Source organism: Tachyglossus aculeatus, chromosome 5 (assembly GCF_015852505.1).
Source record: "Tachyglossus aculeatus isolate mTacAcu1 chromosome 5, mTacAcu1.pri, whole genome shotgun sequence".
NCBI lineage: Eukaryota > Metazoa > Chordata > Mammalia > Monotremata > Tachyglossidae > Tachyglossus > Tachyglossus aculeatus.
In genome coordinates this window covers 100,957,119-101,082,075 of record NC_052070.1, presented here as the reverse complement: position 1 = coordinate 101,082,075, position 124,957 = coordinate 100,957,119, and the positions used below count along the sequence as shown (strand labels likewise).

The window sequence follows — 124,957 nt, the reverse complement described above, 5'->3', positions numbered from 1 at the left end:
ATCACCGGACGGTGTCCAGGGAGGAGGGCCGCCTGCTGGCGCTCACCCTGGACTGTGGCTTCCATGAGGTATCAGCGGCAGAGGCCTCAGACGGGGCCCATGCGGTGTTCCAGGGGCTGGCCCAACGCCTCTGCCGAGCCAGGCTGGCTCCCAGGAGGGGTGCGGGCATCCGGGGAATTGTCAAGAGCATGTCGGCTGTGTTTGCCCGCAAGAGAACAGACTCGCTGTGAGCTCTGTTCTGTGGGGCCTGAGGCTTCTTCTTACTGAGCTGTGCAGCCATGTCCATAGCTGGACTGACCCTATCTGCCCCTAAAACAGCCCCTTTGCCTCCAGGGTGGCCCCCTTTCTTCCTGCTACAGCCCCTTTGCCTCCAGGGTGGCCCCCTTTCTTCCTGCCCCCACCCCCCACCTCCTTGCCCTCCAGCCTCTGGTACCAAGCATACCACCCTGAGGGCAATTCTGACTCCAGGCTGCACTTGCTTCGGGCTGGATTTGAGCCTGGTAGGGTGGTGTTGCCTGCTGCAGGGATCCCGGTCTCGTGCCCTCCCTCTTGAAGCACCATTTGCTGGAGTCTGCAAGCTCATGGTGAGCAGGGAACAGGTCTACCAACTCTGCTTTATTGTACGCTCTCTAGCACTTGAAACAGTGCTGTCAACACAGTAAGCCCTCAATAAATACAATTGATTGATTGATTGATTGGAAGCCTATTTCTGCTGGAAAGGAGAATGGTCCTCATTCTTTTGGGGGCCCCTACCTCCAAGGGTTCACCCACCCCTAGTGGCCTAGCATGACTACTCACAGAGGTCTTGTGCATTAGGTGTGTCATTAGTGCCCGCCGTAGGGGAAGAGCTCCCTGCTAGACTGTGAGCCCGTTGTTGGGTAGGGACCGTCTCTATATGTTGCCGACTTGTACTTCCCAAGCACTTAGTACAGTGCTCTGCACACAATAAGCATTCAACAAATATGATTGAATGAATGAATGAAAGAGCTGTTGTGTATCTGTGCAAAATAATTCTCTAGACAGAACGGTCTTGCCATCCACAGCTGCTGCAGACAGAGTCTCCCTCAGAGATGCACTGTGGGGGACCCTCCTTCCATTTCAGTAGCGCCCCTTTTCCTCCAGAGCTTCAGCCAGAGTCCATGGGTGATCTGAGTCCATCTGGGACAGTCAGATTTACCCCTGCTCCCTCACTGCCTTGGTGGAGAGGGAGAATTCCCATTTCAGATTACTGAGTTCCTTCCCAACATAACAATAACTGTGGTATTTTTAAAGTGTTTATTATATACCAAGCACTGTACGAAGCTCTGGGGTGGATATAAGATAATCAGGTCCCACACTGGGCTCACAGTCTAGAACAGGTATTGAATCCCTATTCTGCTGATGAGGTAACTGAGGCCCAGAGGAAATGAAGTAACTTGCCTAAGGTCACAGAGCAGGTGCGTGGTGGACCCGGAATTAGAACCCAGGTCCACTGACTTTCAGGCCCGTGCTCTTTTCACAAGGCCACAATGTTTCCACTCTGAGTAGAGAGAAGGTGGAGATTCAGCTGAGTGGTTGCTTGAGATAGGATGACAGTGAAGTGGGCTGGCTCCACACCCCGGGAAGGAACCATGGGGGCTAGTGCCCCTGAGGCTTCCATCTGTGGTGATCAAGTCCTTGTTCCCCTCACCCCTCACCCCACCCTCACCCACCCCTGCTCTCTAAAAAGACCTGGGATCTTCCCAGAGGGGCTGGAGAAGGTCTAAATCAAGTCTTTCTGACATGTCGACTCTCCCACCCAGCCTCTGCCTCTCAAACCTCCCTTCCCTCTGCCTCCCACCCCCAGTTTCCCCAAGCTCAGTCCCCTTTCTGTCCCCTCTCCATCCTGTCTCAGCATCCTATTGGTCCCTCTGGAAGGAAGAGATCTGAGACCCACAGCTGGGTCAGTAGGAGGGTTTATTGTTGCAGTGAACAAGAAGGGAGCACAGGGTGGTGGGAGGAGCTTCCCTCCTGATGGGTGTCAGCCTTGCCCCATTTCCCAGGGCAGGAGTGGGGACGGAGGCCTGCTCCCGACCCTGGAAAGATGGAATTTGGTCTGGTTAAGAGGGGCGAGACTGAGGAGGCTCTTGGCAGTCAAGGAAGAAGAGGAAAGGCAAGGAGGGCTGGGGCATGGGGCTAGGCATCAATTTCCAGGCCCTGTGGTGTGGCCCCATGAGGAGCTTGGGGAAGGTTCAATCCATGTAACCTCAAGGTTGTGTGTCCAGCGGGGTCCATGGGGTTGGGGCCAGGGCCACCAACATTTTTTTACAATGCAAATCTATTTGCCCTTGGAAAATCTCCTCCCAGAGAGGGCATGGACTGGGGGTGCGGTATCCCAAATATCCCAAAATTCTGTCCCTCACAGCCAGCCAACCATCCTTCCTGCTGTTTCCTTCCTCCTCCCTCCCCCCCGACCCCACACTCCCTCCCACATCCTCTCTGCCACTGCCTTCGGCTCCTGTCTCTTTGTTCTGATACTAAACAGATAATGACAAACCCAATTCATGGAGGCCCCAAGTGGTAATAGTCAGACTTCCAGGGGAGACCAAGATCTAACTTCGTCCCCTCCAAGGCACTTCCACAGGACTGGGGCTTTTGAGAAGAGATGGTCAGGGCAAAAGCAGAGGCTTTAAAACCTGGGATTCAGAGATACCTCAAAGGGGTGAAGGTTGAGAGTATCAGCAGGTACCTATGAGGACTTTGGGAAGTCCTTCTGAGCAGAGATACGGTTCCACCCACTCCCCCCAGCCCCCACGTTCTCAATTTTGCATGGTGGGAAGAGACTTTCAGAGGTCAATTTGTCCATTCCCCTGCCTCCCGATGTGGCTATTCTTTCCTTCTACAGCCCAGCCTGCACCCTCCGCTCCTCTGCTGCTAATCTCCTCACCGTGCCTCGTTCTCACCTGTTCCGCCATTGACCCCCGGCCCATGTCATCCCCCTGGCCTGGAATGCCCTCCCTCTGCACATCCACCAAGCTAGCTCGCTTCCTCCCTTCAAAGCCCTTCCGAGAGTTCACCTCCTCCAGGAGGCCTTCCCAGACTGAGCCCCTTCCTTCCTCTCCCCCCACATCCCCCCCACCTTACCTCTTTCCCCTCCCCGCAGCACCTGTATATATGTATATACGTTTGTACGTATTTATTACTCTATTTTATTTGTACATATTTATTCTATTTATTTTATTTTGTTAATATGTTTTGTTTTGCAGCATGGCTCAGTGGAAAGATCACGGGTTTTGGAGTCAGAGGTCATGGGTTCAAATCCCAGCACTGCCAATTGTCAGCCGTGTGACTTTGGGCAAGTCACTTAACTTCTCTGTGCCTCAGTTACCTCACCTGTAAAATGGGGAGTAAGACTGTGAGCCCCCCGTGGGACAACCTGATCACCTTGTAACCCCCTAGTGCTTAGAACAGTGCTTTGCACATAGTAAGCGCTTAATAAATGCCATTATTATTATTGTGTTCTCTGTCTCCCCCTTCTAGACTGTGAGCCTGCTGTTGGGCAGGGGCCATCTCTATATGTTGCCAACTTGTACTTCCCAAGCACTTAGTACAGTGCTCTGTACACAGTAAGCGCTCAATAAATACGATTGAATGAATGAATGAATGAGGGTTGGGAGCGGTACAGAAGGGTTGGGAGGAGTAATAGTGAGGTTACTGTACGTTATTTTATGCGCACTGAGGCAAAAACAGATGTTTCTGTCAGAGTAGGCCCCTATGGAGGGCTCGGAGCGGGGGTGTCTGGTTGAGCGATGGGTTGGTTGGGCCCAGAGCAGGCCCAGGGCTATTATCAGGCTCTCTCACAGACTGGCGGGTCCCCGGGAGCTTCGCCGTGGGCCTGGGACCGGCTCAGTTCTTCTTGTAGAGCGAGCTGTAATGGCTGCGGCTGTAGATTGGCTCCATGGTGCTGGGTCGGAAAAAGCCATCACTGACCCGGCGGGTGGGCTTCTCCCGGTAAGAGGAGAAGATGGACCTGCGGGTGGTGGGGGTCTCCGGCTCGAAGCCGGGGTTCCGGGACAGAGGGACCCGCGATTCTGCCGCTGCCGCCACCGCCAACCGGGGTTGGGTGAAGAGCTTGTCCTCTAGGCCCAGGAAGGAGAGGGCTGCCGAGCTGCGGGGGCTCCGCCAGTTTCCACGGGGCTGCCACTTGCTTGGGGACTCTGGCTGGGGGGCTGGCTGGCTCTCCTCTAGCCCTTCAGCGGCAGTGGGTGGGTCATCCATGAACTCACTCTCTGGCTCCATCAGGGATAATCTGGGGAGCTGAGGACCCGGAGGGTGAGGATGGTGAGTGGCTGAGGTCCACCTGCCAGCATGTTTCCCCCAGGGGAAGGACTCCACCCAGACCCCATCTTTGGGAATGACCCTGTCAGGGCCTTGCCCAGGGCGGTGGGGGGGCGGATAGAGGTGAGAAGAGAATCAAGGCCAGGTCCTCTCCACTTTTCACTGGCCAGCAATCCTTTCCCAAGCCAACAAACTTGGGTTCTATGCCAATGGGGACCAGAGCAGAGTGCCAAGAACAGTGCCCTGGGCCTCCCAGCATCTTTCTTAGCACCAGCTCAAAAAGGCCCAGGACCCTCAGCTTGGCTCATCCCCAGTGGGATACGGGGCTGGCCATACCCCTAGGCTGGGTTGGCTGAGTCCCGGGTGGGGGTAAACACTGGCCTAGTGAATCAACCTCCTCTATGGAGGGGAGGAATTCTGCACTGAGCTGTGTCAAGTGAAGACGGAGAGTACTTCTGTGCACTTTCTTTCCCCAAACTTGCCCCTGTGGCTAGGCACAGCCCCAGTCCTGGAAAGAACTGCCAGGGTGGCACTGCAGGGTGCCCTCTGGCATGGAATGGGGGATCCGACCCTACCAGCCAAGGAAAGAATAATGTGAGGTCAGAGTCCCCTGGCTGCTCTCTCCAGGCCCCTAAGCCAAAATAGCTTCTTGTCGAAAAAGCAGCTGGCAAGGTCTGGAGGGAGTGAGAAGGGTAAGGGCAGGGACTTGCAGAGGATCAGGGCTGGAGGAGAGCAGTGAACCAAATGGAGGAGCAGAGAACAAAGTTCTGGGACAAATAGGGCAGGATAGTCATGATGACGATAATAATAATGATAATAATAGTGCCTGGCAAGCACTTACTATGTGCCAACCACTGTACTGAGCACTGGGGTCGATGCAAGAAAACCAGATTGGACCCAGGAGTGACTGGAGGGGGTGGGAAGGTGGAGGAGCCAAGGGGCAGGAGAGGGCGTGTCCGCAAAAAACCAGGTCCCTAGCTCCTGCATCCCCTTCCCCAGTGCCCGATGTGAGAAATTGGGTCCCTGTGAGCAGGAAGAAACTGATCCCTTGAGCAGAGTCCCTTCCTTCCCTCCACCCACCACGTCCCCACTGACAGACATGATTGAGGACTCAGCTCCAGATTCACAATGCCTTTAGCTAGATTCCCAGCATCCCAGGGAGCCCCAGCCCCATCCCGGGCTCTACCAGGTTCTCGTCCCCCAAGCCTGCCTCTCCAAACCAGACCAGTATTCCCCAGCTTCAGTCTTGGCATCCCTGGGAGAAAGAGCCAAGTCGGGGCGTCCGCCATCCATCCCACGCTAGCCGGGGACCCTGCCGGCTGTCCAACAGCCTCTGGACCCCCTCCCCACCTCGCCCTCCCCTTCCCCATGGCCCCGTGGCCCCAGCAGAAACTCACCGGCACATAGTGCACCACGGTCCCCACCAGGGCATCCGAGAATGACTTGGCCCGCTCCTTGGCCCCAGAGACTGCCCGGCGAGGGGTCAGGCGCAGCAGCCCCCCTGCAATGTCCCAGGCGGTGTAGGGCACCCACGTGACGACGGACACTGTGGTCAAGTAGGCGGACTGTAGGCTGTGGGCCAGGCTGTCAAGGAGGCCCCTGGAGCCTGCAGTAGACGCCGGCTGGGGCGAAAACCCCACGGGGGCCGGTCTGTCACTCTGCCAGCCACTCCGGACCCCAGACCCTCCTGAATCATCCTGCCTCCCTCAAGGGCTGCAGGCAGAGCTGTGGGGACGACCTACCCCTCCACTCCTCACCTCATTTAGTTTGCTTTCTTCTTCCTTCTTCACTTCAGGCTCCTCTTCTTCTGCCTCCTCCTCCTCCTCGTTGTCCTCCTCCTCCTCCTCCTCTTCCCCCTCCTGGGCCCAGCTCTTCAGCCAGGCTTTGGAATGGCCTTGGCCCCCGGTCACCACGTGGAGAGCAGTTGATGCGCCCCACTGGGCCATGTTGCTCTGAGAGAGGCCAGGCCACAGCAGAATGGGTTGGTGGCCCTGGGCATCCCTACACCACACAGGTACCAACCCAGGGCAGACCCTGCCTGGGGACGTCCCAGGGCAACACTTCCCCAGGGCAGACCCTGCCCCAGGACAACTCTGCCCCAAGGTAGACCCTACCCCAGGATGGATCCTACCTCAAGATGGACCCTGGCCCAGGGCAGCTCACCCCAGGCCAGCCCTGCTCCAGAGCAAACCTGCCCAGGGTGACCCTGTCTCAGACCCTCAAAGCCCTCAGAGTCCCTGGGTTTCCAGGGCACCAGCTGGAAACCTGTCAGCAGGTCCCTGCACGGGTGAGCATGGGGCCTTCCAGTGGGCACCAGTGTAAAGCCAGGACTCTAGGGTGGGCAGAACTACAGAAGCAGGTATCCCATCCACTAAGGGAGAACAGGAAGAAAGCAACCAGGGAACCAGAGGCTCAGCATGAGATGGCAAATGATTGGGCACCACAGTCCAGCTGTTATGTGCCATAAAACTCCCCAAAGCTTCCCACAGCCTTGGGACCCATCAGGGCTTCACCAGGGAGGCTGTGGTACCCTGAGGAATCGAAAATGGCAGGTTCCAGTGGTCTCCACCACTCCTAAGGCCTGTGGATCACCAACAGGAACTTAAACACAAACTGCCTGCTACTAGGATATTCTGCCAACCTGGGTCTCAATGACCGGCAGCGTGGACAGGGGGTTCCCATGGTGATAAGGACCAGATCCTCAGTGGGCGGTACACAGGGCATGGGCAGGGCAAAAGTGTGGGGCCCACCAGCAGAGAGGAATAGCAAGGCTCCCCCTTTACTCCTCTCCCCATTCTCCCACCTCCTGCCCCTGCTGCTTGGACATCCAGCAGCAAAGACAGAAGCCAAGAGCGGGGCTTTGGCCACTCTTTCAGCCCTGGGTTGGGGTGCCCAGAAGTGGAGCCTGGGCATCTGGGGTGGTGCCTGCCTCTCCCACCAGGCCCCCTCCCCTTGAGGTTGAGCGAGCAGGCACTCACCAGCGGGGCCACCCCAGGGATCCACAGTGCCAATGCGTGCCCTTGCCGAAGGGTCCGGGCCGTCGTGCGGAAGGCGCGCTGGGAGACGGTGCCAGCCAGGGTCCCAATCCTGTGCACTAAGCCGGGTTTTGGTCTGGGGGCCTGAGGGCTGGGGGTACCAGGGTGCCCCAGCACTGTTGCTGGACATGGAGATGGACAGGAGAACAGAGAGAAAATCCACGGGGAAGAATGACATCACTCAATAGGTAATCAGTAGTGTATAGAGAGCACTTACTTTGTGCTGAGCACTTTACTAAGCACTTGGGAGAGTACAATAAAGTTAGTAGACTCAATCCCTGCCTTGAAGGAGCACACAGTCTAGCTGTGACACACTAAAATAAATCGCAGAAAAGACAAAGCAATGAAGCTTAAAGATATGGTAATGAGAGTAATAATTATGGTACTTGTTAAGCACTTACTATGTGCCAAGCACTGTTCTAAGCTCTGGGGTAGATATTGATTAATCAGGTTGGACAGAGTCCCTGTACCACATGGGGCTCACACTTTTAATCCCCATTTTACAGATGAGGTTGCTGAGTCCCAGAGAAGTTAAGTGACTTGTCAAGGTCGCACAGCAGACATGTGGCAGAACCGGGATTAGAACTCAGGTTCTTCTGACTCCCAGGCCCATGCTCTCTCCACTAAGCCATGCCGCTTCTCATGCTACATGATTGTTACTGGGGGCGGGCGCCCCGTGCTTAGGGTATGAGTATCCTAGCATACTCCCACATAGGTTGTTGCCAACTCGTGCTTCCCAAGCGCTTAGTACAGTGCTCTGCACACAGTAAGCACTCAATAAATACGATTGAATGAATGAATGAATAGGTGCTGTAGTGGTGCTGAAATGGCAGTAGGGATACGGTGATGAGAGATTTTACCAGGGAAGGCCTTGGAGGAGATGCCATTTTAGAAGAGCCTTGAAGATGAAGCTTATACTGGGAGTCCCATATAGGACAGTATGTCCAACCTGATTATTTTGTATCTAACCCCCAGCTCAGTATAGTGCTTGCCATATAGTAAGTGCTTAACAAGGACCATTCCAAAAAAAAAAAAAAAAAAGAGGTTGACAGTGTCAGAGAGGAGAGCGAGGCCCAACGAGTGAGTTGGCTTGAGAGGAGCCAAGCATGTAAGCTGAGGTGTAGAGGGAGAGAAGCAAAGCCAATTAGGAGGGAGAGAGCTAAGTGAGCACTTGGAAGCAGAGTAAATCTAGATGACATGCCTATGCAAACCCACTCTCAATCCCAGAGTAGCCCAGTGATTCCATGACCCGGGAAGCCCCAGTGCCAGAACCCACTTGCCCCCCACCCTGCGCCTGGCATTGGCCCTTCGGCTCCGGGATGGCAGGTGGGAAAGTACCTGGCTTGTCCTCGGGAGGCATGACCAGGTCCACCAGCTTCTCGATGTTGTCCAGGGCCAGGTCCACACCACAGGACGCCAGCCGGCCAACGCGGGTGTTGGAGGCGAACTCTGCCGTGTCCCGGGCCGCGCCCCAGGCGAGCTCGCACCCAGTGAGGGCGGCGCCCAGGACTTTGTCTGACGTGCTGGCCAGGGGCACACTGATGCTGTTCCTGGCACTGCGGAGGTGGGTGGAGATGGTGTCCTTCAGCTCTGAGGCCAGCTGGAAGCAGAGCAGGTGGGCAGGGAGGTAGGCGGCCAGAGAGAGAATCCCCTTTTAGGGTTCAGGACCTCTCTGCTGCTGAGTCCCAGTTTCACGGAGCAGGGAGAGGCCTTTGGGCACCCAACGGGTCCAAAGGGGCGAGGGAACGGAGGGGTCCGATTGGCCGAGGGGACAGGTGGGAGGAAGGGGAGGAGCTTACCTTGTCCGGAGGGTACTGGAGAGCTGGGATCTTTTCTTCCAGGTGGTCCAGTCCCCGGCACGCCAGCTCATTGGCTGCTGTGACTGAAGCACCAAGGTGGCATTGAGTGTCCAATATCCAGGTCCCAGGAGGTTCTTTTTTTAACTGTACTTGTTAAGTTCTTGCCTCATATCAAGTAGTGTTCTAAGAGCTGGGGTGGGTCAGTCAATTGCTGTTGAATCGTTTCCAATTCATAGTGACTCCCTGGACCCACTTTCTCTAGACCGTCCTACTTTTGCCTCATTCTGCCATGCATATCCATTGAGCTTTCATGGTAAAAATACAGAAGTAGTTTACCATTGTCTTCCTCTGCAGAGCTGGTGTAGATACAAGATAATCAAGACAGATCCAGTCCCAATACCACATAGAGAGAGAAGCAGGGTGGCTTAGTGGATTGAGCCCGAGCCTAAGAGTCAGAAGGACCTGGGTTCTAAGCCCGGCTCTGCCACTTGCCTGCTGGGTGTCCTTGGGCAAATCACTTGACTTCTCTGTGCCTCAGTTACCACCACTTGTAAAATGGGGATTAAAATTGTGAGTTCCATGTGGGACATGGACTGTGTCCAAATTGATTAGTTTGTATCTACCCCAGTGCTTAGAACAGTACCTGGCACATAGTAAGTATTTAACAAACTCCACAATTAAAAAAAAATGGAGCTAACAGTCTAAGGGGGAAAACAGATATTGCATCCCCACTTTGGAGGTGAGGAAATTTAGGTACAGAGAAGCGAAGTGACTTGCCCAAGGTCACAAACAGGCATGTGGTGGAGCTGGGATTAGAACCCAGGCCCTCAGGCTCCCAAAGCCTGTACTTTATCTGCTTCATTGCTTCAATCCACTCAGCCACCCCTGGGTCCTCTGGCTGGGAGGATCAATAGCTGGAAGCTGGGCATTGGGAGCCCAGAGTCAAAGAATATTCTGGGTCATGGGTGGCCTTAGAACTCCCCTGAGCCTCTGGGGTCTGTACTTGAGAAGCCCCCCCTGGCCCAGGGTGACCCAATCAAGAGACATCCTGCTCCTTCACTTGGTACTATCTGGTCTAGAGCCGTGGTGGGGATAAGAAAGAGTCACTGGGGTGTGGAGTGGCCGTTTTTTGGGTGTTTTTTTTAAATGGTACTTGTTAAATGCTTACTAGGTGCCAGACACTGTATTAAGTGCTGGGGTAGACACAAGGTTGGGCACAGTCCCTATCCCACGGGGGGCTCATAATCTTAATCCCCATTTTACAGATCAGTTAGTTGTATTTGCTGAGCACACACTGTGTGCAGACTGCTGTACTAAGCGCTTGGGAGAGTACAATATAACAATAAACAGACAAGTTCCCTGCCCACAATGAGTTTACAGTAGATGAGGAACTGAGGCACAGAGAAGGGAAGTGACCTGCCCAAATTCACACAGCAGACAAATAGTGGAGCCAGGAGTAGAACCCAGGTCCTCTGACTTCCAGACTTGTGCTCTTTCAATTAGGCCATACTGTTTCTCACTCTTCTGGGTGGGGCAGAGGGGCTGAGACGGGGGGAGGGATGGGAGCAGGGGAATTCCACTTAGTTCTTCCTCCCCTTGCCACTGAACTAAGCTTCTGGATCCAGTGCTTTCTGAGCCTGATCCTCTGGAGCACACTGTCCTGCTCCCAGCCAAGAGAGAAAGAGTTAGGAGCAGCCCCGGGCCTGGAGAAACCTGAGAGATGCCAACTTGGCTGCCCACCTCTCCTGTTTGGCCTAGGTTGTGTCCCCCGAGGGTGCTGAGAGAAGGGGCCACTGGCTCTTGAGGGACCCAGGCACTGGAGTTTTCTGGGTATTGCACCAACCAGCTCTGTCAGTCTTTGGAAGAGCTCCTTGGGGCCCAGGACACTCTCTCTAGGGTGGCCATCTACCAGGCTTTAGCTGGCCTGTCCCCTGGTATCTTGGTATTTGGAAAAGAGGCAGTCCTCTAGGGAGTGCTCTGTATTTTTAAGGGTCATCACCTGCCATTCCAAATTGCTCCCCATAGCCCTGACCCTCAAGCAACCTGGGGTGGGTATAAGGTAAACGTTGATGTAAATTTTCCTTGACCTCCACTCCAGAGGCCCCAGAACTGCAGCGAGGCCTAGTGGGCAGAACGCCAGCCTGCTCAGAAAATCCTGGGTTCTAATTGCAGCTCTGCCACTTGTCTGCTGTGTGACCTTGGGCAAGTCACTTCACTTTTGGGTGCCTCAGTTACTTCATCGGTAAAATGGGGATTAAGACTGTGGGCCCCATGTGGGGCATGGACTGTGTCCAACCTGATTAGTCTTTATCTACCCTAGCAATTAGCACAGTGCCTGGCACACAGTAAGCACTTAACAAATACCTTAAAAACAACAAACTGTCAGTTGGCAGGTGTTCCTGTGGAGTTGGGGGTCAGAGGATGGAAGCTGGCTTCTGACCTCTGCACCCAGTTTGCCTCAGTCTTGGGCTCTTGTTATTCTTGTGGGTGAGCCATGGCAGGGACTTCCCTGCCTGTGGCTCAACTACTCCTCCGGAGGACAGAGCCTCAGGATTCCCTTTGGTTCCACCCACCCAGGGCTAAAGCTCCATGGAGGTTGGGGGCACGAACGAGACAGACAGCCACGAGCCAACCCCCACATTGGTCCCCAGACTTACACTGAGGCTCCAGCTTGCGCACTACAGGCTCCATGCCCCATGCGGCCAGGTTGCTGGCACCCTGCATGCCTTTCTCATAGGCATTGCACACCGATGCCACCAGGGGGTGAGCCTCTTTGGTGCTGGTGTAGGTCTTCTGGAAACACTCGCAGGTACCACTCACCACGGGCAGCTGGAAGACCCTCTGGAGCACGTTGTTCTGCTCCCGGCCAAGAGAGAAAGAGTTAGGAGCAGCCCCGGGCCTGAAGAAATTTGAGAGATGCCAACTGGGCTGCCCACCTCTCCTGTTTGGCATAGGCTGAGGGTCCCGGGCGTGGTGAGAGGTCATTGGCTCTTGAGGGACCCAGGAACTGTAGTATTTGCACCTGGTAGGAATGTGTCTACCAATTCTGTTATAATGTACTCTCCCAAGGGCTTAGGACAGTACTCTGCACAGACTAAGGGGTCAATAAATACCATCGATGATGATGGCGATAAACTGTTGGTCCATCCCCACCTCCATTTTCCAGAGAGGTTGGGGTGGACCCTGGCTTCCCAAGGGAAGTTAAGATGGAGGTTGGTTATCCCACACCCCACAGACCTTCTCCCACTTTACCTTGAGGGCAAGGATCGTGTCTAACCTATTCATTATCCTCTCCCAAGAGCTTAGCACAGAACTCTGCACACAGTAAGCTCTCAGCAAATGCCATAGATTGACTGCCTGATCCCTGTCTCCTCCTCGACTCCTTCCCCGCTTCCCAAATGACAAGTCTAGGGAAGTTGGGGTCTCCTCCGACTTCTCCCTCCACCCAGAGAGGGGACACCTGGGTTCCCCAGTCTGTTGGAGGCCCTCAATCAGGGATTTCTGGAGCCTCATGGTTATTAAGCACTCCAGTGCCTAGGACAGTGCTTTGGGCCCTGGGGACACTCACTCCATAGCTTTGTGGGCTCCCAAAATGGAGTGCCTTGTTTCAGTGTCTTGAAAGATAATAAATTCAACTGCGTCTAACCAGAAAACACAGGCCAACCACCACCTCCTGGTTACACCATGTGAGCCCCACCTACTAGGGAGAGTGAGCAGTGGAACAATTCAGCTCTAGTGTTCATGTGTGTACACACATATGAACCCATATGTGCCAGGTAATTATAATAATGATAATGGTACTTGTTAAGTGCTATGTGCAAAGTACTGTTCTAAGCGCTGAAGTAAATACTAGTTAATTAGGTTGGACACGGTCCCTGTCCCACATGGGGCTCACACTCTTAATTCCCTATTTGACAGATCTAACTGGGTCCAGAGAAGTGACTTGACCAAGGTCACATAGCAGACACGTGGCGGATCCAGGTTTAGAACGCAGGTCCTTCTTACTCCCAGGCATCTGGACCCTGACCTGAGCTTTTCCCTAGATGGGAGCCCTCCCAGGGCTCAGAAACAGGGCTCAGGGGACCCAGATTCAGGATCCTAGACTTCAGAATGGCAGGGAATTGTCAGAGCACTCTGTGGATACAGTTGGGAGCAGAACATCATCATTGTGGGCTCCTTCCTTCCCCTCCTGGACCATCAACTCCAGGAGTTGACAGGTCATTGTCTCCTGGTATGGCTTTTTGGTTTGTCTTTTGTCCCTTGAGGATCATTCATTCTTTCATTTATTCAATCATATTTATTTAGCACTTTGTTCAAAGCACTGTACTAAGCCCTTGGGAGAGAGCACTATAACAATAAACAGACTTATTTCCTGTCCACAAGCAGTGTGCCTCAGTGGAAAGAGCACAGGCCTGGGAGCCAGAGGGCCTGGGTTCTAATATTGGCTCTACCACTTGTCTGCAGGGTGACCTGGGGCAAGTCACTTAACCTCTTTGTGCCTCAGTTTCCTCATCTATAAAATGGGGATTAAATCCTATTCCCTCCTACCTAAACAGGGACTGTGTTCAACTTTGTAACCTTATATCTACTCCAGCACTACAACAGCACTTGGTGCACAGTAAGCACTTAACAAATACCCTAATTAATTAATTAATTAATTAAAATAAGGTGAAAGTGTATTCTCAGCACTTGTCAGTCACTTTACTTCTCTGAGCCTTAGTCTCCTCATCTGTAAAATGGGGCATAAATACCTAGTCTCCCTCCCTCTGAGACTGGGAGCCTCACGAGGGACGGAGACAGGGTCAGACCTGATTATCTTGTATCTAACCCAATGCTTAACACAGTGCTTGACACACAGTCAATGTTTAACAAATACTACAATTTTTATGATTATTAGCACTGCTGTTCTAAAGCAATCCCATTGGGATTATACTAGAAAAGGGCTGTAGAAATGTAAACTATACTCTAGTGTGCTAGTGTGAGCATTGAGGGGGAATCACAATGTTAATAGTAATCATCCACTAGTTCCTATTGTTTTGATGATATTTGTTAAGCACTTACTACTACTACTACTGCTACTACAGCCTAGTATTTGTTAAGTGCTCACTATGTGCCAGACACTGTACTAAGTGCTGGGATAGATTCAAGCTAATCAGGTTGGACAAAGGCCATGTCCCACAGTCTTACAGATGAGGTAACTGAGGCACAGATAAATTAAGTGACTGCCCAGGACCACACCTTGGACGAGTGGCAGAGCCAGGATTAGAACCCAGGGTCTTCACACTTCTGGGCCCACGCTCTATCCTCTAGGCCACCTCTTCACCTTCCTCAAGGAGAACTCTCCCACCACTCTGCCATCCTCCCACCCTTGACCCTTTACCAAAATCATTCCTTAGTCCTTTCAGCATTGCCGAGAGGGAATATGTGAGGTAAGGAAAAGGTGAACAACTCAACCAAGGCTAGAGATCCATAGATTTTCCGGGGATTTCTCCCCTTAGTCTAAATCTCTCCTGCCACCTTTCCTCTCCCTGTTCTTGCAGACACGCATCATACTCACTGGACTGTTTCCATCTGTCGCGGGCAGATTCTTGTTGGCCGCCATCCCAGCACGTCAGCCTGCAACACAGAAGTCCCCGATCCCGTCAGATGAGCCTGGCTGAGGCTCAGTATCCCCCTTCCTTTCTTTGGGGTCCATGGTGAGGGCTCTTGCCTTGGTGCTGGCTGGATGGTGGCCCCAGGACCTCAGGACTTGGGACGGTAGCCAGCACCCTCCTTGTCTAGCCGCGCCTCACCCTGTGGGGAAGTCTGGGGCTTTCCCCCAACTCAATGTCTCCCGGGTGCCCAAAAGGAGTTGAAACGAAAGAAAGAGTGCGGGGAGATCCACTCGGGTGATGATCTCAGGGTCTGGCTCTAGAAGACTAAGGAATGAGGGAGCGAGGATGGGAAGGGGCACCACAGCGCTTAGTACAGTGTTCTGCACACAGTAGGCACTCAATAAATACGATTGAATGAATGAGTGTAATTCATTCAATCATATTTATTGAGCGCTTTCTATATGCAGAGCACTGTACTAAGGGCTTGGAAAGTACAATTCAGTAATAAAGAGAGACAATCTCTGCCCACAGCAGGCTCACAGTCTAGAAGGGGGAAGACAGACATCAAAACAAGTAAACAGGCATCAATATAAATAAATAGAATTATATATATGCAGCAAAACAAGTAAACAGGCATCCATATAAATAAATAGAATTATAGATATATACATATGTACATAAGTGTGGGGTGGGTAGTGGGGGGAAGAGCAAAGGGAGAGAGTTTAAGTGACACAGAAGGGAGGGGGAGCTGAGGAAAAGGGGGGCTTAGTCTGGGAAGGCCTCTTGGAGGTAAGCCTTCGTCCAGCCCTGGATCCCTCTTCCATTACGAGGGCAAAGTTCAAAGCCCCCCGCCCCAACCCCCTCTCCCTCGGCCAGCCAAAAAAAGAAACTGGTACAGGTCTAAATGGGACCTGGGCCATGCCCGAATCATTGGAAGATTCATCTTTTGTAATCTAGCACCCTTTAACTCACCCTCTCAAACACTCCCCTCTCTCTGCCCAGCCGAAGATCCCAGGAACAGCCTCCTCCCTCCCTGACACCCCTCAAACGCTTGGAAACGGCAAGAGAGGAGACCCAGGGGTTACCCCAGCTGCGGGTGGCCGAGACAGTTCTAAATACCAGCTGCCCAGTCCCCAGACGGCCAAGCTCCTACAGGCTTCCCAGGGCGGAGAGCTTCGCCTCAGGCCGTGAGCTCTCTAGGAGTTCTGGGCGAGGGCAACAGTGTCCAGTGTGATCCTGCTAGCTAGACTCCACCTTCCTGCCCAGGGAGGGGAGAAAGGATGGGAGAGGTTTGGCAGCTGGTTCCCATGGCAATCTGAGCAGGGTCCCTTTGGGGGCAGTCAGGCTTTGGCCTGGCTGATTGGATGGCACGGTTGGTGGTTCATTTTGCCTCCCAGGAATAAAGGGGTAAGGGGTCGGGGGAGATGATTCAGGGAATCACAGAATTCTGAAGTTGGAAGGGACCTCAGAATCCCCCTGGTCCTGAAATTCTTCTTTCCTTAAGAATATCTTACTTAAGGGTATCTTCTCCCACTCCTTTTTGTGTCACCCTTGCATTTGGATTTGTACCCTTTATTCACCCCTCCCTCAGCCTCAAGCACATAAAATAATAATAATAATAATAATGGCATTTGTTAAGCACTTACTATGTGCCAAGCACTATTCTAAGCACTGGGGTAGATACGAGGTAATCAGGTTGTCCCACGTGGGGTTTACAGTCTCAATCCCCATTTTACAGATGAGGTAACTGAGGCACAGAGAAATTAAGTGACTTGCCCAAAGTCACACAGCTGACAAGTGATGGAGCCGGGATTAGAACCCACAACCTCTGACTCCCGAGCCCTTGCTCTAAATACATATCTGTAATTTATTTATTTGTATTAATGTCCATCTCCCCCGTCTAGGCTGTAAGCTCATTGTGGGCAGGGAATGTGTCTACCAACTCTGTTCTATTATACTCCCCTAAGTGCTTAGTTCAGTGCTCTCTACACTTGATTGATTGATTGATTAAGGATCTCCAGAGTTGGAGTTTCCCACAGTGTCTCCACCAACCTGAAATACCTGGGCCTTCACTGGGGCAAGCAGCAGCAGAAGAGATGGTAAATTGGTAATGGGTAGGGAACATGTCTGTTAATTCTGTGGTATTGTATTAACCCAAGTGATTAGTCCAGTGCTCTCTCTACGCACAGTAAGTACTCAATAAAGCATTCAATAGAAGAAAGAGCATGGGCCTGTGAGTCAGAGGATGTGGGTTCAAATCCCGGCTCTGCCACGTGTCTATGTGACCTTGGGCAAGTCACTTAACTTCTCTGAGCCTGTTACCTCATCTGTAAAATGGGAATCAAGATTGTGAGACCCATGTGGGACAGGGACTGTGTCCAACCTGATTACCTTCTATCCACCCCAGTGCTTAGTACAGTGCCTGGCACATGTAAGCACTTAACAAATGCCATTATTATTATTATTATTATTATTATTATTAATAATAAATATCATTGATTTATTCATTCACTGATTCTATTCTAGGTTCTGAGCTCAGCTCCCTCCCACATCCTATAGCCTTCAGTCAAGTCACTTAGTGAGTGGCAGTTCACCAGTTCACATGTTTCTAGACTATGAGCCCCTGTTGGGTAGGGACCGTCTCTATATGTTGCCAACTTGTACTTCCCAAGCGCTTAGTACAGTGCTCTGCATACAGTAAGTGCTCAATAAATACGATTGAATGAATGAATGAATGAATGTTAGACTGTAAACTGATCCAGGACCGGGAAAGTGGCAAATGGCTCCAGGATGAGGAAAAGGTCCTTTCCTGCTATTGCATGTTCCTCAAGTGTCCCACACTCAGCAGGCATTCAGCTCAATGCTGAGCTGGTGCTGACAACAGGCCAAAGGCCTAGCCAAGAATATAGGACAGCAGCATGGTACTCAGTGGAGCCATTAACTGGATCTTCTTGTCCCCGCATGCCGGATAGATTGTCCCAACCAAGACTCTGCAGGAGGGTCCAGACTGTCAAGAGCCCCCTGAATAGAGCCCGTGGCCCAGGGTCCAGTGCTTAGAACAGTGCTCCAGTGCTTAGAACAGTGCTTGGCACATAGTAAGCATTTAACAAATACCATAATTACAAATTGTTATTATTACGGCCCGGCCTGAAGCTCCTCCTGGGGCAGGAGGATTGGCCAAAGCCCAGCTCCCTGCCCCAGGGAGGGTGGGAAGACAAGAACTTTTCAGCTTGTACATAAACACTCCTCCCCCAAAGTGTGAAGCAGAGGAATGAAATAAATGGACTTTCCTTGCTCCTGGGAGAAATGTGGCAATTTGTCTCGTGTTCCTGGAGGGGAGGGATGGGGAAGGGGTAGAATGTGTGGGCGGAGAGCATGGCTTTCGTTGCTACATCTCCAAGCCCTTCCACACAGACCAGGGCATAGGGCGAGCTGTTATGGTGGAGGGGGCAAAAAGAAAATTGTTCCTTGTAGATTTGTGTCTCTTACAGCATTTTACATGTCTTTCAGTATTGTCACAACCACCCAAATTCCATTAAGCAGCAGTATAGTATAGGGGGCAGGCCCAGATCTGAAGAGCAGGAATATTGTAATGTTGCCAGAGTGGAAGGATTAGTTGGGGGCTAGAGGGAGATCATTAAACTTCTCAGGTCCCAGAGATGAGTTTTTTTTTAATGGTATTTTTCTGGATGGTATTTATTAAGCACTTACTATGTGCCAGGCACTGTACTAAGCACTGGGGAGGACACAAGTTAATCACATTAGACACAGTCCCTGTCGTACGTAGAGCTCACAGTCTCAATCCCCATTTTTCAGATGAGGTAACTGAGGCACAGAGAAGTAAAGTAACTTCCCCAAGGTCACACAGCAGATATGGCAGAGGCAGGATTAGAACCCAGATCCTTCTGGCTTCCAGGCCCGTGCTCTATCCACTAGGCCATGTGGCTTCTAGGATTAACATGCCCCTGGGGTTTGTCACAGGCTGCGGTCTAGGTTCAAGATGAAACCCAGTGGGAAGCACCAAGGCAGAGGGGGGTAGAGAAAGCTGATGAGTAGGGTGCCCTTGCCCACCCAGTTTTGGATCCAAACACGCACAACAGCCACACATGTGGTTACACAAGTAGTGGCCCTGGCAAATTCCTGCCTACTCAGCTAGTGAAGGGATGGAAGTAGTTTCAGAAAATGTTCTTTCCTCACCCATCTCCTCCCACCTCTCTCCAAGTCCCCTCCCAGCCTGTCCCAGGTTCACGGGGTACAGGGTAGGCCTGGGTCTTTGGGGAAGGTGTTTCTTCAATTCCCATAAAACCTAAAAGCTCTACTGGGCTGGTCCCTCTTCTCCTAATGGCTCACAAGGTCCAATGTAGGTCAGAGATCAGAGGTGAAAGGCCCCAAAAAAGATCCCCCCTCTAGAGGAGAGACAGAAGGAGCTGAGTCACTCCTCCAGTCTGTAGGTTGAAGGGCAGACCAGTCGTTAGCTAGTTCTCTGCTGCATATAAACTGGGAATTTTTCCATTTCTAGAGCCTCCCAAGAATGGATTGCCCCATCGCTAGTTAATCTATGGGATGTATTTGTTCATCGAGAGCCTTCTCTTTTCTGAGCAAAGTGGGGAGAATTGGGGGGAATTCAGTCAGGAACAATTTTCACAAGGGTTGTCTTCTTCCACTATTCCTCAGCTCTCACTCTTGGGTCTTCACAAGCTCACCTAACCGTACCGCACTTTTGACACTTCTCCACATGCTGGTGCCCCAGCCTGGTGCTCCTTCCCCAAAGATCCACCAGACCCCAGCTCTCCCCATCTTTAAAGTCCTCCTAAAACCCTACCATCTCTAGGAAGCCTTTCCCAATTAATTCACCATCAATCAAACAGTGGTATGTTTTGAGTGCTTACAGTGTTCAGAGCACTGTACCTAGGGTTTGGTAATCAGTTGCACTTAGCCCCTTCATGTACTTAAATCCTCTCCTCAGCACTCGGGTACACGGGTAAGTATTTACCGATATTTATTTGTGCATTCATGTTATTTATTCAGCTACCTCATCCTCATGTGTGGGTACCACTTCCTGCTTTATCTGTGTTCTTCCTCTGGCTTTCACTGTATTGATCATGTTTTTCTCCTCCATTAAACTGCAAGCTGAAATGTTTGATTGGCTGAAATGAAAACTCTGAGAGATTGAGATAAATGGGGAGAATTCCTCTAACTGACTCAGACACACCGATTCAATTGGTCCAGCAATTTATTAGCCAGAAGTACTCCATATTGCAACCTAGAGCTAAAAATATATACATTTTTTTAAAAAAAATGCCATTGTTTTCATTTTGATTTTTCCATTTCCTTCAAAAGCCCCCCAGAAGCCAGAGTTTACTTCCTAAATCCATGTCTTGGCTCAGAACAGCAGGTGAGCAGTCATTGGCCAAGCAGCCCCAATGTCTCTTTTCTGCTTTTCACTCCCAGGCTCAGGCTAATTCAGAGGGGAGCCTCTCACCAGCCCCGGGATCCATCTTCCACCCCTCCCAGGATGCATCTTCCAGCTCACCTTCCCCTCTGATCTCCCCTTAATAGGGCAGGACTAGCCTTTTTGGAAGACAACTCAACACCGGACATAAATGGCTGTAGAAAAGAGAGAGGTAGTGTGATCCCTGACTCTGTGAGAACTTAGATGACCTAATCATTTCCACAGTAGGTGATTCTTTTTGCAGACCAAATATCAGACTTAACAAGGCACAGGAGGTGATTCTCTAAGGCTCAGTCACTAGCTTCAAAGACTTTCTGTCTGTGATCTATAAAAAGAAAAAGGAAGAGAAATTTCATCCTTGGAGGAAAGCCCTGATTCCCAGCTTGAATGTCTTAATAATAGTGGTATTTGTTAAGCATTTACTATATGCTGAGCACTGTTCTAGGTGTTGGGAAAGTTACAAGGCAATCAGGTCAGACATAGTCCCTGTCCCACAGAGGGCTCACAATCTAAATAGGAGAGGAGTCAGGTATTGAATTCCCATTTCACAGATGAGGTAACAGGCACAGAGAAATGAAGTGACTAGCCCAAGGTCACACAGCAGGTATTTGGCAGAGCAGGGATTAGAACCCAGGTCCTCTGACTCCCAGGTTCATATTCTTTCCACTAAGCCAAGCTGCTTCTTGGCAACAGAGGGGCAAAGAGTGTGGTCAGAAGCCGAGTCCACTGTCACGCTCTGTAGAACTACAATCTCCACCCAAGCTGTGAGTCAAAGACTATCTACTTGAAAAAGCAGGGATGTCTGATAACATAAGGGCAGGAGGGGAGGGAGTGGAAAGTACCGTGAGGGTTCTATTGCCACCCACAGTCACAGCAGGAGGGCAAAGCCCCCCCCCCACAAAGGAAAAACCAGAAGGGGGACTTTTAAAGATCTGCCCCACTCCCATCCCCCCAAAAATCTAGTTGTAACTCGCCCCAACCAGATAAACAGTCCCTAGGACCAGTGTAACTGCAAAACGTTCCCTTCCTCCATCCTTCCCCCATCTCTCATCCAGGTTAGAAACAGCGGTTTGGAGAAACAGAGCTCTGATGGGGATTAAGTCAAAACAGAAGAATTAGGATCTGCAGAAGACGACATGCTCCTCCAGAGGGGAGATCCAGGAAGTTCTCTCAGGGTCTGGGCCGACCCTTGAACGTTCAAAATCCATCTCAGCCTCTTCCTCACCCTTGGGAGCTGGTCCTGCAGGCACGCTGGTGGGAACAGGACATCCCATCCCTCTTAGGATACCAGCCCCCAATCCCGACACCAGCTCACTTGGACTTCAGCCTCAGCTGGGGATTTGCCACCGTAAGGATGCCCACCAAGGAGGAGACAAGACCCCCCAGGCCAATAACCCCAGGATTGGACTTGTAGATATTCAGTTGGTCCAGGGGGTTCAGGATGTCACAGAGATTCTTCATGGTGTCAAGCAGTAAGGCGGGGTGCCTTTTCAGAGCCCGGAACAGGAGGAGGAGCAAAGACTGGAGCCATTCGGTCTCCTCGTCCGCCACGCTCGGCTCCATGTGGCTCTGTGGCCCAGATTCCTCCCTCCTGGCCTTGTCCTGAGAAATCTCCTCCATCTGCAGGGAGATCTCATAGGCATCCCTGATCAGGTTCAGCAGGAGAGAATAGTAGTAGTAGCGGGCGGCCCACCCCCGCCACTTCTCCTTGTCGACACTGGGGACGAGTCCGACGCTTCTGGCCCAGAGGACCATATCGCAGACCAAGTAGGCAACACGGTTCAGGTTGGCGGCGGTCAGACAGACCCGGGGCACTGGGTCGGCCACTTGGACGCTCTGCTGGGTGGCTTGGATGGCATGGATCACATTGCCCAGTCGAAACCCTGCGGGAGGGACCCACCAGAGTGAATGCGGCTCCTCACCGATCCTGTAATGGGCGTGCTGGGCCACCAAATCCGGGGAGAACACCCCTCCCTACCCCCACCCCCAGCCACCACAAGGTCAACTCGGACTTTAATCAGGGGAACGATGGATACGGGAGGAGGGTCAGGGGGAGGGGAAAATTTGGAGGGTGGGAAGAGAGAGACTAGTTTTATGTTCTGGCTCTCCACATACCAGATTCCAACCCAAGATCTTGCTGAAATGGGGAATTTCTGCCTTGGAAGATACGTCCAGGCCTTCCACACACCGAATTCCAACCCGAGACTGCTCCAATAAGATCTCGGGCTGGGGAAGGGGTCGGAGAAATGGGCAGGATGGAAACGACCATGTTTCCAAGGCTACCTACTTAGATTATATTCTGGAAGGTGGGGGGGCCCACCCCAATTTCAAGCATCCCCTTTTCCTGCAAGCTGGGGATGTGCTTTCTAATGCTAACTGTGCTCCCCTGTGATCAGACACGTCTCTGTTGCAGTGTTTCAACCGAGATCCTCACACGACAAGCTGAGCCAAACCGAGACTGTCCCATCATTGCTTATAATTCAACTGAATTCAACAGGATTAAACATTTTCTGGATTGAGCACCAAGCCAGCCATGCAAGTAGTTTAAAAAGGCCTCCCCACTAGCATTCACCAGCAACAGAAGATGATGATGGGAAGAAATGGGGGTCGGAGACAACAGGGGAAGCCTTGTTGGGGCCAACAAATGACCCCTAATAATAACAATCATAATCATAACTATGGTATTTAACTATTTTTTTTATTTGTTAAGCACTTGCTATGTACCAGGCACTGGACCTTAGTAGGCACTGGGATAATATAAGATAATCAGGGCGGACAAATTCTCTGTCCCACATGGGGCTCATAATCTTAATTCCCACCTGCAGCTACAACTCCCCCTCCTATTTTCATCACTGCCACTGCCCACCCGGGCAGCGGGGGTGACCGTGGTGTTGGGCACGCCCGCCCTGCCAAGAGTAACAAATGGCAACAGACCAGTGGGCCCTGCCCTTGGACCCCAGGACCCAGCTTGCAACAACTGCCATTCTTGCCAAGCCCTCAGCACGGACCCACAAACAAGAGAGGAGTTGGGTCTTGCCTGATACTGAAGCCCATCCAAGCTCGTAAGGAACGATACCCTGTTTTGGCACAACTGCAATGCACAGCACAGTATCATAAAGTAGGCGTGCTGTTGTGGTGAACATTGGGGTACTCATGAAACCTCTCGCTTGTTTCCGTTTCCTCTTCTGCAAAATGAGGACAAAAATATGAACAAGAATCGCTAATGAAGGACTGTTCGGTTAAAGATTGGGAATCTCTTGGAAAATGCCTGGGTCCCTGTATAGGAGAAGGGTTCTGAGTAGGAGGCACTGTCCCTCAGGAAGAGGGGTACTTACATTTACGGCCAGTGCTCACACTAGATTCCAGTTTCTTGAGTTTCTTGACCACCTCCTCCTTGCCATCCTTAGGCTCTAATACATATCTAAGCAACATGCATGTGTACTGAGTAGCTCTGGAATGGAAAAATGAGGAAAATGATTCATGAGTCAAACAAAAACTCCATTCACAGGTGACGGGAAGGGGGAACGTCGAGAGGAGAGAGGTGGTGTCCAGCTGGAAGCAAAAAGCCCAGAGAAGCTTTCCGTACAGGAGGAGCAGAACTGGGTAATACATAAGAGGCAGCTCCCACTCTGAAAACTCCATGCATCCAACACAACACGGGATGGAAAAGCAGCACAAAGGTGATGGCCAAAGATTCAGAAACAACGGCGCCAAAACCAATAATCTGTTGGTACAGACAGCTGGCCACAGAAGAGGGCGTGGCCAGGGAAAAACCACACAGAAAATGAACTGAAGTTCAAATGGTGTTTCAGTTCTAAGCCCCTCATCCTCGTGGGGAAAACTGCTTCTGCTCCAGTTATTTATTGCCACACATTTATCTCGGAAGCTGGAAAGGTCATAAAAGGTCAGGCCCTTCTGAATGCACGCTCACAGCAATCTAAAAGGCTCCATTATACCCCAGCAATCTAAAAGGCTCCATTTACACCCCACAGATGAAGATAAAGTCGGGCAGAAAGGGGTAGGAATTAAGTCTCAGGCACAGAGTAATGGCACCCACCTGAAAAGAAAAAGTGGAAAAGTAGACAGTGGAAGTCAGAATAGGAGAATTTAGGCAAGCAAAATTGGAATTACTGAAACTGGATTTTGATCAAGAGCCCTGGGGCTGAGCAGGCTTTTAGGAGAAGGACCATGGTCTAATCAACAATGACAATAAGTCAAGGCTTCAGCTTAACTTTTCAAAGGAAGGGTTTGAAAGGGTTTAACGAAGGTACCTTAATAAAGGCATCCTTTATTTAACCTGCCTCCCCGCTGCCTGCCCATTCTTTGAGGTTGGATGTTCTTGGAGATTTGCATAAATTTTCAGCTTTAAGAAAAAGTATATGGACTCACACTCAAGTGCTATGTACGGAAGGTAATATCCACGGAGTCTCTCGTGCCCCCCACCCCTTTAACTTTTGGCCACATGTCCTGCCCAGGCCCTGTCCAATATCTTCAAACTCTACTATGTCCCCTATCTCTAATCTATTTTATTGCCTGTTTCCCCCTGTAGAAAGTAAGGTCTTGGTGATCAGGGAATGCATCCACTAATTCCTTCCCAAGTGCTTAGTACAGTGCTCTGCACACAGTAAGTGCTCCAGAAGTACCACTGATTAAAACGCTTCTCCAAGAGACTGCGCGATGAGGTGTTGGGGGGAGGGTTGCTGGCTTAACCTTCTTCCACAGGCTGTAGGCTCACTGTGGGCAGAGAATATGTCTACCAATTCTGTTATATTGTACTCTCCCAAGCGCTTAGTATGTTGCCTTGTACACAGTAAGTGCTCAATAAATACAGTTGATTGAGGGGGCCTGTTTCCCACCAGATCAGAAAATGGATGAAAAAGGCCATGGGAGATGGGGCCAATGGGAAAGGAAAGTAGTTGAGCTCTGCTCCCAGGATGTGCACAGAGTCCCAGCTCTTGGGCCCTGGGTGGGCAGTGGGTGCCCCTGGTCAGGGGCAGAGGCCGGGGCATGGAGGTCAGTAGGGAGGAGTGGATGCCCCTGGTCTGGGGCAGAAGCTGGGGCACAGGGTGGTCACCTGACCAGGCAGTGGGGGGTGGGGCTTGTGGGGGTGGTAGCTGGGGCAAGCATTGTGGGAGCGGGAGTGTGTGTGGTCACTTGGGAGGGTGTGGAGATCTTTGGGGGTGGTCACCCGGTCAAGCAGTGGGGGGCCGGGTCGGGCCGGGTCATGGGGATGGCTGTTGGGGTGATCACTCTGGGCCAGTGGAGGGGGGTCTCTGGGAGGTGTCACCCTGGGGGACAGTGGGAGGGAGCTTGTGTGGATGATAGCCTGGATGGGCAGTGGGGAACAGTTGGAAGTTCTGTAGGGGTGGTAGCCTGGGTGGGCAGTGGGAGGGGGTTTGTGTGAGTGGTCGCCCATATGGGCACTGGGGGACAGTTGGGGGATCTGTAGGGGTGGTCACCCGAGTGGACGGTGGGGGTCAATAGGGGTGGTCTGTGGGGTGGTCACCTGGGTCGACAGTGGGGGCCAGTAAGGGGCTGGTCTACAGGGTGGTCACGGAGTTGGCAGTGGGGGAACCGTGGCACAGTAGAAAGAGCACTGGCTTTGGAGTCATGGGTTCAAATCCCGGCTCTGCCAATTGTCAGCTGTGCGACTCTGGGCAAGTCACTTAACTTCTCTGTGCCTCAGTTACCTCATCTGTAAAATGGGGACTGAGACTGAGCCCCCCGTGGGACAACCTGATCACCTTGTAACCTCCCCAACGCTTAGAACAGGGCTTTGCACATAGTAAGCGCCTAATAAATGCCATTATTATTATTGTCATTATTATTGTTATTATGGTGGTCTGTGGGGTGATCACCGGGTGGATAGTGGGGGCCAGGAGGGGGGATCTGCAGGGTGGCTGCCCGTATGGGCAGTGGGGACAGTATGGAGGTCTGTGGGGTGATCGCCCGGGTGGGCAATGGGGGTCAGTAGGGAGGGGATCAGTGGGGTGGGTAGTGGAGGCCAGGAGGGTGGTCTGTGGGATGATCACCCGAGTGGGCAACGGGGATCAGAAGGGGGGCCAGTAGGGTGGTCTGTGGGACGATCACCCGGGTGGGCAATAGGAGTCAGAAGGGGGTGGTCTGCGGGGTGGGTAACGGGGAGGCAGTAGGGTGGTCTGCGGGGTGGTGTCCCGGAGGAGCAGTGGGGGCCGGAGGGGGGCGGTCCTGTGGGATGATCACCCGGGTGGGCAATGGGGGGTCGGAAAGGGGCATCTGCGGGGTGGGCAGGGGGGGCCGGTAGGGTGGTCTGTGGGATGATCACTCGGGTGGGCAATGGGGGTCGGGGTGGGGTCTGCGGGGTGGGTAGTGGAGGGGGCAGTAGGAGGTCTGCGGGGTGGTGTCCCGGAGGGGCAGTGGGGGTCAGTCAGTAGGAGGGGCCTGTGGGGTGGGTAGTGGGGGTGAGCAGGGTGGTGTGCGGGGTGCTGTCCCGGGTGGGCAGTGGGGGCCCCCCAGGCTGGTGGCCGGAGTGATCTTTGGGACCGGCCCCCGGCGCTCACCTGAAGAGCCGGTCCCTGCCCTGGGTCTGGTTCGTCAAGCGGGTGAAGAAGTCCATGGCAGCGGGGGGCCGGGGGGCCGGCCGGGTCATCGGTCGTTAGTCGGGCGGCCGCCCTCCCGGCTCCGCGGTTCCGGGCTCCGGCCCTGCGCGCCGGCGACGAGCAGGGCGAAGGCGGGACTTCCGGGCCCTCCCGCTCGTGGCCGTTACCGAGGCGACGGGGCCACAACTCTGGCGGCAGGTGAGTCCAGCCTGGGGCCCGGCGCCCGGCCTCCGGCCTCCATCCATCCTCGCTTCCCACCGCCCTGCCCTGCCCTGCCCTGCCCTGCCCTTAGAACCGCAGATCCGGGGGAGAACCCCAAACCTGGGCCCCCTTCCCAAAGGGCCTGGGCGAAACCCAGACCCAGGCCCACCGCCTGAAGGTTCTGGGAGAAACCCAGATCCAGACCCTCCCCTCCAGAAGGGCCTGGGAGAATAACGGACCCAAGCCCAACTCCTGAAGAGCCCCGAAAGTGGGGCTCTGCTGCCGGGCCCCAGGCACAGCCGGGCGGTGGGTGTCGTGGGGGAAGACCCTCCTCCCTGAGGGACCCGGGGAGGGTGTTTGTGAGCGCAAGGGACCAAGCGGAACAAGATAAGAAGAATGGAGCTTGGGAGGCTTCGAGTTTTTAACGAGGCAGGGGGTGACACGAGTTGGAACTTCTCTGCCTTGTTCAGGGACTCAGTTCTTAACCAAATTTGCTTGGAAGCCTCCAGGTGAGAGACCTGCAGTAAACAAGACTGGAATCCATCTCCATTGAAGCCCATTACCCCTGGGTTGTTGAATCCCAGACAGCTGCTTCACGGGGCTAAAGATTCAGAGATATGGACTTTCCTGCCTGGGGTCTGGGGCCTTCATACTAGAACTACTCAGGGCCACAGTACACTGAAACGAATTATGGACCCTGCTTTCAGCTTCCGTAGTTTTCCACATATGACTGCGCAGAGCAACAAAGAGCTGATGCCCAAGAAGGAGGCTGAGAAATCTACGTAAATCAATCCTCCACTTCTGGGCTTCAAGACTTATGAGGGGCCTGGAAGCCTTTTGAGAAGCTGGTTGAGGGCAGGGAATGTGTCTGTTTATTGTTGTGCTCTCCCAAGCGCTTAGTACAGTACTCTGCACACAGTAAGCACTCAATAAATACGATTTAATGAATGTATTAATGAATGTATTGAGGGAAAAGAGTTGCAAAGACTTAAGAGATTGGAAAATAAATCCCCTGAGAAAATATCAGGGATCTGGGTAGGACATATGGTTTCTTAGAAAAAATTACCCAGATGACAGATTTCCATGGTTTACATTGGCTTAAGGGGAGGAATTAGGCACAGGAAATGTACTTCTTAAATTCAAACCTATTGTTTGGGTTCTGTCCTTATGAATTTATCCTCTCTCTCTCTCTCTCTCTCTTGCCAACCCCCTCCCCCCCCCCCCACGACCCCCACAACCCCCCACACCTAGTGTCCAGGATCACTTTATGTAGTCAATCTCTCTAGGACTTCATGAAAGATATCACTGGCCTCCTTAGTGGTTGCTTCAACCCTGAGCAGCCCGTGTTGAAAGCAGCAGAATGCCAGTCTATATCCGCAAGGGCCCTCTTGAGATCCCTCCCCCTTCTGAGAGGGACTGGATTAAGGATGATGAGGAAGATTACATCTTGGAGGACCCAGACCAAATCCTGGATTCTCTGCCCCAGCCCTTCCGGATGATCAATAAACTGCTGAACCGTCTATTTGACCGGACTTGGGACATCATCGAGGAGAGGGAAGTGGTCAGAGAGGCTGAGCAATCCAAGGTTAAGCCCACCCTCTACCAGCCGACCTCAGAGATCAAGGTATGCCCCCATGGATTTAGGAGAGCACAGGCCCATAATATTGCAGCCTTTCCGAGGTATGCGATTAGAAGGGGCCTAATTTGAGTCCTGGCTAATGATGAGTGGCCTTTAATTTTACTCTGCAAGCTCTGAAACAGTCCTGGGAAATTACTAATTGTGTTCTTGTTAGCCAAGAAAACATCTCTTTCACTGCATGTATTAAGAGGCACATTTGCCTGGAGTTTAGATATCAGGACATCAGATTTAATGGGGTATTTTTTTTGAATGATATTTTTTAAGTCTAACTATGTGTCAGGCACGGTACTAAGTGCTGGGGTAAATATAAGATTGGACTCAGTCCATGCCCCACAAGGGGCTAACAGTCTTAATCTCCATTTTACAGATTCATTCATTCATTCATTCATTCATTCATATTTATTGAGCGCTTACTGTGTGCAGAGCACTGTACTAAACGCTTGGGAAGTACAAGTTGGCAACATAGAGATATGGTCCCTACCCAACAGCGGGCTCACAGTCTAGAAGGGGGAGACAGACAACAAAACAAAACGTGGACAGGTGTCAAAATTGTCAGAACAAATAGAATTAAAGCTATATGCTCATCATTAACAAAATAAATAGAATAGTAAATATGTACAAGTAAAATAAATAGAGTAATAAATCTGTACAAATATATATATACAAGTGCAGTGGGGAGGGGAAGGAGGTTGGGCGGTGGGGATGGGGAGGAGGAGAGGAAAAAGGGGGCTCAGTCTGGGAAGGCCTCCTGGAGGAGGTGAGCTCTCAGTAGGGCTTTGAAGGGAGGAAGAGAGCTAGCTTGGTGGGTGTATGGAGGGAAGGCATTCCAGGCCAGGGGGAAGGACGTGGGCTGGGGGGTCGACAGCGGGACAGGCGAGAATGAGGTCCTGTGAGGAGATTAGTGGCAGAGGAGCGGAGGGTGCGGCCTGGGCTATAGAAGGAGAGAAGGGAGGTGAGGTAGGAGGGGGCGAGGTGATGGAGAGCCTTGAAGCCGAGAGTGAGGAGTTTTTGCTTCATTTGTAGGTTGACAGGCAGCCACTGGAGATTTTTGAGGAGGGGAGTAACATACCCAGATCCTTTCTGCACAAAGATGATCCGGACAGCAGAGTGAAGTACTGACTGAAGTGGGGAGAGACAGGAGGATGGGAGATCAGAGAGGAGGCTGATGCAGTAATCCAGTCGGGATAGGATGAGAGATTGAACCTGCAAGGTAGCGGTTTGGATGGAGAGGAAAGGGTGGATCTTGGCGATGTTGTGGAGGTGAGACTGGCAGCTTTTGGTAACGGATTGGGTGTTTGGGGTGAACGAGAGAGCGGAGTCAAGGATTACACCTAGGTTGCTGGTTTATGAGGCGGGAAGGATGGTAGTACCATCTACAGTGACGGGAAAGTCAGGGAGAGGGCAGGGTTTGGGAGGGAAGATAAGGAGTTAAGTCTTTCATTCATTCATTCATTCATTCAATCATATTTATTGAGCGCTTACTGTGTGCAGAGCACTGTACTAAGCGCTTGGGAAGTACAAGTTGGCAACATATAGAGGTGGTCCCTACCCAGCAGTGGGCTCACAGTCTAGAAGGGGGAGACAGAGAACAAAAGAAAACATATTAACAAAATAAAATAAGTAGAATAAATACGTACAAGTAAAATAAATAGAGTAATAAATATGTACAAACATATATACAGATATACAGGTGCTGTGGGGAAGGGAAGGAGGTAAGGCGGGGCGATGGAGAAGGGGAGGAGGGGGAGAGGAAGGAGGGGGCTCAGTCTCGGAAGGCCTCCTAGAGGAGGTGAGCTCTCAGTAGGGCCTTGAAGGGGGAAGAGAGCTAGCTTGGCGGATGTGGGGAGGGAGGGCATTCCAGGCCAGGGGGATGACGTGCGTCAGGGGTCGACGGCGGGACAGGTGAGAACGAGGCACGGTGAGGAGATTAGCGGCAGAGGAGTGGAGGGTGTGGGCTGGGCCGTAGAAGGAAAGAAGGGAGGTGAGGTAGGAGGGGGGCAAGGTGATGGAGAGCCTTGAAGCCGAGTGTGAGGAGTTTCTGCGTGATGCGCAGATTGATTGGTAGCCACTGGAGATTTTTGAGGAGGGGAGTAACATGCCCAGAGCGTTTCTGGACAAAGACAATCCGGGCAGTGGCATGAAGTATGGATTGAAGTGGAGAGAGACAGGAGGATGGGAGATCGGAGAGGAGGCTGATACAGTAATCCAGAACGTGATAGGATGAGAGCTTGAACGAGCAGTGTAGCGGTTTGGATGGAGAGGAAAGGGTGGATCTTGACAATGCTGCGGGGGTGAGACCAGCAGGTATTGGTAACGGCTTGGATGTGAGCAGTGAACGAGAGAGCGGAGTCGAGGATGACACCAAGGTTGCGGGCTTGTGAGACGGGATGGATGGTAGTGCCCTCAACAGTGATGGGAAAGTCAGGGAGAGGGCAGGGTTTGGGAGGGAAGACAGGGAGTTCAGTCTTGGACATGTTGAGTTTTAGTTGGCGGGCAGACATCCAGATGGAGATGTCCTGAAGGCAGGAGGAGATGTGAGCCTCTTTGCATTGGCCCCCATCTTCCACCCAGACCTGGTCCCTCTCATGGCTCCGTGGAAAGAGCATGGGCTTTGGAGTCAGAGGTCATGGGTTTGAATCCCGGCTCTGCCAATTGTCAGCTGTGTGACTTTGGGCAAGTCATTTAACGTCTCTGTGCCTGTTACCTCATTTTGCGGGCTTGTGAGACGGGAAGGAAGGTAGTGCCGTCAACAATGATGGGAAAGTCAGGGAGAGGGCAGGGTTTGGGAGGGAAGACAAGGAGTTCAGTCTTGGACATGTTGAGTTTTAGGTGGCGGGCAGACATCCAGATGGAGATGTCCTGAAGGCAGGAGGAGATGCGAGCCTCAGCCTCCTGTCCCTGGTCCCCCTCTGGTAGTACTTCACCATCGTCCCGGCAGCGGGTCGGGGGCGGTCGGACCAGCACCAGACTCGCCCCACGTCGCTCACCTCGCCGCCGCCATGAGGAGGCCGCTCGGACAGTCTTGGACATATTGAGTTTTAGATGGTGGGCAGACATCCAGATGGAGCTGTCCTGAAGGCAGGAGGAGATATGAGCCTGGAGGGAGGGAGAGAGAGCAGGGGCAGAGATGTAGATTTGGGTGTCATCAGCGTAGAGGTGATAGTTGAAGCCAAGGGAGTGAGTGAGTTCACTAAGGGAGTGAGTGTAGATAGAGAACAGAAGGGGTCCAAGGACTGACCCTTGAGGAACCCCTACAGGAAGGGGATGGGAGGGGGAGGAGGAGCCCGCAAAGGAGACTCAGAATGAACGGCCGGAGAGATAAGAGGAGAACCAGGAGAGGACAGAGTCTGTGAAGCCACGGTTGGATAGCGTGTTGAGGAGAAGGGGGTGGTCCACAGTGTTGAAAACAGCTGAGAGGTCGAGGAGGATTAGGATAGAGTAGGAGCCGTTGGACTTGGCAAGAAGGAGGTCATTGGTGACCTTTGAGAGGGCAGTTTTGGTGGAGTGTAGGGGATGGAAGCCAGATTGGAGGGGGTCAAGGAGAGAGTTGGCATTGAGGAATTCGAGGCAACGGGTGTAGACGACTCACTCTAGGAGTTTGGAAAGGAAGGGTAGGAGGGAGATAGGGCGATAACGGTAACTGAGGCACAGAGAAGTAAGGTGATTTGCCCAAGGTCACACAGCAGACAAGTGGTAGAGCTGGGATTAGAACCTAAATCCTCTGACTTCCAGGCCTGTGCTCTTTCACTGGTCATGGTGCTTCCCTACTGTTTCGTGTCAGAAACATTTAATTTAGAACACCTTTGTGGGTAAGGCAGGTTATCACAGTAATCCTATTTTTCTTGGTTTCTTAAGTGATGCTTATTCAAAGAACAGTGATAGTTTCCCTCTTTTTATCACTTAGAAAAGTTGCGATGGCATTTTAAAAATCAATTCTGATTTGTGTAATGGGATTGCATTATGTAGCTCAAATGATTGAATGGAGACATAGCATGGCCTTGTGGATAGAGCCTGAGCCTGGGACTCAGAAAGACCTGGGTTCTAATCCCAAATCAGCCACTTGTCTGCTGTGTGACATTGGGTAAGTCACTTAACTTCTCTGTGTCTCAGTTACCTCATCTGTAAAATGGGGACTAAGGCTGTGAGCCCCATATGAGATATGGACTATGTCCAATCTGATTCTTGTGTCTACCCCAGTACTTATTATAGTGTCTGGCACATAGTAAGTGCTTAACAAATACCATTTAAAGAAAAAAAAAAGATGACCAGTTTTACTAATGGGTGAGGATAGTTAAAAGTAATTGGGGTGAAAGTGACTGTGGGGATGTTCAGCAGCAGCCTCCTGTTTTGGAGAAGGGAGAACCTGTTTGGTGCAAATCTGAATGTCGGCAACTGTTCTCCATTTCTCACTGTAGTGGAAAGAGGAGGAAATTATTCTAAATTGCTGCCAGAGGGATTTTAGGTGTCGAGAAAGTAGAGGTTTTATCAGTCCAACAGTCAATAGTATTTATTCATCTTCATCATCGGTGGTATTTATTGAGTGCTTACTGAGTGCAGAGCACTGAACTAAGTGCTTGGGAAAATACAACGGAGTTGGTAGATGTGATCCCTTAAAAATTATTTTGATTACTAGTAAGCGCTCCATAAATACCACTGAATGAATGGATAAGATGATAAAAAGGAAGAACATTTCAGCTGGACAGGTGAGTAGACACTGAACCAGGTTCCTGAAGAAGGACGGGGAACTTTCTCTCCTGCAGATCTGTAAGAATAGATTAAATCCCCATGGTGTCTTGCTTTTGGACTAGCTAACTCTCCCTGACGATCTCATACAGAATTAACATCCCATGATCTCGAGCCTCCATTACATTGCTGGCCCTCGGTGATAGAATGAGAGATTTGACAGAGTAGTATTCCAGGGAGTATCCATATTCTAGAGGGTTCCCTTCCAATTTGAAAGCAGCCCATGTTTCAGACCGAGATCTGTGGTCAGTGGAAAGTCAGTCAGTGTACAGCAGCGTGGCCTAGTGGAAAGAGCACAGGCCTTGGCATCAGAGGACCTAGGTTCTAATCCCAGCTCTGACCACTTGTCTGCTGTGGGACCTTGGATATGTCACTTCATTTCTCTGTGCCTCAGTTCCCTCATCTGTAAAATGGGGATTCAATACCTATTTGCCTTTCTATTTAGACTGTGAGTCCCATGTGAGACTAGGTGATCACATCCCATCTGTAAAATGGGGATTGAGACTCTGATCCTACATGGAACAGGGACTGTGTCCAACTCGATTTGCTCGTATCCCCCACAACTCTTAGTACAGTGCCTGATACATAGTAAGCACTTAACAAATACCATCATCATTATTATCTTTCTTGGCACATAGTAAGCACTTAAGAAATAGTGTTATCATTGTTATCATTATTTTTATTATCATCAGCCTTATTGGTGGTGCCAAACCCACTCATTCCATTCTGTTGTGTTTCCCCAGCTTTCAAAAGCGCCGAACTGCCTGACGACCTTACGAGGCTACCTGTTCATTGGGTTCTCCAGAGGACTGCAGGTCTTCAGTCTGTTGAGCAGCACCCGGATCTGTGGCTGGGAAGCAGCCAGAGTTGAGATCACTTCCATCTGGGCTGTGGCTATTGGGAATGAGACCCTTCTTGCCACCCTGGACGACATGGGTACTCAATCCTAGCATTTCCTTGGGTTCACTCTCGAGACTCCAGCAGAGGGATGGGGAGGGGATTGAGTGGTCTTCTTAGCTGAAGGGGAGGGGTGGTCAGAAGGGTAACCCATAACCAGCCTTGGTTTTCTGTACTGGAAAGACAGAAGTTTCAAGACTGAGTCAAGCCAAGTTTGGTGACCTGCCACAGAAGGGAGATGTGTCCATTTTTCCTCTCCACATCCCCGGTAATTCCCACGTACTCACCATTCCCATTGTGACTGAGAGGCCAACAGTCATAGGGTGTCTGCCAGATTGTTATCATCGGATCAATCAATTCCAAAATGCAAATCCACAGGGAATCAGGTCTCACTGGTTCAGCTGCTCCCCTTAAAGAATGACCTTTTATTTTCTTTCCTCTCACAGGTCTTGCTCGGCTGTTCTATTTTTACAAGGAGAATCTCTCCCTAATCAAGGCCATCAATGAAACAGTGAGTTCTCTCCCCTAACCTTTGCAGTCCTCCAAAAGGATGAGAAGGAAATAGCCCTCCCCACTAAGTTTATGTTAGACCACCACTCTCTCCACCTTCAGCGCCTAATTAAAAATCACATCTTCTCCAAGAGGTCTTCCCCAGTTAAGGCCTATCTCCCCTACACCCTCTCCATTCTGAGTCTCCTATGCACTTACATCTCTACCCTTTAAGCCCTTGCTATTCACCAGCCCTCAGCCCCACAGCGCTTATGTATTGTATTCTCACAAGCACTTAGTACAGTGTTCTGCACTTAGTAAACTCTCAATGAATACCATTGGTGGTGATGATATCCACAAGTAGGTTACAGTGTACAGGGGTCATCTTGGTTGTTTTCTTTGGCTCTCTTCTATTCTTCCCAAGATGCGGAAAACAGAAGACTGAGGATATTTCAGACATGGGCGATGTCGGAGTTATGTGAAGGCCAAATCAGGGCTTTTATTTTAATTTTTCTCTCTACCAAATGTAAGCTAAAATGTTTTTCCCTTGTCATTTGGCTGAACACCGTCTGTGCTGATGTTGGTTTTCTTTCAGGAAGATCTCAGCAAGCAAGCCACCTGTATGAAGCTGGGGCTCTCTCCTGCTGGGGAGTTTGCAGCTTTCCTTCTGCAAGGCAAGAGTAGCTGGGAACAGTCAGGATCCTTTGATCCAGTTTTCTTATTTGAGAGCCATCTCAGTCCTGCCCCTAGAAAGAGCAGCAGCTCAACTTGATCTTTTACACTAGTCAAACAATCAATGGTATTTATTGAGCACTTACGGTGTGCAGAGCACTGTATTAAGCCCTTGGGAGAGTACAACAGAGGTAGACATGTTCCCTGACAAAAGGAGCTTACAGTCTAGAGTAATGAGACCCAAATGCCTTTGTCTCTAGAAGACTGCACATGCTGATTGTAGATGGGGAATAGGTCTACCAACTTTATTGCAATGTACTCTCCCAAGTGCTTAAGAACAGTGCCGTGCACAAAGTAAACCCTCAATAAAAGCATTCATCGACTGATACACAGGTGCTAACTGGCTCCAATCTCACCTAGAGGCTGAGAATACTCTCCTAATGTCCCCTGGCAAGCAGGTGAGTTTTGTGTATTTCAGAAGGACAGTTTTCCTTCCAAAATAAGAGTTGCTTCAAAAGTATCTATTTTTGGATGCAGATCGCAAGCTGTGACCCAGGGACCTCCTTCTCTTCTGAAATCGAGTAGCACTCATAGCCAATTTCCTTCTTAGTCCATGTTTGTCTGGGTTTAGATGTGTACCAGGTCCACAGTTCTGAGTGTGGAGCCACAGCTGGAGGAAGGGTCAGGAGCCCAGGGAAGATTCACACTGTGGGGCAAAAGATGGGGAGTAAAAAGCTCCCTCCATCCATGAACCTTACCTTTTACCCTTGCAACCAAGCTAAGACTCAATTCCTGTTGGGGTTAAAGCTTCCAAGAGATGCAAGGTAGATGCTAGGTCTTCAAAAAAATGCTCTACTTCTGTTAAAAGGAGTAATAATCAATCAGTCAATTAGTGGTATTGAGGATTTATTAGGTGCAGAAAACTGCCCACAAGGAGCTTACAGTCTAGAAAGGAGCTTTCAGTTTAGAAATAATATTTACTGAGCATTTTCTGTGTGCAGAGCACTGTACTAAACACTGAGAAAAGCATACACAGTGGGAATTAGGCACGATCCCTGGCTGGGGTTCACAATCTAAAAATATAATATCTCAAATATTTTAATGTCTGTAGACTGTACAGACTGTACAGTCTGTAGACTGTAAGCTCCTTGTGGGTAGGGATCACATTTACTAATCCATTATATTGTACTTTCCCAAGCGCTTAGAACAGTGCTCGGCATGCAGTAAGTACCCAATAAATACCAGTGATTGATAGATTGAAAAAGGGGAAGAGGGGACTGGTGACAGAGACTTAAGGAGGAACTTTTGTTCTACCGAATTACTCCATAGTTCAACAAGGAAGCCCCCTCTGAGGACATGGGGAAAATTGCTCCAGAAACAAAAGTTGATGCCCAGATCGAAGACCAGCTTTTTTCTTGGGCAAGGGGCAATGCAGAGTCTGTCTTGCTAGGGTTGATATTCCCTGGGTACTTGGCTGGAAACGATTGCTCCCTCCCCAGGATTTCAGAGAAATCAGGTTCCTTGTATAAGAGGACTTTTCATCCACTCTACAGTTGCTCAATTGTTGCCCGCTGTCCCAGTGCAGGAGGTGGACAGGTTTGGCTGGATGTGTACCGATTGCCCAAGGATTCTTGGCTCCGTGAGATGGAACACCCCCATTCGGCAGGAACGAGCAAGAAGAAAATGAGCCAGAACCATCTGGTAGGGAACACACGAGTTTTCAAGCACTGTGGGTCTCCCTACCTTTGGCCTACATCTGTCCCCGCAAATCCTGCCCACAGCTTAGCCCAAGCTGAGCCGAACAAGGCATTGTGGAAGTTGAGGAAAGGGGATACAGAGAAGGCCATAAATTCCTTCCACTCCAGTTCCATTGCTCAGGACAGAACAGATCATTCTAAAAGAGGAGCAGTGTGGCCTGGTGAAAAGACCATGGACCTGGGAGTCAGAGGACCTGGGTTCTAATTCCAGTTCCTCCTTTTGTCTATTTGGTGATCTTGGGCAAGTCACCTCACTTCTCTTTGCCTCAGTTCCCTCATCTGTTAAGTAGGGATTAAGACTGTGAGCCCGAAGTGGGCCATGGACTGTGTCCAACCTGAATAGCTAGTATCTACCTCAGTGCTTAATAAGGTGCCTCGCACATAGTCAGCGCTTAACAAATATCATTAAAAAAATAGGTAAGTCTTGAGCCTGCGGCTCTTCAATAGGTGCTTAACAGGGACCATCTAAAACAGCAAGCTGTAGTGCGGCAATTTTGGAGGTTTTTGAGCAGCTAGAGAGGTGATCAATAGAGAAGCAGCGTGGCCTAGCCGAAAGAGCATGGACCTGGGGGTCAGAAGACCTGGGTTCTATTCTCAGCCCTGCCACTTATCTGCTGTATGTTTTTGGAAGAAAAGCCACTAGCCAGGCCTGTCTGGAGCACGAGAGAGGGCAAGCAAGTTCTTGTTCCTAGGCCAGCCCCCTGAGGAAAAGATGAACGCTGTGTGCTATTGGGGCCAGAAGAAGGCGGCCCCAGCAGATTAGAAGGGGAGAAGGAAGATCTACCAGCTTTGTGAACTAATTCCTATTTCTCTCAACAGAAATCAGTGGAGTCCCTGGGATCCGAGGGTTCAGAGTTGGTAAGAAAAAAAAATTCCTATGGAAAACCTCCGGGAAGAATTGAGATTTGCATATGGCTTGAAAGTTTACCCTACGAATCAAGTATTCTCCTTCTGCCTCGGACTGTGAGCCCCCTGTGGGACAGGGACTGTGTCTGACCTGCTCATCTTGTATCTACCCCAGTGCTTAGTACAGTGCTTTGCACATAGTGAGCGCTAAACAAATATTATTACTAGTTGTAGTATTAGTATTATTATCAATGGTATTATTTTTATTGGAAAAAAACCCAGTAGCCTCTGTTCGTACTGGAACACAAATTAGGTCTTAGGCACTGGATATCTTTTTGTCTGGTGCTTTCTGAACTGCCCTGGCTGTAATCCAGAATGGGTGGGCGGGGCCACCTCAGCTCCAGGAGGGCTTCCAAAGTTGAATATTTCGGCCCCAAGTCCTTTCCCCAACTAAGCTCTTATTTCCTCTTCTCCCACTCCCTTCTGTATCACCCTTGCACTTAGATTTGCACCCTTTATTCACCCCTCCCTCGGCCCCACAGCACTTATGTCCATATCCATAAATGATGTATATTAATGTCTGTCTCCCCCTCCAGACTGGAAGCTCGCTGCAGTCAGGGAAAGTGTCTACCAACTCTGTGAGGTCGCATTTTCCCAAGTGTTGTAATACAGTACTCTGTACACAGTAAGTCCTCTGTAAATACGATTGATTGGTTTGATTGATTTCCCGGCCCAGAGTGAGAGTAGGTCACAGACCAGGCCCAGGAGCCAGAAGCGCTCAAGGTCTCTGTCCCCGCCACCACAAGACATTCGAGGAGATTCGAAGTTGAGCAGCCCCGTTCACATGTTGAAGATCAGACCACCCAAACCCATCACAGGTCCGTACCGGCCTCACCTGTATTCCCTTTCCTGCTGCTGCCGGCTACTCCCTTTTCCCTTTCTTCACTTCTCCCCACATTTCTGTCTTTTCTTCCCTTCCCCACACCCTTCCTGTTGGGGCAAGAGCACCATGTGCTCCTTCTCAATCCCATTTAATTGTTCTCATTCAAGTCCAGGAAAATTGCCGAGCATTGCCACTCCTCCACTGGGAGCTGTCGGAAAAAAACAGCTGCTTCACTCGGCCACCACAGCCTTCACTTTACTGGTCACTCATTTCTAACTTCCGTCCGTCTCCTCTTTTCAAGGCAGTTAGTTTATCATTCAGATGTGAACAAAGCCACGGAGTGTGGTGTCAGAGTGCTCATCTTTATTGAGTGTCTACTGTGCACCAAACACACTGGCAGTGGATTCAAGGAAGAAAGGGAAGGGCATGGAAGAAAACAGGAGAAGGAGGAGAGCTGTGTGAGCCTCTGCTCTGAACAGATAACGCTTTTAGGCCAGGCCAGAAGCTCAGCAAGTGGAGCAGGAAATGGAAAGTAGGAAGGGGAAAGGAGGAGAGTACTGGTGGCAGAAGAAATGGAAGAGAAGGTACACCGAGCCCCCTCAGACTAGTACGACTGTCCCTGGTTTTCTCCACAGGAACTGCATTTAAAAGTCCCCTGGAAGCCTTGCAAAAGATGGAGGAGAGCTCTGGGCTGGGCTCTGGGCAGAATCACCTCATCAAAGACAGCCAATGGGAGCAGCAGGAAGCAATTTTTTCCATTTTGTTCAAGAAATATCTGGATACGGAGTGCTCCGAATTCAAAGGTGAAAAGCCAAGGTGAGGCCGGTGAACTAAAGGGGGAAGTATTCATTCTACATGCCTTAAGGGCACAGTATATCAGAGGTCTCCAACCACATGCATCACTATCAGCTAGCAGGTAGACATCATTAATTCCTTGGCGAAGCAGGCTATGTGGGGTCACCCGGTGTGTCTGTGGCTGAGCAGGAAATGCAACAAGTCTCCCAATTTCCAGCCTTGCCCTCAGCTCACTTAGACCCCACACAATCCATGGTTTTCAACATTGTGGTGAAATCATCCCTGGTGGCTGTAAAAAATGGCCTTGCCCTTTGACCCTGGCCTGTTTAGCACTGTGCCTATCTGGTGAGCCTAATGGCCATTACCTAATGTACAAGAGAGGAAGCAAGCCTAGAGCTCGACTAGCCCTTAGGATGAGGGGACACACTTCCCAGGCAAGAGCTCTTTGGGGAGAAAGGGAGAGATCTCCCCCCTGAGCCCAATGCTGAGCAGGCCCTCCAACCCCCGAGTATGTGGAGTCAATCAGTCAGTTAATTGATTGTGTTTATGGAGCACTTACCATGTGCAGAGCACTGTACTGAGTGCTTGGGAGAGTACAATAGAACAGAGTTGGTGGGTACATTCCCTGTACAATCAATGACATTCATTGAGCACTTTCATTCATTCATTCATTCACTCAATCATTTATTGAGCACTTACTGTGTGCACAACACTGTACTAAGCACTTGGGGGAGTACAGTGCAACAGTAAACAGACACACTCCCTGCCCACAATGAGCTTATGTTCTGGAGAGGGGAAGTCAGACATTAATATAAATAAATAAATTACAGATAAATACCTAAGTCCTGTGGGAGGGGAGAAGAACAAAGAGAGCAAGTCAGGGCATTGCAGAAGGGAGTGGGAGAAGAGGAAAGGTGGGGGGCTTAGTCAGGTAAGGCCTCCTGAAGGAGATGTGCCTTCGATAAGGCTTTGAAGAGGGGAGAGCGCTTACCTCGTGCAGAGCACTGTACTGAGCACTTGGGAGAGTACAATACAACAGAGTTGGTAGAAGCATTCCCTGCCCACAGTGAGCTTACAGTCTATCCATCAGTGGTATTTCTTGAGAGCATACTGTGCGAGGAGCCCCGTACTAAGCACTTGGGAGAGTACAATACAACAGAGTTGGTAGGTACAATACAACAAAGTTGGTAGTCAAGTTTTCTGCCCGCAAGTATCCTACAGACTACAATCTCATTCTTTCCAACTCCTTGTTCACTGGAGATTTCTTTCTCTTCCCAGTCTTGCTGAGTTCCATTTTCTCCTTCCTGGTCAGATCTTTACTGTACCTACCGAACCTGGGTGCCCTTCAGGTAAATGAAGATGCGGGAATGAGGAAGACTTCTTAATGTAGAAGGAGTTCTCTCTGGGAGAAGCTCCTGCTTTGGGGAAATATTGGGCCAGTCATTTAGGGAAATTTCACATTCCAGGTGCAGATCTCACTTCTGAGCTCCACCCTGATGGATCAGGAATCTAGTGGTGAGCAGCGCAGTCTAGTGGAAAGAGCCCAGGCAAGGGAATCAGAGGATCTGGGTTCTAATCCTGGCTCCACCCCTTGCCCACTGTTTGACCTCAGACAAGTCACTTCACTTTTCTGTGCTTCAGTTCCCTCGTCTGCAAAATGGGGATTCAAAACCTGCCCTCCCTCCTAAACTGTGAGCCCCATGTGGGATCCAATTATCTCGTAACTGCCCCAGTGCTTAAGTGCTTAACACAGTGCTTGGCACATAGTAAGCATCTAACAAATACCACAATTATTAGTAAGCTTGAAAGAAACAGGTCTGGACTCCTCAGAGGGTATTTGAACATTTTTGAGTGGCTGGGGGTGGGGTGGTGAAGTGGAGTGACATTTTTAACATCTTTCCCGAGGGAGAGTAGAGACAAGCATCATCTCTGTTCCGTCCTAACCCTGCCGCAGTGATACCACAGAGCATGCCTCAGCTTCAGACGCTTCACACCCTAAGAAGAAGCTCACAGTGGGCTGGTATCACGGGAGATTGCCTGGGGAGGAACAAGGGGTGGCTAGCCTGATGGGGAGGGATGGCAGGAGTCAGCCTTGGGCAGGGACTGCTCCTCTTTGTTTTCTGAGGAAGTGATACAAGGAAATGTGCCTGAGGTAGGTGAGATCATACTGAATGCCTTTATTAATGATGAGCCCTTGAGTAATACTCATTCTATTAATCATTTTAATGAGCACAACGTTTTCATGGCCATTGCGTGATGTAGGAGGGTGACTGGGGAAGTTCTCTCCCTCTCCACAAACAAGACTGAGGTCACACAGCAGAGCCAGGGTTGAAGTCTCTTGGCTTCCAGTCCTGTGTGCTATCCATTAGGCTATGCTGCTTCTCGTCATGAGGCAACCAGCTAGAACCCCAACCTCCCATCTCCCACACCGGTATCCTTTTCTGGCATAACCCTAAACTGCGAGAGGAGGTAGGAGGCCGTGAGAGGGAAGAAAGAAGGCATACAAACTTGGAAATCAACCATTCAGTCAGTGGTGTTGATTGAGCGCTTACTATGTGTAGAGTACTGTACTAAGCGCTTGGCCCCGTACACTGGAGCAGAGTTAGTAGACACATTCCCTGCCCATGAGTGTAAAGCTTATAAAAGAGACCAGAAAAGTAACCCCTAAGAGTAGTCTATTTGGAAAATGAAATTTGGAGAAATCGGGAGGATCTAACAGCAAGGAAAGATGAGTCAAGGGGACATGCCCAGCTAGTTATCCCCCCTCCCGAGTTATCCCATCTCTGATCAGCTGAGACACCTTACTTAGAACAGTGCTTGGCACATAGCAAGCGCTTAACAAATACCATCATTATTATTAAACTACCACAGAGTTGAAGGCCCTTAGTCAAGAGACCTGTGTGTACTGCCTATGGTCTTTTCCTACTGACCTCTGCTTTCTCCGAATAACCTCTTCTTCTTGATCTCATTCCCCAGGAACGGCCTGTGCCCTTGGGATTCACTGGAGTGGGAGCCACAATTTCAACCTCTATTCACTAGTCCGGTTGCAGAAGGAGAAAGCTGGTATGAGGTTTTACATAAACAGTCAGGTCCCTTTCCAAACATAAGTGGCTCATTGGAAATGCCCCTTCTTGTTTTCCCTTTAGGAGCCCAATGGAGAGCCTGAAGAAATCACTTGGTAGCTTTCAAACAGGATCAGTGAAGAGGGGCAGGAGATGGCCAAAGGGGGAACATTTTTAGGGACCTGGAACAGTGAAAGGGTCTGGGCTCTGGGCAGTTAAACTGCTGCAGTCCCTTCCTCACACTACCCGCAGCTGGCCTCATGGGACCAGCAGAGTGTGAATGACTCAGTGCAAGCCAACACCACTACTGCCAAAAAAACTTAAGTGCATGTCCTGCTGATGGTGGAATACTCCATCCTTTACTCTGAACAAAAGTTATCTGCAAGTGTGCAACCTCAGGATATTGATTGTTTGAGCTCTGAAAAAAGCAGCATGGCACTGTGGAAAGATCATGGGCTTTGGAGTCAGAGGTCATGGGTTCAAATCCTGGCTCCACCAGCTGTCAGCTGTGTGACTTTGGTCAAGTCACATAACTTCTCTGGGCCTCAATTACCTCATCTGTAAAATGGGGATTAAGACTGTGAGCTCCCCGTGGGACAACCTGATCACTTTGTAACCTCCCCAATGCTTAGAACAGTGCTTTGCACATAGTAAGCACTTAATAAATGCCATTATCATTATTATTATTCTTATCTCTGATGACAGAGACCCCCAGGGGTGTACATCAATCAGGCAGTTGATCAACCAATTGATCATCTTATTTATTGAGTGCTTACTGTGTGCAGAGTACTGTACTAATGTTTTGGGAGACCCTTTTGGCAGACCCATTCCTTGACCTCAACAAGGCTACAGTCTAGATGGGGAGATAGACGTTAATAGAAATGTGACCCTCCACATGCCAGATGTCTGAACAGACCTATTTAGCATTTTCCTGATTGCCCTGAATGAGGTAGGAGCCAGAATAGGTCAGGCTTTTTAGCCAGTTCTGCTGGTGGGGGTGGTTGGGGGGGGGTGGGGGTGGGGGTGGTGGTGGTGGTGGTGTGTGGGTGTGTGTGGGTGTGCGCGCGTGCTTGCTTTCCCCAACAACTGACAGTGGAACTTCAATAAATGCTGCTGTCTGTGTTGGGTAATTGAGGTTAGTGGTGGATTGTTGCTTGTAGGGTAGCAAATGGAGAAAGCTTGAAACCCGACTTATCCTACCTCGTTGTAAAGGCGGGCTGAGGCAGAGGGGAGGAGAGGAGGAGAGCCTCCCACACCCTCCTCATGACTCCAACTTCGGTTGGTAGGAAGGAAAGATCACTCCAGAAGGACCACCAAAGGGAATCCCATAGCCAAACCCACTCAGCACCAACCTTGGCAGGTTTATGCTCAGATTCTGAGTTGAGCACTCCAGAGAGAAGCAGTGAGAAGGCCCATGGTCGGGGTATTTGTAGTGAATGAGCCCCATCTCCATAATAATTGTAATCGTGGTTCTTGTTACTATGTGCCGAGCACTCTTCTAAGCGCTGGAGTAGATACAAGTTAATCAAGTTGGACACAGTCTCTGTCCCACCTGGGGCTCACACTCTTATTCCCCATTTTAAAGATGGGGGAACTGAGGTCCAGAGAAGTGAACTGATTTGTCCAAGTCACGCAGCAGGCATATGGCGGAGCTGAGATTAGAATCCAGGTCCTCTGACTCCCAGGCCTGTGCTCTTTCCACTAGGTCATGCTGCTCCATCAGATCCCGATCAGAAGCCCGACACAGTCTGGCCATGTGCGGCCCCCATCGTGAGCTCAGCGGTCAGCTCCTGCTCGTCTTACTTGGCTCTAGCCTGCAGTGATGGGACGGTCACTGCCTGGGACCGAACCCAAGGTGAGCTCCCACTGAGCCTGTCTCACTCCAAGGGGTATCAATTCTTGGGGTGGCATGGGAAGTGTCCCAGAGTGAGGAATGGGCCCCCTTCCTTCTCTTCCTGCCCCCCATCTTCAACCGCTCACTCTCCAATGGTTACTTCTCCTCTTCTTGCCAACCTCTCATTGCCCCTACCCTAAAAAATCCCTCCCTTGACCCCACTGCACCCTCTAGGTATCACCCCATCTCTCTCTCACCATTCCTTTTCAAACTCCTCAAAGGAATCATTTACATTCTCTCCTGCCTCTACCTCTCTCTTTTCAAATGGTATTTGTTAAGTGCTTACTCTGTGCCAGACATCGTACTAAGCGCTGGGGTAGATGCAAATTAATCAGATTGGACACAGTCTATGTCCAAGTCCAAGGCTCACAGTCTTAGTCCAAATTTTCCAGATGAGGGAACTGAGGCACAGAGAAGTTAAGTGACTTGCTCAAAGTCACAGAGTAGACAAGTGGTGTAGCCAGGATTAGAGCCCAGGTCCTCTGATTCCCAGGCCCATCTTCTTCCCACTAGGGCATGCTGCTTCTCCTTGACCCCCTGCAAACTGGTTTCCCCCTCCTCCACTCCACTGAAACTGTCCTCCCTAAGGTTACTAATGACCTCCCTCTTGTCAAATTCAATGGACTCTGCTCCATTCTAATCCTCTCAACTTTTAAACTGCTTTTGACACAGTGAACTATACCTTTTTTCTGGAAACACTATTTAAACTTAGTCTACCTGACACTGTCCTCTCCTGATTCTCATCCCATCTCTCTGGTGGCTCATTCTCAGTATCTTTACGGGACTTCTCCTCTGCCTCCCACCCCATAACTGTGGGAGGTCCCAGAAGACTAGGTTCCCCATTTATTCTCTATTTACACCCACTCCCTTGGAGAGCTCATCCACTCCCACAGTTTCAACTACCATGTCTACATTGATGACTCCCAAATCTATATCTCCAGCTCTAACCTCTCCTTATCTCTGCAGTCTCGCATTTCCTCCTGCCTTCAGGACATCTCTACTTAGATGTCCCACCTACATACCAAATTTAGCATGACCCAAACAGAGCTCCTTATCTTCCCACCCAAGTCTCTCCTTCCCAGACTTTCCCATCACTGTTGATCATTCCTCCCTGTCTTACAAACCCACAACCTTGCCGTTTCCTCAATTGATTTCTCTCATTCAACCCACATATTCAGTCAGTGACAAAATGCTGTCAGTTCTACCTTCGCAACATCGCTAGAACCTGTCCCTTCCTCTCCATCCAAACTGGCCTCGATTACTGCCTCAGCCTTCTCTCTGACATCCCTGCCTCCAGCCTCTCCAGTCCATACTTCACTCTGCCATCTACATCATTTTTCTAAGATTATTTCTGAACCTTTCTCCCCAGCTCTTCAAAAATCTCCAATGGTTGCCTATCCACCTCCACATCAAACAGAAGCTCCTCACTGTCTGCTTTAGGCCACTCAAATATCTCTCTCTCTCTCTCTATCTATCTCTCTCTCTCTCTCTCTCTCTCTCTCTCTCTCTCTCTCTCTCTCTCTCTCTCTCTCTCTCTCTCTCTCTCTCTCCTGACCTCACTCCTCTCCCACTACAACGTTTCGCTCCTCTGATGCCAACTTATCAACTATGCTTCAATCTTTTCTCTGTCACCATTAACACCTTGCTCCCATCTTCCCTCCTGCCTGGAACACTCTCCTCATCTTCAAAGTCCTACAGAATCTGCCTCCTCCAGGAAGCCCTCTCAGACTAACTTCTCATCTCCTCAACCCTATTCTCCCTCCCTCCTGAATTTGCACTTGTGCTCATACCCCCAAGCACTTTTATACTTACTCTCATTCTCCAGGGCATTTATGTGCATCTCCTTATCCTCTTTTCTTCCCCTACCTATAATTTATTTTGCTGTCTATCTCCCCCACTAAATTGTAAACTCTCTGTGAGCAGGGATTGTGCCTACCAAGTCTATTGTTCTCTCCCAAGGTCTTAGTCCAGTGGTCTGTAAACAGTAAGCACTCAATAAGTACCACAGATTGATTGAGATAGTCAGTCGATTTAGACAACTGTTGTTCCACTTTCCTCATGGCTGAGGAAAATCTAGTACCAGTGGAATCACAAAAGTTTGATTGTGGACCATTCCAGCTCAGGATACCGGCTACCAACAGAAGCCATCTTGAGAGTCTGGAACAATCCCTGAAGGATGCTGAGATTGGTTTCTTCTAAGACAGACCTGGGTTCCGCAGAGAACCCAGTCCAAACCAGGTCCCCAGGAAGCTCTAAGATAACCTGAAACAACCATTTTCTTGATCTATATAGTAATAGTACTTTTACACACTTACTGTGTTGCACAGCACTCTATTATGTGCAGGGAAGGCAGTGAGAATTAGGCACAGTCCTTGACCCTTAAGGGCCTGGCAAACTAAGGCACATTAGGAGAAATGAGAAAAGACTAAGATATTAAAGACAAGAACAAATACCCCAAATAAAAACAGAGATCAATAGGGTTCCATGGTTAGAAGACCTGAGCTTCGGGTTCCCCACGGCTTAGGATCCAACAGTCTCAACTGCAGCTGCAGAGCCGCCACAGCTTTCCTCACTTTCTAAATTTTGTGGCGGCCTCATGCAGCCACTGTTTGTGTCTCTTCTGTTGTGGTGGAGTGAGGCAGGATGGGCTCAAGACCCCAGAGTGGTGTGAAGAAGCCTGGTACATGTTACCAGGAAGGTGGCACGGCTGTTTGGTGTCAGACACCGTGGATGCTAGGGCTATTTGTGTCCTTCCTGCCGTGGTATGCGAGGCAGTCCTGACCCAGGGAGCGGCAGAGGCAATCCTGACACAGGGAGCGGCAGCCGCAAGATAAACCATTTCAGCACATTAACCCACGGGGGTTGATTGGAACTGGGCCAGTTTTAGGCATGAATCGAGTCCAGTGTGTCTGATGAGTGGGAAATTCTCCACAAGCCAGGACCTTTAGAGCTCTGGAAAACCTGGACAAGGCTCCTGGGGGACTGCCAGCTGTTTTCTCATCTGTAAAATGGAGATGAAATGCCTGTTCTCTCTTTCATTTAGACTGTGAGGCCTGTGTGGGAAGGGACTGTGTCCTATCTTGTATCTTGTCTTGTATCTATGCATATTAAGCACTGAACGAATGGGTTCTAATCCTAACTCCGCCACTGGTCTGCTGAGTAACCTTGGGCAAGTCACTTAACTTCTCTGGGCCCCAGTTACCTCATCTGTAAAGTAAGGGTTAAGACTGTGAGCCCCTTGTGGGATAGGGACTGTGTCCAACCTAATTACCTTGTATCTAACCCAGGGTTTAGAACAGTGCTTGGCACATTGTAAGCTCTTAACAAATACCATAGTTATTATTAATTATTATTATTATAATTATGTTACCAGGGTTCCCTCTTGCAGTGGTGGCCCTCCCCCAGGGATGTCTCAGTCGCAGCCTTCACTTCCTGGAAAGCTCCCCGACCTACAACGAAATCCTGAGGCTAAGGATGCCCGTTAGCCCCCAGGTGCAGTGTGGAGTTTTGGGCACTGATGGGGCTCTCTACTTGGTGACGGCAACCAGGGCCAGAGAGTCATGCCTCAGTGTGCTCTCAGAGAGGTAAGGTGGACCACCTGGGGACTGGCCAAGTAGCCCATCATGACATGTCATTCCATGTCCATCCTCTCGCACGCACACACACAGCCCTCAGGCCTCATTTAATCAATCCATTTATTGAGCACTTTCTATTTGCAGAGCACTATACTAAGCACTCAGGAGAGTGCAATGCAGCAGAGTTAGCAGACACGTTCCCTGCCGTCAGTGAGCTTACAGGCTTTGGCACACAGAGGGTTCTGGAACTAACTGGCCCCTAGGTGGGTGTGTTATAGTGGATAGAGCACGGGCCTGGAGTCAGAAGGTCATGGGTTCTAATTCCGCTCTGCCACTTGTCTGCTGTGTGACCTTAGGCAAGTCACTTAACTTTTTAATGCCTCAGTTACCTCATCTTCAAAATGGGGATTGAGACGGCTAGCCCCACATGGGACAGGGACTGTGCCCAGCCTGACTTGCTTGTATCCACTCCAATCAATCAATCAATCAATCATATTTATTGAGCGCTTACTGTGTGCAAAGCACTGTACTAAGCGCTTGGGAAGTACAAGTTGGCAAACATATAGAGACGGTCCCTACCCAACAGTGGGCTCACAGTCTAGAAGGGGGAGACAGAGAACAAAACCAAATATATTAACAAAATAAAATAAATAGAATAGATGTGTACAAGTAAAATAAATAAATAAATAAATAGAGTAATAAATATATACAAACATATATACATATATACAGGTGCTGTGGGGAAGGGAAGGAGGTAAGGCGGGGGGATGGAGGGGGGAGGAGGGGGAGAGGAGGGAGGGGGCTCAGTCTGGGAAGGCCTCCTGGAGGAGGTGAGCTCTCAGTAGGGCCTTGAATGGAGGAAGAGAGCTAGCCTGGCGGATGTGGGGAGGGAGGGCATTCCAGGCCAGGGGGATGATGTGGGCCGGGGGCCGACGGCGGGACAGGCGAGAATGAGGCACGGTGAGGAGATTAGCGGCAGAGGAGCGGAGGGTGCGGGCTGGGCTGTAGAAGGAGAGAAGGGAGGTTAGGTAGGAGGGGGCGAGGTGATGGAGAGCCTTGAAGCCGAGGGTGAGGAGTTTCTGCCTGATGCGTAGGTGGATTGGTAGCCACTGGAGATTTTTGAGGAAGACATGGATGATATGGAAGACAAACATTCAAAACAATCATCATTCATTAGTATTTATTGAGCACTTACTTTGTGCAGAGCACTGAACTAAACCCTTGGGAGAACGCGTTCCAAATGTGGACATGAATTATGAGAAGAGGGTGAGAATAAGTAGGCAGGTCAATTCTGACAGTGATTTTCTCTCCGTGAGTGGGACAGGAATGGGGTCTGATTAGAAAGCAAGCCACTTAACTACTCTATGCCTCAGTTAACCCATCTGTCAAATGGAGATTAAGACTCTAAGCCCCGCACGGGACAATCTAATTACTCCAGCACTCAGTACAGTGCCTGTCACATAGTAAGCACTTAACAAATACCGTAATTATTATTATTATTGTGGGGGAGGGATGAGCCCCCTAAAACCTGCCTTAAATCCCTCAGAATCGCTCCCAGAGGAGCCCCAGTACCTGTCTGTCTTTTGTAGCCCAACGAAGCTGAGTGAAACACTCTGTGCGGTGACATCCGTCCCGGCCTTACCAGACGCAGTGAGTATCCCAACTCCTCCACCTTCTGGCTGGTGGAGACCCAGGCTAAGGGGAACGTCAGCTCACTCCTGGATGTAGCACACTAGTTAACTACTACTGCCAGTAATAGTAGTGGGAGTTGTAGTAGCATTTATTGAGCACGAGTCCTCCAGGTGCAATGCCGTATACTGAACACTGGGGAAAGTGATAAAGCAAAGAAGTGACACATTTCCTGCCCACAAGGAGCTTACAATCTAGTGGGGGAGACAGATGTAAAAATATGTACAACTAGAGTAATTTTTTAAATGGTATTTGTTAAGCGCTTACTATTTGCCAGGTATTGTACTTATACTCTAATAGGGGAGACAGATGTGAAAATATTTACAGCTAGAGTAATTTTTAATGGTATTCATTAGATGCTTACTATGTGCCAGGTACTGTAATAAGCGGCTAGGTAGATAGAAACTAATCAGGTTGGACACAGTCATTGTCATATGGGGTTCACAGTCCTAATCCCCATTATGCAGATGAAGTAACGGAGGCCCAGAGAAGTGAAGTGACTTGTCCAAGGTCACACAGGAGCAAGTGGGAGTTCTGGGATTAGAACCCAGGTCCTTCTGACTTCCAGGCCTGGGCTCTATTCGCTAGCCCTTGTTGCCTGATGCAAGGGATTCTGATGCCAGGCTGGGGCGTTAAGGGGAACAGCTCTCAACTCAGGCTTTCCCTTCTTTTAAAGACATAAAGATGGGAGGGAAACCCAAGCCTGGCTGATCCTTATTCTCAGGCCCCATGGTACCCTGAGAACTTCCTGGGGGGGGGGCCGGGATGCAGTGCGATCCGCGGGGAGCCTGGTTCCTTTCAGTTCAGCGTGTGCCCTTGGCCTCCTCAGGTGCTGATTTTCTTCTGGGATGGTTCTGCACAACTAGTGAACGTGGACCAGAAAAGCGTCGCTGGTGCCTTTGCTCCCCCTGCCTCCCACAAGATAGCCAGCCCCTGGCAACCAGTGTTCGCTGTGGATCCAGACAATCCGATCCTGCTGCTCCGAGGTTTGGAAGGGAGTTCCCATCCCATAGACTGGGACTGTGCTCTCCCCGAGGGACTGCTCCCCTTCTCGGATCTGGGGTCTATGGGAAAATGAGGGGAACTGGAGTGTCAGCCCTGAGTCTTAGCCACAGAGGGTATGGTGATGATGCCCACCCTGAAAGGCTTCTGGCAACTGAGAGGTCACAGGCTGAACTGGGCCACTAAGGTGCAAAGCTTTCCAGGCAGGAGGGCCTAGGCTAACAGCCCCATGTGGGACAGGGACTGTTTCCAACCTGATTACCTTGTATCTACCCTGTTGCTCTATTATTATTATTATTATCAACACATCAGACAGAGAACCGCCTCCAGATTCCAGTTGACATCCCTACCTCTATCTGACTAGTCTGTTCCCATTTCATTCATTCATTCATTCATTCAATTGTATTTATTGAGTGCTTACTGTGTGCAGAGCACTGTACTAAGCACTTGGAAAATACAATTCTGCAACAGATAGAGACAATACCTACCCAACAACGGGTTCACAGTCTAGAAGGGGGAGACAGAAAACAAAACAAGTAGACAGGCATCAGTACCATCAGCATTTCTGACAGCAATGTCCTGGCATAATACTTAAAGCTCTTTCTCTCTTCCCCCACTTAGGTGAGGTGTTTATGGTGTTCCCTGTCCCTTTCATTCACTCATTCATTCTTTCAATCATATTTATTGAGCGCTTACTATGTGCAAAGCACTGTACTGTACTAAGCACTTGGGAGTGGACAAGGCAACAATAGACATGTTCCCTGCCCACAACGAGCTTACAGTAAGGGGATGGACAGGGACAAAATCCAATTCCAGCTCCATTCTCTGGCTGGGACCGGACTTGAATCCCAACCAGAGAAGCAGCATGGCTCAGTGGAAGGAGCCCAGGCTTTGGACTCAGCGGTCATGGGTTCAAATCCCCACTCCACCTATTGTCAGCTGTGTGACTTTGGGCAAGTCACTTAACTTTTCTGTGCCTCAGTTACCTCATCTGTAAAATGGGGATTAAGACTGTGAGCCCCCCGTGGGACACCCTGATTACCTTGTAACCTCCCCAGCGCTTGGAACAGTGCTTTGCACATAGTAAGTGCTTAATAAATGCCATTAAAAAAATCCCTCCTGGACTGGTGCCAGATTGGGAAAGTGCTCCCTCAATGATTGGGACTGTCTCCAGGGAAAAGAAGAAGGCTCTCCACTCTCAAATTGCTCCAGCTAGTGCTTCCATTACTTGACTCCCATTCCCTAGCTATTGGGATTCCACTATTCAGTAGTATATAATGAGCACCTACCATGTGCAGAGCACTGAACTCAGCCCTTGGGAGAACACAATAGAAGAGGTTCTATATAGGGCCATGCTCAGTCCTGGAAGCAAGATCACTTAAATCCAGGGACAAATTTAGCCAAGTGGCTTTGCGGAAAGCCACTTGGCTAAATTTATCTTGCCTACTTTCTTCCAGGAGACAGACAAAGTGACACAGACAAGGCCACAAAGACCAGAGGTTGCGAGAGCTCTGTATTCCTTTTCCACTTTGATTCCTTCCCACTAGAAGAGTTTTTCCCAAGGGGCCTGAGTGCCTCACAGCTTGGAATACCAGCTAGTCAAGTCTCCATCCAGGACCTGCACTGGGATAAGAGATGTGAACTTTTCCTCCAGAACAGGTCAGTGATTCTGGCTCCTGATCCTACCCTACTGGTCCAAAATTTAGGTTTTCTGCATTTGAGGAAGCCTGGGGTTCTCATTGTATGGGATGAACCATTTTAGGGTTTCTTTATTTCCCTTGCAGAAGAATTTCTGCATTTAGTTAATTAATCATGGTATTTGTTAAGTGCTTACTATGTGTCAATTATTACTATTATTATTACTTCCTATTTCTCCCCCTTCTAGACTGTGAGCCCACTGTTGGGTAGGGACTGTCTCTATATGTTGCCATCTTGTACTTCCCAAGCACTTAGTACAGTGCTCTGCACACAGTAAGTGCTCAATAAATACGATTGATTGATTGTCAAGCACTCCTTCAGGGCCCAGGTTGCCTGTTTCCATCAATTGAACAATGGTATTTATTGAACACTTACTGTGTGCAGTGCATTCTGCAAAGCACTTGGGAAAGTACAGAACAATGGACCAGAAAGGGAGGGCAGAACTTGGGTTAATAGTATCTGATATTTTCCTCAGTTTCCCTTATGAATAGTTTCCTACCATTTCCTCCCATCATGGCCCCCAAACACCTCAGCCTCTTAAGCATCTGGTTCCTCCAGGTTCTTTCGGGCCTTTTAGGTTCTACTGACCACAGTTTAGAATACCTTTGGAATTCTCTGCTGAAAGCAATCTTGACTTATTAAGAGTACCTATCATCTACTGCCTGCAGTGTTTCCCTCTGCCCCCTCCTTCTCTCTGGGGACCTCTTCAGAGTCATCTCTTCTGTCCTCCTGCCTCCTGAACAAAGAGGTGGGTAGCCACGTCTCATGGGCACCCATCTCAGCATCTCCACTCTTGAACGAGGACCTCTGACCCTCATGACCAGTGACCCCTGCCTCCCCTGGTTCCATCTGACTATTCCATTCCATTCCCATTTTCAACAGCACACATCTCATCATAATCCTTTTAAAGCTCTCCCTCTCTTTCTCCTTGGGTGAGGCATTTGTGGTGTTCCCTGTCACTTTCACCCACAGGGAGATGGACAGGGACAAAATCCACTCCTAGGTCTCCTCTCTGGGGGTGATCAGTCCAGGGCACAGCCATGGAAGTTGAATCCTAACCCTCCGGGCTGGTACCAGATTGGGAAAGTGCTCCCTCACTAATTGAGACCTTCTTGGGGGAAAGGAGAAGGCTCTCTGCTAGTGCTCCCATGATTTGACAGCTCCAAATCCCCAAGCATCATGAGATGCTTTTCAGAGGCTGGCTGCTGACCCAAACTCCTATGGGTTCAACAACCAACTGGTAAAAAAACCAAAAAGCCTCTGCTCCTTTCCAAAAGCAATAGTATGGTTTCCTTTGGAGTTTGAGAGTTCACATGGACAGACGGTAAAGCCATCCTTCTTCATAACAAAGGGGTATAAGAATATTCCCTTCACATTCAGAAATACTCGAGGTAGAATCTGAAGCCTCCCTTCTGTGGGAAAGAGTAAACAAATTAGGCAGTAGAGATTTTAGAACTGAAATCCAAAATCAGGATTTAACAGCCGCAGCTATAACATCCACTCACCTTTTTCCTTATGGGTGTCTGTAATAATAGCATTTATTCATTCATTTAATCATATTTATTGAGCACTTACTGTGAGCACAACACTGTACTAAGCACTTGGGAGAGTACAATATAACAACAAATAGACTCGTTCCTGCACACAGTGAGCTCACAGTCTAGAGGGGGAGACAGACATTAATATAAATTTATGAAGCATTTACTGTATGCAGAGCACTGTACTAAGTGCTGGAAAGAGTAGACACAGACCCTGTCAATCAATCTATCAATTGTATTAAGCATGCATTCTGTGTGTACTAGACACTTGGGAGAGTATACTAGAGTTAAAGGCAGACATTAAAATAAATTACAAGTAAGGGAAGCAATCGAGTATAAGGAAATATACATAAATACAGGAGCGATGAGAAGTCTGAATACCCAAATTCTTAGTGAGTGGGACAAAATGCCCAGGTAACACAGCAGGGAGGGAAACTTGGGGAGGGGGAGAATGAGAAATTAGTCAGGAAAGACTATCTGGAAGCGAGAAACTCCTTTACCATTGGCTTTATTGCACTCAATCATCTTGCCTCCACCTACTTTACTTCTGATTTCCTACTACAAAAACCAGGCCACACACTTCACTCCCCTAATGCCACCCTACTCACAGTACCTTGATCTTGTCTAACTCACCTCCAGCCTCTCGCCCACGTCCTGCCTCTGACATGGAAGACCCTCCCCCTTTAGAGCCGACAAATGATCACTCTCGCTACCTTCCAAGCCTTATTAAAAGCACATCTCCAAGAGACCATCCCTGACTAAGCCCCCATTTCCTCTTCTCCCGCTCCCTTTTGCATCACTCTTGCACTTGGATTTGAACCCTGTGTTTACCCCACTCTCAGCTCCATGTCAGTTATATACTGGTAATTTATTTACTTATATTAATGTCTGCCTCCCCCTCTAAACTGTAAGCTCACTGTGGGAAGGGAATGTGTCTACCAACTCTGTTATAGTGTACTCTCTCAAACACTTAGTGCAGTGCTCTGCACAGTAAACATGGAATAAATATGACCGATTGATCGAAGATGATTTTAGTAGGACTTGAAGGTAGAGAGTGCTGGTCTGTCAGATATAAGGAGGGAGGGAGTTTCAGGCCCTAGGACTTGAGTGAGGGGTCAAAGGTGAGATTGATGGGAGCAAGGCACAGTGAATAGAGTGGTGTTAGAGGAGTGCATTGTGTGGGCTGGGTTGTAGTGAGGGAGGAGCGAGGATAAACTGATGGGAGAGAGTGGATAGAGGTCCAAGTATGGAGGCTGCATTGCTGCTTCATATGTGTGGTGGGTTTGCTGCACTGACCAGAGATTGTATTTTTATGGTATTCATTACGCACTTTCTATGTGCCAGTCACTGAACTAAATGCTGCGGTCGATACAAGATAATCAGGTTGGACACAGCCCGTGACCTCTGTAGGGCTCACGATCCTAATCCCCATTTTACCGATGAGGTAACTGAGACATGGAGAAGTTAGGTGACTTGCCCAAGGTCACACAGTATGCAAGTGCAGAGCTGGGATTGGACCGCTGGCCGTCCTCCCATGCCTGTGCTGTTTCCAGTAGACCACACTATTCCTGATTGAGCCGGTCCCCGCCATGTGTCAGCTGTGTTCTCCTGGGGCCTGAAATGGGTTCCCAATTTATTTTTTGATTATGAGCCCCTTAAGGGACAGGGACTGTGCCTAATTCTCACTTGTGTATTCCTTTCCAGAGCATAGTAAGTGTTTAATAAATACTTTTACTACTACTACTACTACTACTGCTACTGCTACTGCTGCTGCTGCTGCTGCTGAAACATCCTGGCCTAGTGAGAACCAGCGTGGCTTAGTGGAAAGAGCACAGGCCTGGGAGTCAGAGAATCTAGGTTCTAATCCCAGTTCCATCACTTACGTACTGTGTGACCTTGGGCAAGTTACTTACTTCTCTGTGCATCAGTTCCCTTAGACTGTGAGTCCGTTGTGGGCAGGGATTGTCTACATTTTTTGCTGAATTGTACTTTCCAAGAGCTTAGTACAGTGCTTTGCACACAGTAAGTACTCAATGAATACGACTGAATGAAAAGTGGGAATTTGATACCTGATGTCCATGAATCTGCTCCAGTGCTTGGAGTATAGTAAGTGCTGAACAAATGTTGTTATTATTATTACTTTTTTATTATAATTATTACTATTGTCATTATTATTATTATTATTTCCAGTACTTCTACTGCTACTATTACTACAAAATTTTCCCCTGGACAAACCTTCCTGCTGGGTATCCAGGGATCAGAAATGCCTGCAGCTGCCACAAGATGGCAGCCAAACAACTCTGTGGTGCTCAGTGGCGTGGATTCAGTTGTCCCTTTAAAATAAGGGTACAGGACCAATATTCCAGGAAAAGTGGGGACTGCTCTCAATGTCTCCGTGTATCTTCTGTACTTATACAGGGCCCTTTGTGTAATAGGATCTTAGGAAATGATTTTTTTTAACACTGGTTTATCATAGCCCCAGCTAATTGTAATGGTAGTAGTATCTGTTACACACTTATGGTGAGCAGAGCACTGTACTGAACTCTGGGAAAGTGAAATCCATTAAGAGAATGTCCTTGACTCCATCCCAGCTAGTGTCCATTTCCCAAATCTCAAGCCCAATCAACCAATCATTGGTATTTATTAAGAGCTTACTCTGGGCAGAGCACTGTACTAAATGTTTGGGAGAATTGGAATACAGTAGAATTGGAAGACACAATCCCCAGCCTAGAGGAACTTAAGGTCCATTAGGGGAAACGGACATGAAAACAATTTGCAGGTAAGTCCTGCTGTCCTGGTCTTTGGTATTTTGTCAACAGGAAGCAGCAACATGCTTCCCGTGCTTACTCTGGCGTCATGTCAGGAAGCAGTGTGGCCTAGTGGAAAGAGCCCGAGCCTGGGAGTCGGAGAACCCAGGTTCTAATCCCAGATCTGTGTGACCTTGGGCAAGTCACTTCACTTCTCTGTGCCTCAACTACCTCACCTGTAAAATGGGGATAGAGACTGTGACCCCCACGTGGGACAGGGACTGCATCCAACCTGCTTAGCTTTTATCTACCTCAGCACTTAGTACAGTGCCTGGCACATAGCAAGAGCTTAACAAATACCATTTAAAAACCAAAAAAGCAGTGTAATCAGAGATCTCAGGAAGGTTTTCTTTTCATCGATGGTTTTTGCTTAGGGATAAGTGAGCGGGTTTTTTGTGGAATTAATTTGCTTTGAGGCTGGAGACTGGTCTGCACTGGGGAGTTTGGGACTTTGCAAGGTGAAAGTTTTATATTTGATGGCTATCTATTCTCTACCCCTTCCTGCCCAGGGTGCTAGATCTGTCTCCTGAACCTACATCAGACACCCCTAGGGCTGGCTACCCCTCTGTTCTCTACCCCTTACCGCCCAGGGTGCTAGATCTGTCTCCTGAACTACATCAGACACCCCATGGGCTCTCAGGAGCAGGGCCAAAACTGGCCTCTCATCCCTGTGCTTGCTTCCCCGGCAGGTTGAAGGGCCTGGATAAGCGCATCCTGAAAAGATCTCAGTGCTGGACCCTGCTGCGGAAGCACTCGATAGCCCTGGCCAGAGACAGCCTAAGGAAGTCATCTGCCTTTATGGAGCGAGCCCAGGAGCAGTGACCATCTTACAGTGCTCTGCCCAGAGTAAGCTCTTAGTAAATACCAATGATTGGTTGATTGGGCTTGAGATTTGGGAAATGGACACTAGCTGTACCACACTAGTACAATATAACAATATAACTGACACATTCCTTGCCCACAGAGAGCCTACAGTCTAAAGGGGGATTCGTATCTTTATATAAATAAGTATGGATATGTACGTAAGTGCTGTGTGTCTGAGAAGTGGGGATGAAAAATGGGAGGAGATCAGGGTGACACAAAAGAGAGTGGAATAAAGGCAAAAAGGGTTTTGTCAGGGAAGGCCTCTTGGAGGAGAAGGGAAGAGTAATTATCTGTCGGTTATGAAGAGCAAGGGCATTCCAGGACAGAGCCACTTGTCTACTGAGGGATGCAGGGTACTGAAGCAGAGTGCCTTTCAGAGAATAGTAGTATGGTCTAATGGAAAGAGCATGGGCCTGGAAGTCAGAAGTCCTGGGTTTTAATCCCAGCTCTGCCACTTGCCTGCTGTGACCTTGGGCAAGTCACTTCACTTCTCCGTGCCTCAGTCTCCTCATCCATAAATTGGGGATTAAACACCTGTTCTCCCTCCTACTTAGGCAGAGAGCTCCATGTGGGATAGGAACTGTATCTGACCTGGTTTCTGGCCTCTGACCCAGAGCTTAGTAAACTGAGTGGCACATAGTGAACCCTTAAAGAATACAACAATCATTATTACGATATCTTGATTGAAGGTAAGGACTGATCTCTTGTCATAAGATCTTGGGACTGAAACCAAGGACTGGATCCGTCTCTGGGCCCAAACTGAGCCCTCAGTCATTCTCCCTGACCAACCCTCCCCAAGGGCGTTCCAGAGTCTGGAGCAAAGAAGGATTAGAATTTGAGTGGCTGCTGTCAAGGACTCCCTGAGGGGGTTTATAGGGACAGATTTTTTTTTCATGGCATTTGTTAAGCGATTTCTATGTATCAAACATTGTTCTAAGTGCTGAGGCAGGTACAAGTTAGGTCAGACACCCTTTCCCGCATGGGGCTCACAGTCTAAATAAGGGGGAAAATAGTACGACAACCCAGCTCGCACACTTGGCTCCTCTATTGCCAACCTACTCACTGTACCTAGATCTTGTCTATCTCACTGCTGACCTCTTGCCCACATTTTGCCTCTGGCCTGAAATGCCCTCCATCTTCATATCTGACAGACAATTACTCTCCCCACTTTCAAAGCCTTATTGAAGGCACATCTCCAAGAGGTCTTCCCTGACTAAGCCCGCCTTTCCTCTTTTCCTTCAACCTTCTATGTTGCATTGACTTGATCTCTTTATTCATCCCCTCTCCCAGCCCTACAAGCCCTTATGTATATTCCTGTAATTTTATTTATTTATTTATTTATCTATCTATTTATTTATTTATTTATTTATTTATTTATTTATTTAAATGTCTGTCTCCCCCTATAGACTGTAAGATGGTTGTGGGCAGGGAATGTGTCAGGTATATTGTAGCGTTGTACTCTCCCAAGGGTATATGCTCTGCACATAGAAAGTACTCAATAAATATGATTGACTGCCTGACAGCTCTCCTCTCCTCAATAAGTCGTCTCTAATTCACCGTCTTTCTAGGTGAAATTGTTCTAGGATGAGCTGGTTGTGTTCTGGCCCTGTTTACAGCTGTAACCCTATATTATTTCATGACCTAAAATCTCTTCAGGAGGAGGGCTGAGTGGGGAGAAACAGTCAGGCCTGACTTTCAAAGGGTGAGCCAAGTAAGCCACCACCTTGAGGTGCTGTGAGCTGATCATTCCTTTTGGCATCACCAAGGGCGAGGAGACTCTACCAGCTGCCAGCTGGTAGTCCAACTGCAGGTAGTCCAGCTACCTGGCAGTCCAAGCTCTCAATAGTTTAGAAGATGCCCAAGGACATGGCCAGGAGCTCAAGGAAGACCCAAGGGTGGCAAACAGGATCCCCTCCTGACTCAGCACTTTCAGCTTCTAGATGGTATTATTATTATTCTTATTTTATATTTGCTAAATCCTGATTATGTGTCAAGGACTTTTCTAAGCACAGGGGGAGATTTAAGTTAACCAGGTCCCACATGGAGCTCGCAGTCTAAGAAGTAGGGAGAACGGGTACTGAATCTCCATTTTATAGTTGAGGAAACTGAGGCACAGAGAGGTTAAGCAACTTACCCAAGGTCTCACAGCAGGCTAGTGTCGGAGCCAGAATTAGAACTCGGGTCCTCTGACTCCCAGGCCTGAACTCTTTCCACTAGGCCATGCTGTTTCTCAGCATCTTTGTCTTGTGGGGGACTGGAGATTAGCAGCTGCCGGGGTCAGGATGAGCAGCCCTAGGTAGGAGTCACCCCTGCCACACAAAGCATGGCCAGGTCAGCTGTGTGAGCCAGCGGAGAGGACAAAGGGGAAAGCCTCCTGGCACTGAGTCACCAGATGGGGGTTCAGCTGCTGCAGGAAAATAATAACTATGATGACATTTTTATTTATTATGAGCCAAACGTGGTGATGGATACATGAGTATCACAGACTCAGTTCCTGTTCCATATGGGGCTCACAATCTCTTATCCCCATTTGACAGATGAGGAGAATGAGGCCCAGAGAGATTAAGTGACTTGAGCAAGATCAAACAGCAGGCAGAGTTGGGAATAGTACTCAATCCTCTGACTCCCTGGCCTATGAACTTTCTGCTAGGCTACGCTGTCTCCCTGAGGGAGGTAGGCCAGAACAGTGGATGGTTTGGGGTAGGGCACCTCGGGGAGAGAAGGTGGTGAAGGATGGGGAGTGAAGCCCAACCCCACCGGCTGCTGTGGAATGAGCCGGGGCACGGGCAAAGTCTTGCTCTTCTGGCTGAGGAGGATCGTTCCCAGGTCCTCCCTTGCAGGTCTGTTTCCTGACAAGAACCTCCTTCACTCTGACACCTGGAATGGCCTCAGCCAGGGCTCAGTTGTTAGTGTCCGTATCATGAGGCCTCTCCGGCAGCCTCCAGCCGGGGGCCGCAACTACCCCTGGCCCCCTGCATCCCAGGAGGGCTTGAGGACGCAGCTGCAGTTCACAGATGGGGAGCCAAGATGCAGGGAGAGTTATGGGGGTGACCAGGCCCTCCCAGAAGAAAACGGGAACCACCGGACTCAACCACTGAGCAGATGGCTACCTTGGGAGCAAAGCAGACCTGGCAAAAGGAGTACTTCCCTTTTCTTTTTCAATGATATTTGTTAAGTGCTTACTATGTGCTGAGCACTGTACTCAGTGCTGGGGTAGGTAAAAGCCAAGTTGGACACAGTCCATGTCAATCCATCAACTGATATTATTTATTGAGAACTTACTGTGTGCGGAGCACTGTCCTAAGCACTTGGGAAAGTACAACAATATAACAGACACATTCCCTGCCCACAAAGAGCTTATAGTCTAGAAGGGGAAACAGATATTAATATAAATAAATAAATTACGATATGTACATACTGCTGTGGGGCTGGAAGCGGGGCTGAATAAAGGGAGGAAGTCAGGGCAATGCAGAAGGGAGTAGGAGAAAAGGAAAAGAGGGCATAGTCAGGGAAGACCTGTTGGAGAAGATGTGCCTTCCGTAAGGCTTTTAAGAGGGGGAAAGTAACTGTCTTTCAGATATGAGGAGGGAGGGCGTGGGTGACAGGTCAGTGGTGAGATAGACGAGAGTGAGATACAGTGAGTTGGTGTTGAAGGAGCAGAGTGTGGGGGCTGGGTTGTAGTAGAGTAGCATGGTGAAGCAGGAGTGGGCAAGGTGATTGAGTGCTTAAAGGATGATGGTAAGGAGTTTCTGTTTGATGTGGAGTTGGATGGGCAACCAGTGGAGGTTCTTGAGGACTGGGGAAACATAGACTGAACATTTTATTCATTCATTCAATTGTATTTATGGAGTGCTTACTGTGTGCAGAGCACTGTACTAAGTGCTTGGGAAGTACAGGTTGGCAACATATAGAGACGATCCCTACCCAACAACAGGCTCACAGTCTAGAAGGGGGAGACAGTCAACAAAACAAAACATGTAGACAGGTGTCAAAATTGTCAGAACAAATAGACTTATAGCTATATGCACATCATTAACAAAATAAATAGAATAGTAAATATGTACAAGTAAAATAGAGTAATAAATCTGTACAAATATATAAGTGTCGTGGGGAAGGGAAGGAGGTAGGGCAGGGGGGATAGGGAGGAGAAGAGGAAAAAGGGGGCTCAGTCTGGGAAGGCCTCCTGGAGAAGGTGAGTTCTCAGTAGGGCTTTGAAGGGAGGAAGAGAACTAGCTTGACGGATGTGTGGAGGGAGGGCATTCCAGGCCAGGGGAAGGATGTGTGCCGGGGGTCGACGGTGGGACAGGTGAGAATGAGGCCCAGTGAGGAGGTTAGCAGTGGCAGAGGAGCGGAGGGTGTGGGCTGGGCTGTAGAAGGAGAGAAGGGAGGTGAGGTAGGAAGGGGCGAGGTGATGGAGAGCCTTGAAGCCGAGAGTGAGGAGTTTTTGCTACATTTGTAGGAGACAGGCAAACACTGGAGATTTTTGAGGAGGGGAGTGACATGTCCAAAGTGTTTCTGTACAAAGATAATCCAAGCAGCAGAGTGAAGTATAGACTGAAGTGGGGAGAGACAGGAGGATGGGAGATCAGAGAAGAGGCTGATGCAGTAATCCAGTCGGGATAGGATGAGAGATTGAACCAGCAAGGTAGTGGTTTGGTTGGAGAGGAGAGGGCAGACCTTGGCGATGTTGTGGAGGTGAGACCGGCAGCTTTTGGTGATGGATTGGATGTGTGGAGTGAATGAGACAGTGGAGTTGAGGATGACACCAAGGTTGCGGGCTTGGGAGATGGGAAGGATGGTAGTGCCATCTACAGTGATGGGAAAGTCAGGGAGAGGACAGGGCTTGGGAGGGAAGATAAGGAGTTCAGTCTTGAACATATTGATGGAGATGTCCTGAAGGCAGGAGGAGATACGAGCCTGGAGGGAGGGAGAATTCTTATTATGTAGAAAAATGATCTGAGCAGTGGAGACTAGTATGGATTGGAGTGGGGAGAGACAGGAGGCAGGGACATCAGCAAGGAGGCTGATACAGTAATCAAGGCATGATAGAATAAACACTTGGATTAACATGGTAGCAGTTTGGATGGAGAGGAAAGGACAGATTGTAGCTATGTTGAGGAGGTTGAACTGACAGTTTAGTGATAGACTGAATATGTGTGTTGAATGAGAGAGAAGAGTCAAGGATAATGCCTAGGTTATGGGCTCGTGAGACAGGGAGGGCAGTGGTGCTGTTTACAGTGATGGGAAAGGTAGGGGACGGACAGGGTTAGGGTGGGAAGCTAAGGAGTTCTGTTTTGGACATTTTTGGTTTGAGGTGATGGCAGAACACCCAAGTAGAGCTGTCTTGATGGCAAGAGGAAATGTGAGACTGCAGTGAGGGTGAGAGATCAGTGCTGGAGATGTAGGTTTGGGAATCATCCTCATAGAGGTGGTAGTTGAAGCAGTGGGATCGAGTGAGTTGTCCAAGGGAGTGAGGGTCGATGGAGAATAGAAAAAGACCCAGAACTGAACCTTGAAGGTTACCCACAGTTAAGGGGTAGGAGGTAGAGGAGAAGCCCTTGTAAGAGACTGAGAATGACAGGCCAGTGAGATAGGAGAAGAATCAGGAAAGGACATTGTCAGTGACCCACGTGCTCACAGTCTTAATCACCATGTGCAGATGAGGCAACTGAGGCACAGAGAAGTGAAGTGACTTGCCCAGAGTCATACAAGTGTGGAGCTGGGATTAGAACCCAGGTCCTTCTGACTCCCAAGCTTGTGCTCTATCCACTAGACCACACAGTTTGGTCCTACTCAGTCCTCGGGACTCTGGCTCTGCAGGAGACTTAGCCGTGGCTTAGCTGGGAAATAAGATCCTTAGGAGCCTGCTGCACTAAGGGAATCAGAAAGGAAGGGGGTTCAGTGCCCTCACTATTCCCTTTGGGGCTGTGGCTGGGGAGCAAAACCAGCCTCAGTCTGGCGGGATCAGAGCCTCCAGGTCCAGAAAGGGTCAGAGGGGCTGGTGAGAAGATGGAGAGGCTACAGCATTCTCACCCCCTTGACAAGAGGTGACTCTATGAGATTCTCTTAGAGTCAGAAAGAGGCAATCCTTCTCTGTGCCCTGGTGAGCCCTGGGGGCTGGTTGAGAGCACCCCAGCCCGGAGCAGTTCATTCAGGCATTCATTCAATCATATTTATTGAGTACTTACTGTATGCAGAGCACTGTATTAAGATCTTGGGAGAGTATAATACAACAATAAACAGACACATTCCCTGCCCACAATAAGGTTACAGTCTAGAGGGGGGGAGACAGACATGAATATAAATAAATAAATTACAGATATGTATATAAGTGTTGTGGGGCTGGGGTGGGGCAGGGGGGAAGAACAAAGGAAGGAAGTCAGGGTGACGCAGAGGGGAGTGGGAGAAGAGGAAAAGGGGGCTTAGTCCGGGTAGCCCTCTTGGATGAGATATACCTTCAGTAAGGGGGAGAATAATTGTCCAGTTTGAGGAGGGAGGGCATTCCAGGCCAAAGGGGGGATATGGGTGAGGGATCCGTGGTGAGATAGATGAGATGGAGGCACAGTGAGAAGGTTTGCATTATAGGAATGAAGTTTACAGGCTGGGTTGTAATAGGAGAGTAGTGAGGTGAAATAGGAGGGGGCAAGATGATTGAGTGCTTTAAAGCCAAGGGTGAGGAGTTTTTGTTTGATGCCAAAGTGGGTGGGCAACCACTGGAGTTTTTAGAGGAGTGGGGAAATGTATCCTGAACATTTTTGTAGAAAATATGTGGAAAGTTCCCTTCAAGCTCTGAACACAGGTCTCAGGTACCTAGGGCCTCGAAGCACAAGCCTGCACCCTAGCCGTCCCCAGGACAAGTTCTCACCATCAGACATGGAAGCTTCTTTCATCCTCAGCCTCCACTGTTCTCTGAGAGAAGCAGTGGGGGAGTCTCCTGCCAGGGTTTCCATTGCTTTACCTGTGTGCCATGAGTAGATGGGTTGGCAGCAGTAACCACCTTTTTTTATGGTGTTAAGTGCTTACTATGTGTTCTAAACTCAGGAGTAGGTACCAGTTAATTAGTTGGACAAGGTCCCCATCCCGCATGGGCCTTGCAGCCTAAGGATGGGGCTCACAACTCTCCCTCCCCTGCTCCTGATACCACACTAGAGGAGGCCCCAGTAGCAGGAGTCCCCCAGAACTGATCCAGTTATGACCTCAAGCGACCCAGTTATGACGCAGGCCAGAGCAGTTCCCTCCCCACCCTGCAGGAAGCTGGTTCACAGGAAGGTTCTGATGTAGGGCCCCCAAGCCACAGAAAAACAAGTTGCTCTTCCTTAATGCAAGACAGGGACTGTGTCTCATCTCTCCCCTGGTGCTGAGTACAGTGTTTGGCATGTAGTAGGCACTTTATAAATATCACAATTATTGGTATTATTATTATCCAGTTCAACTCTGCCCAGATCCCAGACCTGCAAAGCCATGGCAATTGGAAATTCTCGCCTCTCCAGGGGGCGCCCTGCCCCTCATGGACATGGGCAGGGGCACAGAGGAGAAGAGGGCATCTCTCCCAGGGGGCTTGAGGGGCTTGGTCTGCCTCTTCCACACACAGGTTATATAAATACCCCTCTCCAACCCCTGGAAACATCTGTACCCCAGTGTCTTCCACATGGGGAATTTGGATGAAGAAGCCATCAGCGAGAGATTCAGCAAAGGCTGAGAGACCACCTTGTCCTCCTCCAGCTCTCCTCAGATTGTTGTGCCTCTATGGATCCCAGTCTGGGGGCCAACTGAGCTTCCTCCAGTGGTATTCATTCAATCATATTCAACCATATTTATTGAGCGCTTACAGTGGGCAGAGCACTGTTCTAAGCACTTAGCACTGTATTAGTAGTAGTAGCATCAATAGGAAGCAGCATGGTGTAGTGGATAGAGCATGAGGTCTGGGAATCATTCATTCATTCAACTGTATTTACTGAGTGCTTACTGTGTGCACAGCACTGTACTAACCACTTGAGTCAGAAGGTCATGGGTTCTAATTCTAGCTATGCCACTTGTCTGCTGTGTGACCTTGGGCAAGTCACTTCACTTTCTCTGTGCCTCAGTTACCTCATCTGTAAAATGGGGATTAAGACTGTGAGCCCCACATGGGACAGGGACTGTGTCCAACTCAATTTGCTTGTATCCACCCCAGTGCTTTATACAGTGCGACACATAGTAAGTGCTTAACACGTACCATCATTATTAGAAGCATTCAATAACATCTACTGGCTGCAATGCACTGCACTACACAGTCCGATGCCCGCAGTTTAACAGGGGAGGCAGACCTAGAAGTATGTACAGAGTAATCAAAATAAATAATTGACTGTACATAAGTGCTGAAGTTGACTCCCAGATGTCTGATGGATAGGTTTATAAAACATGGAATTTTAATTGAGAGCCGTTGGAAGAGGTGGGCTTTTAAGAAAGCTTTGAATATGGAGGCGGGGAGGCTGAGGTCTGGAGGATTGGGGGAGGGAAGGGGTTCCAAGCCAGGAAGCAGCTGGAGAGTTGGAGGTGAGGAAAAGTTAGAAGATTATCTAGGAAGGAAGGAATCAATCAGTGACTTAATAGTATTTATTGAGAGTTCAGTGTGTGCAGAGCACAATACTATGCTCTTGGGAGAATATAATAGAATTAGTAGACATGATCCCTGCTTTCAGAGAGCTTAAAATCTAAGTGGGAAAAACAGATACTAAAATAAATTACAAGCAGGAGGAAGTGATAGAGTATAAACGATATGCATCTAAGAGTTAGGGGAGGGATTGGGGTAAGGTGTGAGAACTCAAGTGCTTAGGTGATACAGAAGTGAGAACAGTAGGGGAAATTAGGTGGGGAGATGAGAGATGAATCAAGGAAGACCTGCTGGAGGAGATGTGATTTTAGAAGGGCCTTGAAGATGGGGTGGACAGTGGTCTGCCAGATGTGAAGGGGAAGGGGGTTTCAGGTAGAAGAGAGGGTGTGAGAAAGAGTATGGCAACCAGAGAGCCCGGAACGAGGTTCAGTGAGTAGCTTGGCTTGAGAGGAGTGAAGGGTATGAACTGTGGTGTAATGTGAGAGGAGTGAAGATAACTAGTGGGGACAGAGTTGATGGGGTGCCTTGAAGTCAATGGCCAGGAGTTTCTGCTCGATGCAGAGGGGAATGGGCAACCTTTGGAAGTGTTTGAGGAGTGGGGAGACATACACTGTGTTAGGAAAATGATATGGGAAGCAAAATAAAGCGTGGACTGTAGTGGGAAGAGACAAAAGGCAGAAAGGTCTGCGAGGAGGCTGTCCCAGTAGCCTAGCCAGGTTATGACAAGAGAAGCAGGATGGCCTAATAATAATAATAATGATAAAAATAATAATAATTGTGGTGGTGGTATTTGTTAAGCACTTACTATGTGCCAAGCACTGTTCTAGGTGCTGATAACAATGGTATTTGTTAAGTACCCACTATGTGCCAGGCACTGTAATAAGCACTGGGATGGATACAAGCAAATTGGGTTGGACACAGTCCCTGTCCCACATGGGGCTCACAGTCTCAATCCCCATTTTACAGATGAGGTAACTGAGGCACAGAGAAGTGAAGTGACTTGCCCAAGGTCACACAGAAGGCAAGTGGCAGATCCAGGATTAGAACCCATGACCTTCTGACTCCCAGGCCCATGCTCTATCCACTTCGCCATACTGCTTCTTAGTGGATAGAGCATGGGAGAGAGAGTCAGAAGGACCTGGGTTCTAATCCTGGCTCCGCCACTTATCTTCTATGTGACCTTGGGTAAGTCACTTCACTTCTCTGTGTGTTAGTTGCCTCATCTGTAGAACAGGGATTAAGACTGTGAACCCCATGCAGGATATGGACTGTCCAACCTGATTAGCTTGTATTTACCCCAGAATTTAGTTCAGTGCTGGTACATAGTAGTAAATGCTTAACAAATACCAATGGAAAAAAAGTGCTTGGATCTGCATGGTAGCAGTATGGCTGGAGAGAAAGGGACTATGGGTTGGAGAGTAACAAGTGAAGAGAGCAGATACATAAGGTGGGTTGACTTGCTGGAGACCCTTGAAGGCCAGGATAATAATAATAATACTGTTGGTACTTGTCAGGCACTTACTACTTGCCAAGCACTGTTCTAAGTGCTGGGGGTAGATACAAGGTAATCAGGTTGTCCTATGTGGGGCTCACAGTCTTCATCCCCATTTTACAGATGAGGTCCAGTCCTCTCCCTCCCAGGAAGGCAACTCAGAGGTAGGGTCCCCCGTGCCCACTGAGAAAGAGTTAATCAGACGAGGGCTTGCTTTCTCCAGGGCACAGGCTGTATGGGGCCAGGCCAATTGCAGTGTGGATGGTGTAGTGGTTAGAGCACAGACCTGGGAGTCAGAAGGTAATAGGTTCTAATCCCGGCTCTGCCACTTGTCTGTTGTGTGGGCAAGTCACTTTTCTGTGCGTCAGTTATCTCATCTGTAAAATGGGGGTTGATACTGTGAGACCCACATGGGGCAGGGCCTGTGCCCAACTCAATTTGCTTGTATCCATCTCAGAGTTTAGTACAGTGCCTGGCATGTAGTAAGTGTTTAACAAATACCACCATTGTTACTATTATTATTCCACTGCACTTGTTCTTAGACAGTGAGGGAGGCAACTCCGTATGGTCTAGGTCCTCTGGGCCTGTAACCTCCAGCCCCTTTTGTCTTCTTCCTGGGTCCTTCCCAGAGAGAGCCCCTCCTTTCCCATCCTGCTCCAGGACTAGTACTGCAATGCCCTGGGTCAGAAGAACGTTTGAGAGATATTGTCTGGGGTGGTCTTTGCTTCTGCTTCAGCCCCGGGGCCTAGCTGTACTTTACATTAATCTCCCCAACTAGATTGTAAGCTCTACACGAAAAGCAGCAGCATGATAGAGCAGAGACCTGGGAGTCAGAAGAACCAGTGTTCAAATCCCAGCTCTGCCACTTGTCTGCTGTGTGACCTTGGGCGAGTCACTTCACTTCTCAGTTTCTCAGTTATCTCATCTAGAAAATGGAGATTAGTACTGTAATCCATCTGGATGTCCGCCCGCCACCTAAAGCTCAATATGTCGAAGACTGAGCTCCTTGTCTTCCCTCCCAAACCTTGTCTTCTCCCTGACTTTCCCATCTCTGTTGACGGCACTACCATCCTTCCCGTCTCACAAGCCCGCAACCTTGGTGTCATCCTCGACTCTGCTCTCTCATTCACCCCTCACATCCAAGCCGTCACCAAAACCTGCCGGTCTCAGCTCCGCAACATTGCCAAGATCCGCCCTTTCCTCTCCATCCAAACTGCTACCCTGCTAATTCAAGCTCTCATCCTATCCCGTCTGGACTACTGCACTAGCCTTCTCTCTGATCTCCCATCCTCGTGTCTCTCTCCACTTCAATCCATACTTCATGCTGCTGCCCGGATTATCTTTGTCCAGAAACGCTCTGGACATATTACTCCCCTCCTCAAAAACCTCCAATGGCTACCGATCAATCTGCACATCAGGCAGAAACTCCTCACCCTGGGCTTCAAGGCTCTCCATCACCTCGCCCCCTCCTACCTCACCTCCCTTCTCTCCTTCTACTGCCCAGCCCGCACCCTCCGCTCCTCCACCACTAATCTCCTCACTGTACCTCGCTCTCGCCTGTCCCGCCATCGACCCCCGGCCCACGTCATCCCCCGGGCCTGGAATGCCCTCCCTCTGCCCATCCGCCAAGCTAGCTCTCTTCCTCCCTTCAAGGCCCTGCTGAGAGCTCACCTCCTCCAGGAGGCCTTCCCAGACTGAGCCCCTTCTTTCCTCTCCCCCCCGTCCCCCTCTCCATCCCCCCGTCTTACCTCCTTCCCTTCTCCACAGCACCTGTATATATGTATATATGGTTGTACATATTTATTACTCTATTTATTTATTTATTTATTTATTTTACTTGTACATTTCTATCCTACTTATTTTATTTTGTTGGTATGTTTGGTTCTGTTCTCTGTCTCCCCCTTTTAGACTGTGAGCCCACTGTTGGGTAGGGACTGTCTCTATGTGATGCCAATTTGTACTTCCCAAGCGCTTAGTACAGTGCTCTGCACATAGTAAGCGCTCAATAAATACGATTGATTGATTGATTGATTGTAAGCCCCACACGGGACATGGACTGTGTCCAACCTGATTTGCTTGTATTTACCCCAGCTGTCAATATCTTGCTTGGCACATAGTAAACACTTACCGAATACCGTTAAAACAATGCTCCTTGAAATTAATGATGGCATTTATTAAGTGCTTACTATGTGCAAAGCACTGTTCGAAGCGCTGGAAGGGACCATGTCTACCTACTGTATCATAATTTCCCAAGGGGTTGGTACAGTACTCTGCACACAGAAAGAGCTCAATTCATTCATTCAATCAATTACCAATCAATCTGCGCATCAGGCAGAAACTCCTCACCCTCAGCTTCAAGGCTCTCCATCACCTCGCCCCCTCCTACCTCACCTCCCTTCTCTCCTTCTACGGCCCAGCCCGCACCCTCTGCTCCTCTGCCACTAGTCTCCTCACCGTGCCTCGTTCTCGTCTGTCCTGCTGTCGACCCCCACCCACGTCCTCCCCCTGGCCTGGAATGCCCTACCTCTGCCCATCTGCCTAGCTGGATCTCTTCCTCCCTTCAAGGCCCTACTGAGAGCTCACCTCCTCCAGGAGGCCTTCCCAGACTGAGCCCCCTCCTTCCTCTTCCCCTCCTTCCCCCTCCCTCACCGCCCCCGTCTTACCTCCTTCCCTTCCCCACAGCACCTGTATATATGTATATATGTTTGTACATATTTATTACTCTATTTATTTATTTTACTTGTACATATCTATTCTATTTATTTTACTTTGTTAATATGTTTGGTTTTGTTCTCTGTCTCCCCCTTCTAGACTGTGAGCCCACTGTTGGGTAGGGACTGTCTCTATATGTTGCCAACTTGTACTTCCCAAGCGCTTAGTACAGTGCTCTGCACACAGTAAGCGCTCAATAAATATGATTGATTGATTCATTCATTCATTCATTCAGTCATATTATATTGCACGCTTACTGTGTGCAGAGCACTGTACTAAGCTCTTGGAAAGTGCAATTCAGCAACAGATGGAGACAATCCCTACCCAACAACGGGCTCGCAAAAATACTATTGTTTGACTGAGTCTCTGTGATGGGAGATAGGTCTCCCTCCCCAGCCAGCCACTCTAGGGTCCCTCTGAAAGGTGGGAGGCTTTCTGGGAAGGGGGAGCAAAGGAAGGGGGCAGGGTAGGAGTGGGCCAGCTTCCACCCCAAACTCCCCTCCAGGGCACCCTCCCTCTCTCCCTCTTGGGCAGGCAAGGGGCCTAAGCTGACACCAGAGCAGGGGAAGGGAAGCAGACCCCAGGGCCCTGCCCAAGATGACTTATTTGCATCTCAAAGGCTTCCCCCTTTCGGTTGAAGGAATTAAAGTTATTAGCAAGTCATTTCACAGGTAACTGGGACTCATTATAGTCCCAGTCCTCCCTCTCTGGGCCTCCAGTGTCACATCCACTGTTTATTAGCAACCCCATGTGAATCTCCATTAACACCTTCCAGCTAATAGCAGGGCCCAAACAGAGTCCCCGGCCCCTGCCAACTGCATCCAGGGCCAAAACTGATTAGGGAAGGAGACTCCAATCTCCTTCCACACAACAGGCCCCCGGACAGGGCCTCCTCCGATTCAGGAATCCTCTGCCTCCGTGCTCTCTGCTGCTTAGAGTCATGTCTCTCCAGCTGGACCCCATAAAACAAAGGTCTGGAGGGAGAGCCATGTAAATCAATCAGTGGTGTTTACTGAAAGCTTACTCTCTGCAAAGTACTCAACTACTGTACTGGTGAAGAAGCATGGCCAAGTGGAAAGAGCCGGGGCCTGGAAGTCAGAGGACCTGGGTTCTAATCCCAGCTTTGCCAGTTGCTTGCAGTATGACTGTGAGCTTGTTGTGGGCAGGGAATGTGTCTGGTGTTACATTGTCCTCTCCTAAGCACTTAGTACAGTGCTTTGCACACAGTAAGCGCTCTAGCCTGTGAGCCCGTTGTTGGGTAGGGACCGTCTCTATATGTTGCCAACTTGTACTTCCCAAGCGCTTAGTACAGTGCTCTGCACACAGTAAGCGCTCAATAAATACGATTGAATGAATGAATACATGCGATCGAATGAATGAATGAATTTAACTTTTCTGGGCCTCGGTTCCATCAACTGTAAAATGGGATTAAATACCTACTTAGACTGTTGGCCCCATGTGGTACAGAGACTGTGCCCACCCTAATTAACTTGTAATCATTCATTCATTCCATTGTATTTATTGAGCATTTACTGTGTGCACAGCACTGTACTAAGCACTGGGGAGAATACAGTACAACAATAAACACATTCCCTGCCCAAGACTAGTTTACAGTTTTAATTTCAAGTTTAGCATGTCCAAATCAGAACTTATTTTCCCTCAAAACCCTGTCCTCCCCAACTTTCCCATCACTGTAGATGGCACCACCATCCTTCCTGTCTCACAAGCCCATAATCTTGACATTATCCTTGACTCCTCTCTCTCATTCAACCCATATATTCAATCCGTTACCAAATCTTGTTGGTGCCACCTTCACAGCATCACTAAAATCCGCCCTTTCCTCTCCATCCAAACTCCTACCATGTAAATACAATCACTCATCCTATCCTGCCTGGATTACGGCATCAGGCTCCTTGCTGACTTCCCAGCTTCCTGTCCGTCCCCACTCCAGTCCATACTTCACTCTGCTGCCCGGATCATTTTTCAACAAAAAAATTCAGGACAAATTTCCCCACTCCTCAAAAAACTCCAGTGGTTGCCCATCCGCACCCACATCAAACAAAAACTTTTCACCATTAGCTTCAAAGCACTCCATCACTTTGCCCCCTCCTATTCATTCATTCATCTATTCATTCATTCATTTATTCAGTCATATTTATTGAGCGCTTACTGTGTGCAGAGCACTGTACTAAGCGCTTGGGAAGTACAAGTTGGCAACATAGAGAAACGGTCCCTACTCAACAACAGGCTCAGAGTCTAGAAGGGGGAGACAGACAACAAAACAAAACATGTAGACAGGTGTCAAGTCCTCAGAACAAAAGGAATTAAAGCTAAATGTACATCATTATCAAAATAAATAGAATAGTAAATAAATACAAGTAAAATAAATAGAGTAATACATCTGTACAAATATATACAAGTGCTGGGGGAGGGGAAGGAGGTAGAGCTGGGGGGATGGGGAGGAGGAGATACTCCTACCTCCCTTGGCTACTCTCCTAATATAACCCAGCCCAGCTTGCCTGGGAGTTTACTTTGCCAGATCCTAAAAATAGCCCCTCCATCAATCAATCAATCGATCAATGGTATTTTTTAATACAGTATTTGTTAAAGCACTTTCTATGTGCCAGGCACTGTAGTAGATACAAGATAATTAGGTTGGACACAGTCCCTGTCCCACTTAGGGCTCTTAACCCCCATTTTAACAGATGAGGTAGCCAAGGCACAGAGAAGTGAAGTGACTCACCCAAGGTCACACAGGAGACAAGTATCAGGGACGGAATCAGGACCCAGGTACTCTGACTCCCAGCCCCAGTGTCTTTCCACCAGGCCACCCTGCTTTCAAACTGAGAGATCATTTGCATCAGCTCCGTGTGTTTGGCAAATCAGAAATCGATAGTGTTGGTTTTTTTCCACCAAACAATTGTGAATTGTATCCTGAAGTTTGAACACCAAATGTGATTTGAGTATGTGATTGCAGGCACTTTTGCTCTGCTCTGTCACCCTTGATGTTAATTGCAGAAGATGGTGGGCCTACAGAAAAAGTTAACTATGCAAAAGCTCCCTTCATGTTCCCATCCCCAAATCCATTGTAGGGAGCTTTTAATTTGCCTTTTCAGCAAGTTTATTATTATTTTTAAAAATCTGATTATTTGTTAAACACTTATTATGGGCTAGGCACTGTATTAAGCCCTGGGGTAGATACAAGCAAGTTGGATTGGACACAGTCAGTGTCCCATGTGGGGCTCACAGTCTCAATCCCCAATTTACAGATGAGGTAACTGAGTACAGAGAAGTAAAGTGACTCACCCAAGAACACACAGCAGACAAGTGAAGCAGCATGAAGATTAGTGAAAAGAGCACGGGTTTGGGAATCAGAGGACATGGGTTCTAATCTCAGCTCTGCCACTTGTCTGCTGGGTGACCTCGGGCAAGCCTCTTCACTTCTCTGTGCCTCAGTTACCTCATCTGTAAAATGAAGATTAAGACTGTGAGCCCCACGTGGGACAACCTGATTACCTTGTATCTACCCCAGCGCTTAGAACAGTGTTTGGCACATAATAAGTGCTTAACAAATACCGTAATTTTAAAGTGGCGGAGTCCGGATTAGAACCCATGACCTTCTGACTCCAGGCCTGTGCTCTATCCACTACCCCAAGCTACTTCCCTACAAGCGTCTGAGTTGAGCCCAGAAGGATCCCTTCTCTGGGGCCTGGAGGCTGTGCAGTGACCCTGCAGACAGGACTGTAGTTCCAGGGAGGCTTGACCCATCTATAGAATTAAGGGCCTTGGGTCTTCTCAGTCCCAATCAAGGCAGATTGGGAAATTTGCACAAGCTTCCTGCACAGAGCCCTAGCAGCCCTGGTTCTCTCATGAGGGGCAATCACCTCATCACTCTTCTTCCCCCCTGTTTTATACCCACATTTTATACCCACATACACATATTGGGGTAGCATTACAGCCCACTCAGTAATGGGGATAAATCTGAGTTGATTGTGCCCACAGTGTAAGAGGGATGATCTTCCAGACCAAGGGGAAGCACTGAGCAGCTGTTCTGGAGAGATTCCCCCGGCTACTGGAACCAGACCATCCTCTGTTCTCAGAACAGCAGCCTGCTCCCTTGTGGCACCAATCAGTATTCTGGGAGGCTGCGCCTCTTTCTCATCCCCTGGCTTGACAGCTGGCTTGTTCAAGGAGGCTATGCCTGGTGGCTGTATAGTATAATCACAATTATAATTATGGCAGTTTTTAAGCACTTACTATGTACCACACGCTGTACTAAGCCCTGGGGTAGATACAAGCAAGTCGGATTGGACACAGTCCCTGTCCCACGTGGGGCTCACAGTCTCAATCCCTGTTTTACAGATGAGGGAACTGAGACACAGAGAAGTGAAGTGATTTGCCCAAGGTCACACAGCATCCATCACCCAATCACTTGGGGAGGGGCGGCACAGGTGTTGTAGTACCCTGGTAGGATTAAGAAAGAATGGACTCTCAAGAGGCGAGCCAAAGAGCAGAAAAGGAAAGAAAGTGGCTGTCTGCCCATTCACCCCAGTGGGGTACGAGTGATGAACAGCCCCATCCCACCTCCACTGCCTGGTTTTTATTGGGTTACACAGCCAATTAGCAACACGAGGTGGGGTTGGAGGGGGGGGGGTGCTCCTAATCACAAGTCCCTGTTTTTTGTCATTGAGTAGACAGCCGTTTTCTGTCATCGAGTGGATAGCTGTTTTCCAGGTCCTGTGCATGAGACAGATGTGTGGCCTTGTACAAGATGGAGTCGTTCTTGCTTTGCAAAAAATGGAGTCAGTTTTGCCCTGAACAAAAGGAGGTTAATCTTCAGTAGGGTTTGGAAGGGGGAAAGAGTGATTGTTTGGCGAATCTGAGGAGGGAGGGAGTCCCAGGCTAGAGGGAGGATGTGGGCCATGGGATGGTAGTGAGATAGAAGAGATTGAGGCCCAGTGAGAAGGTAAGCACCAGAGGAGCAGACTGTGCCGGCTGGAATGTAGAAGGATTCATTCATTCATTCATTCGATCGTATTTATTGAGCACTTACTGTGTGCAAAGTGCTGTACTAAGCACTTGGGAAGTACAAGTTGGCAACATATAGAGGCGGTCCCTACCCAACAACGGGCTCACAGTCTAGAAGGGGGAGACAGACAACAAAATAAAACATGTAGACAGGTGTCAAAATCGTCAGAACAAATAGAATTATAGCGATATGCACATCATTAACAAAATAAATAGAATAGTAAATATGTACAACTAAATAGAGTAATAAATCTGTTCAAATATATACAAGTGCTGTGGGGAGGGGAAGAAGGTAGGGCGGGGGGGATGGGGAGGAGGAGAGGAAAAAGGGGGCTCAATCTTGGAAGGCCTCCTGGAGGAGGTGAGCTCTCAATAGGGCTTTGAAGGGAGGAAGAGAGCTAGCTTGGCAGATGTATGGAGGGAGGGCATTCCAGGCCAGGGGAAGGACAGGAGGTAAGGCAGGAAGGGGCAAGGTGATGGAGTGCTTTAAAGCCGATAATGAGGAGTTTTTATTTGATATGGAGGTTGATAGGCAACCACTGGAGATTTTTGAGGAGGGGGGTGACATGCCCTGAACGTTTCTGTAGAAATATAATTCAGGTAGTGGAGTGAAGTATGGACTGAAGTGGGGAGAGGCAGAAGGTTGGGAGGGCAGAAAGGAGGCTGATACAGTAATCCAATCAGGATAGGATGAGTGATTGTACTAACGTGGTAGTGGTTTGGATGGAAAGGGCAGATCTTGGTGATGTTCTGAAGGTGAGACCAAAAGGATTTGGTGATGGATTGGATATGTAGGGTGAAGGAGAGGGCAGAGTGTCTCCTGGATGACACCAAGGTTATGGGCTTGTGAGACGGGAAGGATGGCTGTGCCATCTACAGTGAAGGGAAAGTTCGGGAGAGGACAGGGTTTGGGAGGGAAGATAAGGAGCTCTGTCTTGGACATGTTGAGTTTGAGATGGTGGGAGGGCACCCAAGTAGAGGTGTCCTGAAGGCAGGAGGAGATGCGAGCCTGGAGGGAGGGAGAGAAAACAGGGGAGGAGTTATAGATTTGGGTGTCATCCGCGTAGAGGCGATAGTTGAAGCCATGGAAGTGAATGAGTTCTCCAAGGGAGTGAGTGTAGATGGAGAATAGAAGGGGAACAAGAACTGAACCTTGAGGGAAGGGGAGGAGGAGTCCACGAAGGAGACTGAGAATGAATGGCCAGAGTGATGAGGATAACCAGGAGAGGATGGAGTCAGTGAAGCCAAGGTTCATTCATTCATTAAATCAATCATATTTATTGAGTGCTTACTGTGTGCAGAGCACTGTACTAAGTGCTTGGAAAGTACGGTACCTTGATGGCGTCGCCTATTTGGGCTTAACAATGGAAATGATAATGATCACCATTAATGGTATTCACGAGCACTTAATGAGTACAGAACAGCGGACGGAGCACTTGGGAGAATTCCACAGAATTGGCAGACATGTTCCCATCCCTCAATGACCTTACAGTCTCGAGGCTGGTAGGTAGACAGTATTGTAAAATTGATAGCTATGAATGATGTGTGATATTTTTCAAGGGTTTAGTATAGGACGGGCCCTGAACTAACCTCCAGTGGGGCTAGTGGTCTGAGGGGGAGGAAGAAAGGGTTTTGAATATCTATTTTACGGATGAGGGAAGTGCGACCCATTGAAAAGGGACCAAGTGCCTGAAGAATCATGGCAGGTAAAGAGTGGGAAGTATGTAGGCGCATGTATACTTAACACAGAAACAAATGACTTCACTTCTCTGCAGGAAAATAAATACATAGAGGACCTAAGACTTATCCCTGTACAGGCATACACATACTTTATACAGAAGTCCTGGCTCTGTTACTGTCTGATGTGAGACTCACTCCCTTCATTCACCTCCCCTCCCGGCCCCTCAGCACTATATCTGTCTTTTATTTATAGTAATGTCTGTCTCCCTGCTTCTACACCATAAATTTATTGTGGACAGGGAATGTGTCTGGTTTTGGTTGTATTATACTAGCAGTGCAGTGTACAGTAGTCTGCATACGGTAAGTGTTCAATAGATAGGATTGAATGAATGAAGTCACTTAATTTCTCTGTACCTTACTGATTTCTTATGTCTAGAGCGGGGTAAAGTCTGTGAGCCCATGTCTGATATCTATCCCAGTGCTTAGAAAATATCCTGTTAAAAAAGCAACATTTATTTTTTCTTTGTACATACAAGTATATTCATGCCCCTAAACAAAAAGAGCATTTTTCTTAGTGCTAGGCCAACAGATATACACTTAAGAAACACATGTAAATTTACACATTTATTTTACTTTATTTAGATACTTATATACACCATCTTATTTGCACATCACAGTACTTATTTCTAGACAGGTGCACACATACATTTCCTTTACAGACCAACCCACAGGTTAGAACCCACAACCTCCAAATTCAGAAACGGAAGCCTTACCTCTGCTCCACGTCTACTACCTTCACCGCTTCTCCATAAGAGAAAACCTATGGTATTAAGGATTTTTTTTCTGCTTTGACTTTATTCTTTGCTTGAAATAGGATGAATGAGACCCTTCCCTTGTGAGGCCTGCTGTAGCTTAGAGGAAAGGAAATGGTGTGGAGGCCTGGGTTCTAATCTCTGCTTCAGTCTTAGAATTTTTTAAAAAAGATTCTGATCTCCCACATAGGATCAGAACTCACAACACTGAGATGGTGAAGCAAAATTTTTTAGCCCTAGTCCTACTTGGTAACCTCTAAAATTTTGTTTTATTTTTACTTTACTGTTAATGAAGCTAATTAAGAACAGCTGAAATCAATTAAAACTGCAACAGTAAGGTTAATTAATATTGATAGGCAGGCAGTCTCTTCTATTCTCCGAGAGTTGGCAGTTAAGGCTGAAAGGACCCTAAAAGGCAACTTGCTGGCCCCTTTAGGCTCTGGAGGGATTGTAGCTACTATAGTGGACTCTTTCAGTTGCTTAATACACTGCTTGACACAAACTAAGTGCTCAGTAAGTATGATTGATTGACTGTTGATGGATTGAAGCCTGTCCCTTAATAATAATAATAATATATGTTAAGCACTAACTATATGCCAGGCACTGATGCTTTTGTTTGCCAAAGGATACACACTGCTTCCAGGTTAAAATGCCACTACCGCTGTTGCTACTGCTTTGGTTTTCCTGGTAAAAGTCTGTAGCCCTTTTATATGGTATTTGTTAAGCACTTTGTGCCAGGCACTGTACTAAGTGCTGGGGTAGATACCATAATAATAATAATTATTATTACTATTATTATTATTATTATTCTTAGCTTAAGTCTAGAGGCTATCCCTTGATTCTACATTTTCTTCCTCACAGTTTCCAGCCGTCACCAGAGACATCTTTCAACGACATCTCCAAGTTATGAGAAGCTTCGGGTATTGATTTACAATACAGGCTTACCTTTTTATTTTCCAAGGTTGGGTTCGTGCCATGTTTTAATACTCTAGTTTCAGCTTCACCTTCTTTGGATTTTTGTCATCTCCGTACCCTCCTAGAAGATACATTCATCCTAAATTGACCTGATTTATTCAGTGGTAAATCTTCAACCACTTTGACAAAAGGCAGTAAGCTGTCACTGCTCAGAACTGAGGTACATCCTGGGTGCTTTTCATTTGAAGGGACATGGAAGATGATGTGATGAGCTTGAGATGGGTTTTGGCATGTTCAGTGAATAAAGGCTGAACACTGCTGTTTAGTCTGCTCTTAATAATAATAATTGTAGTATTTGTTAAGCACTTACCAAACACTGTTCTAAACACTGGGGTAGATACAAGGTAATGAGGCTGGACACAGAGTCCATCCCACACAGAGCTCACAGTCTCAATCTTCGTTTTACAGATGAGGTAACTTAGGCATAGAGAAGTGCAGTGAGCAGGTATGTGGCATCTCAGTCCATCCTCTGCTCGCTAAAACTGGAAACCTGTTCTACAGTGAGTCCTGAGGGGCCTTGTGTGGCATGTCTCAACCGCAAGGCATTCTGGGAGGGGAGACCAGAGAACCCCACACCAGACCTGCTATGTCGCCTCGGGTGAGTCACAGGCCCACAGACAAGGTGGCCAGTAGAATGGCCATTTGTCCAACCTGACCCCTAATCTAATCGGATTCACAGCCAGCCCAGCCAACACAGTACAAGTCAATACCGAATGCCTTCCTGTCCACCATTTTTATTTTCCGTGCCCAGCATCCCTCCACTCCTTTATTCTGATTACCGAGTTCCATGGCTTGGAAGCAGTGACCGAGTTTCCGGGGACCATGCCCCTGGAATGTGCTAGAAGATGAGGGACTGTTTCTGCAAGACTTGCGCCGCCCCCCCACCTCCCCAATTTATTCAAAAGGGGGTGCACTTCCAGCCCCCATCCACTGGAAACCGCCACCCTACTCTCTACCCTCCTCTCTTGATTCAGCTTTGTGGGTCACTTCTGGAAGCATCAGTATTGGAGAGTCAGATTGTGAGCTCTTCAGAGCAGGAATTGAGACCCGTAGATGGGGAAGGGGTGGGGTGGTGGTACCGTCATGCCCTCCTCGAGGACAGGATTGCGCTGACCTCAGATGGCTGTCTGGGGACTCTTTCTTGGGCTTCCCAATTCCTGTACCCCAAGATATGTCACCTATTTCCCCCCATAACAACCCCCCAAAAGCCCAACAATAAGTTGGGGCTCAGTAGCCACCCAGTGGAGTAGACTGTAAACTCATTGTGGGCAGGGAATGTCTGTTGTGCTCTCCCAAGTGCTTATATAGTTCTCTGTGCTTAATAAATATGCTGGACTGAGCCAGAGTGCCACAAACACAATCGCCACTGTAGTAGCAGAAACTGAGTCACCAATAGTATTCGTTGAGTACTCACTAGATGCAAAGCACCCTACTGAGCGCCTGGGAGACTGTTACCAAGTGCAAATCTCTCCTTGAGGTGGAATCTAGTCTACAGAATATTTCCAGATGACCCACTCGACATGGTTCTTTCTTAAATAGGCATAACATTCATATTACCATCTGTCTCCCCTCTAAACTATAAGCTCATAGTGGGCAGGGAATCTGTCAATGGTTATATCATGCTCCGCAGTGCTGGATAAATATGACTGACTGACTGAACTGGGTGTCCTTAGCAATTGAGGCCTCTCACCCCCATCCTGCTGTCAGTACAGTGCTGTGTCAAGTAGTGTTTGATAAAGACTCTTTCTATATTAATGCAACACTGCCACTCTTCACTCTGTGTACTGATTTACTTTTTTATCTACTTGTACCGCCAATTAAAGCGTATTGTGGGTTCAGCGTGTTCAACTTTATGTACTGACCTTGTATATGCCATTCTACCTGTATGTACCTCAATTTTAATATCTGTCATGTAGACTCGAAGCTTCTTGAGAGCAGTGACCATGTGTGCTATGTAACGCTGAACTCTTTGAAGCATTTGCACCATATTATTCCAAAGTCTATGCGCCCCCTCTAGACTGTGAGCTTGTTGTGGGTAGGGCATGCGTCTATTGCACTGTTCTATTGTACTACGCCAGGGGCTTAGTACAGTGTTCTGAACACAGTAAGAGCTCAAATACAATGGACTGACTGACTTAAAATTGTAAACTCCCAGTGGGCAGGGGCTGTGTCTCTTACAGCTGACTTGCCAAAGAGGGTGCTTAAAGGGGTGTGTTCTTTCTCAAGTCAGGCCAAACTTGGGGTCAGCTGCCCCAGTCTGGCGCTATTGTTGGTGGACTGGAAGAGGAGCAGGGGTGAAGGACCAGATTGGCACTAGGTAAGTGTTCAGGGCCTTGGCTGCCTGAGAGAAATGGCAGAGCCCAGTTTCTTTCTGCCTCCTGGAATAGTCTCCCAGACAGTCCTGCTCACAGGTAAGACCCTGGGGAATTGTGGGGCGGGTGGGTGTGTTGGGGAGGGGGTCTGCAGGGCCTAAGACTCTTTTGGGGGAAACCCAGACTGCCTGGAGTGTCCTGCCTGGGGTGACAAAGCCCGCCAAGGCCTCCCCTGCAGGGTGTGTAAATGGCATCTGCTCTGTTCTGTCTGAGGAGTCTTCCCTCCTTTCTTTCTTTGTCTAGCTCTCTTTGTCTCCTCTTTTCCTCGCTCTCTCACTTTGGGTGTGAGTGAACCTGCAGGGGACAGTCCAGCTGCAAATTGGGCTGGGCCCTGGCTGCAGCACCCCCTGACCCAAGCAGGGGGGCAGAATGAGATTACCCTGAGACCAGATCAGGCTTATCCTTAGGGCCAAGGAAGGAGCCTGAGCCACAAGTGCATCATGGGAGACCTGGCCCCCTGGTCCATTCCTACCTCCCCAAGGACATCTTGATGTGCAGGACTGGACAGGATGGTGAGTTTTATGCCCTAAGCCTGGGGCTGTCTGTGTTCTGTTTTGGGCAAGTGGGAGGAATCGATGGTCTTTATTGAGCACTTTAGTCTAGAGCACTATGCGAAGCATTTGAGAGACTATAGTGAAGGGAACCTTATTCCCCGCTACACATACACACACAATTCACTGCATCCTTATAGTCTACAAACCAGAGCAGTGACCGAGTCCCTCCGGGTTCAGTAGTGACCCCTGACCTAACATACAGCTTCCTGCTCCCTCGCTGGAAGACTGGGCTCCCCATTGGCCAACCATCCGAGACTTCCCCACCCTCAACTGTGACTGGCTGGCACTCTCCCCAAGGGTGGGCGGGAGCACACCTCTTTAGCAAACCAACAGTCACATCCATCACCCAGAAGCCTCAGCGCAGTCCTGAACTGGACCACCAGGGCCCATGGACAGTGGAGGACTGACCAGCTACTCACCGGATGTCACGGACACTGATTCATTACTCTGGCCCCACCATGAGGAAATTAGTTGGCACCAGGCTGCTGCCCCTTGGCCACCCCCCACCCCCTACCCCCCAGCCCGCAACTGTATCCCCTCCTTCCAGACCATACCATTTACTTTGGGCATCAAGGGTCAAACATTGCATCATGGGTGCCAAAACAGCCCCTTGCAACTCCAGAAGGGGAGGGAGGTGTGTGCATGCATGTGTACCTCATGCGTGAGAGCGAGGGCTGGGAACAGAGCAGGGGTGAGAGGGACCGCCCCTCTTTGGATGGGTAGAGGGTTCTGGAAACAGGTGTACAGAGTTTTGGACAGGTGCTTCAAGAACGGACCTCAAGAGTTGGTATGAAGTTGCTCCGGGGCCCTTAATTCTATAGTCAGTGTGACTTCCTCCTGGACGGGTCCGTTTGGGAGTTATCTGCCCAGCTCTGGCTTCAAGCGCTTAGAACAGTGCTTTGCACATAGTAAGCACATAATAAATGTCATTATCATTATTATTATTCAAGAGTAGAGACTCCCTTTCCTGCCCAAGGTGGGTGCCCCTGGGGGAGGGGCCTAGGAGCAAGAAGAGTCAGGGGTGTGTGTGTTTCTGTCTGTATGCGTCTATGACTACCCTGTGTCCTCCATCCCTTCTGGATGAGCAGAATGAGGGGTGGAGAGGACTAGCTGTAAATCCTAGAGTGGGAAGATGCAAAGTGGTTTCCCTCCATCCTATCAACAGAAGTGGCAAGGTCTGGCTCACTCCTCTCCTCCTCCCCTTTCTGTCCTCTTGGCGGCCTGGGCTCTGTGAGCTCAAATGCATCTGTGGAATATAATCTATAAGTTCTTCATCCTGAGTCCTTTAAGCCACTGGCAGTGGCCCTGCTATCCAGAAGGGTTGTAATTTGGGGTACCACCTATGTCCTTAAAACAGGAGTGATGTCACCAGCTTCTAACTTGTAGATTGACAACCTAGCACCTCTCTCCTCCCTCCCAACCTCCAGATCTCATTCCTTCAGTCTCACCCAGGCAGGGTAAGGGGACTTCAGAGTTCAGAAAGAGGGGGGATGACACCCTCTTTTTCTCCTTCCCTCTCCCCCTACACAGCCTGAGGGTCTTTAGAGGAATGTGGCTCCCTTGGGCTGGAGGGTCTCAGATTTCTCCCTACCCCTATCAACTTTGCTGGGCAGGCCTAGGCCAGAGGGCAGGACCCTCTAGGCCAAGGAGACAGGGAAGGGGCAGCAAGGTTTGGAAGTGGGCAGTGGCTCAGACTGGAAGTTGTCCCAGGTTCCACTAACCGGTCAGTCTAGTGAATCAATCTGCAATATTGAAGTGACTTAAGTGACTTACTTGTGTGACTTTAGCGGTGTCCCTTAATCTCTCTGGGTCTCTGCTTCCCCTCCCCCTTTTATAATAATAATAAGCACAATAATTGTGGCATTTAAATGCCTAAATGCCAGGATATCCATCATTTATTTATATTCATATTTATCTCCCCATCTAGTCTGTAAACTCCTTGTGGGAAGGGAATGTGTCTACTAACTCTGTTTTTAAATAGTAGTAGTAATAATAATAATAACTGTGGTATATGTTAAGCCATTAACAGGCACTGCACCAAGAGCTTGGTTAGACACATGGCAATTGGGATTGGATGCAGTCCCTGTCCCATACAGGGTCCCCAGTCACCATCCCCTTTTTACAGATGAGGCAACTGAGGCCCAAAGAAGTTGTCATCTGACCAAGGTCACACAGTAGACAAGCGGCAGAGTTGGGATTAATTGTGGTATTTAAGTGCCCATGACGTGCCAGGCACTATACCAAGTGCTAGGGGCATGGTGGGGAGCACACAATTCAGGTTGGATACAGTCCCTGTCCCAGATGGAGCTCTCTGTCTTAATCACCATTTTACAGATGAGATAAGTAAGACACAGTGAAGTGACTTGGCTAAGGTCACACAGCAGCCAAGTGTTAGAGCTGGGATTACTCTGACCTGATTCCCAGGCCCATTACAGGGAATTTTCACCAGACACACGCACAGAGAATGGAGACACCTAGGTGGGCATATGTAAGCACTTCAAAACAGAAAACTCAAAATATACAAGTACACACCCATGCCAAGAGAACCCACAAGGGTGAGGGCATGCATGTGTGGGTGTGTGCGTGCACACATACAAACACACACACACACACACACAAATACACTTGTGCCCCAGATAATCTGCTTACCTGTAATTTTCTTTTACTACCCACCTCCCCAACTAGCATGTAAGATGCACAAAGGCAGATTCGTGTCTACAGCTCTGTTGAACTCTCCCAATCACTTGGAAAAGTGGTCTGCATAGAATTCATTCATTCATTTTTATTTAGCACTTACTGTGAGCAGAGCACTGTACTAAGTGCTTGGAAGGTACAATACAGCAGTAAAGAGAGACAATTCCTGCCCAGAACAGGCTCACAGTGTGTGTGGGGGCAGACATCAATACAAGTAAATAAGCATCAATATATATAAATAAAATTATAGATATATACATAAGTGCTGTGGGGCAGGGGGGAGAGCAAAGAGCAGTCATGGTGACGTGGGAGGGAGTGGGAGCTGAGGAAAAGTGGGGCTTAGTCTGAGAAAGCCTTTTGGAGGAGGTGCACCTTCAGTAGGGCTTTGAAGGGGGAAAGAGTGATTGGTGGATTTGAGGAGGGAGACCCAAATCAATCAAGTGAATCATTCCATCATATTGAAGCATTCCAGGCTGGATGTAGGATGTGGGCCAGGGGTTGGCAGCGAGACAGGTGAGATGGAGGCAGAGTGAGAAGGTTAGCACCAGAATAGTGGAGTGTGCGGGCTGGGTTGTAGAAGGAGAGAAGGGAGGTGAGGTAGGAGGGTGCAAGGTGTTGGAGAGCTTTAAAGCCAATAGTGAGGAGTGTTTGTCTGATATGGAGATAGATAGGCAACCAGTGAAGGTTTTTGAGGAGGGGGGTGACAAGTCCAGAACATTTCTGTAGAAAAATAAATTGTTGATTAATCTCCCATGGGGCCTCTTCAGCAAGGTCCAGTCTGAGGATCCAAACCATCCTCCCCTAGTTAACAAGGCAGGGGAAGGAGAGAGAGGACAGAAATCTGTTGAGAAAAGAGCTGGCTCCAATCCCCACCTGCATAATAATAATTGTGATGGCATTTGTTAAATGCCCGCTATGTGCCCAGCACTGTACCAAGCACTAGGTAGATTCAAGATTATCAGGTCAGGCTCAGTCCCTGTCCCCCATGGAACTCACAGTATAAAAAGAAGGGGGAAGAGGTATTGAATTACTATTTATTTATTATGACTTCTGATTACTTTTGTTTTTCCAATTTTGAATGGCAAAATATCCCTATTAGAGTCACTTTTTTGGATTCTGGTATTTCTTGATGCTGCAGTGAGTCTATCTAAATCTTTGTGGAAGTGTAATAATTGTTATATAATTATGATAAACTCACAGTCTATCAATGGTATCGAGCGCTTACTGTGTGCAGTGCACTGTATAAAGCACTTGGGGGAGTCCAGTACATCTTAGTTGGAAGACAGGTTCCACGCTCACAGCGAGCTTACAGTATAGGGTGGGAGACAGACATTAATATAAATTATAGAGAGGGGAAATAATAGAGTGGAAGCATAATTGATGACTTGATGATACTGTTTGAAAAGAAAAAACTTTTCCCACTCACATGGCAGATTGTTGGGAGAGATGGATTTGGGAGTCATTCATATTGACGTGGTAGCTGAAGCCATGTCATTATTGTTATTATAATGACATTTAAGCACTAAGCAGTGTGGCCTAATGGAGAGAGTCTGGGCCCAGGAATCAGAAGGACTTGTCTTTTAATCCCAGCTCTGCTGCTTGTCTGCTGTGTGACCTTGCGCAAGTCACTTCACTTCCCTCTACCTCAGTTACCTTATTTGTAAAATGGATGGATAGTTCCAGTGTTGCCTTTCTCCCATGAGACCGAGGATCCTCTTGCCCATCTTCATTTATGGTGAGTTCCAAGACCCCTGATTCTGGGTCCAGTTGGCTCTAAGCTCTGAGAGGAAGAAAGTCCCACAGATCTCCTCCAGAACTCTGCAGGTGGGGGTTGGATGACCAAGGGGAGAATCCTACTTGCTACTTAGAGAAGCGGCATGGTTCAGTGGAAAGAGCACTGGCCTCTGAGTCAGAGGTCATGGGTTCAAATCCCAGCTCTGCCAGTCATCAGCTGTGTGACTTTGGGCAAGTCACTTAACTTCTCTGTGCCTCAGTTACCTCATCTGTAAAATGGGGATGAAGACTGTGAGCTCCCCATTGGACAACCTGATCACCTTGTAACCTCCCCAGTGTGCTTTGCACATAGTAAGTGCTTAATAAATGTCATCCTTATTATTATTACTGCACCCTCTGCAGTTGCAGCTCATCACAACTTCCCACCCTTGAAGTTTATCCCCCTTTATTTGGGCAGTCATATCAGTTCCCAAATGCACCCCACCACTGGAAGGTGGAGCTCTGTAATTCACTCCCAGTGTGTGTGTGTGTGTGTGTGTGTGTGTGTGTGTGTGTGTGTGTGTGTGTGTGTGTGTGTGTGTGTGTGTGTGTGTGTGTGTGTGCGCATGCGTGTGTATGTGTGCTTGTGTGCATGAAAGATGGAGTTAGCTTTTGTAAGAGTAATGAGGAGCGGGCTACCACAGTCAGCAAGAAGGCTGGTTCTGGACTCATGAACTGGGCTTCAGTACAGGGAGCTGGCTTTGGCTTGACCAACTGAGTAGGCCTGGAGCCCTGCACACCCCTGTCTACAAGTGGGGACCCTCTCCATGTGTGATAGTGGTAGCTCCTACGGAAGTGGAGACCCCCTCCGTGTCCACAGCAATGCATTTCCCAACTCTAATCCTTGTAGAGAGAAGGAGCCAGGAACTATGCCACCACCTCTAAGGGAAGGTGGTGTTTGTAGTTTGTGAATATGTTTGTTTTTGAATTTCCATGCTTCAGAGTTCATCCCTGGAGAAGGAAAAGAGAGAGCAGGGGGCTGCCACCCCCAGCACAGAGGCTGGTACTGGAGATGGGAACTGGGACTCTGTGCAGGATCTTGGCCATGTGTTGCCAAGATCCGCCCTTTCCTCTCCATCCAAACCACTACCCTGCTCGTTCAAGCTCTCATCTCTTTGATCTCCCATCCTCGTGTCTCTCCCCACTTCAATCCATACTTCATGCGGCTGCCCAGATTGTCTTTGTCCAGAAACGCTCTGGGCATGTTACTCCCCTCCTCAAAAATCTCCAGTGGCTACCAATCAATCTACGCATCAGGCAGAAACTCCTCACCCTGGGCTTCAAGGCTCTCCATCACCTCGCCCCCTCCTACCTCACCTCCCTTCTCTCCTTCTACAGCCCACCCTGCACCCTCCGCTCCTCTGCTGCTAATCTCCTCACCTTGCGTCGTTCTCGCCTGTCCCGCCATCGACCCCTGGCCCACGTCATCCCCCGGGCCTGGAATGCCCTCCCTCTGCCCATCCGTCAAGCTAGCTCTCTTCCTCCCTTCAAGGCCCTATTGAGAGCTCACCTCCTCCAGGAGGCCTTCCCAGACTGAGCCCCTTCCTTCCTCTCCCCCTTGTCCCCCTCTCCATCCCCCTCATCTTACCTCCTTCCCTTCCCCATAGCACCTGTATATATGTTTGTACATATTTATTACTCTATTTATGTATTTATTTTACTTGTACATCTCTATTCTATTTATTTTATTTTGTTAATATGTTTGGTTTTGTTCTCTGTCTCCCCCTTTTAGACTGTGAGCTCACTGTTGGGTAGGGACTGTCTCTATATGTTGCCAACTTGTACTTCCCAAGCGCTTAGTACAGTGCTCTGCACACAGTAAGTGCTCAATAAATACGATTGATTGATTACTAGAGAGGGGATCCCGGGCCAGGGAAGAGGGCACCCCCTTTCCGCCCCAGCGGCGGTCCTGGACCCCGGAGTCCTGACCTCACCTGTTCTGAATCCCCACCCCTAGAGACGATCCCCCCGGGTATCATGAAACCCCCTAGAAGGGAGGGTGGGGTGCAGCTCGTAGGGGAGACTGCAGGGTCTCTAACCCTCTGCATCAGCAGCAGCCCCCTCCCCCGACCCCCCAGGGAGGATGGGGGTCGGGGAAGGGGGATGGGAGGCGCGGGGGCGGGGTGTCGGCTACTCTGACTCTGGTCGAAGCCCCTGCCCGGCTCCGGTCCTAGAGCCATGTCTTTGTGAAAGGTTATCAAACAATCAGTGGTATTTATTGAACCCTTACTGTATGCAGAATGCTGTACTAAGCAATTGGGAGTGTACAATACAACAGAGTTGGTAGAAACATTCCCTGCCTATTACGAGTTTACAGTCTTGGTTTATGACAAAAACCAACTGACAGTAAGACCCTAAATTAAAACATCAGTTCAAAATAAAAAAAAATGGCATTTATTGAGCAGTCTACGGACAGAGCACTGTACTAGGCACGTGGGAGAGTACAACGCAACAGAACTAGAACAAATGTTCCCTTCCCATAATGAGCTTACAGTTCGGAGGGAGAGCCAGACATTAATATGAAAAAATAAATAATTTAATATAATTTAAAGATATGTACATAAGTGCTGAGGGGTTGGGGCAAATATCAAATGTCCAAAGGTCACAGATCCAAGCCCCAAACCTTCCCAGACTGGGACAAGATTGGAGAAGTCTTTTATCAAAGAGAGCTTGCAAAGAGATTCCCTCGGGATATTTTGCCCTTGTCTGAAATGCCTCTAGACCCATATTTCCACAACTTGAAAAATACTGTACAGATTTAAGTCAAAACAGAACAATCCTCCCCTTGATTCTAAGGAAAGATAGTACTGTGTGGTGGACAACGTTCCCTGAGAAAAACAAGCCAAATTTTCAGGTTGCTGTCTGTTGGTTCCTATGGCCCCATCTGTCTGGGGGTCACGTGCCCTGGTGACTTAGGGATGGAATGGGGTTTGGATACAACAAACTGTATGACAGACGATGGTGTCTGCTTGCTTACCTTCTCGCCTGGTTGGGCTCCCTCAGAAAAAGTAGTGAATTCCACACTAGTGAGCACACAGTCGCCCAGCTGAGGGCAATGCAAACACCTAGTGGGAGGAGCCTCAGGATGGCGCCATGCACTTAACCCTTGCCTGGAAGTAGCAGGTCTACCCTTGAAGGACCTCTCTGCACCCTGGCATGGGCTTAATACCTCATCCCCCTCCTGGGAACTCTGAGTTTATCTTAGAAGGCTTTCACAATCAATTGTATTTATTGATCGCTTACTTTCATTCATGCATTTATTCACTCAGTCACATTTATTGAGCACTCACTGTGTGCAAAACACCGTACTAAGCACTTGGGAGAGTACAATATCAATAAATAGACACGTTCCCCACCCAAAACGAACTTAGTCTACCTTCTCACCAGAAACCCCAAGATGGAGAGATTCTTTGCATTTTCACTGCAGCCTGGTTTCCCTGGCCAATTCCCACAGCTGAGTGGGGCAGACTGGTGACTGGGAAGGGGCACTAGGGGGAATGGGACACCAGGGGGAATGGGAGACCAGGCCCCATCCCCCATGGGGACCACTAGGATAAATAATAGTAATGATGATGGTATTTGTTAAGTGCTTATTATATGCTAGGCACTGTACTAAGCGCTGGGATGGTTACAAAGCAAATCGGGTTGGAAGCGGTCCCTTTCCCACGTGGGGCTCACAGTCTCAATCCCCATTTTACAGATGAGGTAACTGAGGCCCAGAGAAGTGAAGTGACTTGCCCAAGGTCACACAGCAGGCAAGTGGCAGAGCCAGGATTAGAACCCATGATCTTCTGACTCCCAATTCCGTGCTCTAGCCACTCCAGATCATCTCCAGAAATGAAGACTGCTGGGAAAAGAAGGTCTGAATCCTGGTTCGGGGCCCCCAGGGCTCTTTGCCCAAGGTCACACTACAGACAAGTCAGGGACTGTGGCCTACCTGATTATTCCGTCTCTTCCCCGGAGCTCAGGACAGCACTTGGCTCTTCAATAAGCACTTCAATAGTGCAGTGATTATGATTCAATGTAGGAAAGGTTACCACACTGTCATAGGGGAGACATAATGGATTCAACAAGAGGAGGAGCCGAAGCAGTAACAAGAAATGGCCAGTGAAAAAGTGAGCAGTACAAGTAGACTATCATATTCCACCAATCAGCATTTACCTACGTGCAGGAGTTAGGGCAACATACTTAAATGTTAATAGAGCTACTGGGATTGCTACAACTTAGGGTGTTGGGAATTAATCAAAAAAAGCTTCCTGGAGGAGGAAGAGGGGGTTTCTGGAGGCATTGAGGATGGGAGGAGATGTGGTAATGTGTTTGCTGTGTGTTAAGCAATGTAATAATAATAATAATATTGGTACTTATTAAGCACTTATTATGTACCAGGCACTGCACTAAGCACTGCTGGGGTAGATACAAGATACGTTCCACATGAGGGATACAAGATAGGTCCCCAATTTTACAGTTGAAGAAACTGAGATCCAGAGAAGTGATTTGCCCATGGTCACACAGCAGGAACGTGGAGGAGCAGGGATTAGAAACATCTGTGGTATTAAGCGTTTATTTCTATTCACATCTGTCTCCCCCTCTAGACCGTGAGCTTGTTGTGGGCACGGAATGTGTCCATTGTTCTATTGTCCTCTCCCAAGCACTTACCACAGTGCTCTGCACACAGTACATGCTCAATAAACACGATTGAATAAATGAATTAGAACCCATGTCCTCTGAATCCCAGGCTAGGGCACTTTCCAATAGGCAACTCTGCTTCCCAATTCTCTTTAGATAGGAGGTCACAATAGGAGGCAATGGGAAGCAGCTTGCATTATTGGAAAGAGTACATGCCTAGGAGTCAGAGGACCTGGGTTCTAATCCCCGATCTGCCATTTGCCTGCTGTGTGACCTCAAGCAATTCACTTAACTTCTCTGGGCCTCATTTTCCTCATCTGCACAACAGGGATTCAATCCCTGTTCTCCTTCCCCTTTAGATTGTGAGCCCCAATGTGGGACAGGGACTGGCTCTGAACTGATGATCTTCTATCTAGCCCAGCACTTACAACAGTACTGGGCATATAGTAAGTGCTTAACAAATAGCACAGTTACTATCACTGAATAGGAGATGAAACATTTGTGAGCATTTCTAGACTTGTAAGCTCCTTGAGAACCAGTGTGGCTCAGAAGAAAGAGCATGGGCTGGGGAGTCAGAGGTTATGGGTTCAAATCCCAGCTCTGCCACTTGTCAGCTGTGTGACTTTGGGCAAGTCACTTAACTTCTCTGTGCCTCGGTTACCTCATCTGTAAAATGGGGATTAAGACTGTGAGCCCCACGTGGGACAACCTAATCAGCTTGTATCTACCCCAGGGCTTAGAACAGTGCTTTGCACATAGAACTTATCAAATGCCATTATTATTATTATTATTATTATTATTATTATTATTGTGGTCAGGGAACATGACTCCCAAATGCTTAGTAAAGTGCTCTGCACACAGTAATCCCCATTTCAGAGAAGTGGCAACTGGCACAGAAGAATGAAGTGACCTGTTTTTTTTTAAAAAAAAAACAAACCAAAAAACAGGTGGCAAGAGAAATGAGAAAAGCACCTGCACTGATCAGTCTTCCACAGAATGGCCAAATCAGACTTCCCAGATAATAATAATTGTTAGAATTGAGAGATAGGATCCCTGCCCTCTCTGAGCTTACAGGTTTCCTCCTCCCCTGCTCTCCTTCTCTTCTCCTCCTTCACAGCCTCTCTTCTCCCCCCCCCCCCAACTTTCCACATCCTCCCCCCCACCCCCCACCCCTTTTCCCCCCTCTTCTCTCGGAAAGGAAAAAGCTAAGATGCAGACATTTGGAGATGACAGCTTAAGGCCAGAGAATACATCAATCAATCAGTGGTATTTATTCAGTGCACACTACCTGCAGAGCACTGTACTAAGTGCTTGGGGGAGCACAAAATGACAGAGTTTCTACCCTGCTCCATATCTAGTAAATGCTTCACAAACCCCGGAGACAACTGTGAGGAAATGCTGGTGGGTTTTTCAGGCTCATTCCAAGCAGTGAGGGTCCACAGTGCCTCTTGTTTTGCGGTTTCAGTGTAAACAGACTGGGAGCGCCATTGCTTCCTTCAAACAGCTGGACCTTTATGATGTGCATGTGACATTATCTGCTGAGGAAAATAAAGGGCCACACATTACTTCTAGGAAAAGTTGATGCTGTCGTCTTAACCTTAATCGGTTTTCTTTCAGAAAGCTGAAAGATTGCCTGGAAGCTAAAGCAAAATAATGTTTTCAAGGTCTTCAAGCCTTAATTTAGGGGCAGAGGGGTGCACATGTGCTTGCGACTCAAATCAAGTGAGCTAAAAGGGAAACAGAAAAGCTGCAAAAGCAGAATGAATGGTTTCTGGTCATCTACATGGAGACTGATCAGAAAATGGGATGGGGAGACCCCACAACTTTTTTTTATAGTATTTGTTAAGCACTTACTATGTGCCAGGCACTGTACTAAGCACTGGGGTAGATAAAAGCTAATAGGGTTAGATATAGGCCCTGTCTCATATGGGGCTCACAGTCTTAATCTCCATTTCACGAAAGAGGTAACAGGCACAGAGAAGTGAAGTGACTTGCCCAGGGTCATACAGCAGACAAGTCGCAAAGCTGGGATTAGAACCCAGATCCTCTGACTTCCAGGGCCAAGCTCCTTCCACGAGGCCATGCTGCTTACCTGCATCTTTTATCCACCCCAGAGCTTAATAGAGTGCTTAGCACATAGTGCTTAAATACTATAAATAGTTAATACAGTGCTCTGCACAGATACTCAATAATGAGCACTGATCAATTGATTGAGTAATCTGGCATTCTGGCTGGGATCTGTTTTCACTAGTGACCACACTGCTTGAAGGCAATTAGTATATACACAGCGTGGCCTAGCACAAAGAGCCAAGACCTAACAAATACAATTAAAATAGTTGAAATAAAAAAAGCAGGTGGCAAGAGAAATGAGAACAGCACCTATGCTGATCAATCTCGCACAGAATGGCCAAATCGGACTTCCCGGATAGAAATAATAATAACTGTGGTATTTGTTAAGCACTTATTACATGCAAGGCACTGTACTAACCACAGGGGTAGATACAAGATGAACAGGTTGGACACAGTCCCTGTCCCATATTGAGCTCTTTTAACAAATGAGGAAACTGAGGCACAGATATTGATGGAGAAGGGAGAGTCAGGGGTGTTGGATGGTCCATGCTGGGTCACTAAGGTAGAGTCAGGAATGGGGAAGGAAGAGTCAGGGGGGTTGGATAGTCACACAGCAGACAAGTGGTGGAGCCGGGAGGAGAACGCCCCAAGGTCCTCTGACTCCCAGGCTCGTGCTTTTTTCACTAGGCCACGCTGCTTCTCAGTAACTCCAAATGATTTGGGGTTACTGGTCAAGGTTTTGCCAGGACAGAAGACCAACTACCAGTCCCCCCACCCCCATCAACAGGGCAAAGCCCCTGGCTGAGCAGAGTTAGTCCGTCAGTTCTATTCATTGAGTTTTTACTGTGTGCAGAGCTCTGTACTAAGCACATGGGAGAGTACGATATAACAAATGCGTTCCCTGACCAAAATGAGTTTACAGTATAGAGGGGGAGACAGACATTAATATACATAAATACATTACAGTTATGGACATAAGTGCTGTGGGGTTGGGAGTGGGGATGAATACGGACAACAAGCCAGGGTGATGCAGAAGGAAAGTGAAGAAAAGGAAAAGAGGGCTTAATCAGGTAAGGCCTCTTGGAGATGTGCCTTCAATAAGACTTTGAAGAGGGGGAGAATAATTGTCTGTCAGATATGAGGTGGTAGGGTGTTCCAGGCCAGAGGCAGGATGTGGGCGAGAGGTCAGTGGCGAGATAGACAAGAATCAAGGTAGGATGAGAAGGTTAGCATTAGAGGAGCAAAGTGTGTGGGCTGGGTTGGAGTATGAGAGCAGTGAGGTGAGGTAGGAGGCAGCAAGGGGATTGAGGGCTCTCAAGCCAATGTTAGCTTGGTCCTGGGAGGGTCAGTCTCCTTCAGCTTTCCCCGCCAGGCCAACGGCCAAAAGACGATCCTCCCCGTTCCCTGCCATCTCTGACATGCGGCTCCTCCTTCCCCTCTCTCTCTTCCTCCTCTCTGGATCACCCCTCCAATCCCCAAGGAACAGCTCAGCTTGAGGAAAAGTGATTCTACAGGGTTCTGAAAACCCGTGAGATTTTCTAGTAATTCCCAAACCCCCAAATCTCTTGGAAACAGGGCAAGCAGCAGCTGGGTGCAATCACTCCTAAGAGAAACTGATAGATGGTTATTGACAGATCACCATCCACCCAGCTAATGAATTATGCCAGCTAACTTCCCACTGAACTGCACTTAGCAGGTCACTGGGTAATTCGATTCTGCTGCTTCAGATGCTCCTGCTGACGGCAAGGGTGAGGAAACTTCAGACTTCTAAAGCCATACAGGCCGAGACTCTGCAGAGAACAAGTTGTGACCATAAGGAAAAGCCCGTCGGCATTAGGTTCACAGGGCAGGCTACCGGGTGATGACACGTAGACTCTTCATATGAATTAATCAGGGCTATAAGTGATGAGCTCTACCTCAGGACTTCCAAGTCTCACCAATTCCTCAGGCTTTAACCAATTAATCAATCAATTCGATGGTATTTATTGAGCTCTTACTGTGTGCACAGCACTGGACTAAGTGCTTGGGAGAGCACAATAGAATGGAGTTTGTAGACCTGTTCCCTGCCCACAACAAGCTTACAGTCCAGAGGGACAGTCTAAAGTCAATCAATGATATTTATTGAGTGCTTACTGGCTGCAGAGCGCTGTACTGAGAGTTCAGGAAAGGACAACACAACAGAGTTGGTAGACACGTTCCCTGCTCACATCGAGCTTACCCAGATGTTTGTAGTGGAAAACAGGATGAGTTGGAAGTTCTCTTCACTGAGAAGTAAGACTCTCATCCTACCTTTCTGAATGCTCCTTTTTTTAAAATGGTATTTGTTTAGCCCTTTCCTATGTGCCAGGCACTGTTCTAAGCACCAGGGCAGATACCATCTGATCAGGTTGGACACAGTCCATGTCCCACATGGGACTCACAGTCTTAATCCCCATTTTAAAGTCGTTGAGGACAGGGAATATACATCTGGATTAATTTGTATCTACCTCAGCATTTAGTACTGTGGTTGTAATGGTATTTGTTTAGCACTTACTATATGCCTGGAACTGTTCTAAGCATTGAGGTAGATACCAGCTAATCAGGTTGTACATAGTCCACATCCCACATGGGGCTCACAGTCTTTATGCCCATTTTACAGATGAGGTTACTGAGGTACAAAGAAGTGAAGTGACTACCCAAGGTCACACAGCACATAAGTGGCATAGACAGAACTAAAACCCAGGTCCTTCTGCCTCCTGGGCCCGGGCTGTATCCACTACACCACGCTGCTTAACACTCAACATATACCATAATAATAATAATAACAATAATAATGATATGGCTTAAACTACCACATCAATATAAATGACTCCCAAATTCATCTCTCCAACAATCTGCCATGTGAGAATGAGAAGACTTTTCTTTCTGAACAATGTCATCAAGTCATCCATTATGTTTCCCCTCTACTGTTTCCCCTCTCTGTAATTTATATTCATGTCTGTCTCCCCTTATAATAATAATAATAATGATAATGGCATTGATTAAGCACTTACTATGTGCAAAGCACTGTTCTAAAGCGCTGGGGAGGTTACAAGGTGATCAGGTTGTACCCCCGGGGGCTCACAGTCTTCATCCCCATTTTACAGATGAGGGAACTGAGGCCCAGAGAAGTAAAGCGATTTTGCCCAAAGTCACACAGCTGACAAGTGGCAGAGCCAGGATTTGAACCCATGACCTCTGACTCCACAGCCCGTGCTCTTTCCACTGAGCCACGCTGCTTCTCTAGACTGCTTCTCTCGTCTCTTTTAGACTGTAAGCTGATTGTGGGCAGGGAATGTGTCTCCCAACTTGGTAGTATTGGACTCTCTCAAGAGCTTTGTACAGTGCTCTGAATACAGTAAGTGTTCAACAAATACCACTGATTGACTAATGAACTTATCATTATTATATAATAATTATCACAATTCCACAAAGATATGGATAGACTCACTGTAGCATCCAGAAATACCTGCATCCAAAAAAGTGATAAGGTGATTTTACCATTTAGACTTGTAAAAAAAAAAAGTAATCAAACTCATGGTATTAGCCCCATGTGGGACAGGGACTGTGTCCAACTCGATTTGCTTGTGTCCACTGCAGCTCTTGGTACAGTATAGTTACTTACACATACTAAGTGCTTAATAAATGACATTATTATTACTATTATTACTGATAGTAGTAGTAGTAATAATAAGATGATAATGGGAATTCAATACCTGTTCCACCTTCTTCTCCTCCTCCTCCTCCCTCTACTGCTCCTCTCCCCATGCTCAATTTGTACTTCCCAAGCGCTTAGTACAGTGCTCTGCACACACTAAACGCTCAATAAATACAATTGAGTGAATGAATGAGTTCCACGTGGGACGGGGACTGAGTCTGACTTGATAATCTTGAATCTACCCAGTGTTTGGTACCATGCTTGACACATAGTGGACATTTAACAAGTGCCACTGTTAATCATTATTATGCAGGAATGCATGGGAGCCAGCTGGTTTCTCATCATATTTCTGTCCTCTCTCTCCCTCCACTGACTTATTGACTAGAGGAGGGTGGTTTGGTTCAGCAGGCTGGACATTGCTGGAGAGGCCACATAGGAGATTAATCAGTGGGGTTTATTTTACACAGAGCACTTTACCAAATGCTTGGGAGAGTTCAACAGAGCTGGTAGAAATGATCCCTGCCTTCAAGCATATTACATTCTACTGGGGGAGGTGGACACTGTGTGTATGTGCCTGCCCAGAAGAACTACCTGTACACGGGGGTGTAGTTATATAAGCAGCATGGCTTAGTGTAAAGAGCATGGGCTTGGGAGTCAGAGATCATGAGTTCTAATTCCAGCTCTGCCCCTTATCAGTTGTGACTTTGGACAAGTTGCTTCATTTCTCTGTGACTCAGTTACCTCATCTGTAAAGTGGGGATTAAGATTGTGAGCCCCACCTGGGACAATCTGAGTACCTTGTATCTACCTCAGTGCTTAGATTAGTGTTTGGAACATAGTAAGTGCTTAACAAATACCATTATTATTATTATTACTTTGAGTTGTCTGAGTGTGCTTCTATATGCCCACCTATGGTCTTTGTGCTGTGCGCCTGTGTGTGTGTGCCTCCACCACCTTGCCACCTCCTACCTCTCTTCTCTCCTTCTATAACCCAACCCACCCACTCCGCTCCTCTAGAGCTAACCTCACTCTCAGCTTCAAGGCTGTCCATCACCTCGCCCCCTCCTACCTCACCTCCCTTCTCTCCTCCTACAGCCCAGCCAGCACCCTCCGCTCCTCTGCCACTAACCTCCTCACTGCACCTCATTCTCGCCTGTCCCGTCGTCGACCATCGGCCCATGTCCTCCCCGTGGCCAGGAACGCCCTCCCTCCGCACATCCGCCAAGCTAGCTCTCTTTCTCCCTTCAAAGCCCTACTGAGAGCTCACCTCCTCCAGGAGGCCTTCCCAGACTGAGCCCCCTTCTTCCTCTCATCCTCCTCCCCATCCCCCTGCCCTACCTCCTTCCCCTCCCCACAGCACCTGTATATATGTTTGTACAGATTTATTACTCTATTTTACTCGTACATATTTACTATTCTATTTTGTTAATGTGCATCTAGCTTTACTTTTATTACTTTGATTCCCAAAACAGAGCACAAAGAGCCCCAGGGTGACATGACACCAACCATCCTGTGGGCTCCAACATGTCCTTGGGGAGGCGGGGATAGAGAGGGGGGCCAGGTCTCCCATGATGCATCTGGGGCTCAGGCTCCTTCCTTGGCCCTACGGATACACTTAGTAAGGTGTCAGGGCAATCTCACTCGGCCCCCACTGCTCAGAGCAGGGAGGGCTGCCCAGCCCCACCTGCATCCCCACCCTGCAGCTGGACTGTCCCCTGCAACGTATACCAGGAGAAAGAGAGAGTGCAAGAGAGTGAGACAGAGATATGCAGAGACAGTACAGAGCAGCTGCCACTCACACACCCTGCAGGAGAGGCCCTGGTTGGCTTTATCACCCCAAGAAGTCGAGGTTTCACCCACAGTGTCTTAGACCCTGCCAACCCCCTCCCCAAACACACACCCCCAATTCCCCAGGATCTTACCTCTGAGCAGGATTGTCTGGGAGACTTCTGCAGGGGCTAGAAAGAAGCTGGGCTTCTGCCTTTTCTCCTCATGCAGCCGAGGCCCTGAATAGTTACCCAGTGCCAGGCTTGTCTTTCACCCCTGCCCCTCCTCCCCTCTCCAACAATAAAGCCTGATTGAGGCATCTGACCCCAAGTTTGATCTGACTTGAGTCAGACCCCACCTCATTAAGCACTCTCTTTGGCAAGCTGAGTGTAGGAGACACAGCCCTTGCCCACTGGAAGCTTACAATCTAAGACACTCAGTCAGTTCATCATATATGAGCTCTTAATATGTGCAGAGAACAGTACTAAGCCTTTGGGAGAGTACAATAGAACAATACAACCAATGCAAGCCCTGAGTCCAGTAAGCTTACCGTCTGGGGGGGGGGGGGGGGGGGGGGGAATGCATCAACATGGTACAAATGCTTCAAAGAGTTCAACACTGAATAGCACGCATGGCCCCTGCTCTCATGAGGTTTCCAGTCCACGTGACACATTGAGTCGCACACAGGTGGAATGGCACATACAAGGTCGGTACATGAAGTTGTGCAAGCTGAACCCAAGGAAAGCTCGAATCAGCAGTATGAGTAGACAAAAACCAGAGTAAATCAGTACATAAAGGGTAGCAGTATTGCATTAAGACAACAGTATTGCATTAAGTCAGCAGTAGTGTTTATCAAATGCTATTTGATAGAGCACCAAACTAAGAGCAGGATGGGGGTGAGAGGCCTCCATTGCTAAAGACACCCATTTCAATCAGTCAATTGTATTTAGCCAGCACTTACTATCAGACAGATTCCCTACCTAAGAGCTTACAATCTAGAGGGGGAGACAGACATTAATATAAATAAATTTCATCCATTTAAGTAGGAGACATGACAAGTCAGGGGGTTGGGGGGGAAGTCATCTGAAAATGTTCCGCAGACTAGGTTCCAATTCAAGGAGAGATTTGCACTTTGTTAGTCTCCCAGGCACTCAGTAGGGTGCTCTGCATCTACTAAGTACTCACTGACTCCCGTTGGTGACTCAGATTCTGCTGTTACAACTGCACTTATGTTGGTGCTGCTCTGGGTCAGTCCGGCATATTTACTGAGTGTAGAGCACTGTATTAAGTACTTGGGAGAGTATAATCAATCAATCGTATTTATTGAGCGCTTACTGTGTGCACAGCACTGTACTAAGCGCTTGGGAAGTACAAGTCGGCAACATCTAGAGACGGTCCCTACCCAACAGTGGGCTCCCAGTCTAGAACGAAGACACATTCCCGGCCCACAACCAGCTTCCAGTCTGTTCCACACAGGTGCAGCCACTGAACCCCAACTCATTGCTGGGCTTTTGGGGGGCTGTAATGGAGTCCCCTGGGGAAGAAGGGGCAACGTGTACCTTGGGGTACAGGCATTGGGAAGCCCAAAAAGAAAGTCTCCAGCTAGCGAGCTGCGGTTGGCACAATCCTATTCTCGAGGGGTGCATGACGGTACCACCACCCCACCCCTTCCCCATCGGCGGGTCTCGGTTCCTGTCCCTGGAGGCTCACATTCTAATGCTCCGATCCATACGCCTCCGGACTGACCCACGGCACTCAATCCGCTGAGGATGGTGGAGGTTTCCAGGCGATGGGGGCTGGATGCGCGCTCCCCTTGTGGATGATGGGAGGCTGGCATGGGGGGTGGGTGGTACAAGCCTTGCAGAAGCAGCCCCTCACCTCCTACCACATTTCCAGCACAGGGACCCATGTTGAGTGTGTGCAAGGTCACTGGCCTTGGTGAATTTATGGTTGAGTGGGAAATACTAGCTGACTTGGATCTGGCAAGAGCACAGGAGGGCACATTGACAGAGACACACACAAAAACAGGCACACAGACAGTGAGCATGCACCCCCATGCACCCCATGGTTTTTGCCCCATCTCTCTCTCCCCCGACTAAAACCCTCAACCCTGGATCCAGAGCACCAGTTATCTTCCCTGAAGACAGACTTCAAAGCATCACCCCTCAACTTGCTCCGCTCCAGAGACATTTTCTTGTCCCAGTGATGCAGACACTTCTCTTTCTGGATCCAAAACATCTCCAAGTCTGGAAAAACCAAAACCTGTGCAGCCCGTAGCATGCCCTGCCCCTCTAGGACATGAGTATTGGAGCCAAATCAGAGGCTGGGCCACAAACACTGTCAACACGCACATCAGTGTCCAACTTTCTACCTACCCTAGCACTTCAAAACAACACTTAACAGAGAGTAAGCGCTTAACCAATACCATCATCAGCACCACATCAGCATCATGGACTAGTCATTAGCATCAAACACATTCCCCATACCACCCTCAGCCCTCTCCATAATCCACACATCAATAATGCAGTTGACATTGACTTACCAGCACTGGCCATTCCCGCCCGCACCCCCATCACAAGCACGCATTCAAGCGCACGCGCATGCACACCACACACACACACACCTTTTTACACCACCTCCTGGATAAATTGGTACAGTAGATATCAGTTATCCAAATGCTAGATTATCAACCCAAATCATTGATATGAATAAACACCGCCCCAAACACAATCATATTTATGGAGTACTTACTATGTGCTGATCACAAGCAAAGCAGCATGGCATATTGGGTAGAGCACAAGCCTGGGAGTCAGAAGGTCATGCCACTTTTCTGCTGAGAGACCTTGGGCAAGTTATTTGACTGGCCCTCAGTTCATTCATCTGTAAAATGGGGATTGAGAATGACAGAGACTGTGTCCAACCCAATTTGTTCGTATCCATTCCAGTGCTTAGTACAGTGCCTGGTACATAATAAGCACTTAAATAGCACAATTACTAATACTCTTAAGCACTTGGGCCAATATCCTCTAACTCCCAACTGCAGCACCCTCCTCCACCTCCAAGATGTCACCATCACACTTTCAGTCAATTATTCCAGATTTAGATCTCCCCTCCCCACCACTCAATTTAAAATCCTTGAGCCCAGCCCATTCCTCCACCCTCCTCAAACACCATAACCAATAAAGTGTCCAGATATCCCAAATTTAAGTACTCAAGTCATCCATATAAACCAACTCCCCCCCACAAACCACCCCACCCCCAATCTAGTCAATTAGCCCAGCCTTACATTGCCCCCTAAAAGCATTAACCCAAATGCCTCTTGGGCCATGAGAGACCAACCCCCCCCACACCCATCAGCACTGTCAATTCAATAGACATCAACTATCAGAGCTAAACAAAAGATAAGATAACCAAGGGGGTATCAGAGGCACGGCTTACCAAACCTCCAGAGAAGCATACTCCATCTCTTCTCCACAGCCTATAGGAAGTGGTGTCCACGGGTTTTACATGGGGTAAGGAGAGGTCCAGAAGCTTCTGGGGCTTTAAAGGGGCAGTGTCGTTTGTCCCATTGAAGTGCACCTAGTGGAGAGATTGGGTTTCTGGAGGTGTGGGTGTAGGATGAGGGAAAGAAGAGGCAGAAGGTCATTAAGGAGAAGGATTGCTGCTGCCCATTGTAAAAAGGATCTAGAATGCAACCCATTCACAGACTCCATGAGGATTGGGTCTAATTCTCATCCAGTGCTTTCCCAGCACATAATGTAGTGCTTTGCACCCAAGAGGTTATTTAATAAATAAGAATTGAGCAGCCTTGATGGCGGTGGTTGTTCCAGATGGCCACCAAGTCTCCGGGTGACTAAAGAATTAGTCAGACAGCATGTGACTGCCGAAAGTTTTAATTAAGTTGTATTGGTAAGGCCGAAGACTGAATAGGGGGTAACGCACCCAGCTGCCTCATTTCCTTAAGGGAAAAGGCCCCGAGTGCCCGATACAATGGGCTTATATAGCACTGTTGCTGATCACAGTGATTGGTAGATTTGAAAACAGTGGGGACTGGATTGGTGCAGATTTGGTACAGATTTGGTGCAGAGCTGGGCGGAGTCTACCTCCCTATTTGGTTTGGTTTCTGGACCAAGCCAGTGGGCTGCAGGGTCTAAGGCCCATACCAAATATGGCAACAGAATCGCGTACATTCAAACAATATCTGCAACCTTTCCATGGTGCATGGGGGTGCCCCCCATCAGCGTGACATAGTAGATAGAACACGAGCCTGGGGAACAGGGACTGTGTCAGTCCAATTTGTTTGTACCCATTCCAGTGCTTAGTACAGTACCTGGCACATAAGAAGCACTTAAATAACACAATTATTAATATTCCTAAGCACTTGGGTGAGTACTGTATCACTCCAAACAGCAGTCCCCTCCCCCACCCCCAAGGAGTCACCACCACTATTTCAATTATCTCAGACTTGGGTCTCCCCTCAATGTCCCACAACTTCAAACTCTTGAGCCCAGCCCATTCCTCAACCCCTTCAGTCACTATAATCAATAAGGTCACCAAGGCACAGCTGAACAAAAGTTAAGCTAATCAAGGGGGCATCCACAGACCCTGCACACCAAATCCCCAGAGGTGCATACTCCATTGCCTCTCCACAGCCTACAAGAAGTAGCACCCATGGAAGAGGCCCAGCCACCTCTAGGATTTTAAAGGGGCAGTACCACTTGCCCCATTGAAGGGCACCTAGGATATAAACTGGGTTTCTGAGAGTGGGGCACTAGGATCAGGGAAGGAAAAGGAAGAAGGTCATTAAGGAGCAGGATTTGGAGCTGCCCCTCTAACACTTAAAACAGTTCTTCGCACATAGTAGTAACAACAAATACCATAATTATTATTATTTAAAGGATCTGGAAAAACATCCTTAATTATAGATACCTGCAACCCATTCACATAGTCCTTGAGGATTGGGCCTAATTCTCATCCAGCAATATCCCAGCACTTAGTACAGTGCTTTGCACCCAGGAGAATATTCACTACATCATGCTGTTCAGTTTTTATTTACTGAATAGAGCACGGACCTGGGAGTCAAAAGGTCCTGGATTCTTATCCCCGGTCCACCACTTCTCTGCTGTTTGACCTTGGGCAAGTCACTTCACTAGGTCTGTTACCTCATTTGTAAGATCAGAATTGAGACTGTGAGCCCCAAGCGGGGCAAGGACTGGGTCCAACCCAATTTTCTTGTCTTCACTCCAGCGTTTAGTACAGTGCTTGGCACATAATAAGCACTTAACAAATACCACAATTATTATTATTAAGCACTTGGGTGAGTACAATGGAACTCCAAAGTGCAGTCCTCTCCCCAACTGCCAAGGTGTCACTACCACTATTTCAGTCAATTATCCCAGACTTGGGTCTCCCCTCTGTACTCCTCAACTTCAAGCCCTTGAGCTTGAAGTTCCTCCACCCTGTCAGTCACCATAATCAATAAAGTCACCAAGTCACAGCTAAAGAGAAAATAAGCTAATCAAGGAAGCACGCATAAACCCTGCTCACCAAACCCCCAGAGAAACACAGTCCATCTGCTCTCCACAACCTACAGGACCTATAGGTACTACATAGAATTAAAAAAGGGCCAGAACCCTTTGGGTCTTTAAAGGGGCAGTGCCACTTGCCCCATTGAAAGTCACCTATTGGAAAGTCACCTACTGGAGGTGGGGCTGTAGTATCAGGGAAGAGGCAGAAGACTATTAACAAGAAGGGGTTTTGCAGCTGCCCATGGATCTGGAAAAAGCATCTTTAATTATAGACACCTGCAATCCATTTGTTTACTCCTCGAGGATGGGGTCAAATTCTCATCCAGTGCTTCCCCAAAGTTTAGGACAGTGCTTTGCACCCGAGAGGATATTCACTAGATAAGAATTGAGGAGCATGATGTTGTGGATAGAGCACGGGAGTCAGAAGGTCATGGATTTTAATCCCTGCTCCACCGCTTGTCTGCTCTTTGACCTTGGGAAAGTCACTTCACTTCTCTGGGCCTCAGTTACCCCTTCTGGAAAAGGGGGATCAGAACTGTGATCCCCATGTGTGACAGGGACTGTGTCAAACCCACTTTGCATGTATCCACCCCAGCGCTTAATACAGTGCCTGCCGTTATTAAGAATGAATGAATCAATCAATCAATGAATGAACTCAAGCTCTTTTCTGAGGCCTCCCCAGTCCCCATGACCGACTGTCCCCTCCACTCTGTCTCTCCTTTTTGTTTGTTGTTTCCTTGTTAATGGTAATTGTTTAGTGCTTTCTATTTGCTGCAGTGACTCCCAGGCCCTTTGCACTAGGCCATGCTACTTCTCTTCTTCCTGCTTCTGTCCCGTTCAGCTTCTGGGGAAGGACTGTTGGCACAAGAAGTAGATAGAAGCAGCCAACTTTGGGAGTGAGAGGACCCGCATTCTGCCCGCCTTGAGTGGCTCTCCGCTAGCTAAGGAATTTGAACTGAATGGGCCCAGAGTTTACAGAGTCGATGGATCTAAGGTGGAGTTCAGCCTCACAGTGGGTTTTTTTTTTACTTCCACACAGCCAAGGGCATCAATCACTCAATCATATTTATTGTAAGCATACTGTGCGCAGAGCACTGTACTAAACGCTTGGGAGAAGGCAATATAACATTACCAACAGACACAATCCTTGCCCACAGTGAACTTATGTTCTAAAGGGGGAGTCACATATTAATATAAATAAATTACAGATATGGACGTAAGTGCTCTGGGGCTGGGAGGGAGGATGAATAAACAGAGCAAGTCAGAAGGCAGAAGAGAGTGGGAGAAGAGAAAAGGAGGACTTAGTCAAGGAAGGCCTCTTGGAGGAGGTATTTCTTTTAATAAGGCTTTGAATTGGGGGAGAGTAATTGTCTGACGATATGTAGTGGGAGGGTATTCCAGGCCAGAAGTAGGATGTGGGCAAGAGGTCATTGGCAAGATAGAGAAGATTGGGGTACAGTGCCTAGGTTGGCATTAGAGGAGCGAAGGGTGCAGGTTGGGTTGTAGTAGGAAAGTAGAGAGGTGAGGTAGGAGGGGTCATGGGGATTGAGTGATTTGAAACTGACATTGAGGAGTTTTTGTCTGATGCAGAGGTGGACGGATATCCACTGGAGGTTCTAAGGAGCTGGGTGACATGTCCTGTACTGTTTTGTAGAAAAATGATCAGGGCAGCAGAGCAAAGTATGGACTGGAGTGGGGTAGAGACAGGAGGCAGGGAGATCAGCAAGGAGGATGTTGCTGCAATCAAGGTGGAATAGGATGAGTGCTTGGATTAATATGGTAGCAGAGATGGTGCAGAGTGGAGGGCGGATAGGGGAAAAAGGATGTCCTTCAGTCTTTCAAGACTGTAAGTGCAACAGGGGCAGGGAATGTGTCTGTTAATTCTGTTACATTGTTCTCTTCCAATCCTTGGTATAGCGCTCTGCACAGAGCAAGTGCTCCATAAATATTACTGATTGATTTTAAGCCACTAAAACAATTTCATCCAGTCCAAAGTGTTCCCCAAGAAGAGGTTCCAGAAACACACAGTGTACCAGTACTTTCTTGGTTGAGGAGGTGGTGGCCTCTGAATAAGAATAGAAATAATTGCGTGATTTATTAAGCAGTATGTGTCAGACACTGTAGTAAGCACAGGGGTGGGTATGAGCAAATTGGGTTGGGCACAGTCTCTATGCCACGTGGGGCTCACAGTCTTCATCCCTATTTTACAGATGAGGGAACTCATCTTCCCTTCCCTTCCCTTCCCATAGAAGGGAAGTGACTTGCCCAAAGTCACACAGCAGGCAAGTGGCAGAGCCGAGATTAGAAATTAGATTCATTCTCATTACCAGGTCCGGGCTCTAGCCACTAGGCCATGCAGCTACTCATCACCTAACCTCCTCCTGGATCCACTCTTACTCACAGCCCTACTGAAGGTCCCAGGGTTGGCAAAGACACCTGGAAGATTGACTTTTTTGAATCTCACAATGTAGATCCCTTTCTTTCCACTCATTCTTCAGCGGGACATTATTTTACCCAAATTCACTCTTCATCTGAACTCCTCATTTTAGGGAGGTGGAATTTAGGGGAAATGGGGGAATTTCATGGGTCTTTTAAGGCACATCTCCTCCAAGAGTTCTCTGATTAAGCTCTCACTGAACCCAGGGAAATAGGGGAATTTTATGGCTCTTTTAAGACACATCTCCTCCAAGAGGGCTTCCCTAAGTCCTCATTTCCTCTTCTTCCACTCCCTTCTGCGTCACCCTGATTTGCTCCCTTTATTCACCCTCTCCTTCAGCCCCACAGCACTTTTGTCCATATCTGTAATTTATTTATTTATATTAATATTGGTCTCCCCCTCTAGACTGTTAGCTCAGTGTGGGAAGGGAATGTGTCAACCAATTCTGTTGTATTGTACTCTCCCAAGCAGTTAGTATAGTGTTCTGCATAGTAGGCACTAAATAAATACCACTGATTGATTGACTCGTTCTTAGATTGAAAGCCCGGGACCTAGGCAAGGTCCCACGATACTTTCTCATGCTGCCAACAAATAGCCCAGTGGTGGGGAACAGATTCTCAAGCCCCAGGTGGGACAGAAAACTTGTCTGAGGTAATTGTCTTCAATCAATCGATCCATAGTATTTACTGAGATCTTGCTGTGTGCAGAACCCTGTAGTAAGCACTTGGGATAGAACAATAATACAGAGTTGGCAGACACATTTCAATCAAAGGTATTTATTGACTGCTTACAGTGAGCAGAGCACTGTACTAAGCACTTGGGAAAAGACAACAGAACAGAGTTGCTAGATATGTTCCCTGGCCACAAGGAGTATACAGTGTAGATGGGGATACAGACATTAATATAAATCAATATATTACAGATCTGTGCATAAGTGCTGTGGGACTGAGAAGGGTGAATAAAAGGTCTACTTGTTTAGTTTTGTTGGTTGTCTCCCCACTTCTAGAGTGCGAGCCCATTGTTGTCTCTATGCCAAATTGTACTTTCCAAGAACTTAGTAGAGTGCTCTGCACACAGTAATCGCTCAATAAATATGATTGAATGAATGAATGAAAAGGCGCAAATTGAAGTGTGAATGTAAAGGCAGAATAAAATCTATTTTCTCCAGTGCTTGGTACAGTTTTTAGGCACACTGAAAGTGCTGAATAATTACCATCATTATTGTACACACCTTGCTTCTGCTGCAAGCACATGGGACAGTTGTGGGGAGTGGGAACACACCCACCACCCACCACCCTCTTCCATGAAGCACATCATTCATTCATTCAATTGTATTTATAGAGCACTTATTTTGTGCAGAGCACTGTGCTAAGCAATTGGGAAGCACAATTCAGCAATAGAGACAATCCCTGCCCACATCAGGCTCACAGTCTTTAAATTCCATTTCTTACTTCTGCTTATAAGGTATTTTATTGTCTATTTCTCCAACTAGATTGTGAGCTACATATGGACAGGGATTGTGTCTGCTAATTTTATTGTTCTCTCAATCAATGGTATGTATTGAGCACTTCCTATGTGCAGAGCACGGCTTTAACTATCATCTCTACACTGATGACACCCAAATCTACATCTCTGTCCCTGCTCTCTCTCCCTCCCTTCAGGCTTGTGTCTCCTCCTGCCTTCAGGAGATGTCTGCCTGCCATCTAAAACTCAGTATGTCCAAGACTGAACTCCTTATCTTCCCTCCCAAACCCTGCCCTCTTCCTGAATTTCCCATCACTGTAGACGGCACTACCATCCTTCCCGTCTCACAAGCCTGCAACCTTGGCGTCATCCTCGACTCTGCTCTCTCGTTCACCCAATCCGTCACCAAAACCTGCCAGTCTCACCTCCGCAATATCGCCAAGATCCACCCTTTCCTCTCCATCCAAACCGCTACCCTGCTGGTTCAATCTCTCATCCTATCTTGACTGGTTTACTGCATCAGCCTCCTCTCTGATCTCCCATCCTCCTGTCTCTTCCCACTTCAGTCTATACTTCATGCTGCTGCCCGGATCATCTTTATGCAGAAACACTCTGGGCATGTCACTCCCCTCCTCAAAAATCTCCGGTGGCTACCAGTCAACCTACGCATCAGGCAAAAACTCCTCACTCGGCTTCAAGGCTCTGCATCACCTCACCCCCTCCTACCTCACCTCCCTTCATTCCTTCTACAGCCCAGCCCACACCCTCTGCTCCTCTGCCTCGTTCTCACCTGTCCCGCCGTCAACTCCCGGCCCATGTCCTCCCCCTGGCCTGGAATGTCCTCCCTACTCACATCTGCCAAGGCAGCTCTCTTCCTCCCTTCAAAGCCCTACTCAGAGCTCACCTCCTCCAGAAGGCCTTCCCAGACTGAGCCCCCCTCCTTCCTCTCCCCCTCCCCATCCCCCCACCCTACCTCCTTCCCCTCCCCACAGCACCTGTATATATGTTTGTACATATTTATTATTCTATTTATTTTGTTAATGATGTGCTTCTAGCTTTACTTCTATTTATTCTGATGACTTGACACCTGTTCACATGTTTTATTTTGTTGTCTGTCCCCCCCGTTCTAGACTGTGAGCCTGTTGTTGGGTAGGGACCGTCTCTCTATGTTGCCAACTTGTACTTCCCAAGCGCTTAGTGCAGTGCTCTACACACAGTAAGTGCTCAATAAATATGATTGAATGAATGAATGAATGAACTTAGGAGAGAACAATACAACAGAATTATGAGACACATTCCCGTCCCATAATGAACTCCCAAGCACTTGGTACTGTGTTGGGTAAATTCTATTATAGAGTTCGATTCTATTGTACTCTCCCAAGTGCTTAGTACAGCTCTCTGCACACAGTAAGTGCTCCATAAATACCATTGACTGATAGACTGATTAGTGACAGGCCAGGCATATTCATGGGCTTGAGCTGGGACTGACATCCCAGTGATCAGTTAGTTTGGAAATTCCTGGATTGGTTTCAGTTTAGTGCCAAGAGCACTTAGGTCTTTCAGCTGGCTGCTCCTTGATATTTTCAAACCTTCCCAGCTGAACAAAAGCTGCTTTCTGTGGAATGAGTTGTCACTTATAGAGATAGCAACTTAACCACAAATTGCAGGTCCCAAGGCCCATAATGAGGTACAAGATAAATGGGGAATGTGGGGTGGTCTCTAATAATATGAGGATTTTAGATCAAGCCTACACTAGCAAATTCTACACAATAAAAGGCAGAAAAAACTCCTTACCTTTATTCATTTATTCATTCAATCATATTTATTGAGTGCTTACTGTGTGCAGGGCACTGTACTAAACACTTGGGAGGTACAAATCAGCAACATAGAGACAGTCCCTACCCAACAACGGGCTCACGGTCTAGAAGGGGGAGACAGACAACAAAACAAAACAAGTAGACAGGCATCAATACCATCAGAATAAGTAAAATTATAGCTATATACACATCATTAATAAAATAGAGTAATATGTACAAATAAAATATAGTAATAAATATGTATGAATATATACAAGTGCTGTGGGGAAGGGGGTAGGGCAGAGCTTGGGTGGGGGGGCAATGAGGAGGGGAGGAAGAAGAGGAGAGGAAAAGGGGGAGGGGCGCTAGTGGAATTATTTTCTTGTTCAGGTCCTTCTCCCCCTCCACATGACTACTAAGGACATTGAAACAAGGTTGAGATTCTCTAAAATCTGGGTGAAACAGCCTCTTCCCATCATTCAGTCATATTTGTTGAGTGCTTACTGTGTGCAGGGCACTGTACTAAGTGCTTGATTCCCCTATCATCCCCCTCTCTTTGGGGAGTGGAAGTTGGTGGGGGAGGGGGAATATAACCTTATCTCTGGTAATGAGAAGCATCGTGGACTAGGGGACAGAGCCTGGGAATCAGAAGGAGCTGGGTTCCAATCCTGGCTCATGGGAGTCAGTGCCTGGGGCGAAACATAACCTTGTCTCTGATAGAAGCAGTGTGGCCTACTGGACAGAGCCCAGGTCTGGGAATCAGAAGGACCTGGGTTCTAATCCCTCTCTGCTAAGTACTTGCCGTGTGACCTTGGGCAAGGCACTGCACTTCTCTGGGCTTCCATTTCCTCAACTGGAAAATGGAAACTCTTTTCCCTCATACCAAAACTGTGAGCCCCATGTGGGACAGGGACTGTATGACCAAATTAACCTGATCCCGGCACTTAGTACAGTGCTTGACACACAATAGGTGCTTAACAAATACCATCAAAAAAAGAAAAAAGATTAACACCCTGCCTTGTCCCACTCCAGGTGCTGGCCATCTTGATGGATGAGTCCACGGATGTCGAGATCTTCTGTGATGTGCTGGAGGCAGCCAATAAATGGGATGTATTTGTCTATATCCTTCTTGACCAAAGTGGAGTGAAGCTGTTTAGTGCAACAGGGTTCAGGTCCTGGACATCCACCTCAAGGTGGGTTATGGTAGCCTGAGGCTGCTGGGCCTATCTCCAGTTCTTGGCCTTACACTTCCACTTTTTATTTTTTATGGTATTTGTTAAGCGTTAACTATGTGCCAGACACCGGTCTACACACTGGGGAAGATACAGCTCATCAGGTTGGACACAGTCCCTGTCCCTCATGGGGCTCGCAGTCTTCATTTCTATGCTACAGATGAGGTAACTGAAGCCCAGAGAAGTGAAGTGACTTGCCCAATGTGACATAGCAGACAACTGGTGGAGTGGGGATTAGAACCCAGATCCTTCTGACTCCTGAGCCCGGGCTCTGTCAGCTTTCTCCCTCCAGCTTATCCTTATCTTTCTCTCCCTACATCTCAGTTTGCGTGTTTCATTCTTCTCAAGTAGGTGACTTCAAAAGCAACAATGTGGCCTAGTGAATAGAGCATGGACCTGGGTTCTAGTCCTAGCTCTGCCACTTGTCTGCTTTGTGCTCTTGGGCAAGTCACTTCACTTCTCTGTGCCTCAGTTCCCTCATGTGTAAAATCAATCATACTTATTAATCACTTACTGTATAAAATGGGGATGACGCCTGTGAGCCCCATGTGAGACATGGACTGTGTCTAACCTGATTAGCTTGTCTCTACTCCAGCACTTAGTACAGTGCCTGGCATATAGTAAATGCTTAACAAATATCACATTGTTCCGAGGGGGCTGAGTATCTCCTGAGGAGATACCTCAGGCAGCTTCATCCAAGAGGCCTTCCCTAAGCCCTCATTTCCTCTTCTCCCACTCCCTTCTGCATCACCCTGATTTGCACCCATTATTCATCCCCCATTAGCCTAAAGCACTTATGTAGATATCCATAATTTGTTGATTTATATTAATGTCTCCCCCTTACTATCTCCCCCTGTAGACTAATAATAATAATCATAATGACATTTATTAAGTGCTTACTATGTGCAAAGCACTGTTCCAAATGCTGGAGAGGTTACAAGATGATCAGGTTGTCCCATAAGGGGCTCACAATTTTAATCCCCATTTTACAGATGAGGTAACTGAGGCACGGAGAAGTTAAGTGACTTGCCCATAGTCACACAGCTGACAATTGTCAGAGTCGGCATTTGAACCCATGCCCTCTCATTCCAAAGCCCATGCTCTTTCCACTGAGCCACGCTTCTCAAACAGCGTGATTCTCAAGCTAAGCTCATTGTACACAACTATGTCTACCGGTTTTGTCCCAGTGGACTCTTCCCAGTGCTTAGTACAGTGCTCTTAACACAGTAAGCCCTCCATAAATACTGTTGATTGATTGAACAGAGAAAGCAAGATTCTCCATCATTGCCCGCTCTTCCCTGGAGACAGAACGTTTCTATTTGGAGCGTGGCAGGGGAGATGAACTGGGCAAAATCCAGCAGAAAATTCTCCGGGCAAATCCAGAAGTTCATCATCTCGGACTGGAGATATGTCTTCTCTGGATCCTACTTGTCCGAAGCCTTGTGCCTCTGCCAGCAGGGGGAGCCAGAGAGCGGGTGTGTGTTCATTCAACTGTCTTTATTGAGCTCTTATTGGGTACCGTACACTATACTAAGCGCTTGGGAGAGTACAACAGAACAGTAAGCAGACATTCCCTGCGCACAACAAGCTGACAGTCTTGGAGCAAGCACTCTGTGGGCACTTAGGGGGCACATGACGAAAGGAACAGACAGTCCCTCAAGAGCTCACAATCTAATAGGGGAGTCAGGCAAGAAGACAAAAAGCGCAAACATCCCAGAGCAGGCAAGAGAAAAGAACAACATAGATAAAACTGGTTATTCACAAATATTGTCTGGAGATCATGAATAACGGAAGAACCCTTAGCAAGGTCACAGATTATAGCAGAAGACAGGATGTTCTGGAGAAGATATACCCTTAGAGTTGCTATGAATAGGAAATGACTCGACGGTGCTTGATAATAATAATAATCATGGATAAAAGAACTGAGGACATAAAGCGATATTCAAGTGCTTGCTGAAGAACCCAGCTGGCCTCAAAAAGGGTTTCCACCACCAGCAGAGATTTAGATTAAATATCAATCAATCGATGATATTTGTTGAGTGCTTACTTTGTACAGAGCACTGGACTAAGTGCTTGGGAGGGTACAATACAATGAAATTAGCAGACACATTCCCTGAAATATAAAAGGAAAGATTCCTGCAGTGGGGTGGATGGTGCTTAAATTTTGCTGTGAGGGTCCCAGGGGTGGGGGCTAGTATTTGCTTCTTTACGGGGGGAGGGGGGGGCTCACACTCACTTTTTAAAAATGTAGTATTTGTGAAGCATTTAACTAGGCACGAGGCACTGTACAAAGTGCTAGGGGTAATACAAGCTCACAGGTTGGACATAGTCTCTGTCCCTTGTGGGACTCTCCGTCTTCATCCCCATTTTACAGACGAAGTAACTCAGGGAAGAGAAGGACTTGCCCAATGTCACACTGCACATAACTGGAGGAGGCAGAATCAGAACCCAGGTCTTTCTGACTCCCAGGCCCATGATCTATACATAAGGCCACACTGCTTCCCTGCTTCACTTGAGGAAAAAAAAATATAAAAAAAGAACAAAAAAAATCCCACTTACTACGTACCAAGCACTGAACTAAGCACTGGGGTAGATGCGAGCTATATATTCATTCATTCAATCGCATTTATTGAGCACTTGCTGTGTGCAGAGCACTGTACTAAGCACTTGGGAAGTACAAGTCGGCAACATATCGAGACGATCCCTACCCAACAACGGGCTTGCAGTCTAGAAGGGGGAGACAGTCAACAAAACAAAACATGTAGACAGGTGTCAAAATCATCAGAACAAATAGAATTATAGCTATAAATAGCTATATATCTCTTTCACTGATTGTCTGACAAGTATTAGGGGCAGGGCTGGGCCTGGGGCCCTGTTGGAGCTAGAGCACAGACTTTACCTATTTCTTTTGTTTGTTTTTACGGCATTTGTTAAGTGCATACTATGTGCCAGGCACTGTACTAAGCACCAAGGTAAATATAAGCTAATTAGGTTGGACACAGTCCCTGTCCCATATGGAGCTCACAGTCTTCATCCCCATTTATGGATGAGGTAACTGAGGCCCAAAGAAGTGAAGGGACTTGCCCCACGTCATCAAGCAGACAAAAAGTGGTGGAACCGGGATTAGAACCCAGGTCCTTCTGATTGCCAGGCTCTATCCACTAGGCCATGCTACCTACTTTGTTTACAGAGACTTGATCATTTAAGAGAAACAACAGGAGAAATTCCATTTATTGGCTTAGGAAGTACATAGAGAGTGGACAAATCAGGGATGATAAATCCCTCACATGCCTGATCCCTCAAGGGCAGTATTTTCTTCTTTTGAAGGAGTCACCAGATGGGATGCATTAAATCATTTTTCTTTTGGAAAACCTATCAACCTCAAAAAACATGGGTTGGATACCTACCATGGTGGGGAAAGGTTTAATTCATCATTTACTGGCAGGTAACCTTAGGATAAAGGCCTTTCAGGATCATATATTAGTGATGGAAAAACATTTTATATGAGATGATAGTTAATTTGGAAAGTGAATTCAGATGGCTTTGTTTTCCTAATTTAATTGGAATAAAAAATGAGAAGAAGCATGGCCTAGTTGATAGAGCATGGGCCTGAGAGTAAGGAGGACCTGAATTATAATCCCACCTCTGTCTCCTGTCTGCCATGTGATCTTAGGCAAGTCACTTCACTTCTCTGTGCCTCAGTTACCTCATCTATAAAATAGGGATTTTGACTGTGAGTCCCTTGTGGGGCATGAACTGTGTCCAACCTGACTAGTGTGTACCAGCCTCAGCTTTTAGTATAGTGCCCGGCACATAGTAAGTGTTTAACAAATACCATAAAAAATGATATTGGCCAAAGACTGATTTCAGGATCCCATATTCAGGACTGGAATAAATTTTATATGAGAACAGGCCTGTCAATTTGGAAAAGGAATTAAGATGGGATTTTATTTCTTAGTATCATGTGAATAAACCTTGGCCTGACACTGTTCTGGGGAGGGAGGCCACCCTCAAGGGTGGACAGTAGGTGACAGTATGGCTCAGTAGAGTGACAAGAGAGAACCTGAGTTCTAGTCCAGCTGGTAGCAGGAGGGCATGTGTCTATCTACTCAGTTCATTCATTCAGTCGTATTTATTGAGTGCCTACTGTGTGAAAAGCACTGTACTAAGTGCTTGGGAGAGTACAATATAACAATCAACAGACACATTCCCTGCCCACAATGTATCCAACTCTCTCAAGTGCTTAGTTCAGTGCTCTGCACACAGGAAGTGCTCAGTAAATACAATTGATTGATCAGGATTTTTTTTTTAATCAATGTCTGTCTCCCCCTCTAGATTGTAAACTCAATGTGAGCAGGACACATGTATACCACCCCTGTTGTATTGTACTCTACCACACCCTTGGTTCAGTGCTCTGCACAGAAAGCACTCCATAAACACCATTGATGATTGTTAATGAACATATACTACCCACAAACTACTCTTCCAAACACATTAAGAGCTCTGGAAGACATAAAACTCAAGTAGTGACCAAAGCAGAGGGAAGGGCTAAAAGAAATGAAAATAATAAATGTAATGGAAAATTGGGGGTGGAAAAACATTCCATAGAGGTCACAAAGAACCAATTTAATTCACTACATCTCTTATTAGCCACAACTCCTGCCTGAAATAAATACCAAAAAAAGATAAACAGAAGCAAGAACATTTAAAATTGGGTGATAGGTTGAAATGTGTACCTACTAGAGGCCCCTATTTTCAAAAGCCCTGATCAAAAGACTTCAATCTTTCTGAACCACCTGTCTTCAAATTCTTTTACGAATGCAATTACTAAGGCATCCAGAGCTGTAGAACCGACACATTTCACTTCAGCATGACCTTCATCTTTGACCTTTTTCCGGAACAATATCCTCTAACGTACCTGCAACTGCAGAAAGTAAAAACACTTTTAACGGTATCTGACATGCTCACTATTGTGCCGGCCACTGAACTAAGCACCAGGGTGGATACGAGCTTGCAGTCTTCATCCCCATTTTACAGATGAGGTAGCTGAGGCCCAGAGAAGTGAAGTGACTTGCCTAAAGTCACATGGAAGACAAGTGCCGGAGCTGGGACGAGAACCCAGGTGCTTCCTACTCCCAGGGCCATGCTCTTTCCACGAGGCCACACTGTTTCTCTGCTACACCAGGCAGTGGCCAGGAAATAGAAATACCCGAAATGGTTTGAAATGTTTCTACCCAAGCACAACGATGATTATGACTTCTCTTCCCTCTCAGGAACCATTTTTAAATGATTGGTTGCCTTGTCAGATTTTTATTTATGGTTTTTGTTAAGCACTTACTATGCCTCAAGTGCTAAGTGCTGGGGTAAACAAAACTTTATCAGCTTGGATACAACCCCTGTCCCACATGGGGCTCACAGTCTAAGTACAAGGGAGCAGCTGTACCATTTTACAGTTGAGGAAGATGAGGCCCAGAGAAGTGAAGTGACTTGCCCATGGTCACACACAGCAATAAAGTGGCAGAAGCAGAATTAGAACCCAGGTCTCTGACTTCCAGGCCTGGGTCCTATCCATGAGATTACGCTACGTCTTTTGATTCAAATATGACAGATTGAGAGTCACTCTTCCTAACACACAATATTTTACAATCCTCCCACAACTTCAACTGATTTCTCTTAGCTTCCTTGGAGAAGCAGCATTGCCTAGTATATAGAGCCCAGGCCTGGGAGTCAGAAGGACCTGGGTTCTAATCCTGGCTGTTCCACATGTCTGTTCTGTGACCTTGGACAAGTCATTTCACTTCTCTGGGCCTCAGTTCCCTCATTTGTAAAATGGGGATGAAGAATGTAAGCCTCATGTGCAACAGGGACTGTGTCCAACCTGATTAGCATGTATCTTCCCCAGCACTTGGTACAGTGCCTGACACATAGCAAGCACTTAATGGATACTAGAAAAAAAGCATCCCTAAAGTTACTGTCAAAGAAATACTATATGCTTCTTGTGGTTCTCAACCTTTATGGATGTGGGAGTCTCTTCTGCTGGTCAAGGAATAGTCATAAATCTCTGCCAATTCAATTCAATGGTATTTGTTGAGCAAGTCCTGTGTGCAAAGCACTGTACTAAGCACTTGGGAGAGTACAACAACCAGCAGACACATTCCCTGCCCACAATGAGCTCACAGTCACCTACTGGTTGAGAAGCGGGTAGTGGGAAGAATCTGAATTGGAATCAATAAATCAATGGTATCAATTGAGCACTTACTACGTGCAGAGCAATGTACTAAGCATTTGGGGGAATACCATGCAGAGTTAGTAGATGTTGCCTGCCCACAAGGAGCTTACAGTTCAGAAGGGCAGTCTATAGTCAATCAATGGAATTTATTGAGCACTTACCGTGTGCAGAGCACAGTACTAAGCACTTGGGAGAGTACAATGCAACAGTGTTAGCAGACATGTTTCCTGCCCACATCAAGCTTACAGTTAAGACTCCGTTAGGGGTTTCCATCTTTATTTGGGGGAATCCTTTATCTGGGAACCAAAATTAAACTAGCTGTCCTGCCTATCACAAGGAACAAATTTTTTCCATCCATAAAAAAAATCAACGGGATTTGCTGAACGTTTTACTATATGCAGAGCATTGGACTAAGCGCTTGGGACAGTATAGTACAACAGAATTAACACACACTATTCCTGTCCACATAGGACACATACAAACTTCCAACTTAGCGGGGGTCACGGAATTACTAACACGGAATTACTAAATGAATTAGTAATTTATAATATGTCATTTAAAGATATGTACCTAAGTGCTGTAAGGGTGGGGAGAATAGAAAATTCCCACACCTCATAGTTCCACCACTTCCTCTTCTCCCACTCCCTTGTCCCTCACTCTTGGATTTCCTCCCTTTATCCTCCCCTCCCTTAGCCCCAAAGCATTTACGTCCATATCCTTAATGAATTTATTTGTATCAATGACCGCCTCTGCCTCTAGACTGTAAGCTCATTCTGGGCAGGGAATGTGTCTATCATATCCTCGCTCCTCTAAAACCTGTGCCCATCCCTCCCCACTTCAGACAGAACCTCCTTACTGTCGGCTCAAAGGCCTTCTGACCTACGGGGCCCTACTACGATTGAATTGCCTCTGAGAAGCGTCTGAATTGAAGAGGGGACAGGAAGATGATGATCCTGGATAGGTGCAAAGCAGATTTTTGGGGAGATCACGCTTGATGATTTCAGCTTTTCCTGGTGAAGCATCTAGCAAGGTCATTAGGGCCAAGTGATGTTGGGAGACAGGAGAACAGGAAGTTTCAAGAGGGAGAGGACAGACATTGTGTCTACCAACTGTTATACCCAATTTATCAATGAAACCTGTCATTTCTACCTTCACAACATCTCTAGATTATGCCCTTCCTTTTCCACCCAAACCAGCGCTTAGTACAGTGCCCAGAGCTTAGTACAGTGCCTGGCACATGATAAGTGCTTAATAAATACCATAAATAAAACAAATCCTAACAGCTACCATGATCAAAACACTTACCATGTACCTTTAACTATCATATCAACCTCCTCACTCACCTCTCTATCTCCTGCTCTCCCCACTCCAGTCCATACTTCACTCTGCTTCCCAGATCATTTTTCTAAAAAAGTGTTAAATCCATGTTTCCCCACTCCTCAAGAACTTCCAGGAGTTGTCCATCCACCACCACATCCAAAAGGACCTCCTTAACCGTTGGCTATACAGCACTCAATTAGCTCGTCCCCTTCTACCTCAATTCACTGATTTCCCACTCCAACCCAGCCCATACACTCTGCTCCCGCCAACCTGCTCACCGCACCTCCGTCTCATCTACCTTGCCACTGACCCCTCACCCACGTCCTGCCTCTGGCCTGGAATGGTCTCCCCCTTCATATCTGACAGACCTCCTCTCTCCCAAAATTCAAATCCTTATTAAAATCACATCTCCTCCAAGAGGACTTCCTTGACTAGGCCCTCATTCACTCTATTCCCTCTCCCTTCTGTGTTAAGTACCTTTTAAGCACTTGATATTCATTCATTCATTCATTCAATCGTATTTACTGAGCACTTACTGTATGCAGAACACTGTACTAAGCACTTGAGAAGTACAAATCGGCAATGTATAGAGATGGTCCATACCCAACAATGGGCCCACAGTCTAGGAGGGGGAGACAGACAACAAAACAAAACAAGTAGACAGGTGTCAATACCATCAGAATAAATAGAGTTATAGCTATATGCACATTATTAATAAAATATAGTAAATATGTACAAATAAAATAGGGTAATGAATATGTACAAATATATACAAGTGCTGAGGGGAGGGGAAGGGGGTAGAGCAGAGGGGGGGAGGAGGAGAGGAAAAAGTGGGGGTTCAGTCTGGGAAGGCCTCCTGGAGGAGGTGAGCGCTCATTAGGACTTTGAAGTGAGGAAGAGAGTTAGTTTGGTGGATGTGTGGAGGGAGGGCATTCCAGGCCAGAGGAAGGACGAGGGCCAGGGGTTGACAGCGGGACAGGTTAGAACGAGGCACAGTGAGGAGGTTAGTGGCAGAAGAGTGGAGTGGAGACTATGAGCCCCAGGTAGGACAAGGACTTTGTCAAACCTGTCTTCTATCTACCCCTGTGCTTAGAACCATGCTTGACAACAGAGTAAGCACTTAGTAAAAAACCATCGTGACTATTAATAATTCTATTATGGATGTGAAGGAGGACAAAGATAAGGATGAGGAGGAAAGCTGCACTCAAATGAGTGGAGCTCGATTTTAGAGGGATTGAAAAGGAACAAGAAGCAGCTGGCTCTAGAGTTTTGGATAAGATTGGTAGAAAGGTTATGGAGTGAGCAGTGTGGGGGAATTATGGGGTGCAAGGCAGGTCCCTTTTTTTTTTTGCTTAAGACTAGCTGAAGTGTGGGCATGTGTGAAAAGCAGTGGGGAAGGAATTGATTCAGTAGAGGGAGTGGTTTAGATGGTCATCAGGAAGGCAAGAAAAGTGGATGGAAGTGTTCAGGCAGTGAGAAGCAAGAGAAATTAGAGGCCAAGTTTGAGGGGACTGATTTTGATATCAGGCAGATGAGAGACAGCTGGGAAGGATAAGGAAAATTTGGGGGACAGGAAAGTCCAGTGGCTTCAGTGTCACTAGAATCTTTGGTGGTAGTAATAGCATAGTAGTAGTAATAGTAGCAACAGAGCATAGGATTAAGCACTGCCAGTTGCCTCCATGACAAAGAGGGAGTTAGGGGAGAAAGTTGCTCTTGTTCTTCCTCTGACACTAATTAAAAGTCTAGAATCAATCAATCAATCAATCAATAGTATTTATTGAGCGCTTACTATGTGCAGAGCACTGTACTAAGCGCTTGGGAAGTACAAATTGGCAACACATAGAGACAGTCCCTACCCAACAGTGGGCTCACAGTCTAAAAGGGGGAGACAGAGAACAAAACCAAACATACCAACAAAATAAAATAAATAGGATAGAAATGTACAAGTAAAATAAATAAATAGAGTAATAAATATGTGCAACCATATATACATATATACAGGTGCTGTGGGGAAGGGAAGGAGGTAAGATGGGGGCATGGAGAGGGGGACGAGGGGGAGAGGAAGGAAGGGGCTCAGTCTGGGAAGGCCTCCTGGAGGAGGTGAGCTCTCAGCAGGGCCTTGATGGGAGGAAGAGAGCTAGCTTGGCGGAGAGGCAGAGGGAGGGCATTCCAGGCCCGGGGGATGACGTGGGCCGGGGGTCGATGGCGGGACAGGCGAGAACGAGGTACAGTGAGGAGATTAGCGGTGGAGGAGCGGAGGGTGCGGGCTGGGCAGTAGAAGGAGAGAAGGGAGGTGAGGTAGGAGGGGGCGAGGTGATGGACAGCCTTGAAGCCCAGGGTGAGGAGTTTCTGCCTGATGCGCAGATTGATTGGTAGCCATTGGAGGTTTTTGAGGAGGGGAGTAATATGCCCAGAGCGTTTCTGGACAAAGATAATCCGGGCAGCAGCATGAAGTATGGATTGAAGTGGAGAGAGACACGAGGATGGGAGATCAGAGAGAAGGCTGGTGCAGTAGTCCAGACGGGATAGGATGAGAGCTTGAATGAGCAGGGTAGCGGTTTGGATGGAGAGGAAAGGGCGGATCTTGGTAATGTTGCGGAGCTGAGACCGGCAGGTTTTGGTGACGGCTTGGATGTGAGGGGTGAATGAGAGAGCGGAGTCGAGGATGACACCAAGGTTGCGGGCTTGTGAGACGGGAAGGATGGTAGTGCCGTCAACAGAGATGGGAAAGTCAGGGAGAGGACAAGGTTTGGGAGGGAAGACAAGGAGCTCAGTCTTCGACATGTTGAGCTTTAGGTGGCGGGCAGACATCCAGATGGAGATGTCCTGAAGGCAGGAGGAAATGCGAGCCTGGAGGGAGGGGGAGAGAGCAGGGGCAGAGATGTAGATCTGGGTGTCATCCTAGAACAAAGCATGAAGGAAATAGGCATGGGAGTCAATGAGGGAGGGGAATACTTTTTGCTGAGCACAAAGTTAAATTCATTCTCACCAACTATGAGATGGTTGAGGGGGGACTACTGCCTGGATTCCCCCTAACAGTGCTCCTGAAAGTTGAGAAGCAAATGGGAGGAGATGCAAAGAATGCAGTTTCTCCAAAATAGGGACATTGCTCCACCACCCTCAAAGCAACTTATTGTTCAAAAGATACGAGAGGACAGTCACAGACACCCTGGATTCTCCACCCTTCCCTACCTCTGCCATTTGATCCCCACACTTCCAGACAGAGAGAAAGCTGGACTCAAAGGGCAAGAGGTCTCCAGTGTAATCACAGACTAAACAGGGGAGTGACAAGATCTACAGTACCCAGAACCACATCTTTCTACGATCCCTACAAAGGCTCAGGTTCGAGGCTACAGGACCTCAGAGAAGAACAGAGTTAATACCAGAGACAGACAGACACACTCATACAACACACACACACACACACACACACACACACACACACACACACACACACACACACACACACACACACACACACACTCTCTCTCTCTCTCTCTCATTCCCTGTCAGTCTTGACACTTGCCTCCCACTCCTCTGGGAGCAACGCCTAGCAGATATGCCAAGGTCCCTTCTGTGGGAGTTAAAGATGTAAAAGGCAGTTCCAATCAGAGGTCTGTTCACTAATATGCTCTATCCTACTCTTCACACTAAACCCCTCTCTACCCAAGAAACCATTCCCCTGCCACCCAACGCCCCCCCTCCCCCGCCAAAAACAAAACATCAGTCCTGTAGGATTTGTATTCCTGAGCCCAGAGCTATCTGGCACATTTATACATTGGCCAGCACTCAGTTTCTAGTACAGTGCGCACATTTTCAACTCCCCAGGCTGTATGCATCACTCTCAAGGAAATGTATCTACTGCACCTCATTGTGTCTCATCACTGACAACCATTTCCTACTAAAATCCCCACAACTCAATTTCTCAGGATGAGAGGATGAGGTAGACAGTGACAATCCCTGCCTTATTCCTGACAAAGCACCCCCTACCTGGCTTCCCTAGAAGCCCTTGTCATACACACAAAAGCCCCTTCTTTAGGGCCTGCAGAATTGCAGGACGATTCTGAATTCTGACCTGTCTAGAATTAAGGACCCCAAGTCTTCAGTCCCACCAACAAGACAAACAGAAGCAGTGCCTCACACAGAGCTACCATTCTATTTGTTTTGATGCTTTTGACACCTATCTACATGTTTTGTTTTGTTGTCTGTCTCCCCCTTCTAGACTGTGAGCCCATTGTTGGGTGGGGACCATCTCTATATGTTGCCGACTTGTACTTTCCAAGCACTTAGTACAGTGCACACAGTAAGTGCTCAATAAATATGATTGAATAATGAATACAGACCCCATTTTCAGAACCAGCTTCTGTGTCCACAGTAGCATCCTCTTGCTCACTGTTCTATGCTCCCAACCCATCACATACACACATACACACACACACACACACACACACACACAAACACACACACACACACTCTCTTTGAGGTAGCAGTACAATGGCTCCATCTCAATAACAGAGCAAGTTTGAGAATTGACCTGACTGTCCAAACTGCAAAGATATGATCAATTAAGGCCAGAGAAGTGTACTGAGCAACCTCTGTTGAAGAAGTAGTAGCTAGTCAGAGTCTCTTCTCAGTTATCCCACCCCCAACCTGTACACTGCCAAACTTTGAGGCTGTGGGACTTCCTGCCAGGTCTCAGAGCCTTTTGGACACGCAATTTGAGGGACTCACCGCGGAGGTCTTCTCTGAAAACACAGTACTGGACCCTGGAATGTCAGCCTGATGATGGCGGGGAATAATTAGAACTGCTCCATCAGTCCTGGCCGATGTATACTGAAACCTTGGCAGGGACACCTGGATTAGGGATCTTAAAGGTTTGGGTTTCTTACCATGCTTTCTGTCCACAGCTGAAGACCACATCTAAATCACAATTTCTTTGGGAGAATCAGTGGTCTCCAAGCTGGAGAGTGAAGGGTAGGGGTTTCAGATTACTTTTTTTGGCAAGCATTCAATTCTCCCTCCCATCAAAGACCCCAACACCATCAGATCTGAGGTCTCCAGAAACAGACCATCTTTCAAACAAGCTGAATGCAAAACTGTGCCAGACTAATACTTAGCCACCCCCTCCAAATCTTTTAGTCTAGAAATGTACTCCAGGGACTGGAGGTCCAAACCCAACTGGGCTATTTTAATTTGTGAGTACAATGCCTGCCTTCTGTGCTCCCTGTCCACACCTGTGACAACTCAATTGAAGTCTGCTTTTCAAAGAGGAACAAAATAGACATAGCGGTAGTCTTCCTGCCCCACTCCAGACACTGGACTCCCAGAAGCCATCACTGGCAGGCCCAGACAGGGCTTGAGGGTGAGCAGGTTGACCCCACTGATAGGACTGTGGGCTCAGGGAGGTTTGCTCCATCTATAGAATTAAGTGTCTTCTCAGTTCCAGTCAAGTCAGACATTTCCCTGCACAGAGCCCCAGATCCAGTTTCCAGAACCAGCTTCCATATCAAGAATGGTAGCCTCCCCCTAACTGTTCTTCCCCAAATGCTAATCCCATTTTATGCACACACACACACACACACACACACACACACACACACACACACAACAACAAAAAAAAAACCTCAACAAAATGAAAAACCCTTCCCTTGGCAATGGCCACATGGTCCACACAGTTCAATCTGGTGGGGAAAGTCTGGTGATTGACTTGTCTGTGCCCACACTGCAAACGGATTATCCTAAAGGCCAGGGCTTCCATTTAACAGCATCTGTTTGGAGAGAAATAGTTGGTTAGATTCTTCTCTTGGTCATCCTACCCCAAAGCAGAGCATTGCAGGATTTCTTTTTATATCTGATCTGGAAAGACATGGAGTTGGTAGGGGTGTGGACAAAAAGCTGGGACTCATGCCAAAAATTCCTCCGGGTGCCTGGTGGAAGAGCCTGGAGCATCTCTCTGAGGTAAGTCAGTTGTTACTGTAGCTTCTCCGCTGGTCCTGGCTGAAATCCATATGGTGTTGAGGAAACTGGCCTTGGAAGAGACAAGTGGATTGGAGACCCTGAGGGACTGGGTTCCCCCATCGTGCCCTCTGAGGTCCTCATTTGTTACCCAACACAGTCTCCAAGAACAACAGTTCTCACAGCTGGAGATGGAGTAGGAAATTGCAAACAACTTGATTTTTTGTTTGCTTTGGTGGAGGGCGGGGGCGGTCTGGGGGGAGACAAACACTGTTTTCCTCCCCCGCCAAAGTCACCACCCCAGCTAAGTTGGCTGCAACATTCTGTCCTACTGATTCTTAGTGGTCCCCCCTTCAGAACCCCAGCT

General features: G+C 48.3%; 3 protein-coding genes and 1 long non-coding RNA gene across 9 annotated transcripts in view; 2 read left to right on the top strand and 2 right to left on the bottom strand.

Annotated features, from left to right (window-relative positions):
* The window catches only part of LOC119928697 (ras-related and estrogen-regulated growth inhibitor-like protein), a 5,744-nt gene extending 5,216 nt beyond the window's left edge, over positions 1-528 (top strand). The window contains exon 4 of the mRNA XM_038747188.1: positions 1-528. This exon is cut by the window's left edge and continues 196 nt beyond it. Coding sequence (XP_038603116.1) covers positions 1-230 — 230 coding nt within the window. The 3' untranslated portion in view covers positions 231-528.
* A 3,066-nt stretch (positions 529-3,594) lies between these two features.
* On the bottom strand, positions 3,595-26,840 carry LOC119928650 (peroxisomal membrane protein 11A-like). Of its 5 annotated transcripts, none has more exons than XM_038747103.1 (9): positions 26,716-26,800; positions 14,688-14,746; positions 11,788-11,986; positions 9,131-9,213; positions 8,670-8,931; positions 7,275-7,453; positions 6,054-6,248; positions 5,694-5,918; positions 3,595-4,275 (listed from the first exon to the last, which is right to left on the bottom strand). In XM_038747103.1, exons 2-9 carry the CDS (start codon positions 14,730-14,732, stop codon positions 3,865-3,867), a joined length of 1,599 nt encoding a protein of 532 aa, XP_038603031.1. In that variant the 5' UTR covers positions 14,733-14,746; positions 26,716-26,800; the 3' UTR covers positions 3,595-3,864. The 5 variants fall into 5 exon arrangements, with proteins under 5 accessions (XP_038603031.1, XP_038603032.1, XP_038603033.1 ...); XM_038747104.1 differs by lacking the exon at positions 26,716-26,800 and adding an exon at positions 23,512-23,589; XM_038747105.1 differs by lacking the exon at positions 11,788-11,986 and having other exon boundaries at positions 26,716-26,840.
* A 587-nt stretch (positions 26,841-27,427) lies between these two features.
* WDR93 (WD repeat domain 93) lies at positions 27,428-79,424 on the top strand. 2 transcript variants are annotated; one of them, XM_038747444.1, is made up of 18 exons: positions 27,431-27,464; positions 28,207-28,579; positions 34,081-34,273; positions 34,681-34,745; positions 35,319-35,397; positions 36,981-37,096; positions 37,972-38,010; positions 38,735-38,876; positions 39,517-39,697; positions 40,955-41,025; positions 42,653-42,739; positions 44,444-44,593; positions 48,006-48,216; positions 49,797-49,857; positions 50,726-50,882; positions 52,356-52,557; positions 57,631-57,787; positions 78,984-79,424. In XM_038747444.1, exons 2-17 carry the CDS (start codon positions 28,316-28,318, stop codon positions 57,761-57,763), a joined length of 2,151 nt encoding a protein of 716 aa, XP_038603372.1. In that variant the 5' UTR covers positions 27,431-27,464; positions 28,207-28,315; the 3' UTR covers positions 57,764-57,787; positions 78,984-79,424. The 2 variants fall into 2 exon arrangements, with proteins under 2 accessions (XP_038603373.1, XP_038603372.1); XM_038747445.1 differs by lacking the exons at positions 52,356-52,557; positions 78,984-79,424 and having other exon boundaries at positions 27,428-27,464; positions 57,631-57,706.
* Positions 79,425-101,476: 22,052 nt separating this feature from the next.
* LOC119928600 lies at positions 101,477-123,992 on the bottom strand. The gene is made up of 3 exons (XR_005451093.1): positions 123,525-123,992; positions 102,068-102,228; positions 101,477-101,509 (listed from the first exon to the last, which is right to left on the bottom strand). It is a non-coding gene; the product is annotated as an uncharacterized LOC119928600 (long non-coding RNA).
* Between the last annotated feature and the right edge of the window lie 965 nt (positions 123,993-124,957).

Bases quoted from the DNA above. Each gene is read 5' to 3' on its own strand.
- WDR93 (XM_038747444.1), top strand. From the start codon at position 28,316: ATGCCAGTCTATATCCGCAAGGGCCCTCTTGAGATCCCTCCCCCTTCT. The intron at 38,011-38,734 runs GTAAGAAAAAAA...TTCCCGGCCCAG, and splicing joins GATCCGAGGGTTCAGAGTTG to AGTGAGAGTAGGTCACAGAC. The intron at 44,594-48,005 runs GTGAGCTCCCAC...TTATGTTACCAG, and splicing joins TGCCTGGGACCGAACCCAAG to GGTTCCCTCTTGCAGTGGTG.
- LOC119928650 (XM_038747103.1), bottom strand. From the start codon at position 14,732: ATGGCGGCCAACAAGAATCTGCCCGCGACAGATGGAAACAGTCCA. The intron at 8,932-9,130 runs GTAAGCTCCTCC...CTCTGCTTCCAG, and splicing joins TCCAGTACCCTCCGGACAAG to CTGGCCTCAGAGCTGAAGGA. The intron at 6,249-7,274 runs GTGAGTGCCTGC...GGCCTCTCTCAG, and splicing joins TCCCTGGGGTGGCCCCGCTG to AGCAACATGGCCCAGTGGGG.